Here is a 144,179-nt window from a genome sequence, read left to right as displayed (position 1 = left end):
TAGTTAGACACCTTCCAGGTGTTTTGTTGTTCAGTTTTCAGTTATCATTTCAATCAATTTACCAGCTGCAGATGTAAGGCTTACCAGTCGATAATTCCCCGGTTCACTCCAGGGTCTTTTTAAAATATAGATACAACACTTGCTGCTCTCTAAATCTCTGGAACAGTGGCTATGTTTAATGAGATTGCAATTTTTTTGGTTAGCAGTTCAGCCACTTCTTATTTAAGCTTCTTCAGAACTCTTGGATACACCATCTGGGCCTGATGACTTATACTTTCTAAATGATCAGTTTGCTCCAGCAGTAATTTTTCTGGCACCTCAGACTGTTGGCGCATCTCATCCTTATTACGAGAAAAAAGCAGGTCTGAAGTAAGAATCTCCCCAACATTCTAATTGATAAAGACCAGGCAAAGAAATCATTTGGCTTCTCAGCAATGTCCTTGTCTTCCTTATTTGTTCTCTTTAGCCCTGATGATCCCACAGGCTCCCCAAGTCTATTGCAGGTTTCCTTCCTCTTGTTCTTTGTTTTTACATCTTGAGCTAGTTATGTTGTGGTCACTGTTACTTAGTGGCACAGCCATTGTCACTTCTTGATTACCTTCTATGTGTTTCCTAAGATATCAAGAATAACCTCTCCTCTTGTGTGCTCTAGAACTGGCTATTCCAAGCAGTCACTCAAAGTGTCTAGTGTTAAAGTGTCAAGAAATTGTTTCTCTAAACTTTGTCCTGTTGTGCTGTTTAACCCGTTTATGTGGGTAATTGAATTCCACCTTTATTACTATTTTGCTAGATTTTGCTGCCTCTTCGTAATCCTTCACCGCTGTGCACTTAGTTTTTTTTTCTTGATCCAGAGGCCAGTAGTGTAGCCCTACTGCTATATAGACATTCTCACAGCTCGGGGTTTGTACCCATATTGATTCTACGACATTTCCTATTTTTCAGTGCACTTTAAAGCCAATGTTTTCAAAAATGGCCTCTGATCTGAGATGCCGTCGGTCTGATTTTCAGAGATGCTAAACAGCCACTACACTGGGAGTCAGCCGAATCTGCAGGTGCTCAGCACTTCTGAAAGTCATGCTCCACGGGTCTAAGGTTACCACACGTCCTGGTTTTCCCGGATACAATATCTATTTTGATCCCCCACCCTCTGTCCGGGAGGACTTTTTAAATAAGAGGCAATGTCCAGAATTTTTGCAAGCAGATGTTGCAGCTCAGAAAGAGCTGTCTCTGTGTCCCAACTGGTCCCTTTCCTGCAGTCGTAGCTCATTGGTTCCTTCCTTGCAGCCACAGATCCTGCCCACTCAGGCCCTGGCTCCTAGCCCTGGGGATGGGGAGAGGCAGGGAGGCTTTGACTGACGGCTGGCACTGCGTCCCGGGCCTGTGCCAGCCACTTTACCACTGTGACAGGAAGTGACACTGCCCCCCACCTCAAGAGTGAGGCCTCAGGTACCTGCTCCAGTACCACCACGGTACCCTTCCCAGTATTCGCACACCCCTACAGCAGCCCCCCAAATACTCCCTCCCAGTACACACACTCCTCCAGCACCCCCATGCCCCGTCCCAATACACACTCCCCTCCAGTACCCCCAAATATCCCTCCCAATACACACACACATCCTTCCAGCTCCCCCACCAGCACCCCCTGCCCCAGCAGTGTCCTCTTTTTGGGAACCTGAAATATGGTAACCCTAAAGGTGTCTCATTTTGTGCACCCAAAATCATCAGTCGCACATGAAAATTGTAGCCCAAGGCTTGGATCTTTGCAGGAGCCTAAGGGAGTTTGGTTCTTAACTCCCACTGAATTTCGGTGGGAATTGGGCAGCCCCGGACGCTTTTCTTTTTGTTGTGCAAGTGGTTGCTTCTGCGCTCCCTGAAGAGGAAAAACCCTCTTTGTGGGCAAATACCACAATAGCAACTCAGTATGTCTCAACAGAACCCATCAGTGAGCAATCTGTCACCTCCTGAAGCAGAGATGGGAGAGAGGATTGGCTAAGGTGGGAAGAGGGGAGACAGGAGACTCTAAATAGGCTGCAGGCAGAAGACTTTTTAGATGTCTGTCCTTGCCCTAACTCAGTTTTGCTGTCGCTGTTGGGCTGAGAACAGGAAATTGCATGCGGTATCCCTAGCAAGATTGTCAAGTTCCACGTTGGTGGTCAGTAATATTTTTAATGTATATAGCCCCATTCATCCCAATCCCAACAGGCTGGCTTCTGGTGCTCTTGCAAATTAGTGGCAAAACTCCCATGAACTTCAACTGAAGCCAGATCAGACTATACACAAAGCACTGCTAGCAACCAGCCACCCTGGTGATGGCTGCCAAGAAGACATGGTTGGGAGGAGGGGCCATGGCCAGGTACGCCATCCACAGAGGGCCTCATGGGGTCTTTTATGTCCATAGTAAGCAGACAGGACCCTGTTTTTAGAAAGTCTTTCCTGAAAAACCAGCATCCAGCGTAGTATTAGCCATCATGGATACCTGACCATTCCCTCCTCAGGTGAGGATTGCTTCTGACAGCCAGATAGCTTAGAGTCTGTTCTAGTGCAGTACCTAGCACAAAGGGGTTCTGGGTTGTGATTGGAACCTCTAGGCACTACCACAATCCATAGAATAATAATAATAATTAACATTAACTCAGAATTACCTAACTTACAGGAGTATTGAGAAAATAAATTACTGTATATATTTGCAAAGTGCTTTGAAAATGAAAAAATGCTGTTTGAGTGCTGAGAATTCCATCCATTCTGATTATTCCAAAAGAGCATACTAAAGATCACACCGAAGAATATAATAATAATTAATTAATACATTGCACCTTTTTCTTCACTAATACTTTGGGTCAGATAGCCATCTCAGAAAGTCGATAGCAAAGTGGCAGTGTCATATGAATAGTGAAAAGTGAATTTCACTGAAAATTATCTGATATGTTGCTTGATATTTTAGGGCCCAAGGCCCAGTCCTGCGAACGCTTTCTATCAGCTGTGTTGCTTTTCGTGGATTTTGCAGGATAATAAGTGCACAGCCGGTAGCATTTGTTTGCAGGATTGGGCCCATAGCTTGCAGTAAGTGTAAGAGATTTGCTTTCTAATTGCATTACTGTGCATTTATTTTTCTGCAGCGAATGTCCTGTATATGGCAAGCCAAGAAATGATGAAGGTTGTGGAGAGAGACAGTACAACTATCAAACAAAATTTAAAGAAGGTAACCGTTTAATCTTCAGAGTTTTGTGAGATGCCTAATCACTTGGGGACAACTTCTGCGTTCAGTTGCACCAATGTAAATCCAGAGGAATTCCACTGGGCCTGATTTTGATTTCAGACCACTTTTACACCAGTGTAACTCCATTGACTTCAGAGAGGTTACTTCTGATGTACACCAATGTAAAAGAAGACTCAGACCTGTTGACTCTAATTACTCTGGCTTTACACCACTGTAAGTGAGAGCAGAATCTGGTCCATGATATTTTCTACTTAAGATCAACAATTATTATTAGACTAGTAACTGAAAACCCATGCTATTGCATAGGTGTAATTCGTAAAGTTGTGTGTAAAAAAGCTGAAAATGTATGAGAACTTAAAAATTGGACAGTAACAGACCACAAATCCCAGTGATGATTGAACCTGATGATATGCTAAACAAAAAGAGCTCTCAAACGTACTTGTAGCTGAATTTGTTGTCACTTCACAGTAACTCAAGAGACATTCTAGGCTTCAGAGTGATGTTTGGGGTTGTTGTGTCAGTGGTTATGTTGATTTGTGTGTCGGTTGCATTGTGCTGGGAGAATTGTGTAGATTTGTATGGGTGACAAAGCGAGGGGTGTGTGGTGAGGAGCTATGTATTTGGGTTATTGTGTGTACTGGTTGTGGTGTTTATGGGTATAGGTGGTTGTGTTGATTTGTGTCTGAGGGATTGTGCTGGAGGATTTATGTTGATTTGTGTGGGTTGCAGTTGGGTGCGGGCAGTTAAGTCAAGTAGTCCACCATCTGAGCAGTCTCCCTCACAGAACCAATGAATTAGTTCCATGCAAATAAGCTGTAGAGTAAGTGTGGTGATTGGTTGGCATTCACCCAAGAGTTCTGAAAGAACTCAAATGTGAAATTGCGGAACTATTAACTATGGTTTGTAACCTGTCCTTTAAATCAGCTTCTGTACCCAATGACTGGAAGATAGCTAATGTAATGCCAATATTTTAAAAGGGCTCTAGAGTGATCCCGGCAACTACAGACCGGTAAGTCTAACGTCAGTACTGGGCAAATTAGTTGAAACAATAGTAAAGAATACAATTGTCAGACACATAGAAGAACATAAATTGTTGGGCAAAAGTCAACATGGTTTCTGTAAAGGGAAATCATGTCTCACTAATCTATTAGAGTTCTTCGAAGGGGTCAGCAAACATGTGGACAAGGGGGATCCAGTGGACATAGTGTACTTAGTTTTCCAGAAAGCCTTTGACAAGTTCCCTCACCAAAGGCTCTTACATAAATTAAGTTGTTATGAGATAAGAAGGAAGATCCTTTCATGGATTGAGGACTGGTTAAAAGACAGGGAACAAAGGGTAGGAATAAATGGTAAATTTTCAGAATGGAGAGGGGTAACTAGTGGTGTTCCCCAAGGGTCAATCCTAGGACCAATCCTATTCAACTTATTCATAAACGATCTGGAGAAACGAGTAAACAGAGAGGTGGCAAAGTTTTCAGACAATACTAAACTGCTCAAGATAGTTAAGACCAAAGCAGACTGTGAATAACTTCAAAAAGATCTCTCAAAATGAAGTGATTGGGCAACAAAATGGCAAATGAAATTTAACGTGGATAAATGTAAAGTAATGCACATTGGAAAAAATAACCCCAACTATACATACAATATGATGGGGGCTAATTTAGCTACAACTAATCAGGAAAGAGATCTTGGAGTCATCGTAGATAGTTCTCTGAAGACGTCCACACAGTGTGCAGTGGCAGTCAAAAAAGCAAACAGGATGTTAGGAATCATTACAAAAGGGATAGAGAATAAGATGGAGAATATCTTATTGCCCTTATATAAATCCATGGTACGCCCACATCTTGAATACTGCATACAGATGTGGTCTCCTCATCTCAAAAAAGATACACTGGCATTAGAAAAGGTTCAGAGAAGGGCAACTAAAATGATTAGGGGTTTGGAATGGGTCCCATATGAGGAGAGATTAAAGAGGCTAGGACTTTTCAGCTTGGAAAAGTGGAGACTAAGGGGGGGATATGATAGAGGTATATAAAATCATGAGTGGTGTGGAGAAAGTGAATAAGGAAATGTTATTTACTTGTTCCCATCATGAAATTAATGGGCAACAGGTTTAAAACAAATAAAAGGAAGTTCTTCTTCACACAGCACACAATCAACCTGTGGAACTCCTTGCCTGAGGGGTTGTGAAGGCTAAGACTATAACATGGTTTAAAAGAGAACTAGATAAATTCATGGAAGTTAAGTCCATTAATGGCTATTAGCCAGGATGGGTAAGGAATGGTGTCCCTAGCCTCTGTTGTCAGAGGGTGGAGATGGATGGCAGGAGAGAGATGACTTGATCTTTACCTGTTAGGATCACTCCCTCTGGGGCACCTAGCATTGGCGACTGTCAGAAGACAGGATACTGGGCTGAATGGACCTTTGGTCTGACCCAGTATGGCCATTCTTATGTTCTCATGTTGAGTTACCTCTGACATCACAATCATCTCAAACTCTTTGCATGGCATAGATACATGCCCTGCTGTCTCAGGCAGTGGTGCTGGAACAATTTTTATAGTGGGGGGTGCTGAAGGCAGAAACCATGTATGTGGGTTGTTATTACTACTTCAAGCCAGGGGGTGTGGCAGCCCCCTAGTTCCAGCACCTCTGCACTCAGGTGTAATTTGTAAAGTCAAAATGGCAGAGAACTTAATTGGATAGTGACAGACTGCAAAATCCAATGATAATTGAACCTGGTGATATTCTGAATAAAAAGAGCTCTCAGCCTTCTTTATAGCTGTTTCCAGTGCTTCACACTAACTCAACAGACACAGGAGGCTTCAGAGTGCCAATCCTGGAAACTTATTATATAGAATCAGATTCTGTGGGCTTGATTTTCCACTGCACCTGAAACAGCCCAGGCACAGTGCAGAGGGGTCAGGGAGACAATAGTGACTCCCTGATCTTCAGCTGCTTGGCTCTGGTATAAATTAAGGCCAGATAGGGGCAACTTTGACTTACTCTACTGAGGGACCTTACACCAATGGAGAATCAGGAGTAGCAAAGACTCGCTCAGTCACATCCCCTCCCTTCTCCATGCTTTTCACACTCTCCCTCCCTGGACCTGCAAGAGTGGTTTCCAGCACTTGACACTGGCAGAGATTCCCTCTCTACAGAGGGGAATTCTCCAGTGTAAATCTCCAGCTACCGTAGCCCACTGTGTGCCATGCAATGTAAGCAGGGCAAGGTGAACTTGGCAGATCATAGAAGCCAACCACGTCTATTTTCTGTCAGTTGGTTAAGGTTAGATTTTGATTTTATGTGTCACTTTTCTGCTGCACGCTTCGAAATGCATTTTAATATTTTGCGCACTGGAAATAAAATACTGCTAGTTGGGGCTAGGTAACCAAAAATCTCCACTCACCGTCAGCAGTGCCGTAGCAATGCTGTCTATCATTCCTTTCAACACAATTATTCCCTTAAGCTGCCCAGACAGGTTTGGCGTGGATGCAGATAGAGAAAGCACAAGATGCAATCTCAACGAATCCTTCAGAAGAGCATGCTCCAGTTCTGATGTTCAAAAAACGTTGCCATGACACTCTCATCATGCAGCACTGGGCTTGTATGATTTTATTTTATTTAACTCGGCCTTTGTGGGGAAGGACAATTGTCCTGTCTCCCTTAAAGAGAGTCTTAAAGAAGAACCCGAAGGCCTGGTCCTTGCAGGTAGTCTCATTGACTTGACTTAAATAGAACTAATCATATGCTTGATCCAAAGGTCATTAAAGCCACTGGAGACTCCCACTCATTTCTGTGTGCTTTGGATCACACCCCATGTCAGTAAAGCTTTGCAGGTTACGATGGGACTGCTCATGGTAATAAAGTGAAGTAGTTATTTGCAAGATTGGACTTTAGGCACTTTTGGAAATTTTACCTTAATCACATGCTTAACTTTAAGCATGAGTAGACCCATTGACTTCAATGAGACTATCGATGTGCATTATGTGCTTTGCTGGGTCAGAGCCACAGTGCTTATAGCTAGAGCCCTACCAAATTCATGGTCCATTTTGGTCAGTTTCACGGTTCTAGGATTTTTTAAATCGTACATTTCATGATTTCAGCTATTTCAATCTGAAATTTCACGGTGTTGTAATTGTAGGGGTTCTGACCAAAAAAGGGGTCACAAGATTATTGTAGGGGGAGTTTTTCATAGATTCTAGGATTGGAAGGGACCTCGAGAGGTCATTGAGTCTAGTCCCCTGCCCTCGTGGCAGGACCAAATACTGTCTAGACCATCCCTGATAGACATTTATCTAACCTACTCTTAAATATCTCCAGAGATGGAGATTCCACAACTTCCCTAGGCAATTTATTCCAGTGTTTAACTACCCTGGCAGCTAGGAACTTTTTCCTAATGTCCAACCTAAACTTCCCTTGCTGCAGTTTAAGCCCATTGCTTCTTGTTCTATCCTTAGAGGCTAAGGTGAACAAGTTTTCTCCCTCCTCCTTATGACGCCCTTTTAGATACCTGAAAACTGCTATTATGTCCCTTCTCAGTCTTCTCTTTTCCAAACTAAACAAACCCAATTCTTTCAGCCTTCCTTCACAGGTCATGTTCTCAAGACCTTTAATCATTCTTGTTGCTCTTCTCTGGACCCTCTCCAATTTCTCCACATCTTTCTTGAAATGCGGTGTCCAGAAGTGGACATAATACTCCAGTTGAGGCCTATCCAGCGCAGAGTAGAGCGGAAGAATGACTTCTCGTGTCTTGCTCACAACACACCTGTTAATACATCCCAGAATCATGTTTGCTTTTTTTGCAACAGCATCACACCGTTGACTCATATTTAGCTTGTGGTCCACTATAACCCCTAGATCCCTTTTTGCCACACTCCTTCCTAGACAGTCTCTTCCCATTCTGTATGTGTGAAACTGATTGTTCCTTCCTAAGTGGAGCACTTTGCATTTGTCTTTGTTAAACTTCATCCTGTTTACCTCAGACCATTTCTCCAATTTGTCCAGATCATTTTGAATTATGACCCTGTCCTCCAAAGCAGTTGCCATCCCTCCCAGTTTGATATCATCTGCAAACTTAATAATCGTACTTTCTATGCCAATATCTAAGTCGTTAATGAAGATATTGAACAGAGCCAGTCCCAAAACAGACCCCTGCGGAACCCCACTTGTTATGCCTTTCCAGCAGGATTGGGAACCATTAATAACAACTCTCTGAATACGGTTATCCAGCCAGTTATGCACCCACCTTATAGTAGCCCCATCTAAATTGTATTTGCCTAGTTTATTGATAAGAATATCATGCGAGACCGTATCAAATGCCCTACTAAAGTCTAGGTATACCACATCCACAGCTTCTCCCTTATCCACAAGACTCTTTATCCTATCAAAGAAAGCTATCAGATTGGTTTGACATGATTTGTTCTTTACAAATCCATGCTGGCTATTCCCTATCACCTTACCACCTTCCAAGTGTTTGCAGATGATTTCCTTAATTACTTGCTCCATTATCTTCCCTGGCACAGAAGTTAAACTAACTGGTCTGTAGTTACCTGGGTTGTTTTTATTTCCCTTTTTATAGATGGGCACTATATTTGCCCTTTTCCAGTCTTCTGGAATCTCTCCCGTCTCCCATGACTTTCCAAAGATAATAGCTAGAGGCTCAGATACCTCCTCTATTAGCTCCTTGACTATTCTAGGATGCATTTCATCACGCTCTGGTGACTTGCAGGCATCTCACTTTTCTAAATGATTTTGAACTTGTTCTTTTTTTATTTTATCTGCTAAACCTACCCCTTTCCCATTAGCATTCACTATGTTTGGCATTCCTTCAGACTTCTCCGTGAAGACCGAAACAAAGAAGTCATTAAGCATCTCTGCCATTTCCAAGTTTCCTGTTACTGTTTCTCCCTCTTCACTGAGCAGTGGGTCTACCCTGTCTTTGGTCTTCCTCTTGCTTCTAATGTATTGATAAAAAGTCTTCTTGTTTCCCTTTATTCCTGTAGCTAGTTTGAGCTCATTTTGTGCCTTTGCCTTTCTAATCTTGCCCCTGCATTCCTGTGCTGTTTGCCTATATTCATCGTTTGTAATCTGTCCTAGTTTCCATTTTTTATATGACTCCTTTTTATTTTTTAGATCATGCAAGATCTCGTTGTTAAGTCAAGGTGGTCTTTTGCCACCTTTCTATCTTTCCTAACCAGCGGAATAGCTTGCTTTTGGGCCCTTAATAGTGTCCCTTTGAAAAACTGCCAACTCTCCTCAGTTGTTTTTCTCCTCAGTCTTGATTTCCATGGGACCTTACCTATCAGCTCTCTGAGCTTACCAAAATCCGCCTTCCTGAAATCCATTGTCTCTATTTTGCTGTACTCCCTTCTACCCTTCCTGAGAATTGCAAACTCTATGATTTCATGATCACTTTCACCCAAGCTGCCTTCTACTTTCAAATTCTCAATGAGTTCCTCCCTATTTGTTAAAATCAAGTCTAGAACAGCTTCCCCCCAGTAGCTTTTTCAACCTTCTGAAATAAAAAGTTGTCTGCAATGCAGTCCAAGAATTTGTTGGATAGTCTGTGCCCTGCTGTGTTATTTTCCCAACATATATCTGGATAGTTGAAGTCCCCCATCACCACCAGAACTTGGGCTTTGGATGATTTTGTTAGTTGTTTAAAAAAAGCCTCATCCACTTCTTCCACCTAGTTAGGTGGCCTATAGTAGACCCCTAGCATGACATCTCCCTTGTTTTTTACCCCTTTTAGCCTAACCCAGAGACTCTGAACACTTCCGTCTCCTATGTCCATCTCCACCTCAGTCCAAGTGTGTACATTTTTAATATATAAGGCAACACCTCCTCCCTTTTTCCCCTGTCTATCCTTCCTGAGCAAGCTGTACCCATTCACACCAATATTCCAATCGTGTGTATTATCCCACCAAGTTTCATTGATGTCAACAATGTCATAGTTGTATTTATTTATTAGCACTTCCAGTTCTTCCTGCTTATTACCCATACTTCTCGCATTTGTATATAGGCATCTAAGATACTGGTTTGATCTTGCCTTCCAGTTTTGCCCTGACCCTCCTTTCTCTCTGCCATTATAGCCCACGCTCCCTCTTGTTTCCGACCCATCTCCCAGGTCTCCATGTTCCCCACTTACCTGTGGGCTTTGCTCACCTGTCCCCGTCAAACCTAGTTTAAAGCCCAAGTATTGCTACCCTTACTGCCGCACTGCTGCGGGCTGCGGCACTGTCTTCAGAGCTGGGCAGCTGGAGAGCGGCTCTGTTGGCAGGAAGCCCACCTCTGAAGGCAGAGCTGCCACCAGCAGTAGCGCAGAAGTAAGGATGGCATGGGGTATGGTATCACCACCCTTACTGCTGCGCTGATGCCTGCAGAGCTGGGCCCTCAGCCAGCAGCCGCCACTCTCCAGCCGCCCTGCTCTGAAGGCAGCAGTGCAGAAGCAAGGGTGGCATGGTATGGTATTGCCATGCTCACTTCTGTGCTGCTGCTGGGGGGGTGCTGCCTCCAGAGCTGGGTGCCTGGCCAAGAGCCGCCGCTCTCCAGCCACTCAGCTCTGAAGGCAGCGCAGAAGTAAGGGTGGCAATACAGTGACCCCCCTGCAACTCCTTTTTGGGTCAGCACCCCCAAAATGCTGGTCTCCCCTGTGAAATCTGTATCTTATAGGGTAAAAGCACACAAAAGACCAGATTTCACGGTCTGTGACGTGTTTTTCATGGCCATGAATTTGGTAGGGCCCTACTTACAGCTACGTAGTTCCATTGAATTCAGTGGGACTGCTCACATGCTTCAGGTTACACACATGCTTATTTCCTTTGCTGAATCAGAACCTATGATAACAGTTTGCAGGTGCCTTTGTCTGCTTTAGTAAGTGTTTTTCTTGACACTGTCAACCTATGCAATGCCTGGGCATGCAGGAACCTTTGAAAACCTGTGTTAACTTTGTTTTATTGATTCCACTGTGTCGTCACCTTTCTAAAAGGGCAAATGTACCCAAGAAAATGAAATGTTGAGGCAAGGTTATGGGCAGCTGGCAAGCCAAAGAAGAAGCAGAAACAAATGTGAGGTTAAATGCCTCTCTTTTTTTATTCTTCCTTCTAGTAATTTCTGGGAATGTGAGAATTAGGGGAAAAATCTGAGTTGGCCTTAAGTTGAATTGGAAGTATATTGACAGTAAAAGTGGGTTTAATTTATAAAGGTTGGAAGTTTATAAAAATAGGAACTATAGTCCAAGTTGCTATAGAGTTGGCAAGTTGTCGCTTTAAAAAATTTATACTGTTTAGTAGTCAGTGTGATCATAAGTTAAAAGCCAACCTTAACACCTGACTGTGCCAGCTGCTGGGAAATAGAAAAGTTATTTCTGGATCATGTTTTCATGTTGTGTTCTGAAGGAGAGGGAAGAGGAGACACTAAATTATTCCAGTCTCCCTCAGTCCAGATTTAAGTGTAATTCTTACTAGTTGGGGAGCAATAGAAAATATGTTTCTCTTCAAAACTAGGGTTCCCAGTCTAACAATGCTAATTGGTCAGATGTGTGTTTTGTGGGGGTTGGAACATTATTTGGGTCGTTAGTTGAGGCATTTCACTTGCAGACTTCTAAAGAGGGAAAATATGCACATTTGATGGCAGTGGCAATGGAATTGTATGCAGAAAATGGAGATTTGCCTTTTTCCCATATAATTATGGTGGATTTTTTTTAAATAGGGGCACGAACATTGTTAATGAAAACCATGCAGTGAGTGAATCTCCAATAGGCTCGGTATTGCAGCACCCTCAAGAGTTATGTTAAATTACAAAATCCAGACAAAAAAGGTAGGGTTTAGTGATGCAAGACTAACTTAGCTATGGCGGTTAATTATTGTTAGCTGATTATTCTAGAGCCAGCTGAACTGAGTTCCTTAACTGTAATAACACCTACTCCCTTTCCTAACAGAAACTGGAAGCACAGATACTGTACTAGAGGAAGTTTATTGTGATTTTTACAAAAAAGGAAATGTGCTGTAATTCAATATTGGTAAAAGACGAATCAACACTGAACATCACAATCTTTGCAAGTGTAAGGAAAAGTCAGAAGAAAGGGTAAATGGCTATAGCAGATTTTCCACAAGGCTGTGATAAGCAGTAACATTACCACATAGTGTTCCCAAATGATATTTAATTCCTTTAAGTATATTCCTGGGCTTGTTTTAAGGCCTGGGCTTGTAAGTCTTACTTGTGACTTAACTTTATTCACATGAGCAGTCCTGTGGCCATCAATGGGAATGCACTCTTAAAAAAGGACTAATATCTCCGCTTTTAGGGCTTCCAAGAGAAGGCATTTAGTAAATTCTTGCACTCTGGTTTTATAGAAATCCTCCCAATTTTTGTCCCATTTCGTCACACCCAACGTGCAGTGGTTCATGGCTATTTTTTTCTGTAGGACCTGCCCCAGAGCCCACCCCTGCCCCTAGGCTTCAGATCCTGAACTGCAGCCTAAGCCCGAACATCTACACAGCTATTTTTAGCACCATAGTGTGTAGATCCAGGCTCTGAGACTAGCTGCCACAGGATCCTGCTTGCTGTGTAGACGTACCCATAGTCATAGATGAAGAAAAATAGAGCCCAGTGTTATGAGCTGAGAACCAGGTCAGTTTCAGCTTTGCTCTGCCTGGCCTGGCCTTTGTCACTGTGGGTCACAGTGGGCTAGATGCTGCTGCCCTCCCTCATCTTTCCCCTTCAATTGTCATGTTGAAGTCAATGGAACTGCTCGCCAAAGACCAGGCTTTGGTATCCTTACTCAAGTTGAGTAGCACCCTACTCCATGGCAATCCCAATGACATAGGGGAGGTAAGGTCCTGTTGAATGTCAGTAAGGCTAGGTCTATACTACCCGCCTGAATCGGCGGGTAGAAATCGACCTCTCGGGGATCGATTTATCGCGTCCCGTCGGGACGCGACAATCGATCCCCGAATCGGCGCTCTAACTCCACCAGCGGAGGTGGTAGTAAGCGCCGCCGACAAAAAGCCCCAGAAGTCGATTTTGCCACCGTCCTCACAACGGGGTAAGTCGGCTGCAATACGTCGAATTCAGCTACGCTATTCACGTAGCTGAATTTGCGTATCTTAAATCGACTCCCCCCGGTAGTGTAGATGTACCCTAAGAGTATCAGAATCTGGTCTGGAGTGAGCAAGGGCAGCAGAATCTGATCATATATTGCTAAAACTTCAACTGCGGTTTTCAAATCCGGTTTCTTATATTTGAAGTTTAGACAAACTTTCCTTATGAGATTGCACGTTACTGACACAGCTAAATATATATTGCAAAGCACTTTATTTAAGCTTTTAAAAATAATCTGTATTATGTAAAGGGCTGTTCCAGTCTCCCTTATTTATGGCAAATCCTATGCATCCTTTATTAAAAGGATATTTTTTACCCGATAGTCTTTGAGTCTCAGGCACTGTAAGTAAATAGTTCTCTGTGTAATCTTTGGTCCACATGCATAGCTGCCTTTAGCATTATTAACAGATATTTTTGCATGAGGTTGCACTGAAGCAAAGAGAGAGCGAACAAACTTCCCTGTTGTCCAGACATATACATTCCATAAACCCTGATGGGGATTAGGCATGAACACCAAGGAGTCTACTCTACGCAGTGTATTCCATAGCATGAAACATATCGCAAATACAGAGGAAACACATGGCTAAATAGCCACGTGTACAGAACCCACTTTTCAGAACTCAGCACTTTCATCACATTGAAAGCTGGGTTTCAGTTTCCTTTCAGCTCTCAGTTTTTACAGAGAAGCTGATTTTATTTATTTAGGTTTCACAAAATCTAGTGCTTTCCTTAATGTTTGTTTTTTAAAACCACACAAATAATTAAGATCTGTCCCTTACAACTTTACCACAAGCCAGACAAGTAACTATTCCAAATACTATCCTGTGCTGCAGATTGACAACCAGCCCATCTGCAAAGTCCCAACAAACAAACAAAAATTGCTCTACAATGTGCCTGGAAAGTTAACAAATCTGGGCTCTGACAAAGCTAGCTAGGCAGCAAGGTCCAAAGGCTTTGCCATCACACCCGTTGATCTCAACCGCAGCAATAGCGCCAGGGGAGAGAGGCGGTGTCTCAGAGAACCAGGTCCCAAAATGTTTAGAGTATTATAGGTTAAAACCAACACTTTGCATTCCACCCAGAAACGGATTGGTGAAGCCAAAGCACTGCTGAGGCAAATCCAAAACTGGAATAGAGCATCCCAGACCAATCCATTTCTGTCTCATTTACATTATGCTCTTGGCAGGAGGAGGAGGCACTTCCACAAATCAGTTTCGATACATTTTGACTGAGGCAAAAATTAATCCTGGGCTAAAGTCTTTTAAACCAGCTATTGACTAGTTACTTTGGAGAGACCCTTCAGGGAGGAACGCTGCTGCCTTATCCCATGTATGCATGCGGGAGTAATAATAGAGTTAGCATTTCTGACATCAGGATTTTACAATGAGGATACTGATACTAGCTTGATTGCAGTGGCACGTGTGCCGCCACCAGTTTATATCCACTCAGGGCCAATCCTTTGTTCCGTGCCATCAGTTGGAGTAGTGCTTGCCCAAGGAGTAGTGTACTCTGTGTTGTGTACCAAATTCCAAAAAGATAAAGGAAACTGTGTTTAATCCAATCGATATTTTTAACTATTTTTGTTTGTTTGTTTTCGGTATTGACCTATCAGAGTCATAGAAGAGGCATAAGGAAATTCGACCCTCAATAATTTATACTTTTTTTGAACTGTAATACATACTAAAATAAATGCCAATAGAGTCAACGGCAGGAAATCTTTACTGTTTTCTTAAAAACTCTTTAAGATGTAAACATCCTGTTGATATCAATCTCAGATTCTCCTAGTGTTTACACAGCAGCAGCTATCATTGGGCCAGGTCTGGCAGAGGAGCTGATAATACTGTATGCAGACAACATTTAAGGAGTTAAGGTTAAAAATACTTAAGAGTAAAAGTGCTCAGAAGAAAATTGTCGTTACTACTATATGAAGCGTTAAGATTAAACGTAAACCCCAAAACTTTAAAATCTTGAATTACCCAGTTAAAACCTTAACTCTGTCCCTGTAGAGAAATTCTGAGAAAAAACAGACAGCTTTGTTCATTCACAAGCAACAGGTGCCTCTCATGAGGGATCACATAAGCTAAAATGCCTTACTCACAGGATTACCAACTCTCACAATTTTATCATGTCTTGTGATATTTGAGGGTTTTTCTTAAAGCCCCAATTACAGTAACTCCTCACTTAAAGTCATCCCGGTTAATGTTGTTTCGTTGTTACATTGCTGATCAATTAGGGAACATGCTCGTTTAAAGTTGTGTAATGCTCTCTTCTAACGTCGTTTGGCAGCCGCCTGCTTTGTATACTGCTTGCAGGAAGAGCAGCCCGTTGGAGCTAGCTGGTGGGGGCTTGGAACCAGGGTGGACCGGCAGCCCCCTATCAGCTCCCCACTCCCCTAAGTTCCCTGTGCAGCAGCTGCCCAGCAGGCTAGCAATTGCAGCTGTCCCTCCTCCCACTGCCATGTGCTGCTCCTGCCCTCTGCCTTGGAGCTGCTCCCCCAGACTCCTGCTTGCTGTGCGAGCAGGAGGGAAGGAAGAATCAGGGCTAATGTCAGGGTATCCCCCTCCCCCCTGCTCCTGCACCCTGCTTACCCCATCTTCCATAGAGCAAGGGGACACACCAGGGCTCAAGACAGAGGAGCTTGCAGCAGCTGCGGTCTCAGCAAGCTGATCTAATTAACAAGGCAGTGTACTTAAAGGGGAAATGCGCATATCTTCCTCCATTCCTGCTGCCTTGTAGAGTGAGAGAATTAACCCTGGAGGGCTCAGCCAATTGCTAGTTCATCATTTAGCAGTAAGGAAATGTCCCACCCTCTGACTCTTCCACCTCAACCAAGCTTCACAATCATCATCACTGTGTACGAGTATTAAATTGTTTGTTTAAAACTTATACTGTGTGTATATATATATGTAATATAGTCTTTTGTCTGGTGAAAAAAATTTCCCTGGAACCTAACCCCCTCATTTATGTTAATTCTTATGGGAAAATTGGATTCGCTTAACATCGTTTTGCTTAAAGTTACATTTTTCAGGAACATAACTACAACGTTAAGTGAGGAGTTACTGTGCTGGATCAGGTTATTACCTGAGTGTCTTAGCTTTCATTTTTTACAAAGTAAGTGTCTAGTTCTCCTGGTGTCAGCTACAAAATGTGAATCTTACATGTCCCAAGATCAGAAGGAAAATAATAAGAATCTCAAATTTATTGTTTTTTTCCCTTAAATCTCATGATTTTTTAAGCCAGTCTTGTGAATATTGGGGCCTGACTCATGTTTTTTGAATACTTGGGTTGGCAATAGTGTACTCCTAATGGTATAGCGATTGTACTGACTCCGGTCAACTCTACAGCCACACATGGGCCAGAGGAAAAGATGTATTTTACAGATTCCCAAGTACACAAATAGCATACAGAAGGCCAACATGCCCCACTCTTGATGAAGAGTCCACGTGCCTCCAACTACTCATGTTTCGTTAATTACAGAGCTACTTAATCTAAATGCAGTAAAACCTGCCTTAGCGACCACCTCTGAAGAGAGACCACCTGTCATGAGTGACCACTTACAGGGGCCATGGAATGTTTTCCCCCTATAATTTAACTATGAAGAATCTCTGAACAGTAACAACCTGTCATCTGTGACTAGCGACCACATTTCCTTACTCCCTTCCGTAAAAACAAACCTGTAGGAGAAACCAATCTTCCTTACTTCTGTGCTGCTGCTGACGGCAGCGTTGCCTTCAGAGCTGGGTGCTTGGCTAGCAGCTGCTGCTCTCTGGCCACCCAGCTCTGAAGACAGAGCAGAGAGCAGCAGTTGCTGGCTGGGTGCCCAGCTCTGAAGGCAGTACCACTGCCAGCAGCAGCACAGAAGTAAGGTTGGCATGGCATGGTATGGTATTGTCACCCTTACTTCTCTGCTGGCACTGGAGTGGCTTGCACAGCTGGGTGCCCAGCCAGCAGCCCCCACTCTGCAGCCGCCCAGCTCTGAAGGCAGAGCAGAAATCAGGGTGGCGATACCATAAACCCCCTACAATAGCCTTGCAACCCCCTTTTGGGTCTGGACCCCCAATTTGAGAAATGCTGTGTACTTTTGTATACTCTGCTGTTCTACTGTATTAATAAACCTACCAAGAGATTTTAAATACCGTACAGAACTGTATTGTATACTGTATGTAATGTTCATTCAAAAGGCGATTCAAATTAAACATGAAACATGGGTAATAATAGTAGTCTTTTTCTACATCACAAAAGTGCCCATTTTACAGCAAACCTTTGAAGAGCGACAAGTCACCCCTTTTGCTAACTCCCATGAGGTGTCGCTCTTGGCAGGTTTTACTGTATACAGCCTGGAGGTAAAGAAAGTCTTTTCCATAAAGTGCTAGCTGCAGTGGAGAACGTTTGTTCTCAACCAGTCACCAAATTGTACAGAGGGACAGAGGAGTAGCCGCAGGCTCAATAAGCAAAAGAATTGGGGAAAGGAGTAAAGGGCCATGAAGTGGGCCAGAGCCAGGCGATTGATCTTAAAAGGAAGGAGGGCACATTTGAATTGTGGAGGTCTGAATGAGTTGGGATTAATGGCAAAGTTCATCTACAGTTTTCTTGGCAACATGGTGTATAGGTGAAGAGTTTCACTGCTTTACCCTTTACAGAGAGAATTTCAAAGCTATAAATGATAGTTAGATACCGAACTCCCATTGTCTTTTCGTTGGTGCCTTAATTCCATGTGTGCCTTTGAAAATCTCCCCCGCCGATTGTGACCCACATTTTAGATTGTATGGCACAATCCATTCAACACCTGGATTCAGGTAGCAGAACTGACTATCAGAAAACAAATTTGGATTCTAACAAAGTTCAGGAATTTCTAATTAGAATATTTATGAATATAATTTTTTTATATTAAACTGGCATGGCTGGTAATCCCACCTATTATTAAAATTACATAACACTGCCCATTGCGAGATTCTGTGTTCAGTAGCTTAGTTGTGTTTATGTTAAACACATGTGCGCACGCAGTTAGATGTATAACTTGGATTAGTTACGTGTCCATTAAAGACTGGCTGATACAGCCAGTATTCCACTGTATCCAAAATTTGGGTTGGTGAGCTTCAGTGAGAGGAAAACAAATGAGACACAAACATTTTGTGAAATGCCATCCATAATGAAATTTTGGCCCTTTGCCCACCTCTACTCCAGTATACAATGAGGTGTATTTATTTCTATTTCAAATTGTTGCAGAATCGTTTAAAATTAAAACAATTGAAGCTTTTTTGTGATTGAAAACAATCTTGTTTGTCTCCTGATTTGTTTGTGTTGCTCAGTTATGCGCTGAAGCTCAGAAATGAAATATGCAACAAATGTAATTAATGTAATTGGACCAAGCTGTACATGTGACCCATTGAGAAATCAACATATTTTTCGTACTTGCATTCAGACATTTTAGCACAAAGCATCATTTTTTGACCCATTCTTGCACATTTTCAAAATCTTATGACTTTGCCGCCTGTAAACCCTTGAAAAAGTGGTTATGAAAATTTGAGACGATACCAGAAGGGTTGTGAAATGATTTCTAAGAAAGAGACATTTTCACTTTCCTAGTAGAGAGGAAGATGCTCCATTGGTTACAGCATTAACTTAGGACTTTGGAGCCCTGGCTTCAGATTCCTGCTGTGCCAGAGACATCCTTTGTGACCTTGGACAACTCATTTACCATCTCTTAGCCTTGGTTCCCCATCTGTAAATGGGGATAATACCTCACAGGGGTGTTGTGAAGATAAATACATTAAAGATTGTGAAGTGTACAGGGATCATTTTGTTTTCATCACCAATGTGATGACTGGAACAACGTTATCTGGTGGTTCAACATCTTTCTTGGTGTATGGGAGAAAGAAGATGGTATGTTTATATGTAAATTGTATCAGGCCAGATCCTGAGCTGGTGTAAATTGATTTCAATGGAGCTGTGCCAGCAGAGGATCTGGCCTTTACATTTAATTTTTCTTTATATACGGTAGTGTTAAAGAATATTTAATATGTGTATCCAGTCACAACTTAACTGGTCATTTCTTACTAGACAGAATCATTGGAAAACTCCCTTAATAACATAGATACTGTTAAGAAGCTTACGGTCTGCCCTGGTGAGGCATGGACTTCTTGATCTAATGGGTTTAACAGGGTTTTCAATCTCAAATAATAATGAAAATCTTCGCCCTTACTGAGTACTCATCCAGTTGATCTCAGAACACTTCACAAAGTATCATTATCCCTAGTTTTGCAGATGGGGAAACAGAGGCATAGCGAGGTGAAGTTATTTTATCATGATCAGTAGCAGGACTGCTGGATCATGCCATTTCCCCTCATTTCTAGGATTCTGTGTTGTTCCTTTATTTGACTATTGCTCCCTCCTTCCCCTTTCAAATGAATGTTTTCTCTATGCTTTGATTTCTAGCTGATTTTTTATTATGGAGTTGCAGACAACTGGTGCCCACAACAGTATTTTGAAGAGATCAAGATGGATTTTCCGGATGGGGACATTCGGCTCTGTGAGAAGGGAATCCGCCATGCTTTTGTCCTAGATGCCAGCAGAGAGGTGGCGGCGATGATCACAGACTGGTTACAAGACATTCTGACCAGATTATAAACACTCGTTCAGTGAATAATGACAAGAAAAAAAAAGTTGCCCTTTGGTGAATGTGTAATTCTCTGTCAGAGTCTGACCCTAATTTTTCTGTGCATTATAAATTATGGCTTGTTTTCTACTGAGACATCTTACAGAAGGATAAAGTCCCACTGACTGGTCTAAAGTATAGCTCCATCAGCACAATAATATTGGATCCCCATGCTGTACCAGCAGGGCTCTACAAGGCATTTCAGGGATTCTATCAAATATAGATCAGGACTTTACAGAGTATGAAATAATTATCAGCTGATAGCACTGTCCACAAAATTGGTATGAGAACTACCAAGACATCTCTCTGGACACTTGGCTGGTAAGTGCTAGAAGAGCTACACGTTCAAAATGAGAGCAGGGAAAGGACAGACCTAAGGTCAAAAGTGTCAAAGTGGAATGTCTCAAGTTAAATAGCTAAATCCATGTTCATCCACTTACATAAGTGGCGTAGTTCTCAGAGGTACTGCACACCCACTGCGGTCAATGGGAACTGCAGGTGTTCAGCCCCTTCAAAAAATCAAGCCACTTTTGTCATGTGCCTAAATATAGATTTAAGTCCCTAACTCTAGAGGGATGCAAGATTAAAACTTTTGACCCAAATGCACAAGTTGAATGAATTCACAATAAGAAAATGGCCAACATTTCTGTCACAATTGGATGTGCATATGAAATTTCATGAACCCTTTTAAAACATATAGGCCCAGATCCTCAGATGATGTAAATAAGCTCCATCAGTTTGTCAGTTTGTACCAGCTGAGGATCTGGTCCTTACTCTAATACATTACTGATAAGTACACTTCATCGTCCTCATGCACACGCCTTCGCCCTTTTATTTCACTTCAATCGAGATTGCAAACAGTGCAAAAAAAAAATCTGTCATTGTGAAAATGACTCAAAGCTAAGAATGAAAACTCTGTAGGCATTGGGAGCAGAAATTGCCAAGAGAGACAGGTGGAATCAGGAAAAGATGTCCTAACAGTGAGATTGTGAAATAGTCTCTCAAAGGAAAAGATATGAGCCCAGTCCCCAGAGACACTTAAAAATAGAAAAAGCACTCGATAATATAGTGTAAGGAGCAATCCTTCCCTGGCAGGGAGATTGGTGACCTAATATGTCTTTTACATCTCTGACTTGTATGATCCATTAAGAATTTAAATAAGGCACTAGGGGAGATGATAAGGAAGTCCTGTATGATGCAGGAGGTCAGACTGGATAACCCAAGAATTCTCTTCTTGCTATTCCTTTATATGATTACACACACAGTCATTTCTGTTTAAGTTCCTTTGTTACTTTCTGATATTTAAAGGCAAACTGTAGCAGAATCCAATTTCCAGAGTTCTGTGGACTTGTCTTCAAAACTCCAGAGTTGTATAACATCTGGTACACCAATGAATTTATGGATGATGTTTGTGAATGATGTTAATGAAACAGAAGATGATGCTTAAGGTTGAAATGTTAGGCAGTCTGTAGTGGCATAAGTTGAGTGTGTGTGAGGCAATTGTCCCAGACTGTTTTGTGAAACACCCGGTCACGGTTATTACAAGCTCATAGAAGCCGCCTTCCCTCAGCAGGACCATAGTGGCGCAATAGAATATATGTTGTTGCCTTATATGGTCATAACAACTGCAACAACAAAAATCACTGTGCCCAGTTTTGAAATCTACAGTTATATGTGTGGTCAAACAGCCCCCAGATGCTGATGTGCAGTCATTTTAGATGTTCTTTCTGCTGCGGCTTCTGAACCCATGTTCTGGTATAGATACTCCATGTGCAGGGTGAAGCATATATATGTATGTTAGCAACAAATGTCAGCATTGAGTTCAGTAGATTCTTCTGTAATTACATGTTGATATGATTGAATAAATTGTTCATTCCTTGCAGTATATTGAATTGAATAGCTGGGTATGGAATCAGTTTGTAAACATTCAGCTGTTTTAAGTGGCCCTTCCAGAGGTAGAAAATCTTGCCGTAACAAGAGACTACAAGCAACCACCGAAGCCTGGAAACTGAAAACCTATGGTGTACTCTTGTTCACGGTGTATTATTCATATACAGAAGATGGGGAACTGACTTCACAATACATGAACTTTGTGTATTCTTTTTATATTGTTCCTCTCTTGTGCCCTGTTAAACGATGATAGTAAATCCCACTGAATGCACTGAGACCTATCATGTGGGTAGAGATGGTCAGTAACAGCCAGACCTGCTGCTAAATAATCCCTTATGACTTTATTAAATCTGTTTGCTCTAAGGCTAATGAGAATTTTATGAATCAATCAATTCCTTCCTCTTGGGAGCTGATTCCGCATGGTTGAAGTCTGGAAATACGCTACTCTGCTCAGTGCTAACAAGAAGGGGCCTAGTTTTCAGAAGTAGTGACCCCCCTCTCCGCCCTGCACCTCTTGTTGAAGCCAATGGGAACTAATCAGCACCTCTGAAAATCAAGCTCTATGTGTTGTGCTGACTGATCTGATCTGCAGTATGAGAAATATTATTCTTTTCACGCTGAGAGCAGCAGGCTTTTCACCAGGAAAATCCCAACTCCTCTGGTGCTAAGAGGTTAGCCAAGATCCGAGGCACAGAACTTCAAAAGAGAGCATGGGTCAAACATGCCAGTTTAACTGTAAGAATACAGTAAAACCTTGCTAATTTGCAATAATGACTGGTGACTGATTGTAAATGAATTAATTTTGTGAATTAGGCCCTGATCCAGTCAAGCTCTAAAGCTCATGTTTAACTGGTGAACAGCCCCATTAACTTCAACGGGACTTCAGCTGAGGCTTAAGTGCTTTGCTGAGTAAGTATGAGATGTTGCATATCTAAAGGTAAACACAAGGTAAGTGTTTTGCTCAATTGGGGCCTTTTGGAGAAAGTGAGCAAACACAGAAAAGTACAAACATTTCTAGCAAAATGGACTTGCTTGTATTTTGACATCAATTATTTGGTTTTAATTCTCCTACTTCATAACCTAGTGCCTGCAGAATTTTCAAAAACTACTGCCTGACTTAGGAGCCCAATTCCCATTTTCAAAAGTGACTTAGGCACATAGGAGCCTACATCTCAGTGAAAGTCAATGGATTTAAGCTTCTGAATCACCTAGACTATTTAATCTTTGCTGCCAACAGCACCTCTTTGTATGTGTTATAGTATCTGTGGTTTAGTGAGATTCCACTATGTAGGAGAAGTTTGCCTGATATATGTACAGCAGTTATAGTGGAGATTTTGCACTGGGACATGAAGCTAAGCAGGGAGGACAGTGTAGGTACACACAGAGAGCAGAATCTGTCCTCTACAGTTGTTCACATTTACATATTTAATTTTTCAGCGAATCCGTTCATATTTGCATCTTTTCTTCATCTTTTCTTCCACCACCCAACACCCGAAGCCTAGCTAGCCTACGAACAAACACTCTGAACAAGAGACAAAGTTGTTTTGTTAGCACAGTTGCTCAAAACGTTACTGGATTTGTGTAAACCTGCTAGACCCAGGAGACTGTCATGTTACTCTCAGTGTCACCGGTCACGCTCAGGCTCACAATTACAGTGAGGTTCTGCGTCTCTTCGCTCACAGCAAAACGTTCTCTTTCTCAGCGTTTAGACAAAATAAGAATCCAGGGAGAGTTTGTGAGTGACCAGGCACCATTAAAGCAGCATATATTGCTAGAACCACTGATGGGATTTTAGTAAAAGCAAAAACTGTAGCGGCAGTAAATACAATCCGGTTGCCAGAAGTGATTGTTGCTCAAGGCGGCATCACGCAGAAGTTATGAAACAGGACAATTCTCATGCACAAGTGGGACAGAGGAAGAAAAAGCCACTGCCTTTGCCTCGAGAGAGCCTCAATTAGAGATTATTTTCAAGTGTTCAAGCTGATGCTAAGTGAAGTGGATTTTTCCATTTCGTATATTGCACAAAAGTACTTGCAAGAAAATAATTGTGCTGCGGTTTCCTACCAGTTTGCAGAGGCTAATAAATATAGCATGTTGTTTAAAACATATGACTCATTTTTCAATGTGTAGTTTGTTGTTCAAATCCTTGCTGAAAAGTTCTCTACTACCCTCTGTGAAGAAACTCAGAGTGTAAAAGACAGCTGGAGAATGCTCCTTGTTTTGCCTATTCACTAAAATCTTGATCTAAGATCCTTTAAAGCCCCCAACTCTCAAATACACTACACTGTACCCAATCTTCACCAAAATCCTTTGGTATGCAGGCCACATGGAATGGAGTTTGGCAGGGGGAGGGGCAATAGAGGCATTCCCAATGCCAGTGCCCAGTTTTTCGTTTTTATTGAAGGGAGAAATCTTTTTAAATTGCCAACAATGTTTTTGTGCCAACTACACTTGTTGTTAGGAGGAATAATGTTCACAGTTTGAGCTGTCCTATATAAATGTTTACTTCATCTATTGTTCCTTCTGTGTGGGTCCCTTTTCACTAACAAAACAGGTGAATCTACACATAAGAGATCAGACAAGAGTGAAAGTCAAAGGGATATCAAATGCAGATTATTGGTCAAGGACCCAGTACAGGGAATCGCTTAAGCATGTGCCTAACTTTAAGCATATGAGTAGCCTCCTGGAAATCAATGAGGTCATTCAAGTGCTTAAAGTTACACACGTGCTTAAGTGCTTTCCTGAAGTGGGGCCCAGGATAGGTGGCACCGGGTAAAAGTCCTTTTACAGGCTAATCTTTCTTATCTCTAACTTACAGCAGACGAGAGTGAAGATTTTAAAAGAAAAGGAAAACAAGTTATGTGGCTCACCAGATGGGGGTTTCCTTCTGTTATCATAACCCTATGGGCTTGCACCAGGCAATTTCCAAAACAGGACAGAGCCAAACACAGCGACATTCCTTTGGAAATTTCCACTTTGTGGGAGAGAAAATTGAAGTACTTGCATAAATGAAACAATGTCCAGGTAATATTTAACTGGTGAACATAGACTGAGCCGTACCTCCTGTGCTATACTTTGTACAAAAGTCCTCCCAAATCATCTCCCCAGACATCTCTTGGGGTTTACTAAAATGTATAGAACTGCATGGGGTATGACAGGAAACACTCCAGTTAAGTCTCCACATGGGTATAAGAGCCTGATCCGAAGCCCATTAAAATTAGCTGCAGTCTGGAAAATGCCAGCATTATAAGAGTTAAATACTTCAGGCAAACTTCTAGTGTCTGATCTGCATATGTTTCTCTCTGGCTTTGAAAAGTGATGTTGGTCTGTTGTGAATGAAACACATATCTGATGCCTTTCAGGATTTTTCCATGCTCCCAAATGTGCCTTACTGCAGATAAATACGCTTACAATATTGTAGATGGTAAAGTTCTAATAGGAGGCATTTTTAGTAATACACCACTCTTTCATCTTGTGTAAATCACTGAGCTGGTGTCCATTTTATGAACACAGTTTAGAACAATTCATTCTCTACACCTTGATTTTTCTGGCAATTGTGTTTATGCAACTATTTCACCAAATATAAATGTCCCACTGAAAACACATGCAGCAAAGATTCTTGCATAGATATTGGGCAATCCCTTAATGAATGTAGTCCCCAGAAAGGAAAGGTTTTCGTAGGATTTGTTTTCCTAATTCATGCAGCCCATGAAATTAAAAGTTAGTCTAAAAAGCATTTTTGAAAGGACTTTGCCAAAATAGCTTTTTATTATATATAAAAGGAGCCTGACATTTCAAAAAATAAAAATGAAGAAAGAAGAAATAATGAAGGAAGACCAAAATCCAAAGGATGCTTAATTATAAAAATTACCTAATACAAAAATTGCTACCTAAATACTATGTGATCTAATGTCTACAAATTATCACTAGAGCTGGTCAAAAAATTCCCAAAGCAATTCATTAATATTTTTTCCAAAATGTTTCCCTTTTTTTTCCAAATTTTGAATTCAAAATTTCATCAACATTTTCAAATTCAGTTTGTTTTGATCAGATATTTAAATCATGCATATTTATCCCCTGGATATCATTGGCATTATATCTGTGTGAAAAATAAATTACAGAGCCATGTGAGGGATGCAGTTGTCAGTCACATTTTACTGTCACCTGCACTCTGCCCCCTCCTTTGGGACAGCTGTTAACATTTCTAGACTCTGAGCAGTCTCCAAGACTTGCCTTTTGTCAATCAGCCATAAAGACATTTCCTTCTTTCCCCCTTCCTACTCTTAACAGGTGTTAAGACTTAATACTGTGAGGTGATAATCATCCTAGGCCTAATACATCTAGGCACATAACTTCATACCAGGGGGACTACTCGTGCTTAAAATTAAGCACGTACTTGGTCATTGGCTCCACAGGAGCCAATGTGATTGGCACCTCGCAGGATCGAGCCTTCAGTGAGAGCATGACTTGGCCTAAGGTTGGTAATGGGTGACAGGGAAAAACTCAGTTTTACTCTCAGGGCCTTATTTTCACTGACACTTGTGTAAATCAAGAGTAACCGCAATGAAATCACAAGAGTTACTCTGGTGGAAAACTCCTGTAAGTGGGAGGAGTATCCAGGTGCGTAGAGTCCAGTTCAAGGGTGGGAAGAGCATTAGATGCCCAACTCCCATTGAAAGACAATGGAGTTGGGCCCTTACATTCCTTTTTTTGCCACCCTTTCTCATACCTGGCTAGCATGTGCTCTCCAATCTGCCCTGAGTAAGAGGTGGGGTGTAGCACCTCACGTGGGTCATCAGGGTTTGAACAGGTGGCATTCAACATCACAGCACAACCATCTACTGTTTGAACTAAAGGAGTAATCCCTTTAGACCTTGAGCCACTTCCCACTAAAGTCAGGGGAGAAGCTTCTATTGATTAATTGCGAGTTGCCTGTCTAGTAGCCAAAGTAGGTGGGCCGTTATTAGTTGCAGACCAGACAGCAGGGATGTGACACACCCTCGTTGCTCTGCACATTTATATAGAACAGAGTTTGGATTAGAAAGGAAAAAGTAGTTAATTTTACATTGCATTTGTTTTTGCTTTTAATATCCTAGATAAACCAGGAAGTGCAGACACTTTAGCGATACAACTAGACCAGTGAAGGATGTTCATAACCAAACGTACTCCATTTTTCAACACACACAAATCCTCAAAAGGAAGAAAACTTTTCAGAAAAACATATCCATAAAATATTTAATAAACTTAGCTGTACAAAATATTAAAAAGGTTAATGAAGAGTATACAAGAATGCTTATTTAACAAATATATACTGCTATAAAATATATTCAAGAAAATATAGATTGCTGTTTACAGTTCATTTACAGTTCAATATGTACAATTCTATTTAAACTTTAGAATACATACACACAATGCATTTACACCATCAGTTACAGAACTATCTTCGGTAGAAACATATCACATAGATCTGGAAAAGGTGAGCAAAATGAATGTATAGTTTTGGAGGCATATACAGGGATATGAGAGAAAATATTGTTTAGAGAAAAGGGGTTATACAAGAGGTACATACAGGAACAAGGACCCACAGGTTGTTTTTTAGGCCTTCTTTAATCAGAGAAAAACACATATAAATAAAGCTATGGCTGATCAAGGCAGAGTCTTATTTTGCTGCAAATATTGTGTTCTTACTTGAAAGAATGCAATTGCAATGATAGTAAATTCAGTAATGGAGCAGGCTTGGATGAACATTTCTCTTGGTGTCATTAGAAATATGGAGCAGGTGGAGGGGTGTTTTCTGCAAAAAAAAAATGCATCACATTCTTGCTCAGGGAAAAAGTCCAGAATTTCAAATATGTAACAGCATGAAATTTGCCCCAAAATGTTCAGCTGAAGTTGTTAACAAACAGACTTCAGCCACTTTTATTTCAAAATAAGAGTGTCCACACACAGACACGCACCAAAAATAGCTAAATTGGTTTTAGGAGACAGATGTAGTTAGATGGGGGAAGGCTTGTGAATAAACCCAGCCCTAAGTGTATGCTTGAAAATGTTGGTCTTTATTCTTTTTAAGTGAAGAGGGAGAAAACGAATGATGCATTGGAGAATCCCACCTGACTTTCCAAACATATAGGGCGTATAGGCTTTCTTGAAGTTCATGGCAAAACTCCCCGTAGGGCCAGGATTTTAACCCATGATCTGATTCTGATCGTTCTTACATTGGTATAAATCAGGAGTAACTCCGCTGAAGTTAATGGAGATGCACCAGGATACAACTGATGTCAGATCCGAATCAGGCACTTTGGCTTCCATTCAGCAGAGCATCCCCATTTAGCAAAGCACTTAAGCGTATGATTAATTTTCAGAACACGTTTAAATCCCACTGACATCAGATTGCTTCAAAGTTAAGCATGTGCTTAAGTGCTTTGCTGCTCAGGGTCATAGTGTTCCTGTTTAGCATGCTCTGTGAGTTCTAACCCACCCTCTGTCTTTGGTTATGAGAAGCCTTCCAGCCTTGAAAAATCAGGCCCCCAAAATATAAAAATATGCTAGAAAGTAATGATGAAGAAAGACAAGGCGCAAATCCAAACAATTGAAAATGAAATGCCATTCGGCCATTACTGAGATCAAGGTTTGGTTTACAACGTTCAAAACCAAACTATTTAAAAACCATCTAGATTTGCAATACTATTTTTAATTCCCAAATTTCTACCCTATTTCATCTGGTCATAGTTTCAGTATAATTGTGAGCCTGATTCTGATCTCCTTTGCACCAGTCTGAGTCAGGCCCGTCTCCAATAAAGTAAATAAATTTACACTGGTGGAAAACCACTGCAGGTAAGGAGCAAATCAACCCTAGTACCCCTGAATAGTCTTTAAGTATTAGAACATGGAGTTCTAATAATGGCTGAGCGCTCCCAAAGCTTTGTAAAATGCCAAGTTCTGCCTTTCCACTCTGCCAGTGTGACTGTACAGATCTCTATTTATTCCCCAATACTGAAAAGGTGACCATTCAACCTTTTGGGCCAAATGCTTTGCTGGTGTAAATCAGCGTAGCTCCATTGAAGTCAAGGGAACCCCTCTGGCTACAGCAGCTGAAGATCTGGCCCCAGTGATTTACCTGAAGAGGAAACAGCTGTCAAGGGTCCCAAGCTGCAGAGCATGTCATCATATTACTAGCGAATGATAATGTAAACTATGGAAAAATACATGGAGGGAGGGGGGAAAACAAATATCCCCCCGATAGGATGTTACTGACTGTTCAGAGCCAATGAAATGGGGCAGGAGGAATTGTTTTAGCTTCCTTCTCTTCAAATAAATCACTGATAAAAACCTAGGATATTATAACATTGACGTGCGTTACACGTTACACTGTAGCCTAAGCAGTTTTATGTTTTCTATGGCACATAATCTGAATCCAATTTCTTTTATCCATAATATGGTGCATTACTAAGCACAAGTCAGTGCACGTTATGCAAAGCGATCTATGTCCTATGCAAGTCTGCTTGTTTTGGATCTTTAAAAAAATTAAGAGTCAGATCTTCAACTGGTGTAAGTTACCAGTTGAGGATCTAGCTCTACATCGCTCAGCCATTATTAGCACTATTGCAAGGCAAAAAATTAAACCCATTCCAACCTCAGTTATACAAATGTCATGGGGATATTGACTAATTTGGTATATTTGGCCTTTGGGGGACTGAGTCAAAGCCGATGGAAGTCCAGTGGAGTCCTTCCATGGGCTTTCAGCTCAGACCCTTGGGTAGCTAGTGGGAGCTGGGGAGCATGACCCTATTTTGAAGAACAGGGAGGTTTGAACAGTACAGTATTCAGATTGTCATTGTTTTCTCCTTTGCTCAGACTTTTTTTCTCCTCAACACAGCCACATTGCCCCTATGGAAATAAAAAAATAGCCACTGTTATTACAGTGCTGGCTACAAGAACAACAGGAAGCCACCATGTTTCCAGATGGACTCACTCCAAAGTAGGTACATACCCTTCGTCAATGCCACAGCTATTAGCATTTATGATGCCTGTGTCAGGGAGGCACATTAGAAGTGGAGTTAGGTCTTTTGTGTATGAATTTTAGTGATTTTAAATGAAAGGTAGATTCCTCACCTCTTTCAATATTACACGTGAAAGTGTGAAACCGATCCTGCTTCTATTGAACTCAATGGTAAAACTCCCATTAGCTTCAGCTGGCAGAAGCAACCCCGAATTCATCACATCAGTTCTCAGGGCTGATTCACCCTGGTGTTAGTCCAATTGTAACTCCATGAAATGGCATGCAAGTGGAGCAAGAGAATGGTGAATCAGACCCCCTTATCTCTGATTTCCCGTAAGGTCTCCGTCCTGCAAATACTTATGCATGTGCCAAACTTTATGCATGAGGATTTCAGTGGGATCACTCAGGTACAAAAATTAAGCATGTGCCCAAGAGCTTGCAGGCTTGGGGCCTAAAGCTGTAAATGGAAAGATGATTTGTTTGCTTTGGAAAGTGAAAGTGAAGAATACAGCAAAATATGAACATTACAGACTATCCAGTTGTCTTTTTAATAACACTGGAGAGAGAGAGAGACAATGACATAATCAAACTGCTAGTGTGCAAATATCCACAATATTTTTGTCTCAATATCACATTTCAGTATTAGACAGGCTTTGAGGAGCTTAGACTATGTACACACTACCACTTATGTCGGTATAACTTATGTCACTCAGAGGTGTGAATAAGTCACCCCCCTGAGCGACGTTAGTTACACCGACCTCAGCGCCAGTGTGGACGTAGCTACTGCCACTCGCGGGGGCTGGAGTAATTAGGTCGACAGAAGAGCTTTCTCCCATCGGCTTAGAGCATCTGTACTAGCAGTGCTGCAGCTGCTCCGCTGTAAGCTCTGTGATGTAGCCATAGCCTCTGTGTTTTGTTATTATTGTGCATCTGTCCATTTCTGGTTCTGGTCATTAAGAGAATTCCAGGCATCATACAGCTAGCCAAAGAATACATTTTGGGCCTGAATCTGATCCACTTACCCCGCTGTCAACTAGGCATAATTTCACTGAAGTCCATACAGCTCTATCAGTGTAAAACTGTTGTAAGATAAGAAGCTGTCACTACAGCTGTCTTAGTCTATGTCAGTGATTACACCTTTTCCTTCTATGCTTGTCTTTCTATTTCACGTCAAAAGTTTTTATTATAGTCTTGGTTCTTTAAGAACATTTAAAAAAATCTGTGAGAGGAAGAAAAACGGTTTAAACGTTCTGGAAAAAGTGATTTTTGCCAGTAATCAGCTTAGACATCATAATGATTAGCAAGTTAACTTTGGCACAAACCCATTTTGCCTTCAACTATCCCTACCCTGCCATTCCATAGAACACATGTGCCTGTATACACAACAATACTCTTGAGGTTTTAGGACCCCATTCAGGAATGTACTTAAGCATATGCTTAAGTTCCATTGGTTTCGATGTGCTTAAAGTTAGGCACATGCGTCTGCATTTTCCTGAAAGCAGAGGCTTCCCTGAATTCGAGCATTAGTGCCTCCAAATCAAATGGTAACAATTTGCAAGTTTCCTCTTGCCTTTGTGAATTATATCCCATGGAGGGGAGAATGGAGCCAACAAATTGTAAATACACAGTTCTTTTCAAATGCTTAATATTTCTAACTTAGCTGTAATTATATCCTGCAGATAAAAACAGTGCTGAAGGTCAAATAAACCCTGCTGTAGAATATTCTCTGCATGGAAACTGTGGCTTTTTTATTGGAAAGGTTGTATAAACACTGCAGATGGAGAACCTGTAATTATCCATTGAAATCACTCTAAACCTACTGAATTCACATTTGTTCATGTTCATACTCCACTATCCTATTTATAATGCTTAGATGTGCCCAAAAAGTTAGCCCAGGCAAGAAGTATCTGATCAAAAAGACATTCTTAGTTGACTGTTTTTATTACTTCAAATGTTATTGTTATGGCTTTGATTACAAGGAAAATGAGAGGACCAGTGGTTAGCGAATTGGCCTCGGACTTGAGAGGCATGGTTTCAATTCCTGGCTCTGCCACAGACTTCCTCCGTGACCTTGGGCAAGGCATTTAGTCTCTCTCTGTGCACCAGTTCTCCACCTGTACAATGGGGATAATATCACTGCCCTACCAGGGGTATTGGGAGAATAAATACATTAATGACTGTGAGATGCTCAGAGACTACAGTGATAAGGACCACATCAGTACCATAGAGAGTGATTCTTCCTAGCACACAGCTTGCCTTGATGTATGTCGTTAGCTGTAGTAGCTATAAACATTGGTGGGAGCCAGGCCGTACAGTATTTAAGTCCCACTAAAGGCCTGAGGAAATGGAAACCTCAGGACTTGGGTCGGACATAAGTGACACAGAGGCTGTGTGCAGTCTCTCTGCATCAGGGGAATTTCACCCACCACTTTAGAGTGATGGGGGCAGGATCAGCACGGGCATGTCATTTTATCTTCAAATATTGCCAGGGAAGGATTGTTAGGGCTCTAGGGATAAAATGGGGTTTAGGGCCCTATTTTCCAAAAGCGATCAGCAGATTTTCCCTGGCTACTTCCAGTATTTTGCAGCTGCTTTAGAGTGATGGTGTTCTACACACAGAGACGGTTGGCAACAGATTGCAAACAGGTGAACTAAGAGAACAGAACTCATGACCTTTAGCTCCAAAATTGGCATCTACGGGAATAATGCTGAGCAACGCTCCTTCTACTAGAAGACAGTAGTGTGCTTATACACACAAAATGTATCCCAGCTCCACTTTATCCTATTTCCGTCTTCCCTGCCTTCTTTCTGGACTTACACCTGGGATACATTTGACCCCAAAGACCTGATTTCTATCTCACTTACACTCGTCTTTTGCTGGTTAACTGCAATGGAGTTCATCCTGGCTTATTCATGTGAGTGAAAGCAATATTAGGCCCCAAAGGTGAAATCCTGGACCCCTCAAAGTCAGTGAGAGTTTTGCAATTGACTTCAATAGAGCCAGGATTTCACCCTTGGTGATTAAATCCTGCATCTATAGAGCAAGCGTATGGAGAACAGTCACAAGGAGCTGTGGCCTCATGTACTTGCAGATCTTACTGTAATTTCACTCTTTCTTTACACCTCTGTGTTGCAATAACTGATATTCCTGCTGAGAACAGAAATAATTACCCTGTGCAAAATTGGTCAGGTGCCAATCCAGAATAATGCCATTACCTGCAGTGAAGTCACTCAGGATTTACTCCGGTACAACAGAGAACCACCTCTAGCCCACTGAACAAAAAGATTGACTCTCTTTTCTTCCTCCATGCTTAGAACATGAGCATTTTTGCAGATCTTGTCTTAATGAACAGATCAAGTCCTGGCCTTCAGTGAGGAATACAACAATAAATTTCTTGTTGCCAAAACACACTGAAAGCTCTTTTGATGCTGCAGAAAGTCAAGGGGAATTGGATTCTTCCAGAGCAGCAACACTTTCAAATAAAAAGATAAATGTGTTTTTGCTCCCCACTTTTTTTTTGCCCAGTGATTGCTATTCCCATGAAATTCTCCTAACATTTTGCAGGCAAAAAAGAAGACAGAAAATCTTTCTTTCTGAAGGATGTGCAGCTGTAGTTTTCTCTGTCTAAAACCAAATGCATCTACCTAACAGAAAGGCAGCCACAGACAGCCGATTGGTGACTGGTTCTAATATAAACGAACAATGGATATCATCACAGCCTCTCTCACTGTGCCTTAAACTCACCCCATTTTTTTAAATGTAGTGATCATGAAAGATGCAAGAGACTAAATTTTACTGTTTATCCACAGAGTAGGCAAAGTATTCACTACGGGCAGAACAATGCAGGTTTTCACTACGCTGTCCTGCCAATGCATGCCAGTCTATTTTGGGATATGTCTACACTGCACAGTAACCCTGGGCTTTGACTCAGGTTTGAGCCCAAGCCCTCCTTCTGTTCATACACAAATCAGTCCAGCTCGGGTCAGCAGAACCCAAGTCCCACTGTGACTCAAGTCCAAATCCTACCATTTTGCAGTGTGGACACAGGTCAAGCCACAGACCCGAGTCAGAGGGTCTGAGTAGTTCAGTACGGATGTGCAAGCATGGCTGTGAGACCTAAGTCCAGCAATTGTAAACCCGGGTTTATAATACAGTGTGGATGCTCAAGCATGGGCTTGGAAATACTAAGTCCTCAAGCCCAAGCCCCACAGACCCAGCCTTAGTGTGCAGTGTAGCAATATCCTTAGATTTTTCTACACTTGTCGCATAGTGTCTAACCTTGTTCTGGAGGGACCATCTCTAGTATTGAGAAGTGAGTTCAGTTTCCAGGGCCTATTCTTACCTTGCCAACAGGAAATGTCAATTAATGTCACTTCTGGCAGTGGCCTTTGGCAATACAGACCGTTGTCTGTTTAGAAATTGGTTAGAGGCTACCAACTTCTTTGACAAGGTAGCCATCAGATGGCAATGACTTCCTGTATCTGTATATAGAGCTCAGCTAGGTTTGAACCAGCTTTGAACTACCACCACTAATATTTTTGGAAAATAGAGAACTGGATGGGGGGGAAGTGTTTGAGCAGTGGGAAAAAATATCAAGCAGCCAGTAGCGTTTGAAAAATTAGGCACTTAAAAGTCTCAGCAACATTGTAAACTACATGATATTTCCAGAACAAATTGCTTCAGAGAAGTTCATGTCAGCCTCCTTGCTTTTAATAACTTCTAACTTTTATCCTTAATAACACTGAAACTTGAAACAAACCTATGAACTCTCCAGCTAACCTTTACTGGAGCACTTGCTGTGGCTTATCCTCATGAAATTCATGTCACCTGGCTAGTCTTATTTACAAGCCTTAAGCCACTGAGAATCAGGTCCAGCTGAAAAAATCATGAAATCCAAAATAGAAAAAACACACCACACACCACTGGCAAGAAGTCAAGTCTTCCTTTACACTGTTAACCTCTGTGTCTTGAAGTAATCCCTGTGTAAGAATATGCCATACTTAGCATGTATTTACATTCATTCTGATGTCTGGAGCCAAATTGTCCTTTGTTAGTTATACTGGTGTAAATACACAGTAACTCCATTGAAGTCAATGGAGTTAAACTAGATTTACATGGAGCATAATTTGCCCCATTGAATCTTAGCTTTGCAGACTTAAAGGACCAGATCCTCAGGTGATGTAATGACAGACCTATGCATAGAATGTCAGGGTTGGAAGGGACCTCATCTAGTCCACCCCCCCCCCCAGAGCAGGACCAATCCCCAGACAGATTTTTACCCCAGTTCCCTAAATGCCCCCCTTAAGGGTTGAACTCACAACCCTGGGTTCAGCAGGCCAATGCTCAAACCACTAAGCTATCGCTATCGCTACCCCCCCCTTGCAAATTTATACCAGCTGAGGATCTAGCCCAGAGTCTGTTTTGTTATTATTAATATTGCCTAGTTTATTCTCTGTAACTGTATTGTCCTCTCAGGGTACTTGTTATAATTAGAACTGACCCCAAACCAAAGATCCAAACTCTTCTGAACTTTGAAATAGTTTGGATCCCAATCTAGTTCTTTGAGGTTACTCCGTCTCTCTACAATAGCACAAATCAAATCAGATCCAAACACCCCTGAGCTTTGGGAAAGTTTGGCTTCAGATCTAGACCCAAACTTTGCCACTTAAATCCACATATAGTAACGACATTGATTTAACTCCTACAAAAGCAAACTACTGTAGCTACCAGGCATTGGTATTAATTTGGCAATATTTTAGCTAGTACTAGAAAACATATCATATTTTCTCAAAGACCTATTAAATTGCCACGAAGATGTGCAAATAAGATTCTAATCTCAGCCAACAGAGCTAAGAAATCCAGAATTTGTGGCCAACTGCCGCCCTCTTTTGCATAGATGTAATAGAGGCCAATGTCAGGTCCATGGTGTCCATTTCTGCCCATTCATTGAGGCATGAGTATCTCAGACTTAAGACCGTAAGTGCTATTCAGGTCCTGGGTTGCTTACATTACTTTGGAGTAGTACAAAGCGCTTCTATTTAACTATATATAGGGGGAGGGGAGGATTAGGCTGTGGTTTAAGTCTTCTACAAACCTATATGTAGCCACAAGCAAACTGTTCACCTTGTATGAGCAGAGTGTAAATATTAGTGAATATTTCACTCAAGTGCTTTTTGGCCCCTGAGTCATTGGATAGAAAAACAAAAGGCCTAATTAAATGGTTGGATTTTCTCTGAGGAACTCCAGGATCCATTCATTTGTTTTAATTCTGTCAAAAAAATTAAAAACAGTTTTTTTAAGTCTTTGGCCCCAGTTGTGCACTCATATTGGTGTCAATCAGAAGCAACTCATTAAAGTGAATGGAGTTTCATAGATTCATATATGTTAAGGAACCATTATGATAATCTAGTCAGAATTCCTGTATAAGAGACCATAGAACATCATACACTAATATCTCCAACGAGCCCATACCTTCTGAGTTATAGCAGATTTTTAGAAAGATATTCAATCTTGATTTAAATACTTGTAGAAACCATCACTTCACTAGGTAAATTGTTCCAATGGTTAATTACCTTTACTGTTAAAAATTTGCACCTTCTTTCTAGTCTGCATTTGTCTAGCTTCATTGGAGATCATTGTGCCTTTTTCTGCTAGTTTAAAGAGCCTTCTCCTTTGGGAAATCTCTTCCCCTGATAGGTACTTGTAGCCCATGATGAAGTTACTTCTTAAGTTTCTCTTGAATGAACTAAATAGATTGAGCTCTTACAGTGAGAGTCTTAAGGGAGGCTTTCCAAACCTTGAATCATTCTTGTAGCTTTTTTCTGAATCCTCTCCAATTTTTTCAACAAGTGTAATTTACACAAATGTAAAACCAGAATCAAACCCTGGGAATTTATCTTTAGCCCTACCAGTGCCCTATAAAGTCAAGATATGATTGAAGCTTAATGAGAGCTTTGCCTGCAAAAGGGCAGCAGGATGCGGCCTGCAGTCTAGTTTCTATCCCCTTAACCCAACAAGCAGATTCTCAATAGTTAAAATTCTTCAGGGGCACCTTGGCAATTTGTCATTTTTGTTCCTGATTATGTGTCCACTATTCAGCACATAATTGAGAATGAATAGTATAATGGCAAAAAGGTGCTTACTGATGTGAGTAGCCCCATTTAAATTGAAGAGCCTGGGTAAGTTTTGTCCCATTGCGGACAAATCATTTGCAAAGTTACATAGTTTGGAAATTGTTGCAATTTTAAGAGATCATAGAAAGCATCTAGCCAGTCAATGTATATTTCTTTTACATTCATAACACTTGTGTCAGTTTCACCTCACCTGCATCATTGTTTGAATAGGTCAGTAAGATGCATGGGTATGATTCACCTATCACTTACATCAACTTTACACCAGTTTAACTCCATTAAGCTACTCCTGGTGTACACTGGAGTGAGAGCAAAGTACTACTAGCATTTCTCCATTCTATAGCAACATATGACAGATACTTGGGACCAAAATCTGCTCTCATTTAAATGGGTGAAAATCTGGAGGTACTCCATCCACTTCCATGGAATGACTCCATATTATCACTTGTTCAAGAAACATTGTACATTGGTGGTCATACAGTGCAGTGCGGGGGTTAAAATGATTTAAACCTAATAACAGAGTATATAGAAAAATGTTTCTATAAAAACAAGTAAGAACTGGCGCTCCTTTTTCCCAAGGTAAATTCGTACAGCCATGTTACAAAATCTTGAAGAATGGAGTTTAAATTCACACTGACTAAACAAAACAGACGGGGGGGGGGGGGGCCTGAGCCTGGACTGTTGGTATAATAAAATGTTGTGGGGAGGCATAGCTCAGTGGTTTGAGCACTAGTCTGCTAAACCCAGGGTGGTTGTGAGTTCAATCCTTGAGGGGGCCACTTAGGGATGTGGGGCCATATCAGTATTTGGTCCTGCTAGTGAAGGCAGGGGGCTGGACTTCATGACCTTTCAAGGTCCCGTCTAGGAGATAGAATATCTCCATTAGTTTATTTATTTTATTTTTAATCTGGGGGGAGGAGGGGGGCAAAAACTGTAGTTTGTGTCAACAGAGACGTGTCAAACCCTAATGTCAACAAGCAACGTGAACAGAGGCTGGGGCAGTTTCAACAAGAAAGAAAGAGAGCGAGCGAGCCTGTATTATTACCATAACGGATTCTCCTCAGCTGACCTTCTAGACTGGGCGGGACAGCAAATGTGTGGGTAAGTATATTCGAGCTTGATTGTAATTCCAGGAAAAACAGTCACGGATTTTTCCCCCCTTTTAAAGTGCCCATTTGTGTGATGTTTCTGCACAATATTTAGGATCAAGTTGGGATGCAAATATACTGTGTCTGGGCACAGCCAGTAGCACCCAGGCAATGATCCTGCTTCCAATGTCCCGTCTTTTCCATGCACGTGAGATATTGTATGCAGAGTGTTAGACACAGCAGACCGTGCGTCTTCAGGAGGACTGTAATTCATCCTCCGTTACAGATACACACCAAATATATATATCTATAAAATAGGGCTGGCTGCTGGGATAACGGGGCTGCAGAAATTGCTACCTGCAGCCACATGTTTCGACCACCATGTCCTCGTATTGTTTGTAAACCACGTTGTTTCCGGAGTCTATGTAGAGGATGCTGATGGGGCTGAGTTTGGAAGGCACGCAGCAGCTGGGAGGAGTGGACTCGGGGTCCATGGAGTTCATCAGCGTCTGGATGATGGCGTGGTTGGTAGGCTCCAGGTGGGACCTCAAGGGGAAATCGCAGATCCCCTCGCAATGGTACGCCTCGTAATCCAGAGGGGCGATTATCCAGTCATCCCAGCCCAGCTCCTTGAAATTAACATGCAGGGCCTTCCTGCTGCACCGTGTCTTTGCCTTCTTGCCCTGCCCTCTCCCCCCAGCCCGGGCGGCGATTGTGGTCCTGCGCCTCCTCCTGGGTTTAGAGGGCGTTTCCTGGCCAGGATCGGGGGGCTCCAAGAACGGGGGGCCGCCCAGGGCTTTCACCTGATCCCTGATCTCCTTGAAGAGATTCTCCTTCCTCTTGCTGTGCGAAAAAGCCACCAGGAGGGCTCTCTCGTGGGGCTGGGACTGGGGCTTGCTGAAGCCCAGCTGCCCAGGGGGCAGAGGCCTCCCGGACTGATCCGACACGATCCTCAGCAGGAAGCACATTCGCTGGCCCGAGCCGGGTTTCTCTCGCCAGTCCCTCATGGCTTCCCACACGTCAAACACCTCCCAGCGGGGCGAGCCCGAGTCGAGAATGTCTGCAGCCCGGGAGTCCCACAACCGGGGCGGCCCGTCTGCGCTGGGGCAGGCGGAGAGCAGCAGGTGGTGGAGGGCTCCCTCTCTGGACAGGGCTAAACTCCGGTTCGCGGGGGGCTTCCGGAGGATCCGGAGCTCAGCGCCCACCACCTCGTCCGTCTCCGGCAGGCTGGAGACATCGAAGAGGTACGTCTGGCCGGCCTCTGTCGGGGAGTCAGCTGGAAGAGAGAAAGCAAAGGCAAACTGAGACAGGGCTAGGGAGGGAGAGAGATTCTGGATTACAGCGGGTGTTAGCTCCAGCAAGGGCCTGCCAGGGAAATGGGGCAGGCTAAGGACCCCTCGCTGCTGCAATGGCCATCCCGGCTGGGCACGGGGTGGATGGAGCCGCCTGCTTTCAAAGGAGGGTTTGTGTGTTCCTTCCGCGCGGCTGCTTTCCAGCGCTTCCGCGATCGCGGAGTCCTTGCGCGAGGGTGGATTTTTTTGAGAACGTGCTTAACAATCTACCCGGCTTCCCGGGTGCTGCAGAGCCCCGGGGGCGCCCCCGGCAGCCTCGCCTCGCGAGTGGGACACTGGCTGTGAAACGAACAGGCGCTGCAATCCCCATAAAAAGCCTGGAGCGAAAGCCACAATCTGTAATTCGATTCCCATTTAGCAGGTTCTCAAGGATTTAGTTTCTCTCTCTCTCTCCCCCCCTCCCCCCCCCCCCCATGCCAAGTTAAACATTTTGAAATCTGTCAGGGCAATTTGACTCATATCTAGCTAGCTCGCTAGAAAAAAGGATATCACTTGAATTTTGTGCGTGTGAATGGAATCCCTTGTGAGTCAGATTGAAACCCAAACTCCTGTTCCAAGCCATACTTGAATATTTACTGGGAGTAATTAAAGGAGCTAGATGTGAAGAAAACAAAATTAAAAGGAAGGGAGAGAAAAAGAAGGAGATGGCTGTGAACCCCTAAGAGCTTTTTCCCCCCCTAACTAGAAATCCGATCCTCAAATGTTGCAAGTTCTGAACCTCGCCTCACACAGCAGCCACTTGCTGGGGAAGTGAATATTGTCCTAGCAACGAGGCTAATTCTGTGAAGTATTTGCACATTTATATCTTCTCTTAAACTGAGGCCGATTGAGTCGAAAGCCATTGTCTCTGGTAGCGGACAGAATTAGTGTTGCTTTGATTCACCATTGAAGAGGAGGAGAACCCCTGGTTCTTTTCTCCAAAGAGGGAAATCACCCCATTTTGGTGCGTTCTCTGATATAGTATTTTTTCTCGTCGTCATTTTTAAAACAGATTTAAAATTCCTGCGAGAGGCAGATAAGGAGATCTCTTTGAAGAGCTCATCTGGTTTCGTTTTGCTCTGAAACTCCCAGATACTGTGCAGACTTTCCTCAGCATTAAGCGATTTGCGCTCACACAACGGCTGAGCTGCAGAAAAGTTTGCTCGATAAATATCAGATCGGAGGTTTAAGGGGTCTTTGTTGCGCGAGATACGGGGACGGAGTATTCATTTAAGCACGATCGCTGAGTGTTTCAAAAGGTTGAGCCATCGGGTTTTAAGTAGAAATCCTGATTTCCGTTTAAAAGCTGATAGCGCGGCATAGCCTATTGACATACGTATTTCAATAATAATAATTGATCAATAATTAAGAACAGAACGGGACATTTATTTTTAAGCAAAACCTCCCAATGATTTTACCGAAACAGATACAAAACCAGGGATGTCTATTTATGCGTATTCAAGTGCCTTCTGGTCCTATAGCTAGGGAAGCCTAAAATGCGTATTTTAGTTCATGTTAAATAATATTCAAGATTATATTAATATTGTTGTATTTTATTTATATAATATACCAGATTGTGTCTTTTTTTTCCCCCAAGCAGAACTCACGACAATAGCAATGGGAAATCAATGACACTGTCTTGTCCAGTAATAAATAATAATAGATACACATCCTGATTACTATTCAACAGGCGCTAATGTGTACATTTCAGGCTTCCCTAAGGAGACTTGGCCACCTCAGAATCTAGAGTTGTACAGTTTTGTATCTTTATATCAGAATATAACGTAAATAAAATAACCTGTATGTCAGAATAAAACCAGGCGTTTTAATTTGGCCATTGACTCTCCTCCTTAGGACTGTAATTCGAGCGATTTAGCTTCTTTCATTTGACAGTTTTCATTTGACAGTCACCCTCCAGCAGATCTGTCTTCATTAGGGAAAATTGCATTTGCTAGATACCAACGAAGTCCAGGCGGCAATCCCGGAGCTATCTTTAGAGTTTTGCGGCGTTGAGCGCTTTAACTTGCCACGATTTTTAATCTCTCTATATACAAACTTTCATCCTGATCTAAATCTATTTTTACAGCCCAGCTTGTCCGTTTCAAACTTCCTAGACCAGTCAAAACTGTAATTTCGTTACATCATAAATAAAAATTAAAGCGCTCTCATTTTTATGGGAAGTGGAAGGCGTTTAGCTGCCCTACTCGGTGTTCATGGCGCCCACACCAGCTCAATAGATTCGCGTGTAATATACCGGGACAAAAACTGTACTGCCGTTTGGGGCGAACAGAGACCATTTGACAACGCTTTCTAAAGGGCATTTAGCGATCAACTTGCGTTTCCTCGGTCCAAACAGGGAACTGCTCGTTCGAGCCCGAAGCATCACCGATTGCAATCGGTTGTGACTTGTCGATTTCAGTCCCCAGCCATACTGGTGCTCTTGTTAAGTAGGACCCAGGCTCTGCCCCGGCTCCCCCGGCATCACCCCTATGCCACTGCCCAGGGCATGACGATTCAAACGGCTTGCCTTTCCAGCTTCAATGAGTTACATTTGTCTCCATCTCCGCTGCGATGACCGCAGCGGAGATTAACACAAGCCAGATGACAAATGCACCAAACCCAGCAACTCAAAGGTCTGCGGAGGTCCCTGCCTTTCCGAGCTCGCCCCTGGAATCAGAGATGCCAGTAAGAATAAGAATAATTAATAATTAAGGGGAAAGAGCAAAAACCAGCCAGATACTCACCCACGGGCCAACTGGGCGCCCGCTGGAGAGAAAGGGGGGCAGACACCCGCACACCGGGGCTGCCTGAGCGCCAGCCCCAAGCGATGGCAAAGCGGGGCGAGTCGCTGCGGAAGGCGCTGAGAGGTCTGTGGCTGTGCACGGTGCTGGAGGAGGTGGCCCACTCGGGAAGGCCGTGGCTGGAGCTGGTAGTAGGTCAGTCTCGGGGTGGGATGGGATGGGAGCAGTGTGCGCCTCCCTAGTTTCCTCCTTGGCTAGCCACGGTGGGGTCTGGGAGACCCTGGGCCCTTTCCCCGCACAGCCCGGAGGAGAGGAGACTGTGCTCCCTTTTACTCCCCTCCTCCCGCGGCCCCCCACCTTCCTCCCAGAAGGGGAGCAGCACGACAGGGCCCCCCGGGATCTTTGACGCCTCTCCTTTCTGCCTCCGCCTCTTTCTCCGGCACACCTGCCTCCTCCAGCCCAGAAGCCGGCCAGACTGCAGCTTTCCCACTCTCCTTCCCAGGCTGGCAGCGCGTCAGCGGCCCTTCCGTGTGCCCACCCCGCGACACGGCACGGTCCCTTCCCTCTAGAAGCCATGTCCACTCGCCGGTTTACACTGATGATCTGGGAAAGTGGGGCAGTGGGTGGATGGGGGGAGAGGAGGGAGGATTGAGTTTCTCTTCACACACACACACACCCATCCAGAGTATGAGGGTGGAGGTGGGGGGCAATCGGTGGGACACAGGAAACCCGGAAAAAATATTTTCGTTTCAAAAGCTGTTTAAATAGCCGTGCTAGTTATTCTGGGGGTTGTGTTTGAAACACCTTGCCTTGGAAATAAAGCGTGAAAGAAAACAGATCTAGGCAGGCAGATACATCGGTTAGACTAGGATGAGATAGATTGGGTTAGGATTAGGGTTACATAAATCTATTAGATTAGGATAAAGCAGATCAGGATGCTATTAGATCGCTCATATTAGGAGCAGATATTTTGGGATTAGCGCGCGCTATTAGACTAGGATGAGAGATCTCGGGATTAGCTCGATCTATTAGATTAGGAGCAGAGAGCTGGGGAGTAGCTCGAGCTGTTAGATTAGGAACAGAGATCTCAGGATTAGCTCGATCTATTAGATTAGGAACGGAGAGCTCGAGATTAGCTCCAGATGTTAGATTAGGACTACAAGGCTCCGGATTAAATGATATGTGGATTAACCCGTTCCATGGCTTGACACAGCCACGTCCCTTGCCCTCCCCTCTTCTGTGAGACCCCAGATGCCCCACTGCGCACACCCTGAGTTTCATTCGCTTGCTTGGTGAGCAGAGGAGCGGCCCCGGGCCAGGGGAGCCCGCCCCGCTCCCTCCCTCCCCCAGGGACCCTGCCTCTGCCCGGGCCAAGCGCACAGGTGCCTGCGCGGCTGCTCCAGCTGTTCCTCCACGACTCACCTCCGGCCGCCAGGTCCGCGAAGCCCGTGATCGTATCGGCGCGGCTCCCGCCGCTGCTGGCGGCTGCCCCCGGCGGCTCGGGGGCGGACAGGCTCCGGTAGAGGGACACCATATACTGGTGGGGCACCACCGTGCCGTTCCGCAGAGCCTCTCCGCCGCGGCGTCCAGCCTCCCTCTGCCTCGGGAGCCTCCCCTGCGAGGAGGAGGCAGAGGCGAGTGCAAGTGGCCCTGGGCTGCCGGCTCCTGGCGAGCCCCTCACCGCAGCCGCCTCCAGGCCGTCCCGGGGGCGGCAGGCGCTCAGCACCCACAGGCAAAGGGCCGCAGCCGCCCTCAGATCCATGCTGTCAGTGGGCTCCGCTCGGCGAGGAGAGCGTTGTGCAGGGGCTTTGATGGCTTTGGAAACTCCCCGGTTGCTTTTTAACATTGTGTTAATCAGCGAGTGAGATCCTTAGCCCCTGCACAGCGCCCCCTGCCGAGCTCTCTGGGGTTAGCGCCCCCCCCCAACACACACCTTCCAGCTCTCCTACCGCCCACCCTGCTGCCCCACAGTATATTAGCAAACGCCAAAAGGGAGACCCAAACATTTAATCATTTATTTTTCTTTTCAAATTCCTGCCCCCCCCCCCCCCCCTTTTCCTTTGGAATCCGTCGGAAATACCGCGACTCTGTTATGCCCCGGGCTTTGCACGAATGCTAATGCTTTGTTTCCAGGTAGGCAATTTTTTTTCACAGTTGGCATTAATCCTTAAAACTAGTCAGATACCGAAATTTCAGGAGAGAGGACTGTGAAATGAACAGAAATGTGAAGAAGGGGTTTCACCCAGGATGTGGAGAAAACCATGTGTCCCCAAAGGGTGACACATATTAACCAAGGGTGGCAGAAAAATAGTATTTATTTGATTTATAAATCGTGCTTTTAAAGTGGTTTCTTATTTTTTCTTTTCTACTTTAATCCTGATTTTTTAAATAAGACAATATAACTGGAGATAGAACTGTGCTAATAGCAGCAAACAGGCTGAGTGTTTAGAAGAGAAGTAGAAATGTCCTATTTAAAAACCCAGCCTATGAAAGAATAGGAAATAAAGTAGCAGAAACTCTTGACAATAACATACTTTTTACAAATTGAAAAGTAGAGCAATGCGCTGTTCTAAATACAGAATGGGGAGGGACTGCTGCATTGCAACATAGTGTAATTCATTTATTTTTATTTTTACTCATATTGGAGATTGTACAGTTTTTTAAAAAGCACGTTAAACAACAGGAGAAGGGGGTCATTAAAGAAGCATCTCGCCGTTTTCATTTAGCGTGAGACTTGAAACTAGCCCAAATGCAAAGTGGAGGTTGTGATTATTTAAAGTGGAGATAGTTTATCTTCGTTTATAATTCTTTCTTGAAAGACACAAATAAAGCAAAACAAAACTTAAGTCTGCATGAGTGTGAATGTTTTTCCTTGTATCGAGGGTTTCCTTGGTAAAATTCAGATGTTTCCTTGGATCCTGATTAAAATAACAAACTGCGATATTTACTAGGATGTTATTTCAAGTTTTCTTCAGCGGCTTTCTGGTTATGTCTGTTGCGATTTCTCAACAAATACAAAAACAAGCGCTGCAATGATTTATTTAAGGAATGTAGGTGTTTAGCCAAACCAAACACTTTTCTCCCCCCAAACAACCATTTATCAAGAGCATTTGTCACTAAAGTATTTAGGATTTAGAAAAAAAGATTACAGGTGCTTTGTCACTATATTAAAAGCAAAGTTTTATGTCAGGTAGCTAGATTTGTTCTGTACTTACAAGTAGCATGATGCAACAGAAACAGTTCCAGTGACAACCTCCTGATGAAATTATAGTCCATGCTAAGTAAAGTACAAAATCTCCTTAAAACGGGACTATTTATACACTACTCTCGTTCTGCATTGCTCTCTGCATCGCTCGCTGTGTAATTCAGCAGCCACTGAGAATAATAGTCCGAAAGGGGGGGGGGGGGGGAGAAGAGACTTGGTTAACTGTTTTTCTTCTCTGAGACACTTATTATAACGGGACTGCAGCAGTTTCAAAAGCGAAAGGTCACTTTAAAAAGCATCTGTCAACATCCTTCATTGGTTGGCATAATCTCTCTGGGGTTTGGATCGAAAGCTTTGTGTCTCCCCCTCCCCCTTGGTTTGTTATACTTTGTCTTACTGTAATTTACAAAGTCAGGATAAACGCTTGATTTGGAAGTCAGGGGAAAGTGCCCCCCCTCGCTCCCCATCCATCTCTCTCGAGGTCTCCAGCTCTGCGGAGTTCGGTGAGGATGTGCCCGCCTCTTGCAATGCCAGGGTGTTCTTTGTCCAGACCAACAGAACAGAAATGCCTTAGAGCAGTACATAGTTTTGGTTCAGTGTTTCTGGATCTGCCAAGAGGATTGCAACGGCTCTTCCATAACGTCAAGAGGATTGTGTGTCGGTGGAGGGAGAAGATTATTTTTTTTGGGGGGGAGGGGGCTCACTGCTAAAATATTGCGATGTATTAAAATGCTCCTGGCTCAGCTCAGGAAGGCGGCAACGACATTTGCGGACATTCACTATGTTAGAACAATGTGCATTTCATACACACACGGAGGAACCCGTCCCGGAGTAACTTCGGACTGTACTGTCTCCCCAGCAGTAGGCTGGAGGCTGAGCTGAGCGATCGGTGTTTTGGGTGGCCCGGGGTGCCAGGGGAAGCTCGTTTAAATCCAAGCCCCTCCTCTGAGTGCAACCCCCGGGTGCCTGCCGGCGCCCAGCCGCGCACATGCTTTCCGCCTCCCAAGGTGTTTCATTATCCCAGCGCTTCTGGCTTTCGGTGAGATTCCACCTCCCACCTTCCCGTGCGCTCGCTCGCTCGCCAGCCCGCAGTAGTGCGCCTGCCTTGGCTGGGCGGGGGGCCGGAGCTCAGCCCCTCCCAGCGTGCGAATCACACGCCTAACCTCGCACAGAGAGAGCCTGGAGGTCAGAGGGCCAGGCAGACAAATCGCGCTGTGTCGGAGTTTGGGGAGGTGGGACCCCCCTAGGACGCGTTTCTAATAGAAGGAAAGCAGGGATCACAGCTCCAGTCATTTAGTCTAAGGGATTATTTCTCTCCTGGGTCCAGAGACAATCCCTCTCCTCTCCTCTCTCCTTTTGCTCCCTGGGCTGCAGAGGGCGCCCAGCTAGTTCTAAGGGACCTACTTCCGAGGGGACAAAGCTGCTCCTTGTCCTTTCAGTCCCACGGTGAGGGAGCCGGACTTACCACGTGTGGGAATTTAGCGCTTTTGCTCCATTCATGCCGGTATCACGCCCCCCACCTCCCCATTCAACGGTTCCCACCGCCTGATGTAGCAAAGTTCTAAGGAGCCACGTCAGAGGCTGTCTAATTGCTGGAAGGATTCACGTTAGAACTGCATGAGAACCCACCGTTTGTCAGAAAAGAGCCACCGTACAAAACCCGCACGCAGCCAAACCCACTTAACTGATGTGTCTTTTTTTAAAAAAAAGAGAAGTGGGGAGAGGATGTTTCTAATCCGTTTGAAGTCTCGGGGTTAAAACAGAAACAATATTAATTAACCCGCACTCACTGCCATTGAGTAACTTGTATCATCTGCCTTGTTGTGTTGCTGCCACGTTACTGTAACCAAAGAGCCACAGACTTTAACCAGGCTGTGTGGCTCATGGCTTGTTTATCATCATCGTCATCATAGTAAATACAAACAACGGAAGCCAGATGGGGGGGGGGGGGGGGAAGGGAGCGATTTGAGCAACAGACAGCTAGGGTCAGTTCCAAAGGTGGGGTAAATCTGCATGGCTGCACGAGGGACCTATGCGGATATACACTGGCTGGAGAGCTGACCCGAGTACTTTAATTCTCCAGTCGCAACTGCAGTGCAAATCTGGAGTGACTCCACTGAGTTCGATGGAACTGTACTGCTATAAAGTCAGTGAAGATAAGAATCAACCCCCTCCCCGCACACACACACAAATCCTGACTGCCCAAAACTAAGGGATGCACATTATAAATCCAACATTCTGTCCTTTATCAATTTGCATCTATCAGAGGAGCAAAAGTGCAGAGTTTCCCATCTGTTCTGCATTGCAGCGTTGGCTAAATCCTTTTGGGCTTTCTTGAATTTCCATCAGCCCAGCCCAGGCCAGCTGCAGGACCTTCCAGAGCTGCAGTGGCCCAGAGGTTCCCGAAGTGCAGCCTCTCACCCTCTAGCTCTTTCCTGCTCCTTGGACAGATCTGCTTTCCTTCCTTTGCTAGGAGTGCAAACTTCTTGCGCATAACTTCGTGCTGGCAGGTGGCCACCCCCACCAACCCCCTTCCAAAGCCCAAATTAACACACGGCAGCAGCAGAAATTGGAGAGGAAAGGCCACAGTTTTATTTTACAACTCAATTAGCCAGTTTATACAGAGAAAACACCCTTACAACCAGGAGAGATTTTATATCCATTGGACCTTGCCAGCAAACAGATCTGTTCCAATAGAGAATAACATCTCTTTCCACTTGAGGGCACTCTCAGTTGCCAATCATACAAAGATCTGTCCCTCCCCTTAGCCCTTCACAGATCGAAGTTAAAGATAATGGGCCAAATCCTACCCTGATGCAAACTAAATGAAGTCAGAATGATTGCGTCATTCTTTAGCTTCAATTAATGGCCACAGTCTGAAGGGCGTAAACCAAGATGTTCTGAGGTATTGCCTCATGCCTAATAGAGTAACCCCTCCTCTCTTCATCAAGCTACCAAGTGATTTAGCTGGAGTGAGGGTAAGGAATTCTTGTTGAGCCTGGATTTATTTTTATAAACATTATATGCAATTGATTCTCTTTCCTCTAACTCCCTCACTATCCTTGTTTCCCATAGATTTGGCCAATCTGCAGCCTCTCCCACCCAAACCCACAGCCATTCCTCAGAGGAAACATCTCCTGTTCTGACCTCACTCTCACCTGTGCTGGCAACTCTCCAACTGATTGAACAGTCTCTCCACCACTCCATCTCAATCTCTAGCACCTCCACCCCACTTGATTGATTTGTTCTACTGAGCCCTCTTTTACTGACTCAGCTCCCACAACCCTGTGTCTTGATCCCCAAAATGCTACTCTTGTCCCCGCCTTTAATCAATTTGCCCCATCAACACACACACTGTAGAGAAGCAGATGTTTGAGGCTGGAGCAGATGGCTGCTCCATTACTTAGGGCCTTAGGACTGGAGCCCAGAGGAGGGAAAAGGCATTGTCTCCCCTATACCACAGTATTTCCTGGCTGGGGACATCCCTGACACCCGGGATGGAGGATTATTTGCAGATCCCAGTGAGAGGGCTGCACCGATGGAAGAGCTGTCTATAGAGGCTCTGTCCCAAGGGGAGAAAGCTTGGCTTTTGGTTAACCCAGAAAAGGAGGTCTTTTGATTTGCCAACAGGGCCAAATAATAAAATCACCATACCAGCCCAAGAAAGACCATCTCCCAAGGAGAGAAACTGAGGCACCAAGGAGAAACTGCAAGGCAGCAGCTGCACATCTGTCATCGGAGTGGTAAGCCACATCCTCACAGCTCTATATCTCCCTACATGCTGAGATTTCCTGCCATTAGCAGCTATTAATGCAATAAACATAAACAGAATTGACACTACTCTTCAAACCTCATAAGACAAGATGATTACCACCAGCTAAACATCTACTTCCATACTACTGCATGGACAGCTCTGCTGGCAATGGAGCAACGTCATCATTTTGTGTCAAAAATCTGCCAGTGCTTCTTTTTGTCACTTGTTTCATCTAAAAGCTGAGCTGAGCTGCTCTCTTAGAAAAAAAATAGACCTTCCAATTAGCTACTGATTACTAGATAAAAATAGGCTGGGGGCTGAACACCTTACTAGATTGCACAAGGCATCGTGTTCCCCCTGTGAGCGTGTTGAACTGATGAATAAGCACCAATAAAACATCACAAGTAAACTTCTTGGTGAAGGCCGTCAATTTACAAATCCTTCGTTCATAGATCAATCAGAATAAAGTCATGTCTTCATGGGGGAAAAATGTTTTACATCAAGATGGTGAACTCAAGGTAGCTATCTTTGTAAAATCCTAATGGAGACAAGGCAGTGTCATATTTACCTTGATGCAGCTAGTCAAGGTAACCCCAGGTTGGGGTACAGCGTAAATTACCCTGCCTTGTCTCCATTAGGATTTTACAAAGATAGCTACCTTGAGTTCTCCATCTTGATGTAAAGACTCACCTATTTTTTGCATTAAAGACATAGCTGTGACCCTATGCTCCCCTGTGTTCACACCTCATATGTTACTGCAATGAGGTTTCACAAAATATGCCTTGTCCCAAGGTATCCTTTGAAAACTAATAGGCCATTGGTTCTTAATATCATTGTAAAATACACGCGTTAACCTTATTAGTGATGTTATGAATTCCCTTTGTATAATGAGAACTCATATAAGGAGACAGCCTAGCCCAGTGGTCCCCAATGTGGTGCCCACAGGTGCCATGGGGCCCGCTGGGGCATCTATGTGCACCCGCCTACTGACAAGAGAGCACCGCCGCCAGACAAGCAGCCACCGAAATGCCGCCGAGAAGTGGCAATGCCAAGAAGCATTGCTGCCGAAATGCCTCCAAGAAGCGACAACGTCAAGAAGTGTCGCCACCGAAATGCCGCTGCTTCTTGGCAGCATTTCGGCAGCTGCTTGTCCAGCGGCCGCGCTTCTCGGTGGGCGCCCACCACACTGAAAGGTTGGGGACCACTGGCCTAGCCAACAGAGGTTATAAACTGGTCTCTCTTAGATAAAGGAATGTGGGTTTACCTCAATTTACAAATTAGTCATAACCAAAGCTATCAAGTAAACAAGCAGGGGTTGTCTTGAGCCTGAACTCAAGAGACAGAAAATTTACCTGGCTTCTGCACCCCAGAAAGACAAAGGAGGCCAAGGAGGCCTTCCTAACTTTGAGAACAAAGACAATTCTTTGGGACTATAAGGGACAGAGAGAGGCTCCATCTTTATCTGTCACCTAAGAAGACAAGAGAAACCAACACCTTGTACGTCTGTGGAAGGTCCTGACTGAGCCAGCCAGCTATGCTGGACAAAGAATAATTGGTGAGAGAAACCATCTTAAACAAAGACTGTATCTTGCTAGATTACGTTTTAGACGTGTGTTTTCACTTTTGTTTGCTTGTAACCATCCCTACCTTTATTTCTTGTAGAGTAACTCCTCACTTAAAGTCATCCCGGTTAATGTTTCGTTGCTACGTAGCTGATCAATTAGGGAACATGCTCTTTTAAAGTTGCGCAATGCTCCCTTATAATGTTGTTTGGTAGCCGCTTGCTTTGTCCACTGCTTGCAGGAAGAGCAGCCTGTTGGAGCTAGTGGTGAGGCTTGGAACTAGGGTGGACCGTCTGTCCCCCATCAGCTCCCCTCTCCCCTACGTTCCCTGTACAGCAGCCGCCCAGCAGGCCAGCAATTGCCGGGCAGTTCAGCTGTCCCTTACCCCACTGCCATGTGCTGCTCCTGCCCTCTGCCTTGGAGCTGATCCTGGGGGCCTCCTGCTTGCTGTGCAGAGGGGTGGGGGAAAGGGTTGCTAATGTCAGGGTGTCCCTCTCCCCCTTCTCCTGTACCTTATCTCCACAAAGAAGCGGGGGGCACAACAGGGCTCAGGATGGAAGGAGTATGCTGGCAGCAGCAACTTGCTGATCTACTTAAAAAAAGACTGTACTTAGAGTGGAGTCAGCGTACTTAAAGGGACAATGCGCATCTCTCTCTCACACATGTGTGTCTCTGGCTCTCTCTGCCATGCTGTCTCCCCTCCCTCCATTCGTGCTGACTTGCAGAATATGAGGCTACATTAACAACAATGTGTTACCCCTTGAGGGCTCAGCCAAGTGCTAGTTCATCATTTAGCAGTAAGGCATTCTCTGGGAAATATCCTACCCTCTGACTTCACCACCTCAACCAAGCATCACAATCATAGAATATCAGGGTTGGAAGGGATCTCAGGAGGTTATCTAGTCCAATCCCTGCTCAAAGCAGGACAAATCCCCAGACAGATTTTTGCCTCAGATCCCTAAATTGCCCACTCAAGGATTTAACTCACAACCCTGGGTTTAGCAGGCCAATGCCCAAACTTCTGAGCTATCCCTCCCCCATAAAGAAACCTGTAATCGGCAGGATTTGAACCTGCACGGGGAGACCCTAATGGATTTCTAGACCATCGCCTTAACTCAACCACGACTACAACTTATTTTAGTTTTACTGTACATCATTGCTGTGTACAGTATTAAATTGTTTGCTTAAAATTTTATATATATATATATATAAGTTAGGTTCCAGGGAAATTTTTTTATATATAAATAGTCTTTGGTCTGGTGAAAAAAATTTCCCTGGAACTTAACTTCCCCTATTTACATTAATTCTTATGGGGAAATTGGATTCGCTTAACATCATTTCGCTTAAAGTAGCATTTTTCAGGAACATAACTACAACGTTAAGCAAGCAAGTTAAATGTACTTGCCACCATTTAACTCGTGTCCTTTTGTTAATAAACTTGTTTCACTTTGAATCTAAACCAACTCAGTGCTGTGTTTGAGTGGAAGTAATTGTTAACTCCAGTTAATGTGGCAAGTTGCTGGGCATGGTCTCTTTAAAGGAGCAAACAAACATTATTATTTATCTGAGTGGTCCTGGAGAGGGCTGGACACTTCAAGGAACACAGCCCGGGGGAAATTCGGGGCTGGGCGTGTGTTGGGGTCACTTGGCTAGTAGTAAGCAAGGCTCATGGAGACCAGAACGTGGCCGAGGTGTGACAAGCAGGCTGCTGGAGGCAGAATTGCTGGACCAGAGCTGCTTATCACACAGACACTCAGTCTGTGCTTGTACACTGATAGTGAGCTACAGCAGCAGAGCATCTCAAGGCACTTCAGGGTTACAGGAGTAGCGCTGACACAACCTCTCACTGGACTGGGTTGTGCCCTCAAATGTGACAATAGCCAGCAGAAAAATTTTCAAAGGATTACTACACCTACTTCTAGAACATCTAAACTTTACCCTACGTCTTGCTCTGTTCTCCAGCCATCGTAGCTGGTTCTTGCAAATTTTCAACACTTTTCTGACTATAAGGGGTTTGGTTGGGTTCTACCCCATTTAACTTGGCAAAGAATGGCACGCCTACTAACTGTGAAAAATAGCCACTAAAAAGGTGTGAGTAGCACCCCTAAACTACTGTAACCATAGAACAAAAGACTCATGGATGTGGTTTGTTGGGATAGTACAAACCTTGTGAAAACCTATACATCAAAAAAAAATTGTAGACGGTCCTTGGAATAAACTTTCTTTGTCTTAAGGACAACCTGGACCTGTATCAAGACCATTATTCAGAGGCTGTTCTTCAACATCTGGCACCAGCAACCTGAAACAAGGTGAGTGGAAATAATGAGAGTTCATAATTTGACTGAGTGCCCATCTCATTTTAAAAGAAACACGTTCAGCTGATTGTTCTTTCACGAAACTGCCACCAGGCTGTCTGAACAGAAGAGGCCCTGTCAGCATTTCAGCTGTTTCTGTCCAAAATCACTACTTCCAAAACTATCGGAAATGACGCAAGGAACATGATATTCTGAGGTTTGTCTAGACTACAATTTCTGGTCAGATCGTAAGTAACACGATTGCAAATGTTAATATAGACCCCTGCAAATCTTTATTCACAAACATTTTTTCCTTGTCATGGCTCACCCTAGGACTCAGCCATGACAAGGTACAGATGTTGGGGAGTGTCTACATTATAATCATGTTAGTTAACTTGAGTTAACTAGAAATCAGATAACTCGAGTTACCATCCCACAAAATCCTCCTTTTCTTAACAGCCTTGGAAGTGAGCACCAAAACATTAACACATGGATCTGAGGGAAGGAACAATCATTCTGTGTTGGCTGGAAGAAGCCGCTACTGTACTCTGCTGCAGCCCTCTAAGCCGACTGGCAGCATCTGCCTTTCAATGTCTTGGCAAAATGATTTGTTCTAACATTATGAAGCACAGAGGCACCATCAGAAAACTCACTCTGACTAAGTTTAGCTCACGTATTGATGACTGCATTCATTTCAAATATACCTTATTGGCCTTAAGTCCTTTTACAGGCAACTTAACCTTTTGAAGATTATTCACAAGAAACAGAGATAGAGCTCACCATTTTGAATGTAATTAAGTGGTCTATAATGAAGTTCAAGCAGCTCTGAGAAATATACGAACCACCACTTATGAAGCAGATCTATACCTCTCCCAGCTCGGGAAAGCCAGCAAAGAATAACTGTGCCCACTGCTAATGGAAATTATCAACCCCCCTTCCAGGGAGGTTACCCTGCCAACGCCATTGACAGGACAATAGTCTGCTCTATCCTCTAAAAGCTAATGTAACACAGAAAACTTATTCAGCTATCCTCCCATCTTCAACCTCCCGTTCCTAGACGTTATAATTGGGAATGCAATGCAACCAAGCTCCAACATGTGACACCTGCTGATGTCCTGGGTCCCTCACCAGCATCCTTCAATCTGGTACAGAATTAACTCATCATGGCAACTGACAGAGGACATAGCTTAATGCTCATATAGGTTGGCCCCTTTGACACAATCAGCCACAATTTATTGCTGATCCATTTGCGTTACTTAGCTGTAGCAGACAGCACAGCACTGCTCCAGCTCCACTAATTCCTTCTCTGGTTTTTCAAAATCTGAGTTCCCACCCTCCAACCACCATCTCATCTCCTTCAGATACCCTATCTCTCTGTCACAGGGGGGCTGGCCCCTTTATGAGGAGTTAAGGCCCCATCTTCTTTTTCTTCTTGTGTTTTATGATGAAGCAGGTTCACTTGCTGAGTCTCTGACGCAAGCACTGGACACTGTAGATAATTCAAATCTTTCACCTTCCCCAGTATTCTTAAAGAGTTGCAAGATGACTTTTTTATCGGGCTCCATTTGCCTGGGGCTCTTACTAGGTATTGCAGCGAAAATGTTTAAATTTAAAATTTTTCATATATACCCCCTTTCGATGGTATACATTGGCACCTCCCAGGAGATAATCTGCTGTTTCTTGGACTCTGCACATCCCATGTAATCCATCTTTATGTTTGTTTATTAGAAACAAATTACTATTTAAACCACATTGGCCAGCTAAAATTTTCAATGGAGCCACTTCATTCTTTCTGTCTGGGCCTCGGAGTATATCAGCATTTTCGACTCAGGCATATTTCACCAAATCTTTCTCCTGTTGTTTCTTTGGCCCATATTTCCTGCCCTTCTTCTCTTAACTCATTTTTAATTAGATTTTAAAACTCCACTTTACTTCAAGGGATCTCTACGTCAGCTTGCTCGTGTTTGACAGCATTTTTGCCATTTTGTCTGCCAGCTCATTGCCTGCTACCCCTGCATATGCTGGGATCCATGCTGTGATTCCTATGATTACACCCAATTGCATCAATTCTATTGGTTACAGTAAGATTTCATTCAGTATATCATTGCTGCTTGCTGAAATGCAAGGCCCTGTCTGCCTGCAATGGGCTTTTTTAAGGAGAACGAGCCCATTTCAGCCCACCGGTAAGTGACTAACTGCCTAGGTGGCTGGTTGGCAACCAATTGCCTAACGAGCCCATGGACCTGCTAAAAGGCTACCAGAGCGCACTTGGAGAAAGGTGTGCTGAGGGAGAGGAGCTCCCAGGGAAAGGGGCTTAGGCAGGAGCCCCAGTCAGAGAGGAGCTGCGTAGTGCTGTGGGAGGAGCTGCAGTCAGTAGGAAGGCCCTGCAGAAGGCCTGGCTCTAGGGAAGGAATCAAGGCTGAGTGTGTGAGGCGGGTAAGGGCCTGGGCATGGGATTGATAGACTCAGGTGGGATGGATAAACACAGATGGAGCCTGCTTCCCTGCTAAGATGCCAGGGTGAAGGGCTGTCTTGTGTTTCTGGTGAAGTTTATTAATAAGTCAGATGCTCAGAAGGGGGCTCTGTTCAAGCCTTAGTGAACTTACTGATGACCCACTTGGGCAAACTAAGGGAGGGCACAGCTGCAGCACCACAAGGGGGCGCATAGGGGTGGCACGTGCCTTTTACACTCCTCCTCCACCCCGCCTTCCCATGGTTTCTAGTCCATCCACATCTGTGACTTCTCTAACTCTCAGTTCCCTCCTCCCAGCCCTCTCCTTAGTCGCCTCTGCTAACCTAGTTAATTAATCCCTCCATTCCACTATCAAGCCCTTTTTCCCCTGCCTCAATGTAAAGTCTGTCCCACTAACCCCCACCTCTGGCTCACTCCTAACATCCAGTTCCTATGCTCTTGCACTGCGTATCTCCTCCTTTGGCCCTGCTGTGTTCCTTGCCAAAGAGCAGTGCTTTTCTGCTCTCATTCACTCCCATGCTCACAACCCTGATCAGCAATTTTCAGCCTGTAGATTAGCAGTTCTCAAACCCATTGTAATGGGGTCGCCAGGGCTGGTGTTATACTTGCTAGGGCCCAGGGCCAAAGTCCAAGCCCCACCACCTAGGGCCAAAGCCCAAGCCCGATCCCCACTGCCTGGGGCTGAAGCCCAAGCCTGAGGACTTTAGCCCTTGGTGGTGGGCTCAGGGTTACAGGCCCTGCCTGGGTCTGAAGCCTTTGGGCTATGGCTTTGCCTCCCCCTCCCCCTGCCCCCAGGGTGGTGGGGCTTGGGTTTTGACTCTGCCCCCCCTGCCCAGGGCGGCGGAGTCCGGTTGACTCAGGCTTCGGTTCCCCCATCTTGGGTATTGTCAGAAAGGGGTCACGGTGCAATGAAGTTTGAGAACCCCTGAACTAGACAGCTAATGTCATCACTTTGCTAGGCGAGTTTTCCCCATTGCTAAAGGAACTCTAACATCCCTGTCAACTTTCCCAAAGTCCATTATCAATAATTTCCACATTTGAGAGAGTTTTAATGGCAGCCACATAAAAAAGAAAATCCTTTGATAAAGGGATGATTTTACCCATCATCTGTATCATCATCCCATGCATGAAATGTAGCCGTCTCAAAGAAAGACCAAGTGCCCATGCAACCTAGGGACTTGCCCTTAACTGTGAAAAACGAGTGATATTGACTTGAATGAAGCTATGAAAAGCTCCCAGAAGAAACAGAAAAGGACTGAGTGAAGTAGCAAACTTCCTTCTTTCTCAGTGGATCATCTTTTGGGATTCCCTAAAGGTCATTATTTTAATATGGAGGGTCACTCTTTGGGGACTTCTGTTTTCCTGTGTTCTTTTCTGTCCTGACCTCTCATTTCCCTTTCCTAGTATCTTTATCCATGGGCAAACTGCCCATATTATCTGTCTCATGCCCTGAGCCTCTGCATGTTTCAAAGGGTGAGTTACAGGAGAGGATGAGGAAAGGGAAAAGATCCCTTCTCCACGTAAGATGAGGAAATATCCCCGCGCGCCCCCCTCCCCTCCACGCTCAAAGAAATAGCATCTGGAATATAATTAGAGGAATGCCATTGCTGTAGGTTTCCTTTACTGTAGCATAACCTTAGCTCATGCACAGGAAAATAGCACCACCTGCTGGTCAATGAATTTATAGAGGTTAAACTTTTAAGGACCGGCTATCTTCCTTCAGCTGTTTTGCAGATTCATGAATATGGAAGGTCCAAGCAGGATGCAAAGTGCACTCTTGTTTCACGGGCCTTATTTATTTTGTGAAACTGCTTAACCAGCTCAGTGGTATATGCGAGAGAGTGATCAGTGACCGGGTCATAAAATGAATACACAGCAAAGAGTGATCTTTAATGTGTCGTGTGGGCACATTTTTTTCATTCTTGTCAGACTGTCAATGGGAGTTTTGAGTTTGCAAGGAATGCAGGCCCAGGCCCATTTTATATAGCCAGTCTATGTAGATATGGAGATAGAAAATGGGCCTGATCCTGCATTACACTCTATGGCAATGTAAAGGGGGACTTAAAGTGGATATAAATGTAATTTACACCCACTCCGAGACTCCGTTGCATTGTCAGAACTGTATAAAGTCGCCTTAGTGTAAATCAGAATCAGACTCTTTATCTCTCTTTCTGTCTCTATCTGGAGATGTAGTGTGTGTGAAACACTGATATGTAAAACAGGCCCAGTTCTACATTCCTTGCACGTGCAGAGCTCCCATGCACGAGCCAATGGCTGATATATCTGGACAGACAGATATATACTCATACATACAGACATGCATTTGGGTATGTGATGCTTTATTAACTATGACTGATCTCTCTCCTTTCAGAAATATATCCACTCACGAACATATACTTCTGGATACAGGATGCCACTGGGAGTGGCTGCAAGCTGAGGGGGTTGCCTGGCCATCAGTATGTAGATGACACAGTTCCCACCTCTCCTGCCTGTGTGACACAAGTGGTGTATTTACTTTGCCCTCCCAGTATCTCCCCACCTTACTCACAGAAATAGTCCCACTGGAGTCAATAGGATTGCTTGTGTGGGTAAGGTCAGAAGCATTTGGCACACAGTCACAAACTGGGAATTGCTAAGGTAATGAGGAGGGAAAACAAATACTCTAAACTGAACATTGCTCTATGCTAAAAAAGCACTTGCTCTCTTTGGAAAAAAACCCGATTGTTAACCCTTCAAGTTTGCAGTGTGTTGTGAGTTATTGCGGTTCCACTAATGCAAAGCTCTAACAAACTAGGCGGGAAATAAAATAATGCATTTAAAGTTCCACACTCCATGCATGTTATCCAAGTGAAACACTGAAAATAATGGATCTGATCAGTCCGTATATAAAACTGAGCGATTGACTGGAAATTAGTTGCCACTTGAGGTCCCTTCCAGCCCTACATTTCTCTGATTTTAATTCGTTAACAAGTGCTTTACGCTTGTTTGAGAAGGGACGTATATTGCCTCTATTAATGGTTCAGGCCCTAACACTGCAGTCCGGATTTAGACTCTCCTGTCTCTGGGTTTCCAGTTTTAATAATAACAACTGAAAGGAATAGTCAGACACCAAAGCCAATTAAAACCCTGCCTGCGGGCCAGATTCATCCCTGCTGGTTTAGGGAGGTGCAAACTGCAAGTGAATCTGACTCTATGTCTCCTGGACACTGCAGTAGACAGTGTTTCCTTAAGAAAAGACCCCTTTACTCTATTCCTGCACAGTAACTCTCCAGCTGGTATGAATTCAATCCAAACCAAAGTATTTTAATGCCATTTGCCAACACAAATGCTGTGGTGTTGACCTAAAACGGGCCTTAGATTTCCAACATTCATCCATGCAAGTAAAATGGTATTCCATCAGTTCCTTTAGAAGCTTATTCTAAAGGTTGGCCTTGAGTCTGAGATGCCCGGTGAGAAGAGTGTGTGTCTTGGGGGAGAAAACCAGCCTGTGTGGTTGGATGCACATGGGTGAGGTTCAGAGAGGACTTTTCAAGATGCAGCAGTGATGTGTGCTGCTCCCAGGAGCTCAGTATTTGGCCCAACATGTTGAATACGAAACAAGGTACCTAGGAGAAAGTTTTCCAGTAAAGAATGTGACTTTCAGGAAAAGAGGCGCAGCCAAATATTTCACATTTGTAATGGCTCAGTCCAAAAATCTGTTCTGAAAAACGGAGCTGATCAGGCTTTGTTGCCTTCAAATCAGGACAGTTCCACATTAGTGAATAATTCATCGGGACATCAGGGTTACTTATCAATAGGTTCCCTGGTTTTGAGCAGGGGTGGAAAGGAGGAGGCATATCCCACGCTGGGACATTGGTTCAGTACTGATGTAAAGCTCAACTATAGCTTTGCTTAAGCGAGGGTTAAGGCTTAAGCGAGGGACAGTGTCTAACTGTGCTGCCTCAGGACTGACCGGGAACTCTGAGAGTCATAGAGTTGCCTTCATTGCTCCAGGAGAGCTGGGGGAACATAGAAGTAATCTATCAACCTAGAATCTGCTACTAATTACTTCCTGTCGTGACCAGGGCTGGCTGGTGCATGGGAAGGGCAGGGGCCTGTCTACTCTCCACCCACAGGAGTCACTACCCTTGCTCTCCCCCATGCTTCTTTCCACAATAAAGGTGTAAGGGTCTGTCTTATACAGCCCTTGTACAGGTGCATAAGCTGATTCACTGTTACAGGAAAGAGCACCTTCTGAACCACCAATTTCTCTCTGGGTCTTTCTTCGAGATCTCCCATCTAAAAGCAGATGAGGGCCAATCCACCTTAATGTGCAGCATGTAGGTAGCCACCATGATTTTGTTTTCTATATACCTACACCTATGACAGTTTAGAAGGCTGCTGTCATGTTATGGGGGGCAGAACAGTCCCAGCCTATTACAGACCAAGGACAAACAATGTGCTGCCTTGTGAAGACTTGTTTTTGTTCTTTCTTCTTTTGTTGTTTCCCGTAACCTTAAATAACATTGAGAATGAAGGTATAAGTTTGCTCTTTGTGCAGGGAAAGCTTGCCACAACCTGAGAAGATCAATGCCCAAGATGTCTGAGAAGCCATATACATTTTACTGTCTTTGGTTGATCTCTTTCCCTCTAGAGAGACATGTACACATGCACAGACAGATCTGTATTTGTCTCTGGGATGCTACTGTGGAAGACCACAAGATGATGTGGGGTGCATTGCCATCGGTACGTAGATGATATGTATTTCTACCTCTCCTCTCGCAGTCATGTATAATTGATGGGCAATTCTAGCCCTGGCTGGCAGTCGCTGGGAAATGAGATGATGATTGGGATCTAGTTCAAGTATCCCCCCAGCACCAGCATAATTAGAACTCTTCCAAAAAGTAAGGCAAAATATTTCACATTTTTGAAAATTTCCCCTCCCCCCAATTCAAAATTTTGATTTTTTTTCAGATTTCAATTTCAATCAGCTCAAGAGTTGGTTAAAAGACGGGGGAGGAGGGGAGGATTCCTCCAAAATGTCTTTGAAAATGTTCCCGATTAAAAAGAAAAACATTCAAACCTCAACAAGTGAAAACGGGGGGCAGATTATAACCCCAATGGGCATTAAATCACTCTCTGATGGGTGGCGCAGCAGAGAAGCCCAGAGTTTGGTGGGCTCGGACTGCATGTGCCTCTCACTCCTAGAGGCACTCTCCCCGGAGCAGGCTAGGAGTGCACTTGTGACGCTTCCATAGCTGCTGACTGTTCTTTCACCTTTCATTGAATTGAGGGATTCACCTTTCACTGCATTAGTTTAAAGAATTAATCACCCCAGTCTCATCGACTAGCCTTTTTCTTCACCTTTTATTTTTTCACCAAAAAGTTCCATCAAACACAGCTGCTGTTGAAAGTAATATAAATAATTTGCTGCATTGTAAGAGCTGGCTTTATTAAAGTAGGGCAAACCATGAAATGTGATATCTTCTACTTTGCTGGATACTATGAAATTTGTCCATGATTTACATAGGACCCCAATGCTTAGCAGAGACATGGAGTTTTAATTCCCGAACTATAGCAGGGCAAGTGGCAGGTTTATCTTTCAACAGGGATTACTTAGGGTTTCCCCATGATTGTTCCTGACATGTCACTCATCATATTACAAGCTAATTGTCTGAAGGGGAAAAAAATACCAGGGATAATGGAGAACGTGATATAATTCTCCTCTCTTCTCCCCCGAATAAATCTATCCTGCGTTTAGAAGGTGTGTAGGTTAAAAGGCTGCCTTGACAGGCTATCAACAGCCTTACCACATCATATAACAACAGTGAACTTTAAATCTGCCAATTCAGCTACCTTTGAAACTCACAGAGAACCCCAATCCTAATATAAAATCTCCGACAGGTTCACATCTGGGTTCTGTAATTGTCATCTGAAAAAAAAAACAGAAGTATAAATGATAGAGTGACTGGTCATCTCATTGGAATCCTATTACCCCAGCACAGCCTTTTCCAATAATTAAATAATATTGTATTTCTCTCAATATGATCTAGGCCTAAAAAACATTTATGTTCAGCTTTTAAATTGTATTTTCATAGCCAATTTATTTTGTTTTTAAATATGCTCCTATGTTCTTGGTTTTTTCCATTTTATTTACTATACCCTAAGTAGGGCTCTGATTTCTCCACGTCCCACCATGATTATGAGCAGAGCTGTTTGCCAGGGATTTGAAATTTGGCGGACTATTCCCCCTGGGCTTATGAACTCACTGTTGTTCGCCTGTTAGTTTGGGGGAGATTAAAAGCAAACCTGAAAGCTGCCAAGAATCACACCCAGCTGCTGATGAACTCTGGAATTCCAACTGCTGTGAGCACGGCAACTAAGCAGAGCTATTCCCTGCATTGCAGAACAGAGAGAAATGTAATGCTCGGAATGAGATCACCAGGTCAAAATCGTGCTCTGATGGAGTTTCTCCCCCTGCTGCCCCACACTGTCTGTCTGAGGAACAGAGGAGGATTAAACAGTGGGGCTGCAGTCGTTTATACTGAACTGAGCAAACAGAACTGGCTGCAAATCACTGAATGTTTTTAAGGGACTTGGAGAGGTTGTTTTTTTTCTCTCTTTACACATTTGTGTGAATTCAGTGCTTGTGTATGGCAGCAGGTTGACAGGCCTGGAGACTGCTGGCCGCTAGCAGGAATGGCAATAGCAGTTTCCATACAAGCTTCCCCCTTATGTACCTCAACTATCTATTGAGGCGGGGATAGTCACCACAGTCTATTTTGCCCTTGCTCCTCTGTGCTGGGTGCCACCAATGTGCTAATTATGATGGTTGGTGGCTTTTGTAATGCAGACACTGGCTCACCAAACTACAGGACACCAAGCAGGCATCTGATGGGGCCAGCTTCTGGTCTTGCTGGATTAGGACTGTAAAGCCTATAATTTACTGCCACTCCTTGGAGCCATCCAATTACACCCCCCCAAGCTCTGTCACAATTTGAAACACTTTTCAAGTGTCCTTAGACAACCTGAATCTTGAGTTCAAGTCGAAAGGGAACGACTAAGTGGCGTCCTAGCCTGTTTGTGCCATTCTGGGAGGCAGAAGGCGTATTATCCAGGATTCCTCCATTGACTTCCTTCTCTTCGTGGTGACCTTTGCTGTCCCTCAGGATGGTTGTTACTCTGCAGCTTGTGAACCAGCTTCAAGTGCTGCTTGAAGAGTGGTGATGGTGAGGACGGCGATTATGTTAAATGCTCCTTTAGATCTGGGTGCTGCTATTTCTGCAACATTCCCACTCTGGGAGCTAGTGAGAGAGGAAGATCCCTCCCCACCAAACACCCCTGGTCCACCTTCTTGCTTGCGAGGAGGGAGGGTGAGAGAACTTGGCTGGGTTGCGTTACATTTAAATGATTTCAGGTTAGCTGCCCGGGGATAGATTGTAAACGTCAAGCAAGCACATAGTTCACTCCGCAGGCCAAACCCGGCCGAATTGCTGTGTGATTTCTGCAGTGCAGAAAAACCAGCATCAGTCTTTGAATGTTAAATAAGGATGAGACTGAAGTCAGTGGAATTACTTCCGTGAGTAAATGCTCACTGACATGAGGGAGGGTTGCTCAACCTACTCCGAAAAGATTAGCTGCAAGGATGGCATTGAAATATCTTCAGTTCTTTCTAGAGTATGTGTCCCTCATGTAGGCTGTATTTGGGTGCTCTCTAGTGGACAGTAAAAGTAATCAAGTGGAAAGCTCTGTTATTGTCCATTTTCTCTAAGGCAACCAATCCACTATCTTAGCTGCATTTCTAATGTCTGTACTATTTACGTGCTATTTAGGATGGCTAAATTCCAGCTGACCTGTATACAGCACATGGGGAGGATGACAGAGGGGCATAAAACTGCCTTTCATGTGAGCTTGACCTTTTTATACAACCTCCCTCCCCCCACCTCAAAAAAAATCATTTCTCCTCTCCCAAACAAAATCAACCAACCAGTCTGCGGTTTTTCTCTTCCTACTCCCTATTGATGCCCTGCTGCAATGCCTACTGCTGCTCCTCTGAAACGGACCAGGCCGCCTCCTTCCACTCTGCTCCCTGTTTCCCTCCTGCCTGAAAAATGCCAGCTGCTCCCTCTGATCTGTCCTGACCTTCCCGCTTCCTTGCCAGGTGGGCGGAGGAGAGAAAGATGGGGGGAAATTGTAGAGCCCCCGCCCCATTTCCCCGTTTGTCCCTCTTCAGAAGGTCCCAGGGCCCCTGGCCCCAGTTATAGGCCCCTATCTCTGGCTCCTTGAAATCAGAGGTCGGCCAGCTCTTCATTCCCTCTGCCTCAGCTGTCCCTGGCTGGGGTCCTGGTCCTGGTCCTGAGGTGTGGGGAAAGCTCTGCACTGACACTGCACATACACTCACACTTAGGGGCAAAGCTATTTTTAGCCCCAGAGAGAATTAGGAAGGCAGCCTCTGAGAAGCTGCAAGTCTCACCCTGCTTTAAAACTTGGAGGGAGGAGCCGCTTTTAGGGGCTAGATACCAGCAGCATCACCCTACATGCTGTGCCCCCTATGGGGCTGCTGTAGTGAAACTGTCAGTAGCTGCCAGCTCCCTTCCTCCTCTGACTAAACTCTATACTGATGCACTGAATAGGCTAGAGATTTAACCCGTAGGATATAACTCCATTTGACGTTACAGGGCACCAGAGGATCCCTTTGCACTGGGGTGATTCTTCCAGGGCCAGACACACCAACTTCAGGGCTAGATTGTGCTGTTGTCGTGGCAAAAAGCTGCAAAACATCAGACCAACCTGGTTACTTAAGCTCCTTTAACATGAAAAGTAAGGTTAAGATTTTATTGTATGAAAATCTAAACTGCAATCAATTCAGAGCTAAAGTTGCCTTCCAGTAAACTTCAGTTGCCTTCTTTGTGCATATGACATTGGCAGGACTGGTGCTAGCTTATGTCATGCTATCTGGAGTGGCTCACAACTGTGAGTGCCAATTTCAGGTCAGACTGTCAGCAAACTGGGCAGACACCGGAGATAACGCTGGCAGCCAATTTCTCTAGTAAACTAACTAAAGATTTATGAGCTAAGAAAAGGAAATGAGAGTTATTGAGAGGTTAAAGCAGGTACAATATTTTAACAGGTGAGTCAAAATGTGTAAGTCCAAAATGTTGATCTAGTTGTAGTAATCGACTAGATTTCCAAAGGTTCCTCGGGGTTACCCAGGGTAATTCTAGGGATCTCTGTCTGTTCAGTAGTCCACTCTGTTAGAATCCAAAACAGTTCAGAGATATAGGATCGATCCGTGGATCCATTTATATAGATTCTTATACCATCTTTCCATGGAAGGCAATCTGGCAGGTGTTTTTATTCACAGCATGGGCTCTTCCTTTGTTGATTAAATGCAAAGAGTCTGTGAATTTCCATTGTCGAAGACAGTGACCCATGCTTTGAAGTTAACATTCTTGTACATTTCCAAGGCTCCAATCTCGTGTGATGGGTGAACATAATGTAAACACAATGTGATAGCCAGAAACAATCTTTCATTAGTTTTCATGAAGTTTACACATCCAGTACATTCACATCTTAACACTAACACACACTTTAATCTCGGGATATCTAAAAACTGGGTATACACAATGTAATGCGATAGTAAACGACAGGTTATAGATAAGTGAAGACAATACCATTATTTCTTTGATATCCACACACAAATGAATTGGTCCACAGATACGGTACACTTAACATTTCTTTGATAGTCATCCACAAGTGAATTAGTCTATGACTTTGATCTGAGCTGGCCTGTCAGCATAACACCTGTGTCTTAGCTGGACACTGACAGATACGTAGTTGGAATCTCTCTGGCTCACTTGTGGATTAATATTGATAAAACAGGTGTTAGCATTTTAAAAAGTGTTTAGCCTCCACTGAGTGCCTGTGAGATGCTGCCTGCATTAATCTTACTTGTCATAGCTGTGTTTTTCAGTGTAATGTAGTTTTTGAGCAGTTGTATTGTGAGCAGGGCTGGTTTTACCATGAGGTGAACTGAGGCGGCCGCCTCAGGTGCCAGACTGTGGGGGGCACCACTAGGACCCAGAGTGTAGAAAATTGTGTCTGCTGCTGGTGCATATGTATTCTCTTTGCTCTAGATGCACAGAGATGGTGGAGTGCTGTGCTGGAGGAAGGAGGGCACAGGAGACATAACAGGCAGGCAGGAGAAAAGGTGAGAGGGAATAACAGAAAGCAGCAGGAGCTGCAGGGAGAGAGAGGAGGAGGAGCCTCTTATGTACCTTTCTAGCACCCCAGGAGCCTGGACTGATTAACACCAGCTTCTCAGGAAGTTTCCTGTTTCCTGCTGCTTCCCTGAACCCACTTGAGGAGCACAGGCAGTCAACTGAAGTAGTAGGAGCCAGTTAGGCCCTTAAGATGCTGATATCTTCCCTCACTCAGGCCCTGCTACCAGCCTGCTTATTTGTCCCCTTCAACTGAGTGTTGAGAGCCACTATAGCAGTCATGAGTGAAAAAAGAAAACGCCCCTCTGGGGCAGCATTCAGAAAAAGAAAGAAAGCAAAGGAAGCTTTTCTATCTAAGCTGGAAGGAGCTCTCTTGAGAAACATAGACACAAATGTTCACGGTGAGCCTTCCAGCTCCAGTGAGGATTTGAGTGGTGAGGAGATTCTTGATCTTCCAGTTAGTCAGAGTGCAGGTGATCTGGCAGCTACTGCAGCATCCATATCTCCATCTCAAATGGATGTAACCATGCACATTCCTGAAGAAAAGTGTAGATCAGATAAAAGTGTGGTGGAGGCGCATGAAACAGCTGCTGATGAGTTTAGTTCCTTAAGTCTAGATGATCCAGGACTGTGGACCCTCTTGAGCAGTAGCCTGAGGGACTTCCTTGTACTGCACGGGTCACAGCAGGTGAAAAACTTCATGTTCCCCAAAGACAATGAAAATAGAAGTTTCCATCCAACACATTACTGGCATGAAATCCCCAATGCAGACAAAGTGGAGAAGCCATGGCTTAAACCCAAAATGCTGCATACTGTTTTTGTTGCAAACTCTTCCAGTCTAATGTTCCAACCACATTGGGTTCTACAGGAACAAAGGACTGGGAAAATCTGGCTAGAAATCTGGCATGCCATGAGAAGGCAGCAATGCATTCCATAGGTGGAAAGAGCTTGAGATGAGACTAAGGTTAAAGGGCACCATAGATGATCAGCATCAAGAGAAGATTGCATCAAAGTCTCTTTACTGGCAAAATGTTCTGAAAAGGCTCATTGCCATTGTGAGAATGCTTGCTACCCAAAACCTAGCACTGCGTGGCACATCAGATCAGCTGTATGTGCCAAACAATGGAAACTTCCTTAAAATTGTGGAGCTGATGGCTGAGTTTGATGCTGTACTCCAGGAGCATCTAAGAAGAGTCACCACCCAAGAAATGTACACCCACCACTACCTTGGAAAAACAATTCAAAATGAGATCAAAGAGTTACTGGCAATAAAAGTCAAACAGAAGATTGTGGCAGATCTGAAGTCAGCAAGATATTATTCTGTTATTCTGGACTGCACACCTGAAATCAGCCATACAGAAAAAATGACTTTAATGGAGCGTTTTGTAACAACAACAGAACCTAGTGAAAATGTCTCTGCAATAGTGACTGTCAGAGAGCATTTTCTAAAATTTATTGACATTGATGATACTACAGGAGCTGGTATGACCAATGTGCTTCTTAAAAAGCTGGAAGATACGGGAATTGCGATAGCTGACATGAGAGGTCAGGGCTACTATAATGGTGCCAACATGAGAGGAAAGAACAGAGGAGTGCAGACACGGATCCAAGAGTTAAACCCTCAAGCTTTTTTTGGCCCATGCAGTTCTCATTCATTGAACTTGGTGGTCAGTGATGCAGCATTAGTTTCTAGTGAGGCTGCTGAATTTTTTAATGTAATTCAAAGCATCTATGTATTTTTCTCTGCATCAACTCATCGATGGCAAATTTTGAAGCAACATCTGGGAACATCCTCTCTGACACTGAAACTACTGAGTGTCACACGATGGGAAAGTCGAGTGGAGGCGATAAAGCCTATCAAACACCAAATTGGGGAGATAGATGATGACATAGTTGCCATTATGGAGGATAATGCTATGGCAGGAACTGTTCATGGGAGAACGGCGGCAGAGTGAAGTGGAATCACCAGAAACATACATAACTTCAAATTTCTGTGTGGCTTAGTGTTGTGGCATGACATACTGTTTGAAATAAATGTTGTAAGCAAGAGACTCCAAGGTGTTGACCTTGATATATCTGGAGCAATGGAACAACTGGACAAAGCAAGTCATACCTACAGTCTTACTGGTCAGATGAGGGATTTCAAAACATTCTGAAGAGTGCACAGAAGTTGGCAGAGGAACTTCACACTGAAGCTATTTTCCCACCCATTCAAGAATACAAGAGTCACCGAAAAAGAAGACATTTTGATTACGAGGCATGGGGTAATCCCATAAGAGACCGCAAACAACAATTCAAAGTTGAATTCTTTAACCAGGTGCTAGATTGTGCAATACAGTCAGTTGAAGAACGTTTCATGCAGCTCAAGGAACACAGCAGTATATTTGGGATGTTGTATGATATTCCAAAACTTCTTACTATACCTGAAGAAGACCTACACCAGCAATGCAGGGCACTAGAGACAGTGTTGACACATGATGACATGCGCGATATTGATGTGAGTGATTTAGGTGATGAACTGAAAGCCCTTTCAAGATACATTTCAGCAGGATCAACTCCAAAGGCTGTCTGGAATATATGTGCACAAATAAAATGACCACCCTCTATCCAAATGCTTTTGTTGCTCTGTGCATACTTCTAACACTTCCTGTAACAGTTGCCAGTGGATAATGCAGCTTCTTCAAGCTGAAGTTAATAAAAACACATCTACGTTCCACAATGACACAGGAGAGGCTGGTTGGCCTTGCAACCATCTTCATAGCTGGTGATTGGCATAAGAAGAGGCAGTACTGCAGTGTGAGTTAAGAAATGTAATTATTTTGGTTTCGTTTAAAGAAGCTCTCAGGCCAAACCTAAGGCCTACCCTGTAAATAAACCAATGTGAAATATTAAATCTCTGGAGTGGGATTGATTTATCCCAGAACCCCTCAATGCCAGAGGGAGAAACACTGAGCCCTGATGTGACAAAAGAGGTGTGTTGTCGCACTACTTATTGGGAGGTCTAGTGTATGAATGTATTGGTTTAGTTTAATAGGTGGGTGTAAGGAAAAACAAGCAGGAAAGCAAAAGAATGGCTTGAGGTTAGCCATGTCTCAGCAAACACTTGAGAGTCATTAACAGACAATGCCAGGACAGGAAAAGTCCTGGGAATGCAGAACAACAAAAGGACTACAGTACAGTAACTCCTCGCTTAATGTTATAGTTATGTTCCTGAAAAATGTTACTTTAAGTGAAATGATGTTAAGTGAATCCAATTTCCCCATAAGAATTAATGTAAATAGGATGGGGGTTAGGTTCCAGGGAAATTTTTTCACTAAACAAAATGTTTTAAACAAACAATTTAATACTGTTCACAGCTATGATGATTGTGAAGCTCGGTTGAGGTGGTAAAGTTAGAGAGTGGAAGAGGGAGGGATATTTCCCAGGGAATGTCTTGCTGCTAAATGATGAACTCGCACTCGGCTGAGCCCTCAAGGGTTAACACATTGTTGTTAATGTAGCCTCTCACACTCTACTAGGCAGCAGGAATGGAGGGGAGGGGGGAATAGCATAGCAGACAGAGATAGACACACATCTTGTGTGTGCGGGAGAGAGAGACATGCACACTTCCCCTTTAAGTAAGCTGACCCACTCTGAAGTGCATTGTCTTTTTAAGTGGTTCAGTAAGTTGAGACAGCAGCTGCTGCCCCAAACTCTCTCTGTCTCTTTCCATCCGTGTTCCCACCCTGCTCTATATGGAGAAGGGGTAAGCAGGGTATAGGAGCAGGGGAGAGGGGGACACCCTTACATTAGCCCCTCCCTCCCTCCCCCCCCCACAGCAAGCAGGAGGCTCGGGGAGCAGCTCCAAGGCAGAGGGCAGGAGCAGTACATGGCAGTGGGGGGTGGGACAGCTGAACTGCCCGGCAATTGATAGCCTGCTGGGCAGCTGCTGCACAGGGAACTTAGGGGAGCGGGGAACTGATAGGGGGGCTGCCAGTCCACCCTGGTTCCAAGCCCCCACCAGCTAGCTCCAATGGGCTGCTCTTCCTGAAAGCAGTGGACAAAGCAGGAGGCTGCCAAACGACGTTAGAAGGGAGCATTGCACAACTTTAAATGAGCATGTTCCCTAATCGATCAGCAACGTAACAATGTTAACCGGGACGACTTTAAGTGAGAAGTTACTGTAGTTTCAAAAGGGACACTGTCTCTCTAAATGAGGGTAGTTGTTCAGGGGAACCAGACTAAGATGCAAGCACCTGCTGGGGTATATGAAGTCAGGCCTGTTTAGGTTACCACCAGGAAGACTGTAGGTAATATGTAATACTGTTGTGCAAAAAAAAAAAAAAAAAAAAGGCAAATATCATTCTGGAATGTTTCTGAGCAAGACACGAGAAGTAATTCTTCCACTCTTCTCAGCACTGATAAGGCCTCAGATGTAGTACTGTGATCATTTCTAGCACTGCACTTTGGGAAAGATGTGGAGAAACTGGAGAATGTCCAAAGAGGTGCAACAAAAATGATCATAGGTCTGGAAAACATGACCTGGGAGGAAAGATTGAAAACATTGGTTTTGTTTAATCTGGAGGAGAGAAGACTGAGTGGGGATAGGATAATACTCTTCAGATATGTAAAAGGGTGCTATAAACTGGAGGATGCTATGGGGGGCTGGAACAATTTTTATAGTGGGGGTGCTAAGAGCCATTGAACCAAACTATAAACCTTATATATGATGGAAACCACTTCAAGCCAGGGGGTGTGGCAGCACCCATACTTCCGGCACCACTGAGGATAGGACAAGAAGAAATTAGCTTAAATTTCGGCAAGGGAGATTTAGGTTAGACATGAGGAAAAACTTCTTAGCTATAAAGGTAGTAAAGCACTGGAACAAATTACCTGGAATCTCTGTCAGTGGATGTTTTTAATAACTGGTTAGACAAACACCTGTCAGGGATGGTCTTGATAATATGTAATGTTACCTCAGTGCAGGAGACGGGACTAGATTACCTATGAAGGTCCCTTCCAGTCCTACATTTCTATGATTCTAAAGCCATGTGTGTGGACTTGTTTTACAATTCTTGTTTCTCTAAATGCTTTGCACTGATAAATAAACAATACCTGGTTTAAGAAGATGGTTTGGTTATTATATGCACCACTGGTCACAGACTCCCAAAGTGAAGAATCACAGTCGGACCTGCTGGGTAAGAACAGTTCATACACAGGGTATTGTAACCCAGGGTCCAGTTCAGGGGTGGGTGAAGCGCAGAATTCCACCTCAGAGAGGTAAAGGCACGAAACTGAGAGGGGGTGCACCCACAAAGGGGACAAAGGTGCAACTAGCCCTGTACCCATGATGCTAATCTGCATATTTGTATAGAATCATAAACCTCAATTTAAAAAAACAGAAGTTGCGGGTGGATTTAGTGCTGGTCAGGGCCGGCTCTAGGTTTTTTGCCACCCCAAGCAAAAAAAAAAAGGGGGGGGGTGCGGAGTGCTGCCGCCAAAGCAAAAAAAAGCCGGCGTGCTGCCCCTTGAAAAGGGCCTCCCCAAGCACATGCTTGGAACGCTGATGCCTAGAGCCGGCCTTGGTGCTGGTGAAAGGTGTCAGATTGACAGGCAGTGGGAACAATGTCACTTGCAGGACAGCAGCCTGCTAACCTTTCCACACACATTGCTCTACCAGCATGTCTCCTAGGGACTCAGCCTCTTGGGGCAGCAAGGATATTTCAAGGCAGGTCAACACTAAAAACGCTTCATCGGCGCAGCTGCACGAATGCAGATGTGCTGTTGTAGAGCTTAAGTGACGTCGCTCCTATGCTGACAGAAAAGCTTCTACCATCGATATGGTTAATCCACCTCCCGGAGAGCTGGTAGCTATGATGACAGGAGAAGATCTCCTGTCGACATAGCATTGTCTACACAGGACGTTAGGTCAGTATAACTATATTGTTCACGCGTGTGGATTTTTCACACCGCTGAGCAGGAGAGAGGTGTGGGGAGTAGGGGGTGGGCGGGGAGCTTGGGTGTACAGGGCTGCCATGGTGGGGAGAGATGCCTCTCCCCTGGCCTCAGACCTGGAGCTGCTGCGGTGGGGAAAGACGCTCTTCCCCAGCCCCAGGGCTGCTGCAGGGAGAGAGGGTTGGGGGGAGTCCTCTCTCCCTGCTGCAGCCCCGGGGCAGCCTACACCCTAAACACCTCATCTCCGGCCCCACCTCAGAGCCCGTACCCCCAGCCGGAGCCCTCACTCCTCCGCACCCTCAACCCCTCATCCCTGGCCCCACCCCAAGCCCGCATACCCAGCTGGAGCCCTCACCCCCTAACTCCAACCCTCTGCCCCAGCCCTGAGCCTCCTCCCGCATGCTGAACCCCTCATCCCTAGCCCCTCCCCAAGCCCGCAACCCCAGCTGGAATCCTCACCCCCCAACTCCAACCCTCTGCCCAGTCCTGAGCCCCTTCCCACACTCCGAACCTCTTGGCCCCTCCCTTGCCACACATCAACTCCATATTGGTGCACATAACAAAATTCATTCTGTAGATGGATGGAAAAAATTAGAGGGAACATTGCCTGGGAATAGTTACATATATGTATATTATGTGTGATTCCTGTGTTTGTTTGTTTTTTTGGAGGGGTGGGGAAGCATGTATGTGTCGTTGGTGTGTTTCTTTGAAAGTGAGATAGTAAAGGCTTGATCCTGAAAACATTGACATCCTTTACTAACTTTATTGCCTGGCCAGTACATATGAGTTTGCAAAATCAGGCCCCAAGTTTTAATAACATATTTTTGGGTTTATTTCATTTCTACAGAAGAGCAAAGACATGGTACAGTTTGTGTTTTCATGAGTTCAGCTACTACTGGTGCCAAACAAAAGTGCAGCTAGGTCAGGATCAAAGTGCTTCTTTTGTGCTGAACTGCAAATAGTTTCAAACGTGGCTGAATCACCTGTGTGCTGGCAATATTCTGTAGCTCATCAGAGGGCAAAGGTTATTAAGTGGGGGCATGAATCCTTCAGTGGCAAATATATTGAGAACAATTATGACACGTTTTAGTTAGTGGATTCTTTTATTAAAGGTAATGACACTGGGTGGCACTATTACTAAGATTTGTAAAGGCATGCCGAGGGAACTAGTTAAAGTACAAAGAGAACAGATGAGCTGCCTCGTTCAGCTTGTGACATAAGAATACCTCCAATATACCAAAAACGAACACAAGACAGAGGAATTTGTAGAGCAATCCTTTGAAACCAACCAAAAGAAGTTGTAGTCGTGGCCGAGTGGTTAAGGCGATGGACTAGAAATCCATTGGGGTCTCCCCGCGCAGGTTCGAATCCTGCCGACTACGGGTTTCTTTTGGTTCCTTTTCCCCCTTGTAATTTAAGCAAACGCCCCTATGGGGCAGAGCAGCCGGAAAACAGGCCGGGGGAGCCGGGCCAGCCCAGCACGGAGTCCCTGCGCCGCAGCTGGCTCTTAGCAAGGGAGCGATCTCGGGACTCCGGGCCGGGGCTGCGCTGTGCGGGGCGGCAGGATGCAGCAGGGCGCGGCGCCGGCCGTGCTGGTCACCAGCAGGTGAGGCGGCTCGCGGGGCGGGGAACCTCCCCCGGGCCCGCAGCGGCTCAGGGCAGCTGCCGCTTCCTTTGCCGGGGCGCCTCGCTCCTGCGGCCGCAGCCCGCGCTGGCAGACGGGACTGGGGGCTACGGCCTGCGCCTTCCCTCCGCGGGATCTGCCCCGGCAGCCTGGCTCCGACCTGCCGGGGATTTGCGGGCACTGCCGGGGGCTGCGGCGCCCTCATGGTGGAGCCTCGGCCGGGCGCCCCGCCAGAGCGCTGCCTGTAGCCGGCCGCGGCAGAGCCTGGTGCAGCCTCGGTGCCGCCGCGCTGGGGCCTCCGCCGGGCCTGGCTGCCCTGCGCCCCCGAGCTTCTGGGCTTTCCGGGGAGCCGCGGGCGCTCTGCCTTGCGGGGAGCAGGGGGTGGGTTAGGCAGCACTAGTAGGAATCGGCGGTGATCCCTTTCCACAGCCGCGAAGGGGGCACAGTGGAGGTGGGAGATGATCTGAAGGAGCTCTGACCGCCTAGCAGTTCTGAATTACCTTCCTTCCTCCCTCCCTCCCTCTGAAAATGTACCAGGCCAGCTCCCTGCGCTCGAGGCTTTCTCTGTCCCAGAGAGCGTAGCCATTGTAAAACCACGCCTGGGAGGTTGTTAGTCCCTTTACTGGTATCCAAAGTTATGGGATTTAGCAATAACTCGTGAACATCAAAGCTTTCCGCGCTGACACTTGGGTTTTGGGCTCTGCAAGTGGGAAACACAGAACGATGGCAACAATCCACCTTTTTCTGTGCAGCAGACTCCCTTTACATAACATTAGCCTGCCTCTGAATAGCTGTACAGCCAGGCGAAATTTTCTGCAAAAGCCTGTTATGATGCTGGATGGCAGTGCCGGCACTGCCTTCTTAATCAGTGTAAATTAATCCATTTTAATGTCATCCTGCTAGAAATTCTGGATGTGAGATTACAAGTGAAAAATGTGTGGTTTCTCTTAAAGTGTTGGAGGTTCGCTGCAGCTATAGAGTAGTGTATAAATTCATCAACATTATTTATTTATAATCATGGAGCTGGGAAGGGCACAGGCCGCTTTATGATCGTCTTTGTGGCTGTAGGTAATGCACCTAAAACAATTTTACAAATGTGTGATTAGACAAACAATATTCTGAAAGTAAACACTGCTCACTCTTCAGTAAGAGCCTAATCCTGCCAGGTGCTGAGGGCATTCGGCTGCTCCTCAGTCAAGAGGATAATAATAATAATGAATAATATAAACCTCATTTCTTTTTATAGGAAAAGTTTAGAATTTGTAGAACGCAGCAAAAATTGCTGAGTTCCTAAAATTGTGGGATTGGCATGTTTGTTTGCATGCTTGTTGGAGAATGAGTATGTTTCAAGGTATGAGTATGTACGAGGTACAGTAGAAATACCATCTTTTTGTTCTGTGTGTGGACAGCACCTCCCACAGTGTGATCCTGACCCATGAGCAGGTATCCTTGTTGCAACCGTACAAATAATAAATAAATAATCTTGTAAATTATGTATAGGAAAAAATCTGCATCTGCTTTTGATAGTACCCATTATCAGATGTGCATAGACCAGCCTTCATCTTTATTTCTGTTTATATTCTACTGTAAGCTTGGTGATATTTAACTAGGCAGCGTGCCTAGCGGCTTGAGCACTGGTCTGGGGGGAGACCAAAGTTGTGTCAGGTTGTAGAACGTTATATGTGATTATATCATATCCTGCAAAGTCTGGGCAGGATGAAGTGGACGATATATTGGCGCGTATAGACCCCTGACAAGTCTGTGTGGGGTACCAAGGTCTGGTGGCGGGCAACTGCATCCCTTGTCCCATAACAAATGATACCCCTGTTTACTACTATGAGTAGTCCTACTGATATCAATGGAATGACTCATGGTAAAGTTTAAGCATTTCTCTAATGTTGCAGGGTCGGGGCCTTGGATTGTAAACTCTTCTGGCAGGGATTGTCTCTTACTCAGTGAAATTATAGAAGGCCGAGCATGGTGGGGCCTCTGGGTGCTACCAAAATTAAATTAATAACAATACTGATAGATCCAAAATGTCCTAGGGACATTCATTTTGAAACTTAGGCAATTCAAAAACTCTAAAGTCGCTTCAGATAATGCATCTTCCTGAATTTCCCTGCCAGTTCTTGTGGTTTTAGGATCACAATTTTCTAATTAAAAATAGATAAATAAATAAATAAAATTCTCTCTCCTGTTTCTGTGGGAGAGGTTTGCCCAAATAACAGGGAAACTGCACATGGGAAACAATGACGATGAAACTGACCATATGCAAAGTGCTGTCAAAGGCACAAAGTTAACAAACTGCAAACAAAAATATCATTTCCCTCTCTAAACTCTTTCAGTTATAGTAATCTTAGCTGTTATTTCTAACAATATGAAAAAAGCCCAAAAATCAGTGTGATTTTTTTTTTTTGGGTGGATAGCCCTTTAAGAACTCTGATTCAGTAACCCTTGTAATTAAACTAGTGTTTTGAACCCAATACATTTGAAGTCAGTTGTTATCCTAATATACAAGAGTGTTGACAAGCTGCTAGATTTCATCTAGACAAAAGAGTTGTTCCATGTACTGAGGAAGCTGGAATAATAGTGGATGGTTTGTCAGTTCATTTTCTTTTTCTTATTGTTGGGGGTGGGGAGAGGGAGAACAGATTGCTTTATGAATCTGCAATATAGAGATGTGTCTAAGGATTTGTTACCGAAAGCAGAACTTAGTCAAAACTACCAGCCTGCTGAACTGTTGACTAACTCTTACAGCTGCAATCTGAGTGAGTAAGCATTTGGGGAGTGTTGTCTCTAACATAAATCTATATTTAAAACAAAACAAATTTTACTGTCAGATGTCCCTTACTCAGCATTGTTGGCTGCCACTGCTGGAGAAGACACTCCAAATAACAGCCATAATTTATATGTGAGAGAAGCAATCTTTTATGCAAACATCTAAGCAGTATGGGCAAAATTCTGTTTTCTTACATCAAGACAACCCTGGTAAAGTCAATGCACCAGTGTAACTGAGAACAGAATTTGGCTTGATTTTAAGATGAGTCTCTGCCAGTGTTCAGAGAAAGAAAAGGGAATTGGGACAAGACAGAATACCACATAAAGCATATCACGTTAGTTACCTAGGGTGAAATCCTGGCCTCAGTGAAGTCAGTGGGGCTAGGATCAGGTTCCTTTTCAACACGATCTGCAAAGAAGGGTGGGTGAGAAATTGGGCTAGTGTGCTTGTTTGTTTTTTTATGATTTATAAAGAAACCTCAGTCTTTTTGTTTAAAAAAAATAATTCAACTTGATTTTTACATTAGAAATTATGTCTTGTCTTCTCGGGTAAACTCATCAGTATCTAAAGAACTAGTTCTATTATGATATCACATAAAAGCACACAGGGAAACCTGACATGTTGAGAGGGGGAGGGATTTATGGTTAGATTATTTAAAACTATTTCCTTTTTGTTTTTTTTAAGCACATTTAAAACTCTAATACCTAATGAACACTTGGAAGAAAGGTGGTCCTTGTTGAAGATTCCACAGCCTGCCTGTAACAATTGAGGCGTGAAAACATATAATAAACACCTCTGAGCCCCCATTCCCCCAAGCTGCAGCTGGGAGCAGGGCCGGGGCCGGAGCTGTGGCTGGGGCCAGAGCTTGGGTCAGAGCAGGGCTGAGTGTTGCTCCCTCCCTGGCCTTTGTGGAGGCTGGCCCCGGGCCCCCCCCCCCCCCCCGAATGTTTCTCTGTGCCCTGCTAGGGAGGCACATGCTCCACAGTTTAGGGACCACTGCACTACAGTGATTTAAGGATTCTCCCATTGGCATAGTGAATCCACCTCCCCGAGAGGTGGCAGCTAGGGCAACAGAAGAATTCTTCCATCGACCCAGCACTGTCTACGCTAGGGGTTAGGTTAGGTTGGCTTAAGTGTGTCGCTGGGCTGTGTGGATTTTTCACACTCCTGAGCAACGTAGCTGAGTTGACTTAACTTTTGAGTGTTACCTGGCCTTAGAATTATTGCATGTTGACCTACATGTAGGTACAGCCTTTCTGGGACTGTCCAAACAGCCGGAACACAGCACCCTGGTGTATACCCTGGAATTTGTAATGTTAAGGAAAATACTGTACTGTACGATTTAGTGTACTACTTTTTTCCCCAAACCTCCCTCCATTAATCCTTAACCATACTCCACAACAAAACAATAAAGAAGGATCTTGAGAGCACTATCATATTCACATTAGAGAAAGGAAGTTCATTGGCTAAGGCATTTATCTAGGACTCAGGACATCCAAATTCAATTCCTTTCTCTGCCACAGACTTCGTGTGTGACCTGGGCAAGTCACTTAGTCTCTCTGTGCCTCCCTAAGGATAAAATGGGGAGAATACCGGGTTTTGGGAGGGTATAGACTGAGAGGCACGCAGATACTACATTAATGGGGCCATATAAGTACCTAAAGTAAATAACTGTCTGCTACTTAATCTGTCTAAAATATCTTACACTTGCCTTTCATCCTAATGGATAGGAGATCAAAGTACAAATTGGTATTGACCTACCACTGAAAGGTAGACACATCTGAGGTAGCAACTGTTTAACTAAGCACGGCAACAATGTACAATGATTAGAACAGGAAGATGAATGATAGTCTTATTGGAAAGTGAATTGGAACATCTTTTATGTCAGGTGCATGCCTGGTATCCTCACTGCTCCTATTTGCATTTGAAACGGTGCCGTGGTAACTCAAGAGAGTCACTGTGGTTCTATCTGGAAGATGAGTTTCTTTTACTTGGGAATAAACAACTTATATTAATAATATCTAGCATCAGCCCAGCTAAAGTTTGAATCAATTTCTGATTAGCTGGTAGTTCTCAATGCTCTTCTTCATCTCAGCTGCCTAGTTCACTTCATGAGGTACAGCACAATTCCAGTGATCTGAAGAAACCTCTGAAGCACTTAAATCAATCAGTGTAATAAGAGGGAGGGAGACACTTGGAAAGAAGCAAAAAGAACTATGAAATATGACCTGTTTCCAAACACGTGACCATACTGGATAGTAATACTTAAAACAGAGGCCAAGTTTGCAAGTCCCAGATGCAGCTGTTGTTTTAAAACCTACCAAGCAATGTGTAATCCAGTTCTTCTGCAGGCCCAAGCTCTATCAAAACACTAACTTGTCAGTAGGTCTGGCTTTATGATTTGTGGACCCCATGTAAAGACAGGACCCCAAGCTGTCAGAAAGGGAATGGGCTGGCTGATGAACTGCAGAGTTGAGGCTTTGTCTTCATTGTGTGTGTCTGGTCTACACTAGAAAATTAGATCAACTCACTGTGAAGAATCCACATACCCACATCCAAGCCAACCTAACCCTTGGTGTAGACAGTGCTAGGCTGACGAAGAATTTTTCTATTGACCTAGTTACTGCCTTTCGGAGAGGTGGATTAAATACAGTGAGGGGAAAATCCCCCCCATTACTGAAGTGGGTGTATACACTGACGCGCTACCGTGGTGCAGCTGCACAGTTTAAAGTGTAGACAGAGCCTGTGTGTGTGTTTTACAGTGAGATAACTATTGTGCAATAGTTACGTCACTGAAAAATCGTAGAAGAGACAAGGCACTGTAGTTTTACTGCCAGGTAGCTAGGTGAGGTCAGCACTGTACTCACCACCCGTGGTTGACCTTGCCTAGTTGCCATGGTAAAACTACAGTGCTTTGCCTCCACTAGGACTTTACAGTAGGATAGCTGATGCACTTTAGTTATCCCATGGTAATAACACACCTTTCTTTATCAGTAAAGACAAAACCTGCTAGGCATTCACAAGTATAAAATTAGAGAATTAAAGTTAGCTCAAGTTTGGTTAAAGGAATATGTGTTATAAAGAGAGGCCGTGAAAGTAATGAGTTAAAAGGCAAGAAGGAATGAAGTAGGGAGGATGTCTGGTTCAAAGAATCACTAATGAAAACGGGAAATTTCTAAAAAGAAGGGCTCTGACTGATAGGGGTGACTGCAGAGGCTTTAAATAAGACAAAGAGAATTTGTTGTAAAAAGAGCCAACGTGGGCTTTCTCACTCCACATACCAGCGGTATCTCAAAGGGTACGTCCAGATTACCCGCCGATATGGCGGGTAGCGATCGATTTATCGGGGATTGATATATCGCGTCTCATTAAGATGCGATATATCGATCCCCGAACGCGCTCCCCGTTGACTCCGGGACTCCACCGGAGCGAGTGGCGGTAGCGGAGTCGATGGGGGAGCCGCGGCCGTCGATCCCGCGCCGTGAGGAGCCAAGGTAAATCGATCTAAGATACTTCGACTTCAGCTACGCTATTCACGTAACTGAAGTTGCGTATCTTAGATCGATTTTCCCCCACCCACCCCTCAGTGTAGACAGGCCCCAATGTTTGGGCTGATGTGAACGCAGGTGCAAAGGAAAAACTGTTGGTCAGCAAGAACAAGGGGAAGAGATAGGGAGGAAAGAGCTTAGGGAGAAACGCTGTTGTAAATCTTACCTGGATTAAGATTGGAAATAAAAGTGAACGGTCTCAAATTGGTTTTTAGCTGAAGTCAGTAATTGGCAATACATCACCTGTTTGTTAATGGGTATAAAAAGCAGACTCTTAAATGGTTCATTACTAATACCTGCTTGACCATGTTGGAGCCAACCAATATGGGTCTAAGCACCACTGGGCTTAGCCCTTTTGTAAGTCTCTTGATCAAATTCTTATAAATGTTTTGCTACTGTTTGGATGCAGTAAATTGCATATTATTTCTTGCTTATTATTTGGGCTTTTTAGGCATGTTTAGAGCAATTGTATAAATACCATTCAGCCTTTGGATTTAATAAAGGAATTTATGGTTAAATTAGTGTCATGATAATATCCTGCATAAATAATAAATAATTCCAACAGTAGTCAATGGAAGTTATGTGTATACCAGAGAGGAGGATCAGGCCTGGAGGTCCACTCCCGTAATTCACTGTGGCAACAAACAACCTTTGCAGGAATAATAATTTTGGTTGCTTTGGCCCCCATGGTATTTGTAAAGAAAAAGTGTTCTAAGATATCTGAGGGTTCGAAGCCGGCATTGACACTTCAGCCAATGAGGCTGAGGCTGATGGTCCTTTCTCCATCTCGTCTGTGGGTGGAGCATGCAGAAGGTGAGCAAATGGCAGGTAGTTCATTTGTGCACATTTAGGCGATGTGGCCGTGAATATCGGTAGACCTGCTTGAATGCTATGAAAAGTGGTTTTGCTTTGGTTAATTGCTGTTCCTTGCAAAGGGTGCATACATTTTAAATAAGAAACAGAGTAATACAAGGTACAATAGAAGGAATTTCTCAGCAGAATAGAGGATGATTAACCTTTTTACAGATAATCTCAAATAGTATGAAGTGAACATTTAAATGTAATATATATTTAAATGGGATTTAGGTGCTTCTGAAATGGGAGTTAGGTGCTGATCTGCATCTTTAGGCACCTAAATACCTTTGAAAATATGACCCTTAGGCTAAAATCCTGTGGAGGTTCACAACATATTGGAGAAGTTTTGTTTGGCTGCAGGAAATTTAAAGTTTGCAATTAAAAATGAATGCAAAATACTTTTCAGTCTTGATGCTGAAGTGTAGAGGTTTTGCAGTATATCTTGTTAAGCTGAGTGTAATCGGTGCTACTCTAAATACTTATACATTACATAAGCAACATTGGTTATTTCTTTCATAGCATAGTTGGTGGTGTCATATTTTCACTAAATAGCAATGGTTTAAGGACCAAATTTAATTCCAGCTCCAAAGCCTATTAAAATTGGAGTCTTTTCATTGAATTTAGGGGACCTTTGATCAAGTGTGCTTTGAGGCAATCAATAAAGGTGTTCCTGTCAGTGCTGTCTATATTTGAACTCACTTTTTGTTTTCGTTCATAGGCAAGTTCAGAATGCTCACACAGGGATAGACTTGTCAGTGCCAGAGTACCAGGAAATCCATGGGAAGATGATGTCCGGCCATGTGGAATATCACATTGTAGCTGTTACCCGACTGGCTGCATTCAAATCAGCAAAGCACAAACCTGAAGATGTAGTTCAGTTTATGGTAAGTAGTTAATCATTGCTGTGTTTGATAAAGAAATCTTTTTTTTTTTTTTCCCCCTCTATCAGCGTTGATTATTTTTATACTGTTGTAATATTACATGTTTGATCATATTCATAATCTTCAATATGACAGGGCAGTCTGGGCTGTTACAGAAATAACAGTACTTTGCATCTATAATTGTGCTTTTCAGCCAAACATTTCAAAGCACTTTACAAAAGTAGATGAATATTATCTCCATATAAGACATGGAGCACAGAGATTTTCTACCCTATCTTCAACATCTTCTGAGGCTACCTATGCTCCCCAAGCTGTTCTTGCCAGGGCCCAGCAGGTGCTTGGGGCGGCCACACCGGAGAGGGGCGGCACGTCCGGCTCTTCGGCAGCAATTCGGCAGTGGGTCCCTCACTCCCGCTCGGAGCGAAGGACCTCCCGCCGAAGTGCCGCAGATCGCGATCGCGGCCTTTTTTTTTTTTTTTTTTGCGAGGGACGTGGGGGCTGCTTGGGGCAGCAAAAACCTTGGAGCCGGCCCTGGTTCTTGCTAAGTAATAATGTGAGTTCTTGAATTTAATATGTACTCTACAGTGAGATTGGTCTAATACCCTGTTTATTGTTAGTCATCCTGGCATTTCACCCTTCCTGGGGAAGTCATAAAGTAAAGCTAATTTATAGGACTGGAATTTTATCCCATCAAATATTTTTTGCTCAGTTGTCTCCTGTCTTGTTGGAAAATAGATTGAGCATGTGGAAGTAATTTTAAATCCTGAGTTTGTAGAGTGGTAGGGTATATGCTTCACGTTGGTTTATTGTTGTTATTGCATTACCATAGCACCTTGGACTTAGTCGTAGACAAGGACTCCATTGTGCTAGATACTGTACAAACACAGAACAAAAAGATGGTCCCTGCCCCACGGAGCTGACAATCTAAGTATAGGACAGGCAGAGGAGTAAAATGAGACATTATTGGTCAGCATGATAGGCAGCCTAACCATTGTTAAGTTTTTTTTGTAGACATCATGGCAAAGAAGAGCTTTGAGAAGGTTTTGAAGGAGGATAATGAGGTGGCTTTGTGCCTGTCTGTGGGGAGCGCCTCCCAAACATGAGGGGCAGCATAGGAGGAAGCATGAAGGTGCTAATTTGAAAATGTAACGAGAGGGCAGTGGAGACTGGATCATGGGCCTATCAGAGTCAGGAGTCGACCTTTTGACAGTGAATGAGAGCTGATAGGTAGGGTGGGGATAAGCTGTAAAGGGCCTTGAAAGTGAAAGCTTATGTTTGATGTGACAGAGAAGGGAATTATTTTGGGGAAGTTTGGCCTGCATTATATAGGAGATCAGACTAGATGATCACAGTGGTCCTTTCTGGTCATGGAATCTATGAACCTGTAATTCAGGGAGATGGTGACACGAACAAAATGATGGGATTGGAAAATGATCTTTGCAGCAGCATTCTGAATCAGGGCTTTGGAGCTCCGGTTCCGCCCTGCTCCAGGCAAAAACCTGCAGCTCCACTGCTCTGGAGTTGCTCTGCTCCAAAGCCCTGTTCTGAATAGACATGAGCGGGGCAAGATTGCATTTGTCGAGGCCAGAAAGGAGTAATCAAGACATGAGATGATAAAAGCCTAGATGAGAGTTTTAGCTGTGTGGATGGATAGGAAAGACTGCATTTTTTTGGTGTTAGCTGATGTATTCAACAAAGGGAGTATTATCTGTAGTTAGTCAATTGAACTTATTGTTTCTGGTCATCAAGTCCTTCAAGGTTTTAGAAGTAATAGAGCTCATCCTCACACACTGAGTTTTTATTCATAGGTTGGAAGAGGAAAACAAGCTTTCCTGATTTTTCAACTCCCAATTGGTTTCCTAACTATGAATGAACAAGTCATTGAACTGAACTAGTTGAATAAACTGAAATGAAGAAAATAGTTTTTCTACACCTGAAAAAGAGGCTACTGCAGCCAAAAGCTGGTTTAACACTTCATAAGAATGTAAGAACAGCCATAGTGGGTCAGACCAATGGTCCATCTAGCCCAGTATCCTGTCTTGTGACAGTGGCCAATACCAGATGCTTCAGAGGGAATGAACAGAACAGACAATCATCAAGATAGCCATTCCCTGTCGTCCACTCCCAGCTTCTGGCAATCAGAGGCTAGGGATACCCAGAGCATCTCTGACCATTTTGGCTAATAGCTATTGATAGACCTATCCTCCATGAACTTATCTAATTCTTTGTTGAACCTCATTATAGTTTTGGCCTTCACAACATGCCCTGGCAAAGCGCTCCACAGGTTGACTATGCAATGTGTGAGGAAGTACTTCCTTTTGTTAATTTTAAACCTGCTGCCTATTAATTTCATTGGGTGACCCCAGGTTCTTGGGTTATGTGAAGTTATAAATAACACTTATTCACTTTCTCCACACCATTCATGATTTTATAGACTGCTATCATATCCTATCTTAGTCATTTCTTTTCCAAGCTGAAAAGTCCCAGTCTTTTAAATCTCCCCTCATAGGGAAGTTGTTCCATACCCGTAATCATTTTTGTTGCCCTTCTCTGTACCTTTTCCAATTCTAATGTATCTTTTTCTCCATCCTAATCTAGAGAGAGGTCCAAGTCGAAGATGACCCCCAAGTTATGGGCCTGACTGGCAGGCAGGATGGTAGTGATATTATTACTGCTTGAGAAAAGAGATAGCAGGCAGGGCTTTTGTGAGGCAGGGGAGATTAAGAACTCCATTTTAGCCTTGTTGAAATTGAACTGACTGCTAGGCATTCACAAGAAGATGTCAGAGAGATCGGCCAAGAAAGAGAGAGGTCTGGAGTAGAAAGGCAGATCTGTGAATTGTCAGCATAAAGATGGTAGCTGAATGTGTGTTTGCAGATGAGAGTGCCCAGAGATAAGGTGTAGGTGGAGAAGAGAAGGGGACCAAAGACGGAGTCCTGTGGAGCCCGCACAGAAAGTTGGCAGGTGGATGAGGAGGATCATCCAAAGGACATGCAGAAGGAGCAATTAGAGAGGATGGAGATGACAGAGTCAAGGGAGGACAGAATTTCAAGAAGTGGAACATGGTCTGTGGTGTCAAAGGTGGCTGACAGGTCAAGGAGTATGAGTATGGAATATTCGTTCTGAACTTTGGCTAGCAGGAGGTCATTAGAGACTTTGGAGACAGCGGTTTCAGCAGAGTGAAAAGGGTGGAAGCCAGATCCGAGAGGGTCTAGGGTGAAATTGGAGAAGCGGAATTACAGACAGCAATTATAAGCAGTGTGTTCAATGAGCTTAGAGATGAAAGAGAGAAGGCAGATGGGGCAGCAGCAGGAGAGGCAAGTGGAGTCAAAGATAAGTTTTTTGTTGTTTTTTTAAATGAGAGAGACTAAAGCATGCTTGTGTTCTGGGGGGAAAGGGCTAGAGAAGAGCGAGCAGTTAAGGAGAAGAGTAAGGGAGAGTGGGTGCAAGGGAAATCTGGGAATGGGATAGGATCACTCTGACAAGTGGAGGGGGTTACAGGAGGAGAGCAGATGAGAAAATTCTGCATCTGACCAGAGGGAAGGCGAAGAGAGTTGTAGGAGGGGATGGGGGAAAAGGAGGAGAGCCAAAGGGCAGGGGAAGGTCACATTGTATATTGTCAGTTTTCTCTTGGCAGCAAATGTTGAGATCCTGTGAGAGGTAGAAGTAGAGGCTGGAGGAGGGAAGGGTTTGAGAAGTGAGTCAAAGGCGTGAACAGCAGCTGGGATTGCAGGTGTGATATTCAGTTGAGTTGGAGAAGTAGAGTTGCTTAGCTCGGAAGATGGCAGAACTGAAAGAGATGAATGAATTAGTCATGGAGGAAGTCAGCTGGTTTCAGGATTTCTGCCAGAGACGCTCTGCAGTGCGAGAGCAGGAGGAGAGGAAACAGATGTCGGGTTGGCAGGGAAAACCTTGTGTAACACTGACAGACCCTGGTCGTCAGCGGGCGGGATCGAACCTGGGATCTCTGGAGCTAAATGCGTGAGCCTCTACTTCTATGATGAGATAACTGGCTCTGTGGATATGGGGAAAGCAGTGGACGTGACATATCTTGATTTTAGCAAAGCTTTTGATACGGTCTCCCACAGTATTCTTGCCAGCAAGTTAAAAAAGTATGGATTGGATGAATGGACTATTAGGTAGATAGAAAGCTGGCTAGACTGTCGAGCTCAACAGGTAGTGATCAACGGCTCGATGTCTAGTTGGCAGCCAGTATCAAGTGGAGCACCCCAGGAGTTGGTCCTGGGGCCGGTTTTGTTCAACATCTTTATTAATGAGCTGGATGATGGGATGGATTGCACCCTCAGCAAGTTCACAGATGACACTAGGCTGAGGGGAGAGGTAGATACGCTGGAGGGTAGGGATAGGGTTCAGAGTGGCCTAGAGAAATTGGAGGATTGGGTCAAAAGAAATCTGATGAGGTTCAACAAGGACAAGTGCAGAGTCCTGCACTTAAGAAGGAAGAATCCCATACACTGTTACAGGCTGGGGACCAACTGGTTAAGCAGCAGTTCTGCAGAAAAGGACCTGGGGATTACAGTGGATGAGAAGCTGGATATGACTCAGGAGTGTGCCCTTGTTGCCAAGAAGGCTAACGGCATATTGGGCTGCATTAGTAGGAGCATTGCCAGCAGATTGAGGGAAGTGATTATTCCCCTCTATTCGGCACTGGTGAGGTCACATCTGGAGTATTGCGTCCATCTTTGGGCTCCCCACTACAGAAAGGATGTGGACAAATTGGAAAATCCAGCGGAGGACAACGAAATTGATCAGGAGGTTGGGGCACATGACTTACGAGGAGAGGCTGAGGGAACTGGGCTTGTTTAATCTGCAGAAGAGAAGAGTGAGGGGGATTTAATAGCAGCCTTCAACTACCTGAAGGGAGGTTCCAAAGAGGATGGAGCTCGGCTGTTCTCAGTGGTGGCAGATGACAGATCAAGGAGCAATGGTCTCAAGTTGCAGTGGGGGAGGTTTAGGTTGGTTATTAGGAAATACTATTTCACTAGGAGGGTGGTGAAGCACTGGAATGGGTTACCTACGGTGGTGGTGCAAACTCCATCCTTTGAGGTTTTTAAGGCCTGGCTTGACAAAGCCCTGGCTGGGATGATTTAGTTGGGGATTGGTCCTGCTTTGAGCAGGGGGTTGGACTACATGACCTCCTGAGGTCTCTTCCAATCCTAATCTTCTATGATTCTATGATTCTACTGCATGAGCTAAAAGACATATAGCTGTTAGCTAAGTCTGTAGAGCAGACTCATTAATCTCTCTCTCTAAGTGGTCTTGGTGCCAGTAGAGGGGACAGAACACCACACCCAGGAGGTGTGTAGGTTACACTTGCAATGGGAGAGAGAGGCAAAAGACTCAAGGATGGAGGAGAGTGAAGCATGGAGAGAATCAATAACAATATCAGTGGAAGAGATTAGGGAGGGAGGGCTGAGAGCAAATGAGAAGTCATCAACACTGATAGATTGGAAGGCACAGAAAGGCTGAGTGGCAGGGCGTGAGGGAAGGGGCTGATGGGAGATGTTGAAAGAGATTAGGTGATGGTCAGAGAGGTGGACCTTAGCAAAAGAGGGCAGAGACTGGTAAAGACTAAGTTGAGTGAAGAGCCCTTTTTGTGAGTGAGAGAGCTGAACAAGAACTACAGGTCAAATTAAGAGGTGTGGGCGAGGAAACATATAGCTAGGGGGTTGGATGGGTCATCAGCATGGGGTTGAAGTCACCAAGGATGAGTGTGGGAGATTGTGAGGAAAGGGAGAGAGAGAGAGAGAGAGGGAGAGCAAGGAATCAAAATCAGAAAAGAAGGCTGATGGGGAGGAGTTGGGCGATGGTAGATGACAGTGACATGGAGGGGGGAGGAGCAATGAGAAAGGGGAAGAGGGAAGGTTTGGAAGCAGCAGGAACAGGAGAGGAGAAGCCCTACAGCCCCACCATCATCTGATGTAAGGTGGGGACTGTGAGAGAAGAAGAGGCCTCTATAAGAGAGTGCAGCTGCAGTGTCAGATGGAGGGATGCAGGTCTCTGTGAGAACCAGGAGCTGGAGGGAGGGAGATATGAAGAGATTGTGGATGGTTGTGTTTTTTTAGTGATGGACTGGGCAAAGGGGTGGAGGTGACGGCGGCATGTGTAACAGAGATGTCAGTTTTCCGTCATATACTTGGGAGAGCATATTGAATTAAGTTTAAGTATCTTTGGGGTCCATTGTAGTAAATGAATGGCTTATGTATTATTGTGGGTCAGGATTGTATGTAACCTCTCAAATGGAGAGATGTGACAATGTGAAACCTGGGGTTCTATGTGGAACGATGTGCCAGACAAGAATGGACTTTTGGAACAAAAACGAAGTGGTTTTCCTGGGGAATATCTAGGGGGAGGTGAATGCAAAGTCCCCACCTCCGTTTATGCAAAACCCCAGCCTTTTGAAGCTACGTCCTGGGGAGGGGGCTATTATCTTCTGATCACAGCTCAATGAGGGCAAGATCAAAGGCCCAAGCTATATAAATGAAAGACTGCACTATTCATGGTAGTTCTGGTTCTGAATCTGAGACAGTTATGAACTTATCACCCAGTTGTGGGTTTTGAAGGAATGATATCTACCAGAGCCCGAGGCAGGAGTTGGGGTGACCTCTGATAAGCTTTTTAGCACGTGTGTAGGCTCTTTTATTGTTTTAATATGTTTTCTCTGTAATGCTTTCACTTTAACAATAAATGTACTTGCTTAGAAAGAACTCTAATTGCAGGCAGCACACTGCGTTGAAGAGAAAGCAAAGCGCAGACACTGGCCTGTTTAGGCAGTCTGGCTTGCTGGGAATATCACATTGTAGGCAGGGAACTGCACAACCTTGTAAAACCCCTGGTTGGGAGGGAGAGATATGTGGGTCTCTGCTCAAGACAGGAGCAGTCAGCCTAGAGTGGGTCCTTCAAAGGACCACAGAGGGATTGGTGCAGATGCCCTGAACTGTGACAGTGGGGTAACAGCTTTTTATTGACTTGTTCTACAAGATATACTGTGTGCGTATAATCAAAACTACTTTAACAAGGAAGACCTATTTCACTTACAAATGTGAAATACTCTAGCCCTACCATTTCTTTGATTTCAATAATATAACTTTACCTATTAACCTGCAGTTTGCATGTGTGTGTGTTTGCATAGCATTCGGTATCAGTACATTTAAAATGCAATGTTCATATTGAGTATCAGCACGAGCAGTTCGCTTCCAAGCTGAGTCTTCAAATCAGAGTCTTTGTGAATCTGAAGTTATTTAAACACTTCCGTTTGTAAAGCACTGCAGAGTGTAGTGTGGGCTGTGGATAAGCGTTAACCTTGGGGTCACACTTGCTAAACTAAAGGAAAACTCGGCTGTGTTTCCTTTTAAAGTTCGGAATGTTCTCGGTATATAGAAACAATGGAGTTGCTTTATTTTTAAAACTGAATCATAGCAGCCATTGAGAAGGTAAAGCTTAATTATTGCACACAAACTGCCATTTTCTGGGGCAGAGACACACCGCCTTCTCTTGTCGCAAATGCGTTTCTACTGCTCACACCTTGTCTTTCCAGAAGTCCTCCACCGCCCACTCTCCTTTTAGAACGCACCCAGCCATTGATGTTTTGTTTTATGTATCAGCCGAATACTCAGTGTAATTACTTATTAGTTCACAATTGAATTTGCTGATGAAGTTTATTAAATGCTAAAATAGCCCTGCCCTTACTGTCTTGTTGTCTTACATACAAAATGCAGCTTTATTATGTATGCACCACACACACTAATAGTTCTCTGTCTCTCTGTATGTATGTATATTTTATCTGTGCATGCATGCAAATTTTGGCCTAAAATCTCCTTGTGACTTGGTATTCCATCTGTGAATGTGGGATAACATTTCCCCACTTTAGAGGGATGTTGTGAAGATAGGTTCATCATTTGTGGAGCACTCAAATTCTAGGAGATAAATGCAGCTGAAAAGCCCATGGGGTAATAAAACAATTCCACACTCAGTGCAGCAGTTGGTGGGTGTGCAGTAAATAAGACGTGGGGCCACATGTTGCTGAAAAGAAATATTGAGCCTCATCCTATTTGCACTTAATGAGGCAGGGTGGAAAATATAGCATGTGATCATGTAACTGTATCATAATACTGAGGCACAAGATTGCAGGGACAACCTTAATTACATCTTAACTTCTTATCTTTTGAGTGCTTGACTTTGCAACCTGGGATTGGAATCTCTGTAAAAAGAGATTATCATAGAATATCAGGGTTGGAAGGACCTCAGGAGGTCATCTAGTCCAACCCCCTGATCAAAGCAGGACCAATTCCCAACTAAATCATCCCAGCCAGGGCTTTGTCAAGCCTGACCTTAAAAACCTCTAAGGAAGGAGATTCCACCACCTCCCTAGGTAACCCATTCCAGTGCTTCAACACCCTCATAGTGAAAAAGTTTTTCCTAATATCCAACCTAAGCCTCCCCCACTGCAACTTGAGACCATTACTCCTTGTTCTGTCATCTGGTACCACTGAGAACAGTCTAGATCCATCCTCTTTGGAACCCTCTTTCAGTTAGTTGAAGACTGCTATCAAATCCCCCCCTCATTCTTCTCTTCTGCAGACTAAATAATCCCAGATCCCTCAGCCTCTCCTCATAAGTCATGTGCTCCAGCACCCTAATCATTTTTGTTGCCCTCCGCTGGACTCTTTCCAATTTTTCCACATTCTTCTTGTAGTGTGGGGCTCAAAACTGGACACAGTACTCCAGATGTGGCCTCACTAATGGCAAATAGAGGGGAATGATCACATCCCTCGATCTGCTGGCAATGCCCCTACTTATACAGCCCAAAATGCCGTTAGCCAAAGCCTGCAATTGTTTCAATTCAAAGGCCACAATGCCAGGCCTCCATTTTCCTGTAGTATGAAGAAGTGCTTTTTAAAAATGGAAAACACAGTTCAAACGTGCATACTGTAAAATACTATAAAATGAAGAGTAGTACTCAGAAAGCTGTTGGGCAGTGATTTAAGCATACACCATGTCTTCTGCACACTGAAATCCTTGTGAACAAAAAGCACAAGAGCATGAGTTTGGGACAAAGGCTTTGTTGTGGGGTGTGCCTGTCCTATAGTGCCCTCTGCTGACCTAATGAGGCCCTGCAGGCACTCCCTGCTCCGGGGCCCCTTAACAACTCCACACAGCCCAAAGGGGGATGCAAGACAAAATTCCCCTGATTGGGGTACTACTTTATTAAAGCCAAATAACCTTGAAATAAGGTCTCTCCCTGTGGGATCAGGAGCTGCCCAGCCCTCCTCCTACTTGGGGCTTGTAGTTTCGGTCCTGGGCTCTCTGGCCAGAAGTCTCTCCCTTTGGGCTCAGGGTTGTACAGCCCCCCACCTTGTGGCCTGCGGTCTCTGGGAGTTCCTCTCTCTTTGGAGAGGTGGTTTCTCTGAGAACACTTCACTGAAACTGAGCCCTGAAGGCCTTTTATCAGGCCCAAATGCACTTTATTCAATTAACTGCCTACACGGGCTCTTTAAATTAGCTTCTCACAGTAGCGGGGGGGGCAATGGGCGGTACTTAACTTCACATACATCTTGATAACTTTCACTGGGATTCCTCATGTGTATCATTTGTAGGGTTGGAGTCAAAGTTTCAGTCTTCACCTTGAACTTCCGGGCAGTTTTCTTACTCTTCCAGCTATTTCAGCATGTTTTTATTCCTGATACATTTATTTATGTGTTTCTAGCAATAAAATCCTTCTTCCTAAAGTGCATGCTGTCTTTTCAAAATGAATGTTGTAAATAGGACCCCTGTCATGCAAATACGTTTGTGCTTAGTTTTATTCAGATGAGTAGTCTCTTTGAAGTTGATTAGCCAGAGTCTTAGATGGTGTGAATTCTATTTAAGCCAATTATGCCAGTTTACACCATCTGAGAATCTGGCCAAAGGATACTACTTGCATGAGTAAAGTTAAGCATGTGTATAAGTGTTTACAGAATTGGGGCCTAGAAGAATCATAGGTAATAGGAGAAAATCGTTTGAACCACATATTACAGATTAATAGTATTGATTTTTATTTATTTGCTAGAATAAAAAAAGATATTTAGATATTTAATCCTGAGTCTGGTACATGATAGACTATTCCAGCAGAGGGCACTTAAGCACTGTCTTAAATTATTTTGCATGGTGTAATAACATGCAGACTTTCAAGTAGCAAATTAGTATGCTTGGGATAGAGTATTTAGCACATTCTGTGTGCTGTATTGCACATGCTGGTTGGTTGTTGTGGGAAGCCTACAGGGATTTTCAATGGTTTAATTAGTAATAGTGTATGAGGGTGCACATTTGTTCTAAATTCAATAGTGTAAACACAAATTGAGATTTATGAAAAATGTGCACATTTGGTTTGCATAGGAAGATTAACATTTTCTGGGGTGAAGAGAAAAAAAGTAATATTTAAGGTTTTTTTGTCTCATCCCAATGCTCAGTTTTGAATTTGAGTGTAATATTTTGCGGGGTAGTTCTATGGATTAGTTGCTCTTTCATATTACTTTAATAAATTAACTTGCTACTTATTACAATTAATTCTACATTTGACATATTGTGCACATCATTGAAGAACAATATCTGTTTTTTTGGAGAAGAAATGAGGAATCTCCTGTCTCCACTCTGGCTATGTCTACACTGCAGAGCCTATGCCACAGCCCCCAGTGTAGACGCAACATATGCCAACAGAAGGAGGAGTTCTGCCGGTAAAGTGTAACCCTTCTACCAGTGGCCTTAGGCAGCAACAAGGGCCGGGTCCTTATTTTAGGGGATTCTCTGCAGTTTCTTAATCTTTGGCTCGAACATCCACCAAGTGATCACTACCTATAGCCACTCTAAGGCCTTGGCTACACTTGAACTCTGTCTAATTTATCAACATCCTTCTTGAATTGTGAGCACCAGAACTGGGCACAGTATTCCAGCAGCGGTCACACCAGTGCCAAATATAAAGGTAAAGTAATCTCTCTGCTCCAACTTGTGATTCCTGCTTATGTATTCCAGGATTGCATTGGCTATTTTGTCCATAGCGTTGTTCTGGGAGCTCATATTCAGCTGATGACCCCCAAATCTTTTTTCAGAGTCATTGCTTCCCAGTAGAGGTAGTGACAAGTTCTGAGGTTCTGTGCTGGTTATCAGGTACATTAGCAAATGCGGCAGACATTCAGGCACCAACAGCATAGAGCAGCTACCTACCAAGGTTGGCAAATCTGCCTTAAAGAGAAGTAGCAAACTGGGAATAAGATCAGGGCCGGCTCCAGGGTTTTTGCCGCCCCAAGCGGCGTCAAAAAAAAAAAAAAGAGCCACGATCGTGATCTGCGGCGGCAATTCGGCGGGAGGTCCTTTGCTCCGAGCGGGAGTGAGGGACCGTCCACCAAATTGCCGCCGAACAGCTGGACGTGCCGCCCCTCTCTGGAGTGGCCATCCCAAGCACCTGCTTGGTAAGCTGGTGCCGGGAGCTGGCCCTGAATAAGCTCCCTGCAGCTTTTTCCATTAGAATGCTAGCCTGGAGAGGTTCCTATTTCCTGACCTCTCACAGGGCAAGCAGCAAAGAGTCTATTTGTAGCTGAATGTTAGGGACCTGTGCTTTCAAAGAAGAATATCTCGAGTTCTGATCCTCTATGTATGCAAGTAGCTGATGCCCATGCTGTCTGACTGAATACTGTGCTGGATTTTTATTTCATTACAGTAGGGGATCACGGTAACGCTGTGTGGTGAACTACAAAGATGACAAGCTGACACCAGGCCAGATGGAAAGCTTTTTGGTACTGCATATTTTACACTGAGGCATCCGGGGGAAATGTTTCATGGAGCATAACTCCCTGCACGTTTGCGGTCTGTCCTTCACTCTTGTCTGTTCATAAACGAATCCAACATGTATATTTCATTACAGGTCTCTAAGAAGTACAGTGAGATTGATGAGTTTTACCAAAAGCTGACTGCCCACTACCCACAGGCATCTCTTCCACCATTACCCAGGAAAGCTCTGTTTGTCGGGGAATCTGATATCCGAGAACGAAGAGTGGTGTTCAATGACATTATGAGGCTCATCGCCAAAGATTTGGAACTAGCAACAAGTCCTGAATTACTGGAATTCTTAGGTAACTAAAATAATTATATTGCACATGCACGCATGCATGCGTACACAGGCGCACACACACACACACCTGTTAAAACGATATTAAGTCAAGCACTCAAAAGTTAGGAAATACTAGAATTAAGGTCTTCTGTGTAACCTTAATTCAGCCCCCCTTGTGCATATGCATTATGGTACAATCTTTAATGACATGATCACATGCTATTTTTTCCTTGCCTCATTCATTGCACAGGATGGACCTGCTCTGGAGATGAATGAGGGCTGCATATTGAAGAATCCGAAGAAGTGAGGTTTTTACTCACGAAAGCTTATGCCCAAATAAATCTGTTAGTCTTTAAGGTGCCACCAGACTCTTTGTTGTTTAAGGAGGCTATTGTCTATAGACCTTGCTTTATTTGTTGCTGAAGTTGGAAGATGTGTAATGAAAGAAGCAGGGGACTGCAGGAAGAGAAAGGATGGTCTCATGGTTCAGGCAGTTGAATGCTGCCCTGGAGAATTGGATTTTGCTCCTGCCCCTGCCGCAGGGTTCCTGTGTGATCTGGACAAGCCACTTAAAGCAGTCTTTTCACAAGTGGTCACTAATTGTGTGTTCCTCATTTTCTGGATGCCTGACTTGAGATACTGGGGTCTGATTTGTAGAAATGCAGAGCACTCACAGCTGCAACTGAAGTCAATGGGAGCTGTGCCAGGAACATATAAAATGCTGTATAATGCTCTGAAAAAACGGGCCCTAGGCATCTCAGATTGGGCATCCAATATTAATGAATGCTTTTGACTCTGATCTCTTTGTGCCTCAGTTCCCCATCTGTAAACATAGGATAATACACCCACTTTCCTCGCATAGGTGTTGTGAAAATCAATTAATTAATGTTTGTGAAGCACGTGGATACTACAGTGATAAATGCCATAGGAAAGCCCATGAGGAAATTAATAATTCTGTCTTCATGGTAGGATTTGAACAGTGTGCAATAAATAAGGTCTGGGGCCACGCAATGAACAATGAGGAGAAAAGACAATATTGAATAGCTGCTCACTAAATGAATGAAGCAGAGGGTCCTGTGGACAACTGAACCCGCGCTGTACAATGGTTGGAGATGAGGGCTGTGTATGTCAGCGTCTCTGCGTATCTGTGTGTTTTCATTGGTACATCTTGAAGTAAATTAACTACCGTATTATATATAACAAATTCCCACAGAGTTTTAAAGCTGCATCTGAGTAGCCTATTATGAAAATGCAATAAATAAAATAATTAATAAATAAAATCCACCATTCTCCCATGTGCTCCCCAGAGCTGTCTCGTGTACCCCCAGGGGTATGTGTACCACAGTTTGGGAACCTCTGTTCTAGTGGGCACAGTCTCTTCTACCCATTTTAGATTTTTATTTATGTGTGCGAATTGAAGAATTGTACCACATACTTATCTCAACTTCATTTTTCATGCAGTCCAGGATTGTACTTTTAGTTTTCACTCTCTGTTGGGGTTTGACCTGAGAGCAGTCCAGATATGTTAAGTCAGTGTCAAATATTCAGATCTAGAGGTGCATATAATGCCATGTTAGTGGATAGGGGGAACTAACTCTCCAATCCAGATTGCTGGATATAGTTGACAATAGCTGATTATAAAGCTAGGAACACATTCCCCAAGGGAACAAGTGGAAGAAATTGACAAAAAAAGTATGGCTGTGAGTTTAAATTGGCATGCTCAGTTCTTCGTGCATTATTGTTTTTCGCAGGGACAAAATCTACTAGTGTCATTGACTTGAAAGGTAAAAATGTTCCTGAGGAGGAGGAGAAAGATGAAGAAACCGAAGAGTTAGATTTCTTCAAAGAGGAGAGGACATCTGACATAATCCCTCGGTTTGGATTAGTAAAAGATCAAGATGCCAGAAAAGAGGAGGAAGAGGAGGAAGAAGATGTAGATCCTCTTGGCATAATCCGGTATGACTGTCTTCTTCCTCTGTTTATGCCATTTTTACGTAGAGTATACGGGCCAGGTTTCACTTACCCTATTGAAGTTGGAGTTGCAACAGTATAAACCCAGTGTGGAAGCATTTTTATTATGGTGTCCACGTGTGGGCTTTCCCGTTCTTCTTCCTGTCTCCGAAGAGCTCATATGCTCCTAAGCATAAGCGACAGTATCTGGAGACTCTAAATAATTAAATCAAGACCTACTTAGGTAAACAAACCTAGATACCTACTTATCTTGTAATTCTAAGGCAATTATTTTCTTTATTTAAATCTGAAATCCCTCACTAATTCCCAAAACCACTTCTAAATTGCAACAGAAACCCTGCGGCTAAATTGGCTTACCTCTGTCGCCAGGATTGTCAGCAGTGACAACAGCAATATTGTGGATTGTCAGCAGTGCCCAACTTGAGGTAATTTAAAGGATCTTGATATTCAGAAAATGCTAAGCACCCTCCTCTGAAAATCAGGCTCCTTTAAGGTGTGTCAAGTCAGACACCCAAAATCACCAGTTACTTCTGAAAATCTTGGCTTAGGACTTTAATACTGCTCTGACCTGGTTCCTCCCTAGGATGGCGACATGGTATGGACCTTTCCTTTTACTTCTCCCACTTAAATCTGAACATGATTTAACCTAAGGTCATTCCTGAGCCTGGGTCTCCCACGCTGCAGTCGGGCCAAGCAGAAATGTTTAATTCTGGAAGCATGTTTTAGAGTTCATTGCCACTATTAGAACAAGTTGCAATTACTAACTTTCAGACATTGTTATTATTACTTAGTGCATTTCATTCCTTGCTTGTCATTGGAATATTTTAACCTTTACTCATTTAGCAATTGAACAGGTTCTTTGCCAAGTATCCAAATTATTTCTTGTTTTTTTTTTTTTTAAAGATCAATTTTTTTAAATGGTTAAATTAACGTTTACAATGAGACTCTAGGTATAGCAATACTTCCCGCAAAATGATCCCCAGCTGGTGAACTTACAAAAGAAGCTGTCCTTTTTTGGATAGGAAAATGATCTTTTGAGTTAGAAAATGTATTGTTGGATTCCCTACTTACACCAAAGATAAGATGGAAAGAATTCACAGTGCCAAAACAAACAAGAAGTTTGCTTTTCTGTTCTGCGGTGGTTTGACTTGCGTCTAAAAGTCTGAATCTTTGGATCTCTTTAGTGTATTGAGGGATGACCAGATCTGGCACTTAATCCCCATGTAGCTTCCTGTTCAACACTTCCTACCAAAGCAACATTCTTACTGAAATCAATGGAGTTTTGCCCAAGTAAGAGCAAATAAGGCACTTAAAAATATGTACTCCGCTACAGTGGGAATCTCTGCATTGTTGGTGAATTTTTTAAAAAATCAAATGCTTTGAACAGTAAACTCAAGTTTAACAGGTGGCTGTTCTGGCATCCAGCTAATCTGGTTCTTTTTTTTTAAAAAAAAAGTTGTGCACAAAGCACCAATATTAAGGGTGTTATAAAGCCAGAAATTTAAAGTTGAAATGATCAGCCTGAATCTGATCTTATGCTGCTGTTGCACTGGTGTAACTCCACCAGCTTCAGTGGAAGTAACTCCCATTTTACACCAAGGAAATGTAGATCAGAACCAGGCCTCATGTCTTGAGCAGCTCCTTTTGTGCCTGCATTGCTGATCTTGTGCTATATATCTTTATTTATTATTATTATTTATTTGTATTACTGTGGTACTTAGAAGCCCAGGACCCCATTGTGCAAAGCACTGTACAAAAACATAAATAGGTGCTGAACCCTGGCTTCAGGCACTCTGCCATAATTAAATTTCACAGTAACATCTCAAATAAAATGGCCTGGTTTTTACCACTATAAAATATATAAATACCAGCCATTTACTCCCCTCCCCCACAGCAAATAACATCTGTACATGTTGATAGCCTGTAGATACGTTTTACAGTCTCCCACTGTTCTGGGTCTCCTATGAATGAACTATGTAAGGTCCAGAAAGAAAACCCAGTCCCTGAGATGAAGGCAGATCTTCAGCCTTAACTCTGGAGTTTTCTGCCCCTTGTCGGTTGTAATGTTTTATCTGCACGTGTGAATGTAAAGGTCCAATTGGCTCTGGAGCAATTATGATGTAAATGTACAAGTTACTTTTTCAGAGGTGGATTTTGCAAACTTCCTAGATAACACTGGCTTCTTCATATATTAGGGGAAATTATCATAGAACTGGAAGGGACCTCGAGAGGTCATCTAGTCCAGTCCCCTGCACTCAAGGCAGGACTAAGTATTATCTAGACCAGTGGTTCCCAAACTTGTTCCACTGCTTGTGCAGGGAAAGCCCCTGGTGGGCTGGACCGGTTTGTTTACCTGCTGCGTCTGCAGGTTCGGCCAATTGTGGCTCCCAGTGGCCGCGGTTCGCTGCTCCAGGCCAATGGGAGATGGTACAGCCCAGCTCAGGGGTCCCCTGCTCAGTGTGCACTGCGCTGGGTCTGGCCCATCGACTCCGAGTCCGTGCTGCCCCCAAGGCAGTGCTGCTGCTGCCCCCCGCTGGGAGCCCCCCACCGCTGGGATCCAGGGTCCCCCCGGCAGCGCCCCCTCCCCACATGTCGTCCACCCCTCCTCCCCTGGGGACGCCCCGGTGTGCGGGGTCCCAGCGCCCCGGGAGCTCCGGCCGCCCCTTTCCTTCCACGTGTGGCCCAGCCAGGCCTGATGTTCCGCTCCTTGCCGCGGTGTGGGTGTGAACTGGGCGCCACCCACTGAGGCGCTTTTACTGACGGGGCGGCGCTCCGGGTCGTTGGCGGCACCTCGGCGGCGGGACCTTCACTCGCTTCGGGTGTCCTCGGTGGCGCTGAAGCTTCATTGCCGAAATGCCGCTGAAGACCCGCGGAGCGAGTGAAGGTCCCGCCACTGAGGTGCCGCCGAAGACCCGGAGCGCTGCCCCGTCAGTAAAAGCGCCACAATGGGTGGCGCCTTTTTTTTTTTCCGCTCCCCCTCTTCCCTCCACCTGGCTACGCATTCTTATGTCTGTCATATGGATCTGCTCTGTCTCCAGTGGAGTCTGCTCTCTGCAGGAATGCGGGCAACAGATGATTTTAGAATTTTTTACCTTTCTTTCCTGATGCAAGGGGGAGTGTTTCTGAGGGACCAAAATTGGACATGTCTCAATTTTGGTCCCTCAGAAACACTCCCCCTTGCATTCTCGCTCCTCTTGTCCTCCTTCCCCCGCATGAATTCACAGTTGTATTTGGTCTTATGTTAGCAGTTTCTTGTGGGTCTTTGGTAGGATGACCATATTTTCCCAAAGGGAAAACAGGAGACCCCCAGGCTGGCCCAAGCCCTCCCTGAGGTCCCCCAGCCCCCATGCTCTTGGGCTGGCCCAAGCCATTCTGCCACCTGCATGTGAAACCCCCCCCCATCTGATGCCCCCTACTACCTGCCTGTGACCCCCCAACCTGGTCCAAGCACCCAGCTGCCTGCCTGCACTCCCTTGTGATCCTCTCTACCCCCCTAGAGCTGGTCTGACCCCCACTTCTCCCCTGTGCACAAGGCTGGTCTTCCAAGCCCCCCCACCGCATGCGGGATTGGTGGTCCGAGCCCCCCTGTCACCTGCCTGCAGGGCTGGTGGTCCAAGCCATCCCCCCACCCCCATTGCACGCCCGTACGTTGGGCTGCCTGAGGCCCTCCCATGTAGGGCAGGCTGGCCAGCCTGATCCACTCTTCCTAGCCCTCCCTCCAGTGCAGGGCTGGCATTGTCATGACCCCCCACGTTCCTCCACACCCCATGTGCAGCGGGGGGGGGGTGGGCAGGCTGTGAGGTGAAATGCTGCTCACAACCTGCTCCCACTGCCCCCTCCGCCCGGGGGAGCAGGGAGCACAGCAGGTGCACGGAGGAGGAAGGGCACACCTCCCCCATGCAAGGTGGGAGCTGATGGCAGCGAAACTGGAGTGCTGCCCAGGAGGGTGGCGGGGCAGGTGCAGCAGCAGGAACGGGGGGAGTGGTGGAGCCTGGGCTGCTCCTGGCCGTGTTGTCACTGCCCATCCCTGGCACTGGTGTCGCTGCTGCCGCTGGAGAAGGCTGCAAGGGAGATTCCGTCGCGGGCGTGCGCTGGCGAGAGCAAAAGGGGGTGGCAGGGCCGCTTGCTGCCCCCCGCTGCTGGCTCTGTGCTGCAATCCCAGAAAATACGGGACAATTTGCCCATATTTAACAAAAAGTCAGGATATATGGAAGAATGCTTAAATACGGGACTGTCCCATTAAAAACAGGACATTTGGTCACCCTAGTCTTTGGGCCCTAGCTAGCAAGGTGTATGATCTCTCCTTTGAATCCAGTTGAACTCTCCCACATCAGCAACGACTCTGCTGCTCTGTCCCATTCCCTTCTGCCAGGGCACTATCATTAGGAACTGGGGCCAAGGCAGCAAGGAAAGGGAAAGGCCCATGTTACAAGGTGGTTGTTTAAATGTACTTTGGACAAGAAAAACAAGCAAAGGAGAACTCCTTTCAAATGCTGTATTTTCCTAGCGTGCAGTTGTAGGGCAGTATGTACGTCCAGCTGTGAAGCCTGTAGAGTTCTAAACAGGCAGATCTTTATTTGCTGTCAATTGTTGAGTCACCAGTGAAGGTTGCAAACCATGCTTGGACATCACTGCTGCCAAGTGACACAAATATTTGTGCTGATTCCAATCCAGTTGCTGTCGGAACTGCAACTTACAAACCCCATTAAACAACCCTTCCATTCCTCCTGTCCATTCACTCCTCTTGTGAAACATTTTAGGGCAACAACCTCAAGAGATTTTCAAATTGGAGACAGTGGCTTGGTGCCATAGCTATTTTTTTTTAACTGTGGCGTGTGTATTGCTGATCCGGAGAGGGGCTGAGCCACTCCCCTTTAAGCCAGTTTCCTTTGGCTTTATTTGGAGCATCAGTTCTCAGCCTCCTGGGATCAGTTCTAAAAAATCTTTGATTAAATGTTTTTCTGGATAGGCTCCCCTGCTGTTTTTAAACATCTGACATAGCATTTCTGTTCCCTTTCAAACCTAATAGATAGGAGCAGGGGAGAGGTGCTCTCATTCCTCTAGGAATTTTATTGCTATAGTTTAGCTGTATGTCTGTTGATACAGCTTGATCTATATTTTAGCTGTGTTCATTTCTTGCATAGCCCCTTGATTCAGATCCCATCATGGGCTTCCCCTTTCCTTCTGCATCAAAACTGAGGTCCTTAAAGGCTTTTCACAGCCTGACTCCCACCTGTTTCATCACCTTCTGTTCCTTATTTGTCTTTCTTTGCTATGTAACTTTTTGCCCCCATTATGGACTCCTCCCACCAGGGGCGGCTCTATGTATTTTGCTGCCCCAAGCACGGCAGTCAGGCGGCTTTCGGCGGCATGCCTGCGGGAGGTCCGCTGGTAATGCGGATTCGGCGGCATGCCTGCGGGCGGTCCGCCAGTCCCGCGCCTTCGGCGTACCCGCCGCCGAATTGCCACCGAAACCGCGGGACCGGCGGACCTGCCGCAGGCATGCCACCGAAGGCAACATAACTGCCGCCCTCACGGTGGCCGGCAGGCCGCCCTCCGCGGCTTGCTGCCCCAGGCATGCGCTTGGTGCGCTGGTGCCTGGAGCCGCCCCTGCCTCCCACTGTTCGTTTCCCTGTTGCCTCCTAGGCCTGGATCCCACTCCCTGACGCGGTCTGTCATTCTTGTACATCGTCCCTGCTTTAATACGCTTTGTCCAAGAGACCTATAAACCCTCTGGGGGAGGACAGTGTAGATATAAGATATAATAGAAGTATCAAAGTTGGAATTTGTTGCAATAGGTCCCTCTGCTTTTGAAAGATTGCCATGAGATCTTCAGTGGATCCTATTCCTTGTTTAATATTTTAACATAACAAACAATAAAATTTGCCACACGCTTTCTGTGTATATAAGGGTGGGCGTGGGAAGATTATTTAAAAACAAACAAGCAAAGCCTGCTTCAGAACAAAACAGAGTTGAGCTAATAAGCCACATGCTAAACCCCATGGCGCCCTCACTCCACTTCTGGCACTGCTTCATCTCTCATTAATTGCTGCGAGAGTCAGAAAGGGATTTTTCTTGTCCAAGCGGAGCATGATGTAATTGGTGTGGAGTGCTATACAGGGGATTGGATGGCTCAGGGAGTGGGTCATGGGTTACAGATAGGGCCCTACCAAATTCACGTCTGTGAAAAATGCGTCATGGACCGTGAAATCTGGTCTCCCATGAAAGCGGGTCTTGTGTGCTTTTACTCTGTACTCTACAGATTTCACAGAGGAGACCAGTATTTCTCAAATAAGGGGTGCTGACCCAAAAGGGAGTTGTAGGGCGTGGGAGGTTGCAAGGTTATTTTAGGGGGTGTCAGTATTACCATCCTTACTTCTGTGCTGACTTCAGAGCTGGGGGGGCTGGAGAATGACGGCTGCTGGCTGAGGGCCCAGCTCTACAGGCTGCAGAAGTAAAGGTGGCAATACAATCCCCTGCCTTCCTTACTTCTGTGCTGCTGCTGGCGGTGGCTCTGCCTTCAGAGCTGGGCACCGCTCTCAAGCCGCCTAGCTCTGAAGGCAGCGCCGCCGCCAGCAGCAGCGCAGAAGTAAGGGTAGCAGTACCGCAACCCCCCCCACAATAACCTTGCGACCCTCCCCTCACAACTCCTTTTTGGGTCAGGACCCTACAATTACAACACCGTGACATCTCAGATTTAAATAGCTGAAATCACGACATTAACAATTTTAAAAATCCTATTACTGTGAAATTGACCAAAGGGGATCCTGAATTTGGTAGGGCCCTAGTTATAGAACCTTTCCTCTGTGGGTCCTCTCAAACAGTGTTGCTGTGTGGATGTGCTGAAGAACCAACCATCTTCTGTAACTCATGCTCCCTGTAATGGTTTCTTCCTCAGTACAAATATGCTTCCTGAAGGTCACAGCTCAAGTCTGGTTAGGTGCTTGGATTTGAATTTGGGAGTTCCTGACTCCCACTCCCATGTTTCATCCACTGCTGCTCATTCAGGATATCAAATTTGGCAGCCAAATGCAAAAAGAGAAGTAGTGAATAAGCATTCTGAATTGGATGCCACAGCTCTCAAATTGGCATTGAGAGCTGTGGCATCCAATTCAGAATGCTTTTTCACTATTTGCTACATGGTGCTAACCATGTAGCAAAATGTCTGCTCTATGATAATTTAGGAACCTAAAATTGGTCTCTATGTATTCCTTTTTTTCCAGATATAATTAATTGCTTTCCTATTCCTTGGACAAATTTCAGTTTCTCTGTCAGTGAGGGACCAATATCGGAGCAAGCGTTTAGCAAGGGCACATTCTGCTGCTGCTTGTGCATCTCTTGATCTATTGTTAAATTTCTGGTTATAAAAGATCCTCTGGTCATTATTTCCCAGGCTCTGGGGAGAATTGCTGTTGTACTCTTAAGCAGTTGCCATATTTTAGCACAGCGGTATGTGCATTTCATAGATGGATAGAGTTATTCCAAATTTATGTATATAATTAAAGTTTGTAAAGCACTTCAAGATCCTTTGGGAAAGAATTTAAGTAAATTATTTTTAGTATGCTTCATTTTCCTACTGATTAGACCCTGGAATATATTTGGTAGTGCTTATAAATAGGTTATATAAACACAAAAATTACTTTCTCATCCCAGAGGATTACAAAGAGCTATGCAAATTTAAACGGCACTCTGTATAGCGTGATCTCTTCATCCATAATAAAAATGCAGCTACCTCTGGGGTAAAACTCAGTGATTGTTTACTACTTTATAGCACCACCCCATTGCAGCCTAGGAAAAAAAGTGGAGAAAACCTTATCCAAGGGAAATGCTGGGAGAATTGTAGGTAGATGTAATAGAAGTATCTAAGTTGGAATTTGCTGCAGTAGGTACCTCTGGTTTTGAAAAAAATGCCATGAGATCTTCAGTGGATTCTATTCCTTGTTTGTAATATTTTAATGTGTAAAACAATAAAATTTGCCACCCACTTTATATATTGAAGAATTGCAGAGAACCAAATAACACCAGTTAATAAAACTGCAATAATATTGCTACTAGTTTGAACAGACTATTAAATAATTTCTATAATCCTTTTGGCAAACCTCACTGTTGTTTTCCCTCGTTCTATGGTTCTTTCTTCTTATTTAACAATAATATAGACAGTCACCTGTAGCTATGTAGAATAAAACATAACATGAAAATCAAACAGAAGCTACAGAAAACAGCCTTGCAAGCATAGAGGACAAGTCTTAGGCCTGGTCTATACTACCCGCCTGAATCGGCGGGTAGAAATCGACCTCTCGGGGATCGATTTATCGCGTCCCGATGGGACGCGACAATCGATCCCCGAATCGGCGCTCTAACTCCACCAGCGGAGGTGGTAGTAAGCGCCGCCGACAAAAAGCGGCAGAAGTCGATTTTGCCGCCGTCCTCACAACGGGGTAAGTCGGCTGTAATACGTCGAATTCAGCTACGCTATTCACGTAGCTGAATTTGCGTATCTTAAATCGACTCCCCGCTGTAGTGTAGATGTACCCTTAGGCTAACTGATGTAAATATGTAGAAAGCAGCAGATTCCTTAAAAGCTGTGCAGGGTAATTTCACAGCTAAACAAAATCCAAAGTCCCTTTATACTCCAGCTTTGTTATGAGAGCCAAGCATGATGTAATTGGGCAGCTTTTAAACATGTTTTGTCTCATGGGCTTTAGCATAATGGGTTGACTCAAGCCCTCAATTAGAATTTTTAAAAAAGCATTACCTCATTGATTAGCCTGATGTCTGTACTGAGCCTCAGGAAATGTTTAATCAATAGATCTAGGGAACTGCTTTCTAACTGAGACAAATTGCTAATAGGGGATGAATTTCAGTTACCTGTTGTTTTCTATTTAATGAGTTTAAATGAATCATTTGCTTTGAAAGAAGCCTGTTTGTGGGAGTGAATGTTCCTTCAGTTTAAATCCCTGTGGCAAATCTTGCATCCCCATCCATCTGAACAATTAAGCGCCCAACCCAACAGGCTGAACGGTTGGTTCTATGGTCTCCTGGAACAACATACTTGCTACAAAGATATTTACCCTATTTTAAAGGCCCAAAGAATTGGCCATTGTAAAATGATTTTGGGGAGCAAACCATAAAACATTTCCAGAAGTGCCATTAATTGTCTGGTATAACGATACAGTTATTAGCTGGTGCAAATTACAGCAGCCTAGGATCAGATTCTCCTGTGGTAATTGGATTGATCTGTAGTCTGGTGACACACTCTGGAACTTTTCCCATCTAGACTGCCAGCTCAAGGAGGAAGAATGGCCTTGTAAAAGTACAGAGCTTAAAGTACAAACTGGGAATTGGCACATCTAGGTTCTGCTCCTGGATCTGGCATAGGGTGATCTTGGGTAAGTCATTTAACAGCTGTATGCCTTGGTTTCCCAATGGGAAAACAGAGGTTAATACTTACTTTGTAGGTGGGTTTGTGAGGCTGAATTCAGCTCTGCCAAAAGCTTTGCGATCCTGTAATGGAAGGCACTCTAGAAATGCAAAATCAAATCCAGGCTGTTATTAACGACGATGAAGGGCATTGAAGTTCATGGGAATCTTTCCATTAACTTCAGTGGGTTTTGGATCAACCTCCAAATGCTTTTTCACGTTGAGCGGAATATCTAAAACGCACGGCCAGCCTCTGTCCAGATCCTAGTAGACGGGTGTGACTGTCATTGAAAACTACTGCAGCCATGACGAACACCCCTGTGGCAGTCTCAGGAGAGAGGACAAGGACTGATCATGTGTGAAGCAAGTTCAGGGTTGAGGAAGTTTGCCTAGCAGCAGGCGGTGCTAGATGTCCTCCTATGACAGGATGGGACTCACCACTGCGGCGCCTCCTGCTGGCTGTCCTGGGGATTAGCTATGTACACCAGTGTGCCCTCTTCTGGTGATGTCTCGCCACCATCGCTTCTGCTCCAGAGACCCACGTCACTCCCAGGACTGCAGCGTCTTGTTCGGGACACAGCCCTCTGGGTGTGCCACACTCTGTGTTCCCTCCCGCTTCCAGGGGATAGTATCGCAGTCCCTCAGTCCAGCTACTTCCTCAGTGGCAAGTGGGAGTTGGGACCCAGGCCTGCCCACTACTCCAGGTCCTGGCCCAGGGACCCTGCAGATGGCCGCTGCTTGCAGTGCCCCCTCCAACTGCTCAGTAGATTTCCCTGGGCCTCTTCCCCGCAGCCCCAGCACCCTCTTTGCCTTAGGGCCTTAGCCTGCAAATGTCTGCAGCCCACCAGGAGCTGCCTTTAGCTCCCTGGGTCTCTGCCCGCAGCACTGCTCTGTCCAGGGTGCTTGCTGCCTTCAGCCTGTAAGGCAGCCAGTCCACCTCCCTCCTCAAGCTCCAAGGAGTGACTGAATCTGCTGTGTTCTGCAGCCCTTCTTATATGGGCCAGCTCTGCCCTGATTGGCTGTTCCTTGCAGCCCCTCTCGGATTGGCTGCCTCCTATGCAGCCTCCTAAGGGCTCTATTACCCCCTTAGAGCCCAGTGTGCTGCAGGCGCCCCATCACACCTCCCAGTAGTTCAAGATGTTTCGTGGGCACAAAAAGGAAAAATAAATACATAAATGAAAAAGTCCCCAGGTGGAATTTTAAGGCTTTTATTCTAACATTTGATTAACTATAGGCTGGGAACACAGTGTTTGGTAGGACTTAGGACAAGAAGCAGTGGACCAAGTGCACATTTGCTAAAATCCCTCACGTAAATAACTAAATTCTTGAAACAGTCCATTTATTTGAATCTGTACTAGGTTTGCTACCTCCAGTGCTGCTTTCCCTCGCAACTCTGCAGTTAGCCAAACATGGTAGCTAAACTGGTTGGAGCAGCCAAGCAAAGAGATGATTTCCAAACCGATTCTGTGCCCTCCTTTGTTGAACTGCAAATATTTTTGTCTGGAATAGTGTTTACTTAGAGAGTCTTGAAAGCTTCCTTGAACACACAGCACTGCCTCTTGACCTCATAATAACTTTACAAGATTATCTCAATCCGTTTGCTAAAGAGGTCTTGTTTTTCAATTCTGTGAGAGGTTTGCTGCTTGCAAACTTCTAGCATGGGCCGGACCTGAGTGGAATGAGCTTGTCAGAGAAGTTCTTGCTCGAGTACCACTTGAAAATGAGGTTTAAGCTCCTAAATCAGTTAGGCATTGTAATGCTGAGCACAAGTAATGCATAGATACCTTTTAAGAATCTAGGCCTTGAGGTCTAAATCAGCTCCAACCGAGTCTGTCCATTTATTTCAAGGGCAATGAGATTTGACCCTCTATTGTTGTTATTTATTACTTGTATTCCAGTAATACTTAGAGGCCTGGGTCCCACTGTGCTAGGCACTATACAAATATTATAAACAAGCAGTCGCTTCCCAAAAGAGTTTACAGTTTAGTTTATGAATTAAGTAGAGAGCAGGACAGGTGGTCCAGTGTGTGCAGGGGGCACTAACCTGGGACTCTGGAGAACTGGTTTTCGAGCTGGATGGAGAAAGATAATTCCATTTCATGGAGGATTTGGCTATTTTGTAGTTACCAAAAAAAAAAATTTAATTCTCTGCAAAAGGGGATGGAAGCCGTGGGGTCCCCGACTTGAGGGCAATCTGCTTCAGAGCTGCAGACCCTGGCAGCCTGGGCTCGTCAGTCTGGGCTGCTGAGAAGCCAGGCAAGCAAGCTAGCAGGAAGCCAGCCAGCTTCCCATAAGAACCTTGGCCAGTTTCTAGAGAAACTTTGTCTAAATCAAACCATCTCTGTTGAATGTTTTGATTTCAGTAGGCCATTCCACTGAAAAACTGCATAGTATTTCCAACCAATTCTAACTGGTTTCAATTCTCTGCTCTGTCACAGACTTCCTGTGTGACCGTGGGCAAGTCACTTAGCCCCTCTATACCTCAGTTCTTGTCATGGGGTTTGCACCCCACACAAGGCCTGAAGGGGTTAAGGTGGCTAGGTGGGCCAATTAACTGCCTAGGCTGCACCTGGAGGAGGAGCCATGGGGCAAGGACTAATTAGAGATGAGGCTTATCTGGACAGGAAGAGGAGGGACCTGTATAAAGCCCAGCAGCTGAGGGCAGATGGGAGAGTGAGGCTGTGGTCACTTTCAGGGTTGGAGAGAAGGCAAGGTAGGAAATAGCCCAGTGATATAACAGTAAGGTTCAGGACTGTGCAGACCTTGGCTGCTTGTTGTAGGGTCTCTGGGCTGGAACCCAGTGTAAAGAGTGGGCCTGGGTTCCCCTGCCAGGCACTGCCGAAGTGGCACCATTAAGGGGGGGAGTGAATGAGAAGACTGCCTAGGTCAGTGGGCCGTGAGACACTTTGGTATCCCAGAAAGGAAGGACTACGGTGACTTGGCCAGAGAGCCAAGCCACAGAGAGGGTAAAGCCGAGCCCTGAGAGAGTGAGACACAGAGAGAGTGACAGAGTCCAACTGCAAGAAGGGGCATCGGCCAGGCAGAGCTAATCCCAAAACATAGCCAGAAGGAGGCACTACAGCTGTGCGGAGGGCACCCTGTGACAGTTCCCCAGGTGTAAAATGGGGACAGTACGTTCTTACCTCCCAGGGATGCTCTGAGGATAAATACATCAAAGCCTGAGGCACTCAGATGCTACTATAATGGGGTCAGATGCGGAGGTAAGATAGATAGAAGTGGTAATCATTTAAATTTATGTGGGGAAGTTTGAATTTTGATCAGAAACCCTTCAGCTTACGGATCTGGATATGGAAATTCTGTTGATTTTTAGCAGAAGTTCATATAATTTACCCTGAATTAATGACATAGCAAGAATAACTGCTAAAGCAAAAACTAAATGGAGTAGAATTGTTGTTTACATCTTTGCTCTTTTTGTCATCAGCATTTATTCCAAGTAAGGTTGGTTCATTACATCAGGGTAGAATAATCATGTACTTTCTTTACTGCACAGGGCCTTTTGTCCAAAGGATTGCCAGGCATTTTATGAACATTAGTTAATTTATAGCACCGCTGTGAGTAACAGTAGACAAGTGTTATTGGGCCAGATTTTCCACTGATGTAAATTTGCATTGGCTGTACTGGCTGGGCACCAAGTTATACCAGCTGAGGCTCTCGCCCATTATCTCAGTTTTGCAGGTGGGTAAACTGAGGCACTGAAAGGTCAAACTACTTACCCAAGTTCACACACTGAGTCAGCAGCAAGGAGCTCTTCCTGAGCAGGCCCATACACAGCCGCAGGCCTCTTCCCACCTCACTCCCCAGTGCAGAGATCGCTTGGGATTCAAATGCTTGAGGTTTGTACCTGTGAGTCCATGAAAACCTATTTGTGCTCCCTGTCCCTGTTGCCTCTACTCCCTCCCCTCCACCCCCCCAAATCCTTATCCCCAAATGAAGGAAAGGGGGAGGGGAGGAGCCAGCAGTGAGAGACTGTAGCACACCATCAGTTAGCTATGTGGGAACAAGGGGAAAATCCTGTAATAAATCATACGGCTGTTGTGTAAAATAATAATTCTCTGGGCATATGGAACCATAGAGGCCTTGCTGAGCTGATCTGTCTCCAGTCTCTGCAACGCGCTGCTGGAATAGCAAGTGTTACTGCACATTATCTGATCCTGCGGAGGTTATTGTCGATAGAAAATATGTTTAGAAATTGTGTTTTAGGAACTGTGCCATGAAAAATAGGCATAGCATAAAATACGCCCCACAGCTGTTCCTTTCTGATGTGTTAAACAAAGCTCTGTGTGGGTTCTGTTGGAGCTAAGATGGAACTTTTTTGCTTTTCCCTTCCCAGAGTGTGACTTCTTCCTATCCAGATTTATTATTTGATTATACAGTAGGAATTGATCTATAGAGAGGACAATAAATCTATTCTGACTTTGAGAGGTTAATTACAAACTATACTGTGGATATTCATTTTTCTTTTTGAAAGCAGTGATGATTACTATATATGCCCTTTTTAACCATGGTTTTGATCTTTTCATGTTAAACTGAGACTCCTGCCTGGGACTTGATGGTTCTGAGCCATTAGGAAAGGGATGCAGAGCCCATTATGTTAACACTGTATGTTTGAAGCTAGTCCAGGCCCAGTGACAAATATTCATTACAAAGTACCACAGCAGGTTACACACTTAGCAGAAGAGAGGCCAGGCGGCGGAAGCACACTTACTCCTAAAGTGGTCCATTCTGGTTAGCACTGAGAAAGCTGGTGGAGCAGTATGGGAAGTTTGTACTGTCTGTGCCAATGAGGTATCTGTTCAATGAATAAATAAGACACAGTCTCTGGGTCTGTCCTTTGGGTGTTTTACAACCATGCTAAGTTAACTTTAAAAATACTAGTCTGTTTTGGAAAGCACCAATAATATATTGCAGCTGGAGCACACAACACACCTGGGAGGTAGGTCATGCTGTTGTTATTGTAGAGGTGAGTAACAGTCACCAAGATAGTGACCTGTCCAAGGTCTCACAGGAGTCCGTGGTGGAGCTGGGAGTCTGATGACTAGACAGACATTTTGAGACTATTGTGTTATGCTCTGTCAAGGGGGTTGAAGGTTGGGTTCAGACTTCAGATGCACTTAGGCCTGAGTTCAACAAAACGCTTAACTATAAGCATGTGCTTAAGTGCTTTGCTGAACAGGGATGAACTTAAATACATATTTAAAGGCCTTAATGCTGGTGAAGACTTGGCCCTGTTGTACATGTCATTCACTTGTAATAAAAGTTGCTGTTTGCAGCACTCTATCATCAGTACTAACCCTTCTGTGGAGGCAATGATGGTGCCTCACTCATTACCTTGAGAAAAGGTGGGCGCAATGGCCAACTGGAGAGAGGAAGCAAGGAGGCTAGTCTAGTAGCATCAGTCCTGGCTGGAGAATGGAGTACTACCATAACCCATTACATTGTGGAGCACTGGCATTTGGCTCTCATTCTTAGGGCTTATCTACACAGGGTATTCATGGGGAAATTCGTGTGAAATTGCTAGGATGTGAATTTAAAACACAGTGGATATTCCGACTAAGTCTCCATGTGGACACTCATTCCACACTTAGTGCCTTTGTGCAGTTTAGGTTGAATTATTCTTCATTTAAAGGCCTGATCTTGCCAGATGCAGAGGGCAAACTGAATTTCACCAAATAGGGTCCTATGACTCCATATAGCAGCCAATTATCCAACTATTGTGATTCCATATACAAACCTCATGTGCCCATGTCCTGAAATTATTTACATGCAAAATGCAAAGGTTTGTGGGTTGAGAAGTGTCAGAGTCACGTATATATGAATCTAATTCTAAAAGCAATGAGTCAGTGAATTGTGTTGTCTATCTCTGCCAAGAAAGGAAAATGATAAACTCCCTGCATGGGCAGAGTTAAGGAGGGTTGGTGCCTGGCTTGAGAAGTGTCGACTTATCTCTGTATTTCCTCAGTTTTGAACATGTGAGGAAGGCTTTTTCCCCTCTAACATGAATTGTTGCATCTATACATACAATCTTAATGAAGTCTTTTGTGTGAGAAATAGAATTTTATTCTTGCATTGGTTTTATTCATGACCTTAGGGGCCCACATACAAATTATTTCTCGGATCCATTGCACGGATATTCATTTTTTTAAGTCCTCACTTTTGAAAAGCTGTTAAATTCACATTACAAAAGCAGATTGTTCAGATGATCTCTTGACTGGCAGGGAGTCAGTAGTTGGTGACCAACCACCAGTGTGTGCTGTTCTGTCTACATTCACACCATCACTTAGCTCCCACAGTGTTCCGGTGTGTCTTGCTTTATGTTGTTTCCTGCGGAGCCATTACTCGGTTTTGGCAATTGGTTCATTCTATCTAGTGACACAGCAGTCAAAACAATAAAGAAGAAAACTTGACCCATCTGAAGAGTATGTAGTTGAGGCGAGGGCAGGGAAGACCAGTCTAAGCCAGGTGCTTCCTGGGGCCATATCATCAACTAGTCAAGGTATTATACCTTTAAAATGGTGTAATTTTGTCTACATATACTACCTAGCTGTTGCTGGAATCTGTCCACTGCCTTAATAACCAGCATTTGTCTTGCTTATAACAAGCTACTGAGATGTGGTGTAGCAGGTATATCGGGGAAGTTTTAGACTGGAGCATCCCTTGTACTTTGCCAGAGGTCTCTCTTAGGACGGGGGTGGGACTGTGCATATACCAGGACTAGAGGAGTGGATATCTTGAGATGAGACATGCCAAACCCACGGAAAAAAACCTCAGAAATTGGGTTTGTTTTGGGCTTAATTGGCTTGTGAGTTGCTTGTTGGCTAGTTTTTTGCTTGTAGCTTGTTTCCTCTCTTTTTTTGGTTGGCTCCCAGCTAGGGTGACCAGACAGCAAATGTGAAAAATCAGGACGGGGGTGGGGAGTAATAAGAGCCTATATAAGAAAAAGATCCAAAAATCGGGACTGTTCCTATAAAATCAGGACATCTGGTCAACCTACTCCCAGCAAGCAGGGGCAAGGGGGGAAGAGAGTCAGGTGTGCACAGTGGGCCCACCACAGTCCCAGACTGCACACTGGGGGGGGAATCTAGTCACGTAGAGTGTTGGGGTTCTTAGGGACTGGTTGTTTTGGCCTTGTTTTGAAATGGGATTAACTTGATTTTTGGCTTATTGTGAAAGTCGGGGTGCTTATTTACCACGTGAAAGTTGGCAACTGTGCTTGAGACACAATTTTCCAAGGAACCTCGAAGGCTAGAGTGAGGGTTGGGGCTGGGGGAGTAGAAGGAAACGGGCCCTTTTCTTCTAGGCTTCTCCGTCCACTTTGTACACACAAAATCAGAGATCTTCCCATGTCCCTGGTTCTCGTGTCTGCTCAGCATTTGGATGCAGTAGTGATGGAGCACACTTCGCAGCGAATTCAGTTGAGGGGGCAGCACAGTGGAAATCTTGTCTCTTATGCCAATGAGCACAGCAAGTAATGGAGGGGCTGACTGGCATGTGCAGCAGGAGCCACTGTGGACTGCCAGGAGATGAAGTGCACTGGATGATTAAGCAGCATGAAATTAAACCCCTGCAAAGCAGTTTCTAAATGATTAAGTGCCGCTCTTCTGTAAGAATAGCATCCTGTATTTAGGGCTTGATGTTCAGAGGTGTTGGATTCCTGCAGCTCCTATTGCTTTCACTTAGAATTGTAGGTATTCAGCACTTCTGAAAATCAGGCCCTGGGTTAATTTCACATTCAGATCAATTCCTTGATTGAGTGGTTCTGAAAAATTATTCAAATATGTCTCTAAACTAGAAACAACTGTTATCAGTTTTTTACTCTTTCATTGTTCAAGGAACGGGTCACTAACGCCAGCAATGATTGCTGTTTGCCTTCATCATTGTTATTTTTTAGAAGCTGTAGTAATTCTACTCACTGATATTAAAGGTTTCATTAAATTTGATACCGTAAATGCACACATGTGGAGACCTCGGCATTTCAGGTTTTCCCAACCACATTCACATTTTCCAGCAGAGATATGTGATGTACAAAGTGAAATCTAAAGAGGTGCTAGGGCAGAGTCAAGTCAGAGAGAGATTACCCTGTGTTTAGATTAATATATGACTATAAACTGTTTATTTGTGGACCCTTGTTCTCTCTTTTTGTGTCTGGTGCTCTGAACCTCTCCAGTACACAGTAAATACACGTTTATTAGGTGAGGCGTTTTACATTCTCTCCATATCAACTTAATTGACATAGATCATAAAGCTGCTCAGGACATTTAAAAGAGGAGGACATATAAAGTGTAAGGTTGGTTGGATTTCATTACGTTAGTCACTCCTATTTCCTTGTATATTCTTTTTTTTTTTTTATGGTTAGATCTGTATACAGCATATGCACAGTGCTTTGCAGAAGTGAGATGCAGACCTTGCTCAAGAGTTTACTGTCTAAAGGCCCACACCTGGAACAGTTAGTGATGGATGCTAAATCTGTGTTTGGGATTAAAACATTTGTGAATAACTCCTGTGTAGGGTTGGGCCTACAGCTGGTTGGGAATTTTTTATTTTTTGATGAAACAGCTTTTCATCAGAAAATGCCAGCTCATTGAAAATGAGACTTTTTGCAGGAAAGAGTCTGTTTTGTAGAAGCTTTCATCTGGAAGGTTTCTCGGATCCAGGGTGGAATTTTTGGTCAGAGAGAGAGAGAGAGAGACAGAGACCCCAGAAAACCAATAGCTAAGTGTTAAGGCACTCACTTGGGATGTTGGGAATCCAAGGTTGGGTCTCTACTCTGCCTTATTCAGAGGAGGGACTTGAACCAGCTGCAGAGGAGCATCAAGAAGGCTACATCTGTAGTGGCTTTTGCCACAACAGCATCCCTGCTGCCCAGAGAAGGTGGACCGAGAGGTTTTGTTCTCCTGCCTCATAAGGCAAGAGCAAGGGTTTGGACATATTCAGTATACTATGTCAGACTTTGTCAGTTACCTTTATCAACCAAATTTGTAATCTCATTAAAAAACAATATCGTGTTTGTCTGACAAGACTTATTTTCCATAAAACCATGCTGATTGGTATTAACCTTATGGGACCATCCTCTTAATTCTTTACTGATTGCGTCCCTTATCAGCCTTTCCATGATTTTATCCAGGATTGATATCAAGCTAACCAGCGTAAAGATACCCATGTTGTCCCATTTAACTTTGTTACATATTGGCAAATATTAGCTTTTTAAAAAATTATTCCTCTGGAACTTACCCAGAATTCAAAACATTGTTAAAATATCAACATCAGTGGCTCAGAGGGCTTCTTGGCCAATTCTTTTAAAACCCTCTGGATACAGTTTATCCAGCCCTACAGATTTGAACATTTTTAACTGTAGCAGTTGCTGTTTTAATATCAATCCTAGTTACAGTTGCAATAGAAAGGATTTCATTATCACTGTATGCCGTGAATGTGTCATCCTGATATATTTTGAAAATTTTATCTTGTTAGCCTTAACCTTTAAAACCTTGTTTTAGCCCGTTCCAAATGTCTGGACTGGTTTAGGAGATCCAGAAAGATGAGAAAATATTTCATACCTGGCGGTTTTCTTCCTTTAAGATCTTGTATACCAGTCCAGGTTCCTTCCCTGTGTAAAATAGTACCTGTGTAGATTAAAATCAGAGTTTTCATGGAACTATTCATATTTATGGTTAAAGATATTGGTTATTGTATATCAACAAAAATAGTTTCACTACAGTCGGTTGGAGGTCTGCTTTCAAATGACATAGGAGTGTAGCGTCATTACAAGCTAAGGGCCAGATTTTCTGAAGAGCTCAGCATCCGATAGTTTCCATTCAGAACAATAGAAATTCCTGGGTGCTGAGTGCTTCAGAAAACCTGGCCATGTATTTAGGTTCCTAAATGGGAGCTGAACTCTTGTAAAACTTGCCCTTAATGATTTGTCCCCGGCTGTTGGTTGGTTGGAACTACCGGTATATAATCCAAGAGCAGCCTGGTCCGAAGATCTCAGAGAAGGAAATTTTCCCTCCTTGATAATTTTCTCACTGAAAATTGTTTTCAAAATGAGGGTACTTTTCTACCTTTTATAACTTCTTCTCTTGCTTTTTGAGACCCTGAAAACATTTCAATCACTATTAACTGATTTTTCTGCCTTGGTGTCTGCAAGAAAAGGCCGACGACTCTTTGAGGTGAACTTGCCCTACAGTAAGCGCTTGTCAACATTGCTTAGTGCTGAGCCGTCACTCTGGGTGAGCTGGCTGGCTTAGATTTCCCATTTGGCACCCCGCCTCCCAGGCAGATGAGAATGACCCTTTTGTCTTGTCTGTTATCATACAGCTTCGGAAAGTGAACACTTGGAATAGAGAGAGAGAGCAGCAGATGACATTTTGTTTTCTGTGTGAACCAATGTGCAGAGGCTCTTTGTTTTATAGCAGTGGTTTAAGCTGAAGAAGTGTTAGTATAGTACCACTTTAGTTGTTCAAGCCTGTTTTCTAAATGGAGATTGAGATGCAGGTTTATATTAATTAGCTTTTTCCTTCAAATTATGAATTCGAGTGCTAGTCCTAACATGTTAATATAATTCTTTCATATATTACTGGAAGTTTTTGTTTCCTGCCTGTATTTCGGAAAAAATCATCACCCAGATTTTCAAACTGTGTTAACAATCCAGGCCTGTTTGTTCACTAATTTGCAATTGTGTGTGCAGTCTGAATAATTGTGTTCATAAATATCCATGCATGGAGGTCTGAAAATCTGGTCCTATGGGTTAGGAGTGTCCCTGATACAGCTCTTGAAGTCACTTGTGTGAGTTCCCAAGAGGCTACATCACTTATCCTGTTGTGAGCTCCTTAGGTCTCAGGCCTGTTATCTTTCTGAGGGCTGAGACCAGGAATTTAGGCCATAATTCACTGTGATCATCTCAGCAAGCCTGCCTTCAGTTCAGCACCTGCTGTCTTGTTTTCTCAGGGGCAATGACAGGATTAACCAGTGACCAGTCAGCCAGCTTCCTAAAACTGTGTTGGGCCCAGGATATCAGCGGCACCAGACCCTGCCAGAACAACAGATGCAAAGCCTGCAGTCACATCTCCCCACACAACACACCTTTAGGATCCAAGAGTCCTACTGGATGTACTTCATCCAGTGCCCTAAATGCCCCAATAACAATTGTGTGGGTGAACAAGACGATCACTACGCTATCGCATGAGCTCACAAAAAATTGATAAAAGATGAAAAAACACTGCATCACCTGTGGGTGACACTTTTCACAAAGCGCTCACTCTTTATCTGACCTATCAGTCCTCATCCTCACAGGAAACCTGCACAACACCTTCTAAAGATGAGCCTTGGAGCCAAAATTCATGATGTTGCAAGACTCAAAATCATTGGCTAAATAGACACACTGGATTTGTGGCTTAAGACAGCAATCTGTAACCCACTAACGCCCCTCCCACCCCAAGTTTCCTCCCCCTTTGACTGAAGAGGTGTTAATGGGCCATTTCTGTTCCACCTTGTATTTAGCTGTGACCCTCTGAGCACATTTCCCAGACCTGAAAAAGAGCTTTGTGTAAGCTCGAAAGGTTGTGGCTACATTTACACTACAGCACTTACAGCACTGATAGAGCTGTCTACACTGGCGCTTAGGTTGATGTATCTTATGTCACTCAGAGATGTGGATTATTCACACCCCTGAGTTATACTGAAGTAACCTGTAGACAAAAGTCTGTCTCTCTCTCCCAACAGAAATTGCTCCAATAAAAGATACTACCTCACCCACCTTGTCTCTGTAAACTGCAGATGCAAATAATAGTGCCCATAAAAATGGGTTTAAAATTTGGCCCTTAATGCTTACACAGATGGGTTTTATGTACAGGGTTTTATACAACAAAAAGTGTTAACATTGTTGAGTCTTTTTTGAAGCTCATAATCTTCAAATGTCTTCACTTGATCTCTGAGAACATTCAGTGGCCTAATTAGTATTACACTTATGGAACTCAAAAGGGGTGAAACTGGTAAGGTCAGAACTTTAATAAGGGTATGTAGAAATTATTCTGAAAACCTATTGAATTGAACATAAAGTATCTTAGCTTTAGGGATTTTTTGGGACCACCTTATAGCAGAGGTAACATTTTGTGTTCTATCCCATAGAACTATAGCATGCTTCAGGGCTCCAGGACTCTTTCCAAATGAGTGACAGTTTTCTAATGAGTGTCAGATTTCTAAGTATTTGCTCAGCCTTTGTGCAGAGAGGTCATCACATAGTGTGAAGAAATATGCACAGTGCTCAGCATTTCTGCCTGAACTGTGAGCACTGCTGTGTAGGGAGAAGTGGATGTGTGATAGGACAGGGCCGAGCATAGGGGCTTAAGTGCTTCCCAAGAAATGTAAATGATATGGGCAAGAGTCATTTTTAGGAGTGTCCATTAATCCTACTGCCAATCAGATGCAGTGTCTTATTCAAATAACCTTCAGGTACCAGATACCAAGGTGATGAGTGTAATGTAGATAGATGAGCTCCGTGAAGGAGAAATTAATAACTGAGGCAACCCTGGGATCCAGACATAGAAATACTTCTGAAGGTTCCCAAGGATGGCAGAGCCTGCCCAAAAGTGGGGGGGGGGCCGGGCCCAAGCGCCCCATCTCTTCCGCCCAAGGCACCGCCTATGGCCAAGCTGCAAGCTCGGGGGGGGGGGGCGCGGGTGTCAAGAGCAGCCCCTGGACCGTGTCCTCACCCTACGGGCCCCCTGCCCAGGGCAAGTGGAGGTTCCACAGCGTGGTTCCCCACTGCTGCCTGCGCGGCTCTTACCATGGACAGGCTGCGGACACCCCAGCCAGAGCCGGGACCAGGTAAGAGCCACGGGCAGCTGTGGAGAGCTGTGACTCCTCCTGCTCTGGGCAGGGGGAGGGGTCAGAGACATTGCCTGGCTGGGGGAGGGCTCAGAGGGAAGAGGAAGGGTGGAGCACCTGCCAAACCAGGCCCATCCACTTTCAAAAAGTGGGAGGGCCATGGCCTCCTGGGCCCTCCTATTCCGGTGCCCTGAAGGTTCCCATGGCAAGTTACTCTCCCAGCCAGCTGCTTCATTCCTCATAACACATGCTGGGTACAATGCTGCTTTTAACCACTCTCTGTTCGCCTCAGCTGACCTTACTTGTTGGGTCATGAGTGACAGAGCCGTCTTACTGGCAACTCCTTGTTCTGCCCTCTTGTAAGACTGAACCCTGGATTTATAGCAGTGCAACATTTATACACTCATGTTTTCCCCCTCAAAATAATCTTATTGCTATTGCAGGGGGTGGCATGGAACTGGACAGCTAAATACAGAACTGTGGGAATCTTTTCTGGCTTAGATTCTGCTCTCAAGAAATCAACGTTGCTGGTAAACATGAATCGCTTGGCAGTACAATGCTGGTGTCCTTAGAAGGGTAGTAAGGTGACGCAGATCCATCATCTTGTTCATCCCGGTAATGGTTAGAAAATGCGGCAAGTCACTTTCTGTGCTCTCAGTCCTGGGCCTTGCAACGGTCCAGTGATGTATCCTGGCAAGACTAAAAATGACCGAGCGTAACTGGGATAGTTTCGATTGCTAGACTAAACAGAGGATCAGCAAGTCTTTGCAGTTCAGTTCATTTTCTTTAATACACTATTCGCTGTGACAGTGTTGTTCTGGCTCTACTCCCTTCCCCTGCAATTTCCCGCCACTACAATGCTCTTAAATGCCAATACTCTCAGAGCCAGATCATGAAACCCTTCCTCATCTGCTGACTTTCAAAGGGACAGCTTGTGTGAGTACCTGCTTTCCACTGGAGGTAAGGTGTTCACAATCTCAACCTTGGAATGTTACAGCTGGGATTTCCTAAGGAGCTTAAGGGAGTTAGGTGCCCAAATCCCAATGATATTTTGGCATCTAACTCTCTTAGGTTCTGTTGAGAATTCCAGCCTGCATGTTCAGAGGTTGTGAGGTGCTAAGATCCATCAACTTCCATTGACTTTATCTGAGGGAGTTCAAACGGCTCTCCACTTCCATTGACTTTAGTGGACTTGATGCCCTGCAGGAGTTGCTTTCACCAGCTTCCAGGTCAAACTTTTTTAAAGAAAAGCAGCAATAAACTATTCCTTCTATGCCAATAACGGCTTGGGCACAAATACGGCGTGAATGGAACTCTGCTGATTTACACCAGCTGAGGATCTGGCCCAGAAAAGGTGAGTACCATCTAATTTGTTCAGGAGGAAATAATCATTTTCTGGAAGCTTCCTAATGATCCTCTTATCCCCTAGAGGTGCTCTCTTCAGATCAGAAGTAAGACACATTGATGGGGCAGTGCTTGGAAGCACTGTGCAGTACCTGTTTTGAGGCTACAAAGATCTTCACTCTCCGCAGCTGTTAAGCCAGTAGTTAATAACTGAGCACTAAAATCTACTTTTAAAATAGGAAAATCCCAGCACAAATGCACAATAAGTGCAAAAAGATGCAAAAAGAAAACATAACATCCAACTGGCTAAGGAAATTTCTCTCTGTAGCAATGCACCTGATTTTTCATCTTCACTCCTGCTGTAATATTTGAAGATCACTTATATGGAGATTTAAGGTATATTTTTCTTTTAAGCAATTGCAGGATGGAGAAGAGCTGCCTCCAGATATCTGCCTCGGGATGTTTTAATGTTAGAATTTAAAATGTGCATCTCTCCAGTGTTTGCCTTCTTAAAATCATAACGGAACAAGTTGCTTGGCAATAATAGCTGAAATGTTACTAGGTAATTGAATGAGGTGGATGGATGAATGGTTGCATCTAGTCAAATAAAGGGAAAAACTGAGGCTGAAGGGCATGAAAGAAAGGATACGGAAACCATGCTGCAGAACTATGCAGCTTTTACTATACATACAGGGCCGGCTCTGGCTTTTTGGCCGCCCCAAGCAAAAAAAAAAAAAAAAAATCCTGCGGCGCGGCCGGAGCGCGGGTGCAGGGGGACCGGCTGGGGGGGGCGGGGGAGGGAGCAGGCGGGAGAGAGAGAGAAGGGGGCGGCCAGGGCTACAGCAGGGGCACTGCCACGCGGCCCCTCCTGCTGCGCCGCCTCCTGCCGCCTGCCACGAGGGCTCTGCTCTCCTCGGTGGGGAGGGAAGGAAGAGGACTGCCCTGCAGGGCGCTCTGGTTCTCCGCGCCGCCGCCCCCTACAGGGCGGCCGGAGCGGAACAAGAACAAAAAAAGGTAAAAAAGCGGCTGTGCTGCCCTAGGATTGGACAGAATGTCGCCTCCAACAATCTGCCACCCCAAGCACCAGCTTGCTCAGCTGGTGCCTGGAGCCGGCCCTGTATACATACTATCAGCCTGGATCAGGCAGAGAGGTGACTGGATAGAAACTTACACATGAACTCCACTATCTACTCACCTATGTCATAAGGGTGACCATGCTGTTAGAAGGCTTGTGTATTTGGAGAAAAATGGGCTCTTTGTAACTTGGGAAAGAGAAGTTAACAGCTCTTAGGTACCTATATGGTCCCCAGCTCTGTAGTATCTGAGCACCTCAGTCTTGAATGTATTTCTCCTCAACACCGCTGTGAGGCAGGAAAGTGCTATTATCTCCATTTTGCAGATGGGGAACTGACTCCCAGAGAGATTAAGTGTCTTGCCCATGGTCACACAGGAAGTTTGAGGCTGAGCAGGGTATTGAGTCCAGGTCTCTAGCTAACACCCTAACCACAGGAAACCCCCTGCCCCGAACCACTGTAGCAACTGAGCACCAAAACACAAACTCAATTTGTTGCCATTTTAAATTGTTTAGCAGGCTGTTTAGCAATTGCTTCCTTGTCATTTCCCGTCAGCGCCGTACATTTCCAAAACAGTCAGTGATTAAGCATTACATATGGATCTTGTGTAGTCATTTAAAGTGCATCTTATGCTGTTGCTAAGAGATGAAGCAACAACAGGAACATGCTATTCACCAGGGCTTATGTTCTGTTGATAATAAAGTCTTATGAAAAGTAACCGGACTCCGCTTACCTTCTGTGTGTGGCCATAATCCGGGGAGTATTTTATTGGCCTGTTTAACGTGTCTGGAATGCACTTGTAATCTCTTTGACTTTATTGCCTTGGTTTTTTTGATGGCAATAGTATTTTAAATGCTGCTAAATGGTTTTACTGTAGACTGAAACCTGACCTTGTACTGGGTAAAGAAGAAGAGCAAATCTTTTAGTGCAAAAAGTGCCTGTTGGGGGTGCACCTTGCGAGGACGTGGCTGTTACATGTGTAGGTCCAAATATCAGGAGATTCTGTGCAAATGATTTGATGCCCTAATGAATAGGCATTCCCTTGTTTTGAATTAAATTCTCTCACCCAAAGATTTCCTCTTAGCCTCCCATTTTCTCTGGCTCCCCACATGCCGACTTCTCTCTTGAATTTTCCCCTTTGTTACGTCAGGCTGCACTGTTGTAATGTGTGGTACCTAACTGTGAAGGCCGCCTTAAAGCTCCAGCTAATACAGAGCATGGCTGCCCATCTTCTGAGTGGGTCAGCGGGTTGTGAGCATGTCACAGTTGTGGTTCTCGCTCTGTCATGAATGTCTCTAAATGTTTGAGTGAGATTGCTACAGAGACTAAAAGGATGTGGGCTCATGGGCCTGCCTCTCCCTCAGCCAAAGGTGGTGCAGATCCCGGAGAAGCCCCGAATGTCGTATGCCCACTGATGGGGGTGAGTTTGCAGTGATAAAGTATCTGCTACCTTCTCTTCACCAGTGAGGTACACAGGCCTAAAGTAGTAGCCACTGGCTGGGGAGAGAGGCTCACAGGGATTTTTTTAAAACACCACACAGATTTAACCAGTGTCTGCAGCGTGGCCAAATGGGTCCAGGCCATTCTGTGGATATCAAGCCATTCCCTTCCTCTTCCCTCTATTTCAATGGTGCTGAAATTTATTCAGGAGTCTACCATTCTTATTCCCAAATGAATGAAAAGTCCTGAAAAGGAGGAGAAAATTGCAACCAAATGTGATACTATTGTAGTTTTTAAAATACATCTTGCTTCCATTTCCGCCTGAATTCCTTGATAGTTCTTGTAACATAAGAAATATCAGCTGAATTTCTTTCTTGTTTCTTGTACTTTTAGATCTAAAAAACCTAAGAAGCCCACGCCTCCTGTAGCCAAGGAAGTCAAGCCCAAGTTAACCATTTTTGACGAGGAAGTAGATCCTGAGGAAGGATTATTTGGCCCAGTAAAAGATTTTTCATCTTCCAGTTCCAAGAAGAACTCGTCAGCCAAAGAGAGTAAATGTGTTCCATTTTCTATTATATACAGTTAGGTTGTGGCCCCTAAAGCTTCTATAAAGCTCTTGTATTTAAAATGGAATGGTGCAGCACATGAAACTTGGGTTTTGATGTAAGAATGTTGGGCCAGACCTTCAGCTGTAAATTAGCTAGAAGTGGAAATAAACATGGCTTGCAGTTGCAATAGCCATACACTGTTGGACTTTAGATTCTCAGTTGTTATGGATCTGTAGTTGTTGTGTAGCTTATATGGATGGGTGAGTCGAGCCAGTAGCTCCTGCTAGTGCAATGTATTAAGAATGTATTTCCTAGCACTTTGTGGATTTTTACTTTGGATATGGAAGACTTTTTATAAAAATTAATTTTCTGTAGGACATTTCCTTTCAGCCACACAGCTTGATTCCCCTGCTAACAGTCATGGTGGTGTTGTAGTTGAAGCTTGACTAAACCTTTCTGATGATTCAATCTTTAGATCTGAAATTATTTGAAGATCCAGACCTCGGTGGGACTGTTAAACTAGGCGACTCTCTACTGCTGCCAACGGCCTGTGAGAACAAGGACTATGCGCTAAGTACCAGCCTCAAAGAGGACACAGAGGAGCTATTGAGGTATTCATCTAAAATGGGTCCTGTGGTAATGATGTCCACTAGGCATTCTTGAGCAGGAAGCAATTTAGATCCCACGGCCACAAACTCCAGGGCAAAGCTTAAAAAACATTCTGTGCTGAAAGTGGATTGACGTTCATACTAACCAAGACAAGGGCAGTTTGAAAATCAAACACAAAACATCTTTATTAAAGCTTAACAATAATGGGCACTGACAAACGGTAGCACCTTTACTTTACAAATAATCCTCAGGAGGGTAGATGGGTAGGTCTCCATTTTCCAAATGTGGAAATGAAGGCAGAGGAGTATCTTGTCCAAGGGCAAAGAAGAACTCTGTTTCAGAACTGAGATTATAATTTAGGCGCTCAATGATCGGACATTGTGCTCAAGCCACTAGACTGGGCTGCCTCTTTATTTAAACAGTGTCTCTTAAGACATGTATTTATATTTTAATCAGAACTATGCAAGATCTGGATTATCAGGAGGCTCTGAGGTAGGAAGCATTCATGAACATGCCCTCCCTCTATCTAAAGTACTTAATATGGCCCCAGTTACCACAGTATCTGGGTGCCTCTTAATTTAATGTATTTATCCTCACAATACTCCTGTTGAGGTAGTTTTGCTGCTCCGATCATTCCCAGGTTATAAATAGGGAATTAAGGCTCAGAGAAAATAAGCTCACACGGGAACTGTGTGGCAGTGCAAGGAGTTGAATGTGAGTCTCCTGAGTCCCAGGCTGGCCCCCTAACTGCGGGTCCAGCTATTCGCTCATGCTATGAGTTGCTATCCAGCTTTTTAGTATCCTACTTTAGTAACCAGTCCTGAGTAGAGACCAAAAATTCTGATGGGTGGTGTTAATCCCTTGGAGCTGGTAGTTTTGCAACCTCTATTGTTTATACAAAATGCCTTAGTACTAACATATCACAGCAGAAATGCCTGGCTTAATTTATGCAGAGGTTAAGTTAGGTTATATGCCATCTCCTCCTACACTTTGGGGGCACATCTGATATTTACAAGACATGATGTGGCAAGACATAACTCGATTTACTGAGGTGGCATGTTGGGAATGAACACGCACATTCACAGCTTTTCATGTCTGCTTTATCCTGTACTAATAATCTAGGCATAACACGCTTCACCCAAATTTTTCATATAACTAGAACAAAAGTGCCTTATTTAGTGCAATTCCCCCATTAGCCATGAAAGCAGTGGAAAGAGCCTGACCATTTGTCATATTAATGCATTTCAAATTATGCAGTCTTCCCTGCTCAGGCACAGTGAAAGAGGCCCACTCTTTGACAGGCAGATCATGCCATTATATAGATTTGGTGTTGAAGAAGATAGCGGCAGTTGATCAATTGCCAGAGCTGGTGATAATGAAAAAAGAGGGAGAAGATACTAATTCTTTAAGTTCTGACTGATTTTTTTCCCCTGAATTGTCACAGTGCCAGTATCAATGCCTTCAGCAGCTGGCAATGCCAACGTTCAGTTGGAAACAAGTAGGTGTAACCCAGCAGAAAAATCAAGTGTGTGACCCTACTGGAAAATGGCACGGGAATCATCCTTGCTCTAGAGACAAATCTTATCCCTGGTAGGGATGTAGAAAGATTGTGCCCTATGGACATAGCAGAGAGTAGGTAAACTGAACTGAGAGAAATAGCAGGAGTAAGGAAGACCTATTGGAGGACAAGAAATAATGAAGGATGGAAATTAGCAGAGGACCTGAAAAACATAGAACATGGGGAGAAAGAAATGTTGGAGTCTGATTATGGACATGATGGGAAGCAAAATAGAACAGGGACCATGTGAGGTGACAGATGAGTTTCTGCTGGCTTAACCTAGTGGAATTCTTCTTTTCACCCCAAAGAGAATTTACCTGTGAACCCTGAAGCCTTGCAGCTTAACTTTCACAAGTAGTCACTGATTCTGGGTACCTCAATTTTTGATGCCGAACTAGTGACACTTGTGGCCTGATTTCCAGAAGCACAGATTATCTGCAGCTCCCACTGCACCTCATGGCACTTCTGAAAATCCAGCCCCAAGATGTCTCAAGTTGGGTGCCCAAAACTGCGGCCCCTACCAGCAGTGGATTTTTTTTTTCTTTTTTTTGGGCAAAGTTTGTCTTATTGTTCAAGGAACTGATATTTGTGTAAGGATCTAATGAAGGGTGAAATACTGAATTATTTAAACAGCAAAGTCCAGAGACCACTCAGTGCACAAGTGGTTTAAACTTAATCCCCATCCCACCCCATTAGTTCCAGAATTCCAATCAGCCCATCCAGATACATCAACAAGCATTGCGTCCCAGCTACTGCGAACCTTGCTGGAGCTGGCATACTGGGGTAGGGACAGAGGAGACCAGACAGGGATCTTAATAGACTATACTTTCAGGGATCATTTCTATAGTTTGTAACTAGAGAAGTGTAGCCGAAAGTATCTCTCTCCAAATCCATGTGGGATATAAAATATTTTTTAAAGGGACTTTCCTGAGCCTTCCCCCAAATCATTGTTCCCCAGTGGGGATAGGGGAGTCTTTGTGACATCACAACCCGGAGCATCGCTTTGGAAAAAGAAACTCCACGGGGTGGGATATGAAATAGTGGGAAGTACGGTGGAGAAGCAAAGGGGAGGAGAGTTTAAAAACCACATGAGGTGAACAGCTCTTTTATCCTTGTTGTTTAGTGCATGCAACACACAAAATACACTTAATACTGATCTGCAAGTCACCTTTGAAAAAGACATAGTTGTCTCATCGTATTATATATACGTGAAGTCCTTTTGAAAACCCATTTTACAGAGCTTAAATGCAGGGCCTAAAACCATCTATGAGTGCCCCTTGAAATGAAAAATGGAGCAGAGGAAGCCTGAAATCAAGTCAGCACCATAACCTAATTGAAGTCCTGAAGTCAAGATCCTTGCAAATAGCTTGCCTTAGATCAAACAGATGCATTTAGTGTTGGATAGTATGATTAAGGGATATACTGTACTAAGCACAAACATAAGTGAAGTATGGCTGTATTCTAAAACCTGTGAATACAAATAAAATGGCCTGATTTCCCCCCTCTGGTAGTAACCACTAACCGAGATTATGTGGAGGGCGGCTCACACATGCATGCCCAGTGGTGGAGTACTCAAGACCATGCCAGTACATGCCCACTTATCTGAGATTAGATTTTAGCCCTAAATTGACTTGTTGTACAGTCTTGGGGTCTGTTCTCTTGAGAACACCAAGGGATTTATCCACACAACTTTCCCATGAATCAGGAGAACAGCAGATCCCTTGTTTTATGCTTTATTACATTAGGTGAGTAAACCCAATGCCCTCTGTATATGTATGTAACTAAATGGACTCCACTGGGAAACCCCCTTTAAGGTTTCTACTACCTGCAGGTGCTTTCCCACAAGGATTGTGTGTCATAGTCAGATTATTGTTAATATGGAAAATGATTATGATTTAAAGAGATTAATAGCTCCCATCCCACTGGGGGCTTTGGTCCCAGAGGGCAGCTGTTGCTTTCTCCTCCTGTGTAGCAGTAGCTTCTAGTAAAAGTAGGTAGATTGGCTCCTCCTCCTCCTCCTCCTTCCATTCACTTTCACAGGCCTCTAACATAGGGATGGGCAAACTTTTTGGCCCAAGGGCCACATCTGGAAATAGAAATTGTATGGGGGGCCATGAATGCTCACAACAGTGGGGGGGGGGGGGGGGGGGGGATGAAGGCTCTGGCTGGGCGTGCAGGCTCTGGGGTGAGGGTGAGGATGAGGCGTTTGTGGAGTAGGCGGGTGTTCCGGGCTGGGATCGAGGGTTTGGAGGGCGTAAGGGGGATCAGGGCCGGGGCAGTGGGTTTGTGTGCGGGAAGGGATTCAGGCTCTGGCTGGGAGTGTGGGCTCAGGGATGGGGCTGGGGATGAGGGGTTGGGGGTACAGGAGGGTGCTCCGGACTGGGATCAAGGGGTTTGGAGGCCATAAGGGGGATCAGGGCTCGGGCAGGGGGTTGGGGCATGGGGAGAGGCTCAGGGATGCAGGCTCCTGGTGGCACTTACGTCAAGTGGCTCTTGGAAGCAGCGGCCATGTTCCTCCTACAGCTCCTACGTGGAGCCACGGCCAGGCGGCTCTGCACGCTGCCCCATCAGCAGGTGCTGCCCCTGTAGCTCCCATTGGCCTCACTTCCCAGGCAATAGGAGCTATGGGGGTGGCACTTGGGGCAGGGGCAGTGTGCAGAGCGGAGCCCCCTGGCTGAGCCGGAGCAGGGCCATGCCGCTGCTTCTGGGAGCCATGTGGAGCAGCCCCCGACCCTGCTCCCTGGCTGGAGCGGGGCAGGCCCCAGATCCCACTCCCCAGCGGGAGCTTGAGGGCTGTATTAAAACGGCTGCCAGACCGGATCCGCTATAGTTTGCCCACCCCTGATTTGAGATAATTTTCCACACACCACAAGGCTTTTGCTCTGCCACAAAATCCCCCTGTCCACTCCAACACAGCTTCTCCCTACCATGCATATGTGTTGCTCTTATTAAAGGACCTCCTCTGAGGTCAGCTTTCCTGCACTCTTAGCAAGTATGTGTGGTGGTGATGGGGAACCTGGATGAGGTACCTCCCCCTGGGTGCCTGGGTTCTGGCACTGTGGCTTCATTCACTCTTTCCTGCTCTCCAGGGCTTCCAAGTGCACTGGAGGCCTGAAACCTCATAACCCCAGGGTCCTGCAGGGCAACTCACTCTGGGTAGCCCCAGAATGTATAGGAGGCAATGGCAGATGAAATTCAATGCTGATAAATGCAAAGTAATGCACATTGGAAAACATAATCCCAACTATACATATAAAACGATGGGATCTAAATTAGCTGTTACCTCTCAGAGAGATCTTGGAGTCAGTGTGGATAGTTCTCTGAAAACATCTACTCAATGTGCAGTGGCAGTCAAAAAAGCGAACAGAATGTTGGGAATCATTAAGAAAGGGATAGATAATAAGACAGAAAATTTCATATTGCCTCTATATTAGGGCTGTCAATTAATCGCAGTTAACTCACGTGATTAACTCAAAAAAATAAATCGCAATTAATTGCATTGTTAAACAATAGAATATCAACTGAAATTGATTAAATATTTTTGGATGTTTTTCTACATTTTCAAATATATTAATTTCTATTACAACACAATACAAAGTGTACAGTGCTCACTTTGTTATTTTTATTACTAATATTTGCACTGTAAAAATGATAAACAAAAGAAATAGTATTTTTCAATTCACCTCATACAAGTACTGTAGTGCAATCTCTTTATCATGAAAGTGCAACTTACAAATGTAGATTTTGTTTTTTTACATAACTGCTCTCAAAAACAAAACAATGTAAAACTTTAGAGCCTACTAATCCACTCAGTCCTATTTCTTGTTAAGCCAGTCGCTAAGACAAACAAGTTTGTTTACATTTACAAGAGATGCTGCCAGCTGCTTCTTATTTATAATGCCACCAGAAAGTGAGAACAGGCATTCACATAGCACTTTTATAGCTGGCATTGAAGGTATTTATGTGTTAGATATGCTAAACATTTGTATGCTTCTTCATGCTTCAGCCACCATTCCAGAGTATATGCTTCCATGCTGATGATGCTCATTAAAAAATAATGCATTAATTAAATTTGTGACTGAACTCCTTGGGGGAGAACTGTATGTCTTCAGCTCTGTTTTATCTGCATTCTGCCATATATTTCATGTTATAGCAGTCTCGGATGATGACCCAGCACTTATTTGTTTTAAGAACACTTTCACAGCAGCTTTGACAAAACGCAAACAAGATACCAATGTGAGATTTCTAAAAATAGCTACAGCACTCAACCCGTGGTTTAAGAATCAGAAGTGCCTTCCAAAGTCTGAGAGGGATGAAGTGTGGAGCATGCTTTCAGAAGTCTGAAAAGAGCAACACTCAGATGCGGAAAGTACAGACCCCGAACCACCAAAAAAAGAAAATAAATTTTCTGCTGGTGGCATCTCACTCAGATGATAAAAATGAACATGCATCAGTCCACTCTGCTTTGGATTGTTATTGAGCAGAACCCATCATTGGCATGGGCGCATGTCCTCTGGAATGGTGGTTGAAGATGAAGGGATATATGAATCTTTAGTGTATCTGGCACATAAATATCTTGTGATGCCAGCTACAACAGTGCCATGCAAACGCCTGTTCTCACTTTCAGGTGACATTGTAAACAAGAAGCAGGCAGCATTATCTCCTGCAAATTGTAACCAAGTTTGTTTGTCTGAACGATTGGCTGAAGTAGGACTGAGTGGACTTGTAGGCTTTAAAGTTTTACATTGCATTGAAAAATAAAACAGTTATTTTTTGTACATAATTCTACATTTGTAAATTCAGCTTTCATGATGAAGAGATTGCACTACAGTACTTGTATGAGGTGAATTGAAAAATACTATTTCTTTTTTTACTGTGAAAATATTTGTAATAAAAAGTAAATATAAAGTGAACACTATGCACTTTGTATTCTGTGTTGTAGTAATTGAAATCAATATATTTGAAAATGTAGAAAACGTCCAAAAATATTTAAATAAATGGTATTCCATTATTGTTTAACAACGCGATGAATCGCACATTAATTGCGATTAATTTTTTTAATTGCTTGACGGCCCTAATCTATATAAATCCATGGTACACCCATATCTTGAATACTGTATGCAGATATGGTCACCCCATCTCAAAAAAGATATATTGGAATTGCAAAAGGTACAGAAAAGGGCTGCAAAATGATTAGGGGTATGGAACAGCTTCCATATGAGGAGAGAGTAATAAAACTGGGACTTTTCAGCTTGGAAAATTGACAACTAAAGAGGGATATAGTAGAGATCTATAAAATCATGACTGGCATGGAGAAAGTAAATAAGGAAGTGTTATTTACTCTTTCTCACAACACAAGAACTAGGGTTCACCAAATGAAATTAATAGGCAGAAGGTTTAAAACAAACAAAAAGAAATATTTTTTCACACAACGCACAGTCAGCCTGTGGAACTCCTTGCCAGAGGATGTTGTGAAGGTCAAAACTGTAACAGGGTTCAAAAAAGAACTAGATAAATTCATGGAGGACTGGTCCATCAATGGCTATTAGTCAGGATGGGCAGGGATGGTATCCCAGCCTCTGTTTGCCAGAAGCTGGGAGTGGGTGACAGGGGATGGATCACCTCATGATTACCTGTTCTGTTCATTTCCTCTGGGGCACCTGGCATTGGCCACTGTCGGAAGACGGGATACTGGGCTAGATGGTCTGACCCGGTATGGCCACTCATATGAGAATGAATGAAACTGCTGTGTCCAGATCCAACAATGAGGTATAGTTCCATCATGCCCAGCTGCCACCACCAAAAATGGAAGGTCATCCTTTCACTTCCAGAATACGCACTGCAAGGGGTAACGGTGTAGCATGCCCCATGGCTCGTCCCTCTCCAGCATGAAGGCAGAGGGGAGGAGCCCAGGCTACCGTGGACGATCCTACCCGCTGATACAAATTGCTGATTTGTGGGTGCAAATGGGTTGGGTGGAATTTACTGAACCCAGATTCTTAGTATTAGGTTTGGGGATGGACCTAAGACCAGTCGCTGCTTATAATACCCAGCACCTACAGTTTTCCTCTGGCTATCCATAGTTCTGATACTTGGCACTATGGCTCTTTCTATTTCATATTAAAATTCACAAGATTGTTTTAATGTTTCCTTTTGGTCCTAGTCACTGCTTTAATATCAGTCTAATAACTCTTCATCTGATTTACTGCTCCATTTTATGCAAGTAATAGTCGGCTTGTATGCCAAGCCATGTTTGATTTGTGTTGCTAAAACTTTCAGGCTATGGTGTCTCAGGTTCTTCTTGTTTCATCCATCAGCCTAGTGACTCATTCTGCAGATGTGCAAATTCATGCACCAGGCAAAGCACGGTGCAGTCTTAATGCAATCAACTTCCTACGCCTCATTAATCTAAATTGTGACTCCAGTGTGACGAATAACGTTTTTGATGGGGGGGAAAAAACACAGTATGTTTTCCTGAGAATGTTGTGTTGGGACTGTGGCCTGAAGAGTGGCACAGCTGCAAGATTGAAATGTTGTGTAGACGCTTCCTGCGTCAGTGGAAGGGGTTTTTCAATCAATGTAATCCACCTCTCTGAGAGGCAGTAGCTAGGTTGACGGAAGAATTCTTCCATTGGCGTAGCTGCATCTACAGTGGAGGTTAGGTCGACCTAACTAGGTTGCACAAGGTGAAAAATTTTTCACTGCCCTGAGGAATGTATTTGGGTCAATCTAATATTTAGGCATAGACCAGGCTGTAGGTGGGGCAAGATTGACAGTCTGTTCTCATGGAACTTCCAACACAATTTCCAGCTCAAAAAGATTCCCATTATCTCCAGCTGAAGCATGCAACTTTTTTTGCTTATCTGATCCAAGTGGTTTTCTCACCACTAACATCATTTTGTATTATTTATTAATCATGTTTATTACAGTAAAGTCTAGGGACCAACCAAGAGTGGGGTCCCACTGCACTAGGCACTGTACAAACATAGTAGTAGATCGTCTCTGCCCTGAAGAGCTTGCAGTCTAAATAGACAAGTCAGACACCGGGTGGAGAAAAGGGCTATAATATATGAACAGACTGGTCAATGTGATGGCAGCATTACCTGTTTCTCTACATAAAATCTTTTCCCCTTTCAGAATCCACATCTGAGCCTTTACCTCACCCTGCTGAATTTGTTATAAGCCTTTTATTTTTAATCGGAGATACTTTTTTATGCCAGGAAAAAAAATGCTATTTTCAATTACTACTTAGAATCTGCACTGTAGTTGAATCAGCACATTATTATGGCAAGAATTTCAAACACTACAGTGCTCCTTTTCCAAGAGAAGTCAGACTTTGGGAGAAGAATTCATTAGGTGGATGGATATCTGTGCCCTATAATCTTTTAAACAAATATTTTCATTTTTTTTCCTGTGAGAAGAGCTCCGTGCTGTTGCTAGGTTTCATTTTTTCCCCAGCTCTGAGTTAAATGTGATAGTTATACATGGTATATTTACTTGCCAAGAAATGTAAGTCCTTGGTTCCACCTTGGCCTAAGGCATTTCATGTTGTTGTTAACCGTGTCTTTCATGATCAAGCAACAAAACATCAGACATCCTGACTTGCACAACAGCACTGAAAGTGGCTTGTGAGACAAAGATCGCACATTATGTACTATGTTCTCTGTAAAAGATCTCTAGCTAACCCATGGCTTTCAAAATCTAGGACTACCTGTTCATAGACCTGTTTGAAACTGAACTGTCCTCTGGTATCAGGTTCTGGGTTTTTTTTTTTAAATTATTATTTCTATTAAGCAGCATTCTGAGGCCGTATATTGTTTGGTGTTTTAGGACTGTGCGATAAACATTTTAGCTGCTATGACTAAAGCTAACTAAGATTTAAAGTGCAACTCCAAATGAGTCAGAATTTCTGAAAGTCACAATAACCAACCAGGTTAATGGCCAATGGCATGTGTATCCCTGCCCTCTAGGGAACAGAATGTCTGACCTTGACAAATGCTACACCTAATGGAGAGCAAGGTGAGTAATAGCTTTCATTGGACCAACTGTTGGTGAAATGGACAAGCTTTCGAACTACAAAGGAGGACGTATATAAGGTGACCAGACGTCCCGTTTTTAAGCCTTCTTCCAGGTGTCCCAACTTTTAGTTAAATACGGGCAAATTGTCCTGTATTTTCTGGGATCGCAGCACAGAGTCAGCAGAGGGGACCAGCAAGCAGCCATGCCCCCCACCCCCTCTCTCTTCCCAGCGTGCGCTGGCGCCGGAATCTCCCTTGCTGCCTCCTCCAGCGGCAGCAGTGCCAGGGATGGGCAGTGAGAGTGTGCCCAGGAGCCGCCCGGACTCCGACGCTCCCCCCCATTCCTGCTGTTGCTCTTGTCCCACCGCCCCCCTTGCCTACTGGGCAGCACTCCTGCCATGCCGCCGTCAGCTCCTGCTTTGCACGGGTGAGAACCCAGAGCACGGGGTGCCCCCCCACCACACCTGGGGCCTGGGGCAGCCTACGGGCAAGGGGGTCCCTGCTTACCCATGGTGGGAGGATCCCTGCTCCCCCGGGTGGAGGGGCTCTGCTGGCCGCATGGCAGGGGGAGTAGACTGTGAGCAGCGTTTCACCTCGCAGCTGACCCCCCCCCCCCGCACATGGAACCCCTAGTGGGGCATGGAGGAACGTGTGGCAGGGGCAGTGCCAACACCAGCCCTGCACTGGAGGGAGGGCTACGGAGAGCAGCTCGGGCAGGCCAGCCCACCCCATGTGCAGGGGGACCTCAGGCGGCCCCCATGCGCAGGCATGCGGTGGGGGGCTCAGACCATCAGCCATGCGGCCGTGCATGCAGCAAGGGTAGCGGGGGGGGGGGGGGGGGGGAAGCTTGGACTAGGTGTGGTGGTGGGGTTGCAGGCTGGCAGTGCGGTGGCTTGGACAGGGGGGGCGTGTCGCAGGCAGGTAGCGGGGTGACTTGGGCTGGCCCCAGGCACCAGTGGGAGGAGGACCTCAGGCTGGCCCCGTGTGGGCGGGAGGCAGGGAGGGCTCAGGCAAGCCCAAGCATGGGGGGACCTCAAGGAGGGCTTGGACTAGCCCAGGAGTGTCCCTTTTTTCCTTGGGGAAAATATGGTCACCCTTGACCTGCAGGACTTGAAGAGGAACTCTGTGAAGCTCGACAGCTTTCTGTTTCACCAGCAGAAGTTGGTCCAATGTCTCTCTCACATCCTGGGACCAACCCGGCTACAGCAACACTGAAAGCACCTAGTCGAGCCTTTACATTTGTAGTTTGAAGTCCTGAAATCTATACCTGATCTCTCTGTGTAAGGCCAGAGCTTTGTCACTCTAGGCTGCTGATTCACTCAGTATTTGTGCAGTGGGGGAGGAAGGGATAGAATTATTACTTATTACATAGTGTACCAGAGAACAGGGAATCTGTCCTGGGGATATGTGGCAGCAGTTTGATCTCTGGTTCAGTATCACACAGGAATTTTTCAACTGACTCTAATACAAACATGATTAAGGGCTGATGTGACAAATTCTGGAGAGGATGTTAAGGTGAAAACCCAGAGCCAAGTGCTTGGCTTGGGTAGCTGGGCTGGGTGTTTGGAAGGTGCATGGGAGAGGGAGGAGAACCCCACCATCGACATCAGGCACAAAGTGCCTGTGCAACCACTCCATAGAGGCTCCTATCAGAAGTAACCTCCATGGGCTGTCTAGCCTCACCCAGATCCATTCCTCATCCTCTACCCCTGACCTGTGCTCTGCCGTGCAGCAAGATTATATGGAGCAAGGTGTCACACCACAGAGGGGATCTCCTTCCCCTCCCTCCCTATTCATCCTTCCCCTTGCACAGCAGAACCCCACCTGAGCCATGAAGGCAGTGGAAAGGGTCTGAATATTCCCCTAATGGGTAAAATTTATCCCTGGAACAACTCTGACTTCAGTGAAATTACATCAAGGATGAGTTTGGCTCTATGTGTAGAGCTTTACTGAAGGATGACGGGGGGTGGTTGTGTAGCTTGGGGACGTGGTTACTGACTAGAAGTATCTGAAGGAATTGTTTAGGGTATCCATAGGATTAAGGTGTGATGAAGTGAAATTAACAAAAAGAAAAAAAAATTAGGCCAAGGATCAGGAAATGTTTCCTCACACCCGTAGCCTTTTAGCCTAGGGCAGTGATCCCCAACCTTTTTTGTCTGGTGGGCGCCAGACGACGAGCCACGGAGGACTGTGGCGGCGGACGAGCATCCACCGAAATGCCATTGACAAGTGGCAACGTCAATAGGCGTTGCCGCCGAAATGCCGCCGTCAAGCAGCGTCATCCAGAGGCTTCACCACCGAAATGCCGCCGAAAATCGGCAGCATTTCGGCGGCGACACCTCTGGATGCTGCTGCTTGTCGGTGGCATTTTGGTGGATGCTTGTCCGCCGGCCACTACGCAGGTGCACTTAGACGCCCCGGCAGGCGCCATGGCGCCCGCGGGCACCGCGTTGGGGACCCCTGGCCTAGGGAATAGTCTTCCAGGTGACAGGCTAGAGGCTCAGTCCCATGAGAGATTTTTAAGATTAGACTTGACAAAGCACCAGAGGGCGCCCTGTATGAAACAGTCCTGCCCTGAGCACTAGGGCACTGATACTCTTAAACTCATTCTTAACCCTAACAAATGGGATTACTCACATGCTTAAAGTTCAGCACGTGCTAAAGTGCTTGGCTGGATCATGCCCAAAAAGGTCTGTTCCATCTCTGACTTTTGTGATTGTTCTACCCTGAATTGAACTGAAAGGGATTTTATTTAAAAAAAAACAACCCACACTGCACATGTCCCAGTAACCTTGCCTAGCATCACAGACCCTTCTCCTATCCCCTCTGGTATTCAGGGGTATTTACTTCAGATTATAACATCTGTGGTTTTGAAACAACTTGGCAGAGACTTGTAAGTTGATAGCCAATTGCCTGGACATTCGTTCATACTGTCTGAACTCCGTTAAGCTAAGTATTGACTAGACCATGGCAATGGTTAACACTGATGCCAGCTTAATTAATTTTTCAGTACCATGCCATCTATGTGACGTCTGGGAATCCCAGTTTATGGCATCAACTGGCTAGCCTAGGAGTGAGAGAGACCAAGGTGAATCTTTGGTCCCTTTGATTCAGTGCAGAGGAAAAAGTTGCAAATTTCTTCTTTTAAATTTTCTTTTCAAAAGCTTCCTATGTTTGTTATTTGAAACTATTTCTAATTAAAAAAACAAAAAGTTTTTTGCATGCCTTAATAATTTCCCTTCTGAGCTGCTGGACAGCTAGAAATGTCTGAGCATATTTGCTATGTTAATAATTCAAACGATACTTTGCATCTTGAGCACAGGCACAGCTAGGGAGTGGGAAAGGCAGCTGGTTGGACACTTGGCTAGAGCTAGTGAAACTGAGGTGAAACTGGCTTCACTAAACTGCCTGAGACACTAGGGGAAAATTTTCAGAAACACTTCAGGGACTGAGACTCTGAAGGCCCATTGCCTTTCAGTGAGGCTTATGCTGCCAAGTGCTGGCCCACATTTGTAAAGGCATGTAGGCGTTGCTGTGCTCAGTGTTGCAATGCTTTACTGATTTAGGAGTCTAAATCCTATTGACCATCAATGGGATTTTGGCTCCCAAGTGCCTAAGTCACTTCTGAAAATGAGCTAGGCTCCTAAATCAGTTAGGCATTGTGACGCTGAGCATGGTAATGCTTAAATTCTTTGAAAATTTGAGCATGTCACTCTTGAAAATGGGAGTTAGGCACCTAAATCACTTAGATGGTTTTGAAAATTTTACCTTAGGACTTTTGATCAAAACAAGGACATCCGCTCACCCTATGCCCATATGTCTCCTGCAGTCGGAGGAAAAAGATAGTGGAGGATACACTTCCCAGTTTTAGTACATGCTCCATGCTCCAGAGGATAGTGAAAAACCCCAAGATCACTTCGAGATATTCCGGGAAGTCAAGTCCTTGTCTACCTTGAAGCTGTGTCCTGTGTATGTGAGCAACACTCAGCACGGCTAGTTAAATATCTTATCCCACTTTTACCCTCATTATTACAGATGAACAACTCTGTTTTTGTCAATTTGGATGACAGCCCAAACCCTTCTTGTTTGCACACGCAGTATAATAAGGTGTGTTGTTTTGATTTAACACAGGAAAATGTAATTCAATGTCTAAAGGAAAATAATTGGGGCAAGCCTTGATGTACCATAGTCTTTCTCTGTCCTTTATGTCTTTGTGGGTTGTATATTTCTGGTTCATTTTTTGCATTGTACTGTGTGAACACAGGACCTCTTTTTCCTTATGGCCTAAGAATATTCATGCAGAAAATGCATTATTTAATTGTGGCCAGCTTCAGAATTTTATTCAGTCAAAAATGAAAGAGAATTGTCATTGTGCAAAGGGATACCTCTAGGAATGGGACTCACCCTGGGGCTAGCAGGCAGATTATTACAGAAAACACATGTGAACATTGAGAAATGAGGTAAGAGGAGACACACCCTGTGTAAATTTTACAGGAAATTTGCTGATCATTTTTTAAAAAGTCATACAGGATAAAGCTTTTCCGTTTTTATAATCTAAGATGAAGATAGTAAAACCCAGGGCATGATAAATATTAGTGGTTGGTTGGTTGGTTCTGTGGGATTGCCCACAATGTGCTAAATGGTTTTCAGACAGACAAGATGATATAGTTCCTGACCTGGAGTTCACAATCTGAGGCCCCGGTCTGCAGACTACAATGTATGTGTTTGACTGAAGGATGGGCAATTAATCCCATCATCCAGCTCATTAATAAAGATGTTGAACAAAACCGGCCCCAGGACTGACCCCTGGGGCACTCTGCTTGATACCGGCTGCCAACTAGACATCGAGCCATTGATCACTACCCATTGAGCCCGACAATCTAGCCATCTTTCTATCTACCTTATAGTCCATTCATCCAATCCATACTTTTTTAACTTGCTGGCAAGAATTCTAAAATCAAGATATATCACATCCACTGCTTTCCCCATATCCACAGAGCCAGTTATGTCATCATAGAAGGCAATCAGGTTGGTCAGGCATGACTTGCCCTTGGTGAATCCATGTTGACTGTTCCTGATCACTTTCCTCTCCTCCAAGTGCTTCAAAATGGATTCCTTGAGGACCTGCTCCATGATTTTGCCGGGGACTGAAGTGAGGCTGACTGGTCTGTAGTTTGCCGGGTTCTCTTTTTTCCCTTTTTAAAATATGAGCACTATATTTGCCTTTTTCAATCATCTGGGACCTCCCCTGCCACGAATTTTCAAAGATAATGGCCAATGGCTCTGCAATCACATCAGCCAACTCTCTCAGCACCCTGGGATGCATTAGATCTGGACCACAGGCGCCAACTTTCTTTGGTACTGGTGGGTGCTCGTGCCCCGGCCCCGCCCCGACTCCGCCCCTCCCTGCCCCTATTGGACTCCGCACCAAATCCCCGCACCGGCCCCACCTCTTCCACGAGTGTGCCGCGTTCCTTCTCCTCCCCCCTCCCTCCCACCGCTTGTCGTGCGAAACAGCTATTTCACGGCGCAAGTGCTGGGAGGGAGGTGAGAGAAGTAGGACTCGGTGGTGCGCTCAGGGGAGGAGGCGGAGGTGAGCTGGGGCAGGGGGGCGGGGCGGGGAGCTGCCGGTGGGTGCAGAGCACCCACCAATTTTTCCCTGTGGGTGCTCCAGGCCCGGAGCTCCCACAGAGTCGGCGCCTATGATCTGGACCCATGGACTTGTGCATGTCCAGTTTTTCTAAATAGTCCTTAACCTGTTCTTTCACCAGTGAGGGCTGCTCACCTACTACCCATGCTGTGTTGCCCAGTGCAGCAGTCTGGGAGCTGCCCTTGTCTGTGAAGACCGAGGCAAAAAAAGCATTGAGTACTTCGGCTTTTTCCACGTCATCTGTCACTATGTTGCCTCCCCCATTCAGTAAGGGTCTCACACTTTCTCTGGCCTCCTTCTTGTTCCTCACATACCTGTAGAAACTCTTCTTGTTACCCTTCACATCCTTTGCTAGCTGCAACTCCAATTGTGCCTTGGCCTTCCTGATTACACCCCTGCATGCTCTAGCAATATTTTTATACTCCTCCCATGTCATCTGACCAAATTTCCACTTATTGTAAGCTTCCTTTTTGAGTTTAAGCTCACCAGAGATTTCACTGTTAAGCCAAGCTGGGTGCCTGCCATATTTGCTGTTCTTTCTGCACTTCGGGATGGTTTGTTCCTGCGCCTTCAATAAGGCGACTTTAAAATACAGCCAGCTCTCCTGGATTCCTTGCCCCCTCATATTAGCCTCCCAGGGGATCTTGCCCATCAGTTCCCTAAGGGAGTCTAAGTCTGCTTTTCTGAAGTTCAGGGTCCGTATTTTGCTACTTTCCTTTCTCCCTTTTTTCAAGATTCTGAACTCAACCATCTCATGGTCACTTCTGCCTAGGTTGCCACCCACTTCTACTTCCCCTACCAATTCTTTCCTGTTTGTAAGCAGCAGGTCAAGAGGAGCACGGCCCCTTGTCGGTTCCTCCAGCACTTGTACCAGGAAATTGTCCCCAACACTCTCCAAAACCTACCTGGATTATCTGTGCATTGCTGTATTGCTCTCCCAGCAGATGTCAGGGTGATTGAAGTCCCCCATTAGAACCAGGGCCTGTGATCTGGAGACTTCAGTTAGTTGTTCAAAGAAAGCCTCGTCTACCTCATCCTTCTGATCTGGTGGTCTATAGCACACGCTCACCACGACATCACCCTTGTTGCTCTCACCTCTAAACTTAACCCAAAGACTCTCAACAGGCTAGTCTCCAGTTTCAGACTGGAGCGCTGAGCAATCATACTGCTCTTTAACCTTTACTTCATTGGTTAGGGCACTCACAGTGGACATTGGAGACCCATGTTGAGACCCAGAATGAACTTTTTTAACTAATCACAATTTACTTAAATTTCAGATTTGATTGAAACCAAACCAATTTTTTCCCCAATTTTTTTGGAACTGCTGCTGTACTGAAAAATCATTTATTTGCCCAGTTCTAACTGTAACTCCTACCGGGACATGGAAGGCAATCGGGGAGGTTGCAAGGCATTGAAAATGTTATTACGATCTAAAGCAGAGAAAATAAAATTTCCAGAATTATTTCATGGTTAGCAACACCTTCCAAGTTTGTGAGGTCAAATGTAGTTGTATTATATAGGCTTATCATTTATACCATTTTTACTTTTATAGTAAACGTAAGGGGGTTGTCAAAATGTTTAACTTCAAATAAGGAGCCAAGTTCCAACAACCTTAAAAGGCTGAAAGACAGTTGTTAAATAGAAAGATAAAGGTGCTACTTAGCCATTGCATGGCCCAAATGGCGTTAAGTTCAACTAGATTCACTCTACGCCAGTGGTTTTCAACCTGTGGTCCCCAGACCACTGGGGTCCGCAGACTATGTCTAATATTTCCAAAGGGTCTGCATCTCCATTTGAAACTTTTTAGGGATCTGCAAATGAAAACAGGTTGAAAACCACTTGTCTAGACAGTACAGTCAGAAATTCTATGTTGTATCTTTTAAGAAAGCCAAACTAATACTATTTCTGCTAGCAGTAATAATGATGAGGGAGTTCTTTGAGTATTTTAAAATTCAAATATTTATAGAATTGTAACTGGGATGGATGATGTGATGAGAGAAGCGTCTCAGATTTGTTGACTCTTCTTTTGTTATCGCCTATGTGGAATAATGGCCATGGTGCTGGAGCTATAAGCAGAATAAACTGCTTCTATGGTTACGGAACACCTCAGCTTTGCTTTGCATTTAATAGCCTGCCAATGGCTCCTTTATTGCTCTGCTGAGCTTAGTAGAGAGAATTATTAAATCTCTGCTGGGGGCACCAGTAAATAAATATATAAGGGGTGAAATCCCGGCCCTATTGAAGTCAGTGGGAGTCAAATCATTGACTTCAATAGAGCCAGGATTTCACCCAGTATACCCCAAAGCCACCAGCTAGCGCAACAGGAGCAGATATGTGGTGGGGAAAATATGAATAAGAAAGTATAAATAACATTACAGGGAGCCAAAATACCTGCTAACTGATCTGAGATAAGGGCCAAATCCAAGGCCAAATCCCAACCCAACTAACACAGAGTGTGAAAAGGGATACAATTAATAGGAACTTTGCCCACCCCAGGCAGTAAAGTGGTTGCAGAGCTGCTCCGCCAAACCCATTCCAGCCACCGGTGCCACAGCATTAGCGGGAGGACCAGAGAATCCACACAGAAGTGAAGAGTCTGGCTTTGCCCCTTCCCTTATCCCCATCTTCACTTGCTCTGTGCATATTGCTCTTGGGGAGCCATTGCTGCTGCAGAGAGGGGTGCACCCAATCAATCTAGCATTACCCAGTGCATGGCAGAACTTCCCCCATCCTGTTGCCAAGCGGGGGAGGGGGTCTTTCCAGCTGCAGCTTTCAGAATGATCAAAGATGGGATTTTTCAAAGGTTCAGCACTGACCCTGCCCCCATGTTTTACCATTGACTCCAACGGCAGTAGAGTTAGACCAATGCAGAGTGCTTTATCCCACCCTGAAATCTCACACTAATACTTACGTCATTCAATCTAGCCAAACAATATAAATGCCCTTAATTTATTTAAATTTTTCCTTGTATGTTTTGATGTTGTTTGAATATTATTTGATTAGAAAGTTGGGAAAAGTTACCCTAAAAAAGCATAATCCACACAGATCAAAGGAGCCCTCTGTTTCACAGGAGCATGTGTGAACAAGCCATTCTGTGGTTAACTTTATCCAGATCAGCATTAGCAGCTAGATTTGTAGTTCATCTTGTTTGTCTGAGAAGCAGAGCTGGGTAGGAAAGAGTTTGTCTGTCCTGTGAAAAATGTTGAAATTTCAAAAATATTTTCCTGTTCCAAATTGAGGCAAAAAATCATTCTCAAACTTTTGTGAACAGGAAAAAAAAAATCAGTTTGGTCAACGGAAAGGTTTTGTTTCAATTTCAATTTTTTAAAGTTTTTCTTTACTCTACATTAACTTGCATTTCTAAATAAAAAGTCATTTCAAATAAAAAAAATGGAACTTTTCATTTAGTGTCTCATTTTACCGTTTTCTGTGACAATTTCAAAGTTTCCAGAATTTTCAGAATGGGAAATTGGTTGAAATCAACCCTTTCCCATGAAGGTTCAGTTTCAGTGAACTGGCATTTTCTGAGGGAAAATATTTTTGGTCAAAAAATTCCTGGTCAGCTCCAATGAGGAATCACGTGTGCATTTGTTTTTTTATTTTCTTTCCTTAGGGTTGAAGAGGATTTAGAGAGGCTCTGGAGAGTGAGTTCTAAGCCAAAACCCAGGCTGCCATGTAAACCGGCTTTGCTTAAGAAGCCATTAATCACCACTAAGAACAATGTTAGTCCAGCCCCTCCAGCAAAGCCGAAGGAAGACAAGATTCAAACCATGGACGAGGTAGACATTCTCCAGTACATTCAGGACAACGAATCTATCAGCAACCAAGACATGAGTCTCTTTTGAAGAGTCTATTTCTTTTTTGTCTTCCGAGGCTGCCTTATCCAAGCGCCTTTGACCTCGTATGTTGAGGGAGGCAGGAGTTAGCTCGAATTCTTCATTGTCACTACATTTGTCAACTTGTCATGATTAGGAGAGCAGCAAGTCTGATTATTTCACAAGCTCTAAGTGGTAAAGAGTATGTGTTTCTACAGTGCAATTATGATCTAATGTTGCCTTATATTTTCAGGGTTTTTAGTTTTAAGAGGTGTAGAAAATATACAACACTATAGATTCTGTGTACTACAGTCATGTCAAATTATTGTAACATTAATCTATTACTAGACCAAAAGGGCTAGAGCAAACCGCATAGGCTACAAGCATGAATACAGTCTAGTGGGGCCCCCTTCACTCCATTAGCTGAATAAGAGACCGTATGTTTCAATTAACTGGAAATGTGATCCTTTTTCTCTTGTCCATCGTTGTAGCAACCTGCCCTCCCTTGCTGTCATTTCAGTGAGATGCAGCCAGTTAATGCTTCTGTGGATACACTAAATTCCACCTCCTTTGTAGTTGAGAGAGAGATTAAAATCCCGAATTCCTGACCATTCTTCCCCTATTCAGGCACTCACTGAGTCCCAGAGAAAGTTGTCCTTACCCCCAGTATAGATACAGCCATATAGTGTCAATGTCTTGCCATTGGCTATTTAGATACACAAATTCCAGCTCAGGGGAGATCTAGCACAATAGTGAAACAAGGCTAGACCCTGCAAATCTATGTGCAGATTTTCCGACTACGGATAGTCAGCACGGGAACATGGTGCAGAGTTAGCAAATGACTAGAGCTGTATTTCAGGCCATCTGTAGATACACAGAAACATTTCGGAAGTTTGGATCTTTTTCCTGATCTAAACTTCAGGGCTTGGCCCCATCTCTATAAAGACATGGGAGTGGAATGATGCTAAATGGTGGGCCCTTCGGTATCTGTTTAATTTTTATAGCCAGGCAGGAGCAACTTCGGGGTGATAAAATATATTTTTTTAAAAATCTGAATATTTTCGTGAAATTTTAGTGCCTGTGAAAAGTAAGAAATTAACCCAGCACCTCAAGGTCTCCAGCAGTGAAATGCAAGTATATTTAAGCCATGTCACACACCCCAAATCTGCCTTTTTAATGCATAACATAATAAAAAGCCTATAAAGCACTTTAAAAATATTTTTTTAATAATTACCATGTTGTCTATTCATAATTTTCTCTTTATTCTAAAAGATAATGTATTAAGTACATTTTTGTTTAAAGGAACAAAAAAATCAATATTAGATTTGAACCATGTAAAATAAGATTCACTATAATAAAATGACATGCTAACCGGTATGTACTGTTGTTCTTTATTATATCCTAAAGTAAGGGCTAATGAGAGTTGAAAGTTGGGTTCTAATTACCTAAGCTGTGATGAATGGTCCGTTTTTATTGCCATATGAGTGCAGTAAAATATGTGTATAAATAAGAAAATATTGAAGCATGGTTCAGATAAAGCTTACTGATGGACACAGACGTCTACCTATGGTTCTTATATGGCTCCCATTAGTATCTGAGCAAAATATTTAATTAGCCTCCACATACTTCTTTTCCTCGCCTGCAGATTATAGTGACCTCAGCCCAAGAAGCCCTGGAATGTGATTCCTTTGGAGGACATGCTCAGTTGAGACATAATATTGACTTGGTGTCCAACAGAATGTAGTAAGACGAGCGTGGAATGGATTTTATCAACACGATTGAGCTGCTTGTGAAAGATTTTGTGACTATACTCGTCTAGGCACACGTGTTTATAATTCTCTGGAAATTTTGTTTAGTGACAATTTTGACTCCTTTTGACTAGTGACTTTTCAGGGTTTGTCTGGTGACTTCTGGCTATGTAGAGTTGGCAACAAACTCCAAAAAAAAAAAAAAAAAAAAAGAAATAAAATTAAAAGCCATCAGTGTTGGCCTACCTCTGCTCCCTCTAAAATTAACAATTAAAGTCCCTTTGACTTCAGTGGAAGAAGAGTTAAGCCAATGCGGAGCATTTTTGAAAATGCCACCATATGGCTTCCTGTAATTATACTATTAGAAGATACCATGAAAGTTACTTGGCTAGGAGGGGTGAATAACAAATAACAGATTTCCCAAGTATCACTTCACTGTCGCAAGAAAAGTCATTGTCTTAGAGCTATTTAGGAATAAATTCCAGTAGAGTAACCCCTAAACAGAATTTCTGCAATCAAAGAATGTCCTTTTTCAACAGGATGCTCAAAGATTCTGGAGTCAGGTTTTTCAGGAAGACATGGTGTTCTCCAGCTTTTCAGTAATAAAAACAATACACGAGAGTGGCATACCATGCCTCCTGTTAAGAAACACAAGGCTATCTGATGTGTCCATTCACTAAAGTGATGGTGGACAGGCAATTGTTTAGATGGTAGCATGCTCAGTCTAATGAGTAGTGAAACCAAATCTGGACAATACCTGAAACATACAACCATTTCAACA

At 44.3% G+C, this 144,179-nt stretch overlaps 3 protein-coding genes, 1 non-coding gene and 1 pseudogene across 12 annotated transcripts in view; 4 read left to right on the top strand and 1 right to left on the bottom strand.

The window, feature by feature from the left end:
* LDAH (lipid droplet associated hydrolase) overlaps positions 1-23,940 on the top strand; it is a 187,153-nt gene extending 163,213 nt beyond the window's left edge. For 2 of the 4 annotated variants that reach the window (XM_034766592.1, XM_034766593.1), the window contains exons 5-6: positions 3,117-3,199; positions 19,754-23,940. In XM_034766592.1, coding sequence (XP_034622483.1) covers positions 3,117-3,199; positions 19,754-19,945 — 275 coding nt within the window. In that variant the 3' untranslated portion in view covers positions 19,946-23,940. The remainder of the gene's footprint in view (positions 1-3,116; positions 3,200-19,753) is intronic. The other 2 variants (XM_034766591.1, XM_034766589.1) reach the window with 1 other exon arrangement.
* A 3,174-nt stretch (positions 23,941-27,114) lies between these two features.
* GDF7 (growth differentiation factor 7) lies at positions 27,115-43,915 on the bottom strand. Its single transcript, XM_034766588.1, has 3 exons — positions 43,576-43,915; positions 38,039-39,357; positions 27,115-27,657 (listed from the first exon to the last, which is right to left on the bottom strand). The coding sequence occupies exons 1-2, from the start codon at positions 43,913-43,915 to the stop codon at positions 38,435-38,437; spliced, it is 1,263 nt and encodes a 420-aa protein (XP_034622479.1). The 3' UTR covers positions 27,115-27,657; positions 38,039-38,434.
* Positions 43,916-72,874: 28,959 nt separating this feature from the next.
* On the top strand, positions 72,875-72,956 carry TRNAS-AGA. Its single transcript has one exon. It is a non-coding gene; the product is annotated as a tRNA-Ser (tRNA).
* A 41-nt stretch (positions 72,957-72,997) lies between these two features.
* Positions 72,998-143,036, top strand: HS1BP3 (HCLS1 binding protein 3). Of its 6 annotated transcripts, XM_034766583.1 has the most exons (8): positions 72,998-73,180; positions 81,099-81,264; positions 93,179-93,386; positions 95,116-95,320; positions 121,846-122,003; positions 122,476-122,611; positions 129,851-129,936; positions 141,449-141,584. In XM_034766583.1, the coding sequence occupies exons 1-7, from the start codon at positions 73,140-73,142 to the stop codon at positions 129,906-129,908; spliced, it is 972 nt and encodes a 323-aa protein (XP_034622474.1). In that variant the 5' UTR covers positions 72,998-73,139; the 3' UTR covers positions 129,909-129,936; positions 141,449-141,584. The 6 variants fall into 6 exon arrangements, with proteins under 6 accessions (XP_034622474.1, XP_034622478.1, XP_034622477.1 ...); XM_034766587.1 differs by lacking the exons at positions 129,851-129,936; positions 141,449-141,584 and adding an exon at positions 136,221-136,240 and having other exon boundaries at positions 72,999-73,180; XM_034766586.1 differs by lacking the exons at positions 129,851-129,936; positions 141,449-141,584 and adding an exon at positions 128,359-128,414 and having other exon boundaries at positions 72,999-73,180.
* On the top strand, positions 124,984-125,089 carry LOC117875669 (annotated as a pseudogene).
* Positions 143,037-144,179: the final 1,143 nt, after the last annotated feature.

The sequence above is a fragment of the Trachemys scripta genome, chromosome 3 (assembly GCF_013100865.1).
Source record: "Trachemys scripta elegans isolate TJP31775 chromosome 3, CAS_Tse_1.0, whole genome shotgun sequence".
NCBI lineage: Eukaryota > Metazoa > Chordata > Testudines > Emydidae > Trachemys > Trachemys scripta.
Note: the sequence above shows the minus strand (reverse complement) of the source record. Positions and strands in the feature narration are given on the sequence as shown.

Bases quoted from the DNA above. Each gene is read 5' to 3' on its own strand.
- GDF7 (XM_034766588.1), bottom strand. From the start codon at position 43,915: ATGGATCTGAGGGCGGCTGCGGCCCTTTGCCTGTGGGTGCTGAGCGCC. The intron at 39,358-43,575 runs GTGAGTCGTGGA...TCTCTCTTCCAG, and splicing joins CGCGGACCTGGCGGCCGGAG to CTGACTCCCCGACAGAGGCC.
- HS1BP3 (XM_034766582.1), top strand. From the start codon at position 73,140: ATGCAGCAGGGCGCGGCGCCGGCCGTGCTGGTCACCAGCAG. The intron at 93,387-95,115 runs GTAACTAAAATA...TGTTTTTCGCAG, and splicing joins TGAATTACTGGAATTCTTAG to GGACAAAATCTACTAGTGTC. The intron at 122,612-141,448 runs GTATTCATCTAA...TTCTTTCCTTAG, and splicing joins GACACAGAGGAGCTATTGAG to GGTTGAAGAGGATTTAGAGA.